General features: G+C 37.6%; 2 protein-coding genes and 1 non-coding gene across 6 annotated transcripts; 2 read left to right on the top strand and 1 right to left on the bottom strand.

The window, feature by feature from the left end:
* Positions 1 to 28771: 28771 nt before the first annotated feature.
* Positions 28772 to 113797, bottom strand: APLF (aprataxin and PNKP like factor). 2 transcript variants are annotated; one of them, XM_045446293.1, is made up of 10 exons: positions 113314 to 113797; positions 98483 to 98554; positions 87566 to 87738; positions 78233 to 78380; positions 77776 to 77908; positions 69931 to 70076; positions 58219 to 58574; positions 57440 to 57565; positions 38702 to 38748; positions 28772 to 29286 (listed from the first exon to the last, which is right to left on the bottom strand). In XM_045446293.1, the coding sequence occupies exons 1-10, from the start codon at positions 113407 to 113409 to the stop codon at positions 29081 to 29083; spliced, it is 1503 nt and encodes a 500-aa protein (XP_045302249.1). In that variant the 5' UTR covers positions 113410 to 113797; the 3' UTR covers positions 28772 to 29080. The 2 variants fall into 2 exon arrangements, with proteins under 2 accessions (XP_045302249.1, XP_045302250.1); XM_045446294.1 differs by having other exon boundaries at positions 28772 to 29211; positions 113314 to 113651.
* LOC123581774 lies at positions 80032 to 80155 on the top strand. Its single transcript, XR_006704004.1, has one exon. It is a non-coding gene; the product is annotated as a small nucleolar RNA SNORA28 (small nucleolar RNA).
* Positions 113798 to 113822: 25 nt separating the features above from the next.
* FBXO48 (F-box protein 48) lies at positions 113823 to 118987 on the top strand. 3 transcript variants are annotated; one of them, XM_045446297.1, is made up of 4 exons: positions 113862 to 113941; positions 114592 to 114737; positions 116023 to 116364; positions 116847 to 118987. In XM_045446297.1, exons 3-4 carry the CDS (start codon positions 116059 to 116061, stop codon positions 117006 to 117008), a joined length of 468 nt encoding a protein of 155 aa, XP_045302253.1. In that variant the 5' UTR covers positions 113862 to 113941; positions 114592 to 114737; positions 116023 to 116058; the 3' UTR covers positions 117009 to 118987. The 3 variants fall into 3 exon arrangements, with proteins under 3 accessions (XP_045302251.1, XP_045302253.1, XP_045302252.1); XM_045446295.1 differs by lacking the exon at positions 114592 to 114737 and having other exon boundaries at positions 113823 to 113941; XM_045446296.1 differs by lacking the exon at positions 113862 to 113941 and having other exon boundaries at positions 114480 to 114737.
* The last annotated feature ends 1699 nt before the right edge of the window (positions 118988 to 120686 follow it).

Genomic DNA, 120686 nt, shown 5'->3' with positions numbered 1-120686 from the left:
GTACACTTCAAAATGGTTAAGATAGTAAGTATTACGTGTATTTTACCACAATAAAAATGAGGAAAAAGGAATAAAGTATGAATTCATGCTACAGTATGGGGGAATCTTGAAAACGTGTTACATGAAATAAGCCAGACGCACAAAAAAACACAAATATTATATGATTCCACGTATATGAGGTAGCTCAAACAGGCAAATCCATAGAGTCAGAAAGTAGAATGTTATGTACCAGGGGAGGAGGAATGGGCAGTTATTGTTTAGTGGATACAGAGTTTTTGTTTGAGATGATGAAAAACTTTTGAGTATGGATGTGCTTAATGTCATTGAACTATCCACTTAAAATGGTTAAAATGATCTACAGAATAGCTCAGACCTCCTTAGCAAGGCATCTAAGGTCAATCCCAGTTTGGCCTCCAATTATCCACAATGGAAAGGGGGAGTTCAGGTTCTGGATCTCTACTCCTCTTTGCTACTTTCAAACCTCAGGCAAGTCACAAAACCTTTCTGAGGGTACCTTTCTCCATTTACAAAATGAGTTGAGCTTACACCGGGAAGTCACTAGCAGGTTCCAGCACTTCATGCGGTATCTTCCCCTGGCCTATATCCCTCTCTGAACACCTTCTCCTATCATTTGCACAAAACTCCTATCATTCACAAAGATGTCACAGCCCTTTCACAACTCCAAGTCTCCTGTCCCCTGGGACACGGAACGTGATAGCTGTTAAGAGCATCGCATATGGAATCAGCTGCCTTTTTTCCACCTAGCTCTGTACAGAGGAGCTGTGTGACCCTGGGCAGTGTGGTAACCAAAGCTTAGTTCTCCCATTTGTAAATTACAGATGACAATAGCTCCTATTGCATAAGGTTGTTGTGAAGAGTAAATAAGATAAAACAGGTAAACTATTTGGCACAATGCCTGATGCTTAGCAGGCTCCTGATAAATGTCAGCTGTTACTATCACTCTGTGATTCTTTCTGTACCTTGCTCCATGAGGTCTTAACCAACCAATTTGCTTTCCACCTTACACTGTTACCTGAAGAAGGGCTATGTCTTGTTCATTTTTGAATCCTTTCCTGCAATACTTCTCAGACTTGCCTGATGTAGAATTATGTGGGGTGCTAAACATACTGATTCTTTGGTCACACCCCAAACCCAGATAATTCTACAAATTAGGTGATTCTTACTATCAAATAAATTTGGGGATCTAGGGACCTAGAACAGAGCCTGGTACAAGATAGACAAATATTGATTTGTCATTCCACACAGCATACGCGGTCATTCCATATAAGCAAATGTCTTCTTGATGTTATTTATTTCTACTCAAAAATAAAAAGCAAAGCCCACAGTTATCTATTGCTGCAAAGCAAATTACCCGGAAACTCAGCACCACAAAATAACAAACATGTATTATCTCACAGAGTTTCTGAGGGTCAGGAGTCTCCAAATGGCTTCAGCTAGGTGGATCCAGGCTCAGGGTCTCTCATGAGATCAGAGTCAAGCTGTCAGCCACGCTGCAGTCTCATCCGAAGCCTCAGCTGCAGGGAGGATTCACTCCCAAGCTCACTCATGAGGTTGTTGTCAGGCCTCAGTTTTTCCCTGGCTATTGCTGCAGACTTTGGTTCCTCATCATGTGAACCTAGCGTAGGCTGCCTGAGTGACCTCACAACGTGGTCGCTGACTCTCCCCGATGCTTCTGTTATATATAATTCACCACCAACAACAATAACCCTGGTACAATATGGGAAGGGACCACTCAAGTGTGTGAATATCAAGAGGGATCACCGGGGACTGATTTGGAGGCCGTTTAGGGACCGGCTGCCATATAGAACTTAGAATTTTTCCTTTCAAAGACCTGACAAAAGATGGTACCTGAGGCAACCAAGGAGGCTAGCCACAATGAAGAAATTTTTGAACTTCAGAGTAGGGAGGTCCTGCAAGACCTGTGAAGTTGGAGGGCATAAGTAGGATGATTTATTGGCCCAAGACCCCCACGAAAGAAATGGAATAACAGAAGTAGATACAGTCTGGCACGTCATGTTTCGCACTCTCTTGGAGAACCGGATCCTTACGTGCCAGTTTCTGCCAAAGACTTCAACAGATCTCCCTTCCATCTGAGAAGCAGACATCCACCAGATGCCCTATGTTAACAGTTTATCTCTGTGACAGAGTTAAGCCAGGGTTACTTTAGCCCCAAGAATGCCAATAGCCTGGAAAATTTTTCCTGTGATGTCTACTGCCAGGAGGGGCAAAAGTACCTGGCCTCATCCTACCTGCAAAGGAAGCCATAATATCTGAGAGAATTTGCCTTCCCAGGGACCCTCACCAAACAAGATCAAAGAATTCATTTATAAAGCACTTTCTTTGGAGATAACCCTCAGCCCTAAATAATGTCCTTAGGCTACTTTAGATTTCTTTTCTTTCCTATTCCACTGGCAGGAATCATCCCAAGCACACTCCGAATTCTCAATTTTTCATCATTTTCATCTATACTTAAGTCCTTCGGTTTAGACATGGACGTTTGTAACATCTTGGGGCATTTTTCAGTCATGCAACTCCTGTGATGCTCTAGTAAATACCACATAGAAACTCAGCTCAAGAAGGCCTCAGTGAGCTCAGTGAGCAGTCTTAGGTCGAGCAATGCTCAGGAGGGAGCCCACTCACTGAAGAGAACAGAGAGGGCTGATTTCAGAGTCCAGACTGGAAATAAGTCTGACTTTTAGTCCCGCCCTCCATCTCTGGCAGCCACACTCACAACACCTATTGCTACCTGTCTTCATTTGCCCCTCTCTCCATGATCCTTGGCACCATGGGTCCTTGGCTCCAGTCACAATTCCCCCTGGCTGGCAAATTTACCAAATCAGCTTATTTTCTGCTTTCATCAGATTTGTTCTCTCTGCACACACTCTCATCCATCGCCACACAAAAAAATCAAGGATTCCTGGAAGATAGCCAGAGCTGGCTCAGAACCCATCTGCTTCCTTTTCCAATTACCTCTGTAGCACTCAGGCCAAGCAGTGTTTGATGGGCTTACCAAAGCCCACTCAGCAGGTCATTTGGACTGCTCTTTGCCATTCCTCTCCACCTCCCCAAATCCCTCTGGAGGAGATGTGAAGGAAGATTCAGATAGATACAGAGACATGACCTCATGCTTGATGGAAACCCAAACACTTCAAAGATGTCAATTCTTTCATTAATTTCATTGGTTTAACACCTTTGCTAACAATTTCTTAATGATTGACAAAACTATCCCTATATTTATCTGAAAGAATAAACAGGTAATAGCATACATGGATTTAAAAAAAAAAAAGAAGAGTAATAAGGGGAAATTTGACTTATTAATATTAAAATACTATGGAAAAAATAAAATAATAATAAAATAAAATAGAATAGAATAAAATACTATGGAGTTTCAAGAAGACAGCACACAATGGGTTTGAGCATAAGTCATCCCCACTCGAGATCTGGATATGTCTTGACATGAAGTCTGATAACTCAGTGGACTCACCAATCTGGCATATTTCACATGGGGATGGAGAGGGGAGAGCTGAGGGCAGGGATGGAGCTGATGCATGGTATCTGACTCAGATTCTGGTCTTCCTGACTAAGCCCCAGGGTGACAGGGCTAAAGGCAATGGGACTCTGGAAAACAGGGGACTTTGGTAGTGCTGGCTTGGGACCCCTGATATGGAGTGGGGAGAAGAGCCTTCTCTCCTTGTTGGAGAAATGTGGCCTGGTTCTAAAGCAATGAGTGCCACATAGAATGTCATAATGGCCTGGCGCCATGCAGGTTCTGAGACCCTGAAATGGGTCTTTTCCATTAACATGGTGCCCTCTCAAGAGAAGTAGCACAGCCAGGTCCCCAAAGTCTTTATGGGTGGGTGTGTTGAGGGGTTGGGCAAGAGGGGAAGCATGGGAGAGGATTATTCAAGAACCTCCCCACCCCAGAGACTTCTAGAAATAAGAGTCTGGGATTTTCTGCTTTACGCAGATGGAGTCAGTTATATTGTTATGTGAGCCAGTTGTACCCACAAGTTAGGGAATCCTGGTGAAATTGGAGTTACATGAGAACACGTTACAAAGGAAGCAGTCCGTATCAACCATATCACCAAGTACAACACTTAAAGAGAGTGCTTTGATGGTTCATAGCCACTGTCTTACTAATATTCCCTATTAGGGGTGCCTGTGTGACTCGGTCAGTTGAGCATCTGACTCTTGATTTTGGCTCAGGTCATGATTCCAGGATCATGGGATCGAGCCCCAAGTCAGGCTCTATGCTGAGCATGGAGCCTGTTTGAGATTCATTCTCTCTCTCTCTCTCTCTCTCTCTCTCTCTCTCCCCTCTGCCCCTCTCCCCTGCTTGTGCATGCACTCACTCTCTCTGTCTCTAAAAAAATATTTTTTTAAATCCCTATTAATATTCTTTGATACAGAGTTCACTTTTGTAGTTTCTTCTAAGAAAAAAATTAAAGGAATATTCATAATAGTATAAAAATAATAAAATGTTAAAAGACTCCAACTCCATCAAAATTAAGTTAAGTGTCTATGAGTTTCCTAGGGCTACCAAAAATCTAGGTGTCTTAAAACAACAGAAATTTATTCTCTCACTGTGCCAGAAGCTAAAGTCTGATATCAAGGTGTCAACAGGGCCAGCTTCTTCTGAGACTATGGGTGGGATCATTCCTACCCTGTCCCCAGCTTCTGCTGGCGGCCCACAACCCTTGGTGTCTTTGGCTTAAGCCATGTCGCTCCTGTCTCTACCTCTGTCCTCACATGCTGTTCTCCCTGTGTGTCTCTGTCTTCATACAGCATGTCCGTCTCATAAGGACACTAGTCATACTGGTTTAGGACCCATCTACTGACTTCATCTTTGCTTGATTACATCAGCAAAGGCCCTACTTCCAAATTACATCACATACTGGGAGTTAGCATTTCAACCTATCTTTTGGGGGGTCACAATTTAACTCAAAACAAGCATGTTATGATACATTTATGCATGACAGAATACTAGGTAGCTATCAAAAATGGGGCTGTGAAATGAATCTATGCTGTTAGAAGTCAGGATAGAAGGATAATGGTTACTCTCAGGGAAGGGATATCACTGGAAGGAGCCATTTGGAGGGCTTTTGGGGGGCCAGTGATATTCTTTTTCTTGTTCTGGTAGATGGATACATGGCTGTGTTCAGTTGGTAAAAATTCATCCAGCTGTACACTTATGAAATATGCACTTTTCTGAATGTATAGCACATTTCAATGAAAAGTTAATTAGGACATAGTGCTGTAAAAGTATATTGATTGACACGGAGAGATAGTCATGATATATTACTGAATGGAAAAACATCAAGTTACAAAACCATATTGCAATATGGTTCCATTTGGAGGGGAAATATATAGAAAATATCTGGAGGATCAAAGTAAATTGCTAACATTCAAGTCAGAGTAAAAAGAAAATATAAGTTTTTTTCCCTTTATTTCAATTATTTTTATTTTCTGATTTTTTAGAATGAAACTATATTATTTACATGACACTTTAAATTTTATAAGTGAGAAAAGAATGAATTAATCAGTAATAATGAATAGATTCAACTCTTAGGGGAAATGATTAATTTAGATCTTTATCTCATACTACATTCTAAAATGCAACATGGAAGAATTAAAGAGTTGAATTCAAAAAATTTTAAACTAAAAAAATTTGATAAAAATTTATCTGATTTCAGAGTAGTAAAGGCTTTATTAAGCAAAAACAAAACAAAACAAAACAAAAAACACAATAGATGATATCCCAAAGGAAAAGATGAGTAGATATTTATTTCTACATTAAAACTCAAAACATTTGAAAGTGAGAAAAATCATAAACAAAGCTAAAATATAAATGTCAAACCAGGGAAAATATTTATGGTAAATATTGCAAACAAAAGGTCAACATTCTTAATATATGAAGTACTATTATGGTGTAATAAGAAAAACACTAGTACTTCAGAGGAATAATGGACAGATACACAAATAGGTAATTCACAAAAAGAAATGTTATCTTAAAACAATGAGGTACCATTTTGCCTATCAAATAAGCCAGGATCACAAACTGTAAAAATTGAAATGGAATCAGTAGCTGAATTTCAAAATTGAAATAAACTCTCTAACTTTGGAAGAATCTTGAGCTTTCTGAGATTCCTCAGCCACTACTGCATTGTGTCAAGTTGCTTTGTAATAAATATGGGTTATTCAGTTGATCTCACATAACCATTTTCTCCTCTTCTGATTTTAGTTCTGCCTGACATTTACTTGAGCTGCAGCCAGGAACAGACCCAGGCACAGGGCCAAGAAGATGATGTCATTCGAAGTAAGGTCAAGTGTCAGAGTTCTGTGTCCCCTATACCTATAGAGAAACCCACAGGAGAAGGTTGAACTCAAATTACACCTAAAAATGTGTGATCAATCTTTTGCATGGTTTATTGAAAGAGTTACAACACTGTCTTATATTCAGACCATATCCAAGTTGTGTGTGTGTTTGTGTGTGTGTGTGTGTGTGTGTGTATGTGTGTGTGTTAGACAGTGGGAGACAAGTGATATGCATGGCAAAGCCCCAGAAGCACTTTATCCCCAGCCAAAGGCCAGACTGTGGTGACCCAACGGACCTAATGAAACCACTTTTAATGTTGATTAACCTAAAGCACATTGGGGGAGGGGGCAATGAGAGGAGGACAAATATGGAGACAAGGGACTAGGACTTTCTGTAGAGCAGCTGAAGTAAAATGGAAGCTACCACTTAGTAAAGCAGGGTTTTAGAAGAGTTGAAGGTGCTCAGACAGAAATGCCACCTTGTATGGCAGCACCTTCTCTTTGATTCCCTGGCCTCCACATCAGCCTTTCCCCATTGATGACATCACCTCACCTATGCTCAGGCATGTGTCTTGGGCTTGTGCTCACTTGTACCTGCTCTCTGTCTCAATTTCTCTCTCCCTCCCTCAAATCAAATACTATTCTCAATAACAAGAGGAGATATATATATACATAGATAGATAGATAGATAGATAGATAGATATAGATATAGATTTATATAAATTCAGCTACTGATTTTATATATATATATATATATATATATATATATATATATATATATATATAATGTTTAATTAGGAATAGTACATGAAGTATATATTTTTAACGTCTTTAAGTTCTGTCTGATCACAAATGTAACATGTGTTGCCATTAAAAGTTTTTTAAACTGGGGCGCCTGGGTGGCTCAGTCAGTTAAGCGTTCGACTTCAGCTCAGGTCATGATCTCGTGGTTTGTGGGTTCAAACCCCACGCCGGGCTCTGTGCTGACAGCTCAGAGCCTGGAGCCTGCTTCAGATTCTGTGTTTCCCTCTCTCTCTGCCCCTCCTCCGCTCACTCTCTGTCTCTATCTCAAAAATAAATAAACATTAAAGAAAATTTTTTTAAGTTTTTAAACCATATTAAGTATAGATAGCAAAACCTCTCACATTTACCTTTATCCCTAATCCCATTATTAGCAATTTGATATAGATATTTTCCTAAATATAGAGTGTTTTAAAATAACCATATACAAAATCATTAATGTGATATTACTGTATGTTAATGTGTATTTTAACAAATAGGATAGACTATAAAGTCACAAATGTTCAAAGTTACCTGCCTCAGTGTCAGAACATTATTTTTTTAAAGGGTTTATTTATTTTGACAGAGAGAGAGAGAGCGCACACACAAGCAGGGGAGGAGCAGAGAGAGGGAGAGAGAGAATCCCAAGGCGGCTCCACACTGCCAACGTAGAGCTGACCCAGGGCTCAAACCCACAAACCATGAGATCATGACCTGAGCCGAAATCAAGAGTCAGACGCTCAACGAACTGAGCCACCCAGGCACCCCGCCAGGACATTAATTTAACATTCTAATGGTATATGTGGTTTGTTAGAATACTCTCTATGTATACATATCAAAGAAACTAGATGGAAAACTGAACAATCCGTGCTTTGGTAGAATTTCCAACTCAGATTATTTCCCTCCAGGGAGACTGTCTCTCGGAACCCAAGAGGACAAGACAATAATTCAGTTACTCTGCAACTCAGTCATACCCAGGCAGGAAATGGATGGGCATTCGGCTTGTGGGAGGGAAGGACTTCTTGGAATGGGTGGTGGGGAGGCACAGAAAGGCTGTATGGAAGATTCAGTAGTAGTAGTGAACTGCCCTGGTTTTATTTATTTAAAAATTTTTTGAGGCTTGTAAGAGCAAACTTTTTTTTCCTCCATTTAGTTGTTGTTGTTGTTGTTGTTGTTGTTGTTTAATACAATTTATTGTCAAATTGGCTAACATAAGGTGTGTGAAGTGTGCTCTTGGTTTTGGGAGTAGATTCCCGTGGTTCATCGCTTATATACAACACCCAGTGCTCATCCCAACAAGTGTCCGCCTCAATCAATGTCCATCACCTATTTTCCCCTCTTCCCCACCCCACCCCCATCCACCCTCAGTTTGTTCTCTGTGTTTAAGAGTCTTTTATGGTTTGCCTCCCTCCCTCTCTGTTTGTAACTATTTTTTTCACCCTTCCCTTCCCCCATGGTCTTCTGTTAAGTTTCTCAAGATCCACATATGAGTGAAAACATATGATATCTGTCTTTCTCTGACCGACTCATTTCACTCAGCATAATACCTTCCAGTTCCATCCATGTTGCTGCAAATGGCATGGATTTCATTCTTTCTCATTGCCAAGTAGTATTCCATTATATATATAAGCCACATCTTCTTTATCCATTCTGCCCTGGTTTTAAAGAGGCAAGATGATTGTGTGGCTAGACTCTTCCTCCACTGTCCTAACGGATGATGGGAATGCCCATGAGAAAAGCCCTGACAGTGTGCTGGAAACCCCTTCAGTCTTGGTCCCAAAATGAGAAGACAGAGCAGACCTGGATCTTTCCCACATGCTGGAGCCAAGTCCAACACAGCTCAGCAGCATTTAACAAAGCCACAGCCACAGACCCATGAGTGAAGCATAAATGTTTGTGGTTTAAGCTGCTGAGTTTTGGAGTTATTGCACCATTATTGCAGCAAAGGCTGATTAATATAGCCTGTAACGGTTCACAAAGACCAGACTCATGGAATGCTGAAGTATCCAGAGATACTCCTAGAGATACCATTGAGCTCAGTGCTTGTGTCAGTTTGCTAGGGCTGCTGTAACAAACACCACCTGAGTACTTTAAAAAACAGAAATTTTTGTCTTACGTATATTGTCTTCTATATCTTAGAGGCTAGAAATCCAAGATCAAGGTGTAGTTAGAGCTGGTTCCTGCTGAGAGCCGTGAGGAAGAACCGGTTCCATGTCTCTCCCCACTTCTGGTGGTTTGCTGGAAATCTTTGACATTCTTTGGCTTGTAGAAGCATCACCCCAAACTCTGCATTCATCTTCACATGGTGGTCTCCTTGTGTGCTTGTCTGTGCCCCAATTTTTTAATAAGCAAGAAATCTTTTATTTTTTTTTTTTTTTAATTTTTTTTCAACATTTATTTATTTTTGGGACAGAGAGAGACAGAGCATGAACGGGGGAGGGGCAGAGAGAGAGGGAGACACAGAATGGGAAACAGGCTCCAGGCTCTGAGCCATCAGCCCAGAGCCCGACGCGGGGCTCGAACTCACGGACCGCGAGATCGTGACCTGGCTGAAGTCGGACGCTTAACCGACTGCGCCACCCAGGCGCCCCGCAAGAAATCTTTTAATAAGGATATTAGTCTTATTGGATAGGGGCCCACTCTACTCCAGCATTACTTCATCTTAACTAATTACATTTGCAATGGCCCTGTTTCCAAACAAGGGCACATTCTGAGGGACTGGGAATTAGGATTTCAACGTATGAATTTGGGGGGACACAGCTCAATCCTTAACAGTGCTTTTTATACTTGTGCTCCTTGAATCAGGGGAAGAAAAGAGACCAGATAACATTATGGCTTACCTTCCCCACCTGGTGCCACACTGGCCCCTATTTGTAATGATTCTCATTTTGAGAGCAGTGAACTATTCATGGCACAATATGTGTTTGAGGCTTAGAAGTTCTGGAACCAGGATGATCTTGGTATCTTGATATTAGAACATTTCCCCCATTCCAACCCACCATTTTAGTGGCCAGTGATTCAGGGTGGTAGCCAAAGCAAACAGAATAAAGCAAATAGGGGCACCTGGGTGGTTCAGTCGGTTAAGCATCCCACTTCAGCTCAGGTCACGATCTCACAGTTCGTGAGTTCGAGCCCTGCATACGGCTCTGCACTGTCAGCACGGAGCCTGCTTCAGATCCTCTGTTTCCTTCTGTCTCTGCCCCTCCCTATGGCCCCCCCTCTCTCTCAAAGATAAACAAACATTAAAAAGAAGAAGAAGAAGAAAGTAAATAGCCAGGTACTGGTAGGAAAACAAAAACAACAATCATACTCGGATCACCACAAACTCCATCCACTATTACTACAGCAAAGTTTCAAAGGCATGAAACCTCTGAAGGAAATAAACAGATCAGTTGTAAAGAGTAGCTTTAGCAATCAAAAAAAGGATGTCAATATGGTTGTATAGGAGATTTTTATGATATGAAAGTAAATTTTTCTATATTTGAAATGTCTGATTTTATGGAAATTATAAAAATTGACTCAAGAAGAGGTGTAAATCACAGTAATTATAGATAAATGAGAAAGTAGTTAAAGGTCTCCTCTTGTAAAGGTGCCAAACCCAGATTTACGCAAAAAGCCCATTGAACTGTTGAGGAACAGATGAGGGAATTCTCCCCAAATATTTGCCCATCACCCTTATGAACAAAGATCAAAAACTTTTCATAAATATTACCAAAATAGAATGCAGCAGGAGAATCATCAGCAGGGATTTATTCCAGGAATACAAGCATAGTGCAGTATTAGAAATATATTATGCAGTTCATTACATTAATACATGAATGGCAAAGAAATATATGTTGTAGATACTAAAAAATTTGATATATTCAAAACCATTCTTTTTTTAAAAAAATTCTTTATAAGGTATGAATAAAAGTACACTTATTTAACTAGAAACCTATTTGCAGAAGAAAGTAGACCCAGTAATCAATAAAATATCATGTCACATATTCTAAATGTTAACATCTCAAAGGATTACTTGATATTTTACTCCTATGGACCAACTCTGGGATCTCTTTATAGATCTTCCATGTTTGACTCCCTTAGAAGAGATGTTGTGGTGCCTCTCAAATACTTCCCTGTATAAATATCATGTATGTTATCAATGACCTTTTTTTTTTTAATGTTTATTTATTTTTGAGAGAGAGACAGAGAGTGAGCTGGGGATGGGCACAGGGAGAGGGAGACACAGAATCCCAAGCAGGCTCCAGGCTCTGAGCTGTCAGCACAGAGCCCCATGAGGGGGTCAAACTCACAAACCATGAGATTACGACCTGAGCCGAAGTCCCACGCTTAACCAACTGAGCCACCCAAGCACCCCCCCTTTGAGTGTCATGTGTCTTCTCTTTCCCACTTGATGTCATAAGACCCCTCTCCTCCTTGCTTACCTTGAGGCAATTCTTTTTTTTAATTAAAAATGTTTAAACAAAAATTTATTGCACTCTAGAGAGCTTCTATTTATGTCATTTTATCTTTCTTTTTTTTAATGAAATTTATTGTTAAATTGGTTTCCATACAACACCCTGTGCTCATCCCAAAAAATGCCCTCTTCAATACCCATTACCCACCCTCCCCTCCCTCCCACCCCCCATCAACCCTCAGTTTGTTCTCAGTTTTTATTTATTTATTTTTCCAATATGTGAAATTTATTGTCAAATTGGTTTCCATACAACACCCAGTGCTCATCCCAAAAGGTGCCCTCCTCAATACCCATCACCCACCCTCCCCTCTCTCCCACCCCCCATCAACCCTCAGTTTGTTCTCAGTTTTTAAGAGTCTCTTATGCTTTGGCTCTCTCCCACTCTAACCTCTTTTTTTTTTTTTCCTTCCCCTTCCATGGGTTTCTGTTAAGTTTCTCAGGATCCACATAAGAGTGAAAACATATGGTATCTGTCTTTCTCTGTATGGCTTATTTCACTTAGCATCACACTCTCCAGTTCCATCCACATTACTACAAAGGGCCATATTTCATTCTTTCTCATTGCCACGTAGTATTCCACTGTGTATATAAACCACAATTTCTTTATCCATTCATCAGTTGATGGACATTTAGGCTCTTTCCATAATTTGGTTATTGTTGAGAGTGCTGCTATAAACATTGGGGTACAAGTGCCCCTATACATCAGTACTCCTGTATCCCTTGGGTAAATTCCTAGCAGTGCTACTGCTGGGTCATAGGGTAGGTCTATTTTTAATTTTTTGAGGAACCTCCACACTGTTTTCCAGAGCAGCTGCACCAGTGTGCATTCCCACCAACAGTGCAAGAGGGTTCCTGTTTCTCCACATCCTCTCCAGCATCTATAGTCTCCTGATTTGTTCATTTTGGCCACTCTGACTGGCGTGAGGTGATATCTGAGTGTGGTTTTGATTTGTATTTCCCTGATGAGGAGCGACGTTGAGCATCTTTTCATGTGCCTGTTGGCCATCCGGATGTCTTCTTTGGAGAAGTGTCTATTCATTCTGCCCATTTCTTCACTGGATTATTTGTTTTTCATGTGTGGAGTTTGGTGAGCTCTTTATAGATTTTGGATACTAGCCCTTTGTTCGATATGTCATTTGCAAACATCTTTTCCCATTCCGTTGGTTGCCTTTTAGTTTTGTTGATTGCTTCCTTTGCTGTGCAGAAGCTTTTTATCTTCATGAGGTCCCAATAGTTCATTTTTGCTTTTAATTCCCTTGCCTTTGGGGATGTGTCAAGTAAGAAATTGCTATGGCTGAGGTCAGAGAGGTCTTTTCCTGCTTTCTCCTCTAGGGTTTTGATGGTTTCCTGTCCCTTGAGGCAATTCTTGATGAGCTCTTAGATTATGCTTACATTATAAAAAAAGACCCTGTGGTTTTAATGCATAAAGGACCAAGCTATTGTTTTTATTTGCTTCATTTCTTCCTCTGTACAATTCTTTAGATAAGAGACAAAAGCTCCATTTGTAAAATTCTAATGTTGTGATTTTTTTTTCTATAATGGCAGCAGGTGGTGAAACATTAGAAGCAGTCCCATTAAAATCAGGAACAAGAGGGGCGCCTGGGTGGCTCAGTCAGTTGAGCATCCAACTTTGGCTCAAGTCATGACCTCACAGCTCATGAGTTCGAGCCCCACGTCAGGCTCTGTGCTGACAGCTCAGAGCCTGGAGCCTGTTTCGGATTCTGTGTCTCCCTCTCTCTCTGCCCCTAACCCACTCCCATTCTGTCTCTGTCTCTCTCAAAAATAAATAAACATAAAAAAAATCAGGAACAAGATAAGGATTCTGGCTGTCACTCCTACTACCAGTTCTATCCTGGAAGTTCTAGCTAATTCAATACAGCAAGAAAAATTAATGAAGTACAAATATATATAGCTGGCAGATTACATCATTGTTTGACTAGAAAATCTCTAGAATATGTTGAAAGAAATATTAAAACTAATAAGACAGTCCATTAGATCGGTCTGATAAAGGAGCAGCACAGGAAATGGAGTTGTTTTCATATTTATGGCGATAGCAATAACCAATGAAGAAAAGGCAAAGAAAAAAAATATTCCACTCACAGAGGCAACAATAATTATGAAGTACTTAGAAATAGGGGCACCTGAGTGGCTCAGTCGGTTCAGTGTCCCACTTTGGCTCAGGTCATGAGTTTGAGCCCTGCGTTGGGCTCTGTGCTGACAGCTCAAAGCCTGGAGCCTGTTTCAGATTCTGTGTCTCTCTCCCTCTCTCTCTGCCCCTCCCATGCTCATGCTCTGTCTCTCTCAAAAATAAATAAACATAGAAAGAAAGAAAGAAAGAAAGAAAGAAAGAAAGAAAGAAAGAAAGAAAGAAAGAAGTGACAGGAAATATGCAAGGCCTATTAAGAAAAACTCTAAGGGGCGCCTGGGTGGCGCAGTCGGTTAAGCGTCCGACTTCAGCCAGGTCACAATCTCACGGTCCGTGAGTTTGAGCCCCGCGTCGGGCTCTGGGCTGATGGCTCAGAGCCTGGAGCCTGTTTCCGATTCTGTGTCTCCCTCTCTCTCTGCCCCTCCCCCGTTCATGCTCTGTCTCTCTCTGTCCCAAAAATAAATAAACGTTGAAAAAAAAAATTTAAAAAAAAAAAAGAAAAACTCTAATACTAAAGGTCATAAAAAAAGAACAAAATACGGGGCGCCTGGGTGGCGCAGTCGGTTAAGCGTCCGACTTCAGCCAGGTCACGATCTCGCGGTCCGTGAGTTCGAGCCCTGCGTTGGGCTCTGGGCTGATGGCTCAGAGCCTGGAGCCTGTTTCCGATTCTGTGTCTCCCTCTCTCTCTGCCCCTCCCCCGTTCATGCTCTGTCTCTCTCTGTCCCAAAAATAAATAAACGTTGAAAAAAAAAAAAAAAAGAACAAAATAGGTAGAGGGGCTGGTATGTTTCTGGATGAGACTGAATTTTGTAAATATGTTAGCAGTCCCCAAGTTGAATTATAATGTGGTGTACTCCAATTAACAGTCTTTCAGATTTTTACAGAATCTTTTAGATTCTGTATTGAATTTGGAAATTTGATTCTAAAGTTTATCTGGGAGAATAGCTGTGGCAATTTCAAAAAAGAACACGGAGGGCTGTGGTAAGCAGCTTCTATGATGACCCCCAACCACTCCTGGAACTGATGTCTCTGGCCAATCGCCGGTGGGGACCTAAGGCCTGCAACCAGTCACACGAATGAGTTTGGAAATGGATCCTCCCCATCTTAGCATCGAGACAAACCCAGCCCTATATGACAGCTTTTCTTGTGAGAGATCCTAACCCAGAGGCTCCCAGCTAAGCCACGCCCAGATTTCTGAGCCACAGAAATGTAGAGAAATAAGTGTTTGTTGTTTTGTGTAACATTTGGGCAGTAATCAATAATAATATACCTATAAATATTTGATCCCTTTCTTTAACCACCACCACTTCTATCTCATTCAGCTTCTACTGAAACTTAAAACAGAGAACAGAGGAGTCATGGGCTCTGTGGATTCAAAGTTCCCCCCAACCCCATGAAAGTTAGGCTCCTCAAGACTCCTACTTACTTCCAGGTAGCCACATTGAAGAGTTTTATGTCAAAAAGCAGGCGAATTCACTGAAGGAATGTTCTGAAGGCTGTCCCACCCTCCCAGGGCAATCATTAACTTCCCATGTTCACAACCACTCAGGGTATGGCCAGCAGCCTCATGGGCTCACCAGCCTGATTTCGCAGCCAAAACGAGGGCAGGTCCGTCTCTTAAAAGTGGACTCCTATCATTTCCAGCAGGTGAGACTGAAGAATAAAGTCAACACTTTCAGTGACAAACATTAAAAAAAAAAAAAAAAAGAAAAGCAAAGCAAAGCAAAGCAAAGCAAAGCAAAGCAAAGAAAAGAAAAGAAAAGAAAAGAAAAGAAAAGAAAAGAAAAGAATTCTAACTCCCAAGGGATCTCGGACAAGCAGATCCCCAGGAATCATCTCTCTTTGGGCTAGTTTCTTGGATGGCAGTGGAAGCTAAATTAAGTTTGGTTAGTTGGTTAAAGGAATCGAATTAAACATTAATTACATTAATTATCGATCGCTACATAAAAATTACCCTGATTTAGCAGCTTAAAGCAACAACACTGAGACACTGAAGTGCTCCAGAACCTAAAATGCTTACCACAGACCCTGGCGGCTCTCAACAGCGACAATCGCACTCATCCATCATCTGTGTTCCCACCAGTGCGCAGGTGCAAGAGGGGCGGTGAGGAGTCTTGGACAGAGCACAAGCCTTGGAATCAGTTCCTATGCTGCCATTTATTAGCTGTACTTTCAACTTGCACTGCAGGCATGGGAGGGGCACTTGGCTTCTGTCAGAGGTATTTGAGAAAGTAAGAGGATGCAGAACAGAGGTATTTGAAATCCTCTACATGCAATGAGTACCGAACAAGCCCTAGAAATACAATGCACCATCCAGTAAACATAGACAACAATACCATGTTATAATCATCGAACTTGCTAAGAGACCGGAACTTAATTATTCCAACTGCTGAAAAGAAAGGATAATTACGTGATGTGATAGAGGTGCTAATTATTGCTACAATGACAATCATATTACAATATATAAATATATCAAATTAACATGCTGTACACCTTAAATTTACACCATGTTATATGTCAAATATATTTTAAATATATGTCAAATATATTTTAAATATATGTCAAATAAAAAAAAGTAGGTAAAATTTAAAAGCTAGACAAATCTAGTTATGTAATCATCTAGAGAACCCCAAGGATTATAGACAAAAATACACCTTAACAAGGCTGGAGGGAAAAACCATTTTAGAACCAGGGAATGCAAAGTCAAATGTCTGCCTGGAATGCAGTGTAAATAAGTGAAGCCTCAAAGGGCAGATAAAACCAGACCTGAAAGTCATCTAACTTCTTCAGCTTTTCTGGTGGGAGTGGAAGTCTTCAGTGCTTCTGTTCATGCTGGCTACTTGGTGAAGCAGCCAGCCAGTGGTGCCATGGCCCCAATGCCGTGGCCTGTGAGATGCTCCAAGCTTCCCAGACAGCAGCTAACAGGGTTCCTGGGAAACATGGGAAATGATAGGATAGGAGCTGGGAGCAGAGGCTGAGCTGCCCTGCCAGAGCATATAGAGGAGACTGAATGCTTGTGCTACAGTGCTTTGATCATTTCGTGTGTAAATCTGGATTTGTGCACTTAGTTTTAATGTTTGTGCATTATACGGAATAATTATGTTATTTAAAATGGTGTTTTGGGATAATCAGTCTGTTATGGATATGGAATGACAGAAGGACATACGAAAGTCAGAGAGATTTATTATACTCACAGGTCCTAAAAGAGAAAGGCACAGTGCTCCATGAAGGGGGCCACAGACAGGAGTGTCTAGGGAATGGGCTCAACCAAGCAAGTGGGGAGCCAAGAGAGAGTGAGGACATGTGGACAAGTGACTTTATTGGGGTCAAGGTGAAGTACACAAGCAAAAGGCATGAGGGGATTTCATCAATGCAACTGAATGCCATAGGTCACAGGGAGGGCAAGAAGGGGAACCTGTGGCAGAGACCAGTGCTATCATGCTGGTGCAACTGGTCACCTGGGCAGGCTGCCCTCAGCCAGTTTGTGTAATGTTAAGGCATCAGAAAAATATGAAGTTTTAAAAATTTACAATAAAGGTTAAAAAAAAAACAGTGTGCAATCATCCTCTTGGTAGAAATGAACTTACAGAAAGGAAAGTACTAATTCTCATTTTTTTAAAGGGAAGTTGATGATACATGTCCACTCTGGGGTTCACGGTGATATCACTGACCACACAAAAACAAGAAGATACACATCTGCCAGAAAGCGTCAGCATCTGCTATGAGAATTAGAAATTATTTTAAGAAGACTGTGGAATTTTCTGTCTGAATGCAGAAGGTGCATTTAGTTACATTCTGTGAAGTAGGACTTTCCATTTAGATCAAATGACCATTCTTTTAAGTTAATTAACTCTGCTTTAGTTCAGTTCTTTTGGTCTGTACAAACAAATGAAGCAATAGCCATTAGTGTTCTGGCTCCATTTATAAAAGAAAAATTCTATATAAACATTTTATATTGGTGTCTTCAAATGATTCTAATTAAAAGTCAGTTGAGCTGATTCCAATAATGGTTTGATCAGTTTTTTTCAATACTTACAAACTCATAGTAAAACTTGAGGAAGTTCATTCTGGTAGACATTTGACATTATAGTAAATGCTATTATAAATCCAAGTAGTAAGTTCAACATTGATGATAAAATTATTTGGGGTGTGTGTGTATGTGTGTGTGTATTGATAATCAGAACTTCAATGCAGCACAGTATTGTGATAAAAACGATGTTCTTATTAAATAAAGAAACTTATGGAGCAGAATTCTATCTCTAGAATTAGTTTTGTTGCATGTATAATTCATAGTTCTCAAACTTCAATATTTTATAAAACCACATAGACACTATAGTTGTCAACATTTATAAACATTATAAATATACACAGAATAACAAAATTTTAAAATTAATTTACTGTTAAATACAAAAATAATCCCTTTAGTTTGGTAGAATTTCTCTGTTTACTTCCTGTTATCAATCAGATTTTAGAAATGTCTGTGCCTTTGAAAAACAATTTTGTCAATTGAAGTGTCTTACAATTACATAAAACCTTTTTAATAGGCCCTCTAAACTTTGGCTGCATTTTGAGCATAAACATTTCAGAGCTTCAGTTAAAGTATTCAATACTGTAACACCAAAACAACTTAACTTTTAAAGCTTTTAGAAAATTGGATTTATCGAAAACAAAGCCTATAGGCAGAAATGTTGAAATTTATCCCTATAAAAGCTAGAGGATCTAAAAAACTTATATAGGAGCTTTAATTGATATTCTCTAATTGTGCTTTGGAACATCTCCACTTGTGAGAAGAATTTCTTTTCTTAAATTGTGATAAATTACATATAATATTTACCATCTTAGCCATTTTCAAGTGTACATTTCAGTAATGTCAAATACCTTCACGTTGTTTTGCAAACAATCTTCAGAACTTTTTCATCTCGCAAAACTGAAACTCTACACCCATAAAACAACAATTGTTTATTTCCCACCTCTTCCCAGCTCCTGGCAAGCACCATTCTGCTGTCTGTCTCTATGAATTTGACTAGTCTACTCCCTCATAGAAGTGGAATCTTACAGTATTTGTCTTTTTGTGACTAGCTTATTTCACTCAGCACAATGTCTTCAAGGCTCATCCATGTGGTAGCAGGTGTCAGAATTTCCTTCTGTTTTAAGTTGAATAATATTCCGTTGTCCATAATACATTTTGTTTATCCATTTATCTGTCAGTGGACCTTTGGGTTGCTTCCACCTTTTGCCTATTGTGCATAATAATGCTGCCATGAAAATGTCTTTGAGACCCTGCTTTCAATCTTTGGGGCAGATACCCAGAAGTGAAACTGATGGATCATATGGTAATTCTATTTTTAATTTTTGGGGAACCACCATGATGGTTTCAACAGCAGCTGTACCATTTTACATTCCCACCAAACAGTGCATTAGGTTCCAATTTCTCCGTGTCCTGACCAACACTTATTTTCTAGGTTTTGTTGTTGTTGGTTTTTGAAAGTAGCCACCCTAATTGGTGTGAGGCAATGTTTTCCTGTGGTTTTGATTTGCATTTTACTAGTGATCACAGATATCGAGCATCTTTTCATATCCTTGTTGGCCATTTGTAAATCTTCTTTGGAGAAACGTCTATCCACGTCCTTTGCACATATTTTAACCATGTTATTTGCTTTTTCTGTTAGAATTGTAGAGGTTCTTTATATATTCTGGGTATTCGCTTCTTATTAGATATAGGATTAACAATTATTTTCTCTCATTTTACAGGGTGACTTTTCACTGTGTTGGCTATGTCCTTTGACATGCAGAAGCTTTACATTTTTGGGTAGCCCAATTTCTCCAGTTTTTACTTTTGTTTTCTGTGCAGTTCCCCACCTGCTTGGTTGAGCGCACCCCTTTGGCACTCCTCCCCAGGCGGCCCCCTGCATGGAACGGAGCTGCTGCATCACCCAGTCTTCCCCAGTAGAGGGGGATAGAGAGCAACAAGGAAACAAGAAAAGGGCCAGTGAAGAAAGGCAAGAAAATCAAGGCTACAACTTGACAGACTTATTTGTTCATGTGAACCAGCATCAACAAAGACCTTAACATAATATGAAAAATCGAGGGGGTTCAAAAGAAATAGGTTTTGGAGGCTCTTGAGAGCAGCGATCAGCTACAGCCTTCATTCATTCCATCAGAAACAAACATGCCCCCTTTGGGGTGACACATGCACAGAGAGACAAAGCTGGGCACTAATTACAGTGGGGCTGTAACTACCAGGCATCCTGCAAAAGTCCGCTGTGAAGTGGAATGTAGAAATAACACAGGTAATCAGATCCACGGATTGCTAGGCTGATGCAAACACATTATTCTCTTCAAATTAAAGCACTTTATTCATGTCCAGAGCTTGAAAATCCATTTCTCAGTAAAGGTCAAGGAACACAAACACAGCTTGAATTTAATTAGTAAGCCAGCTGTCAGTCACTGGCAGTGACAGAGGCAGGAAGACATTTTGAAGCAGGAAATGAGCTAACATTAACATGACAAGGTCCTTGCATCTTTAATCATGAACTCCTCTTTTGGAAATACTTTATCACGAAAGAATGACACCATTTGGCATGTATTTTCTCTCCTGATTTATTTCCTGAGTTCTCATTCTTCTAAATAGCAAATCTAGCAAATAAGAATTTAGTTCACTGAAAGGGGGGATTCAATACAGCTGGTCCTTGTATTAATATGCTGTCATTGATTATCCATTCTAAAGTAGTGCCCTGAAGCAAGATCAAAGCAGGAGATAAAAATCAGACCACTTGGCACTTTGTTTTGTTTATAAATTTAGGTGTGAGAGAGTTGGTCCAGGCATCAGGTGAACTGGTTCTATCCTTGAACCCACCACTACTAACTCGGGGCAGCTTCAGAAGGTAGAAGGGACTCGGTAGGTTGGAAGGGAGTTCTTGAACTATTGATGTAGAGTAAATGTGGAGAAGGCCTCAGTCACCTGCCATCCCCCTTAGAACCACCGCTGCTACTAATTTTTACTCTGCAACTTTGGAGAATTCACTTAAACTCTCTAATCTTTAATTTACCAATTGCAAAGCAGGAGTAGGATACTCAAAAAGGGAATTACTAGTGATGGTCTGAAGGTGGTGACTGCTATGGGTGACTTCTCTGTTGTTCTTTCCGCTTGTCTATTTTCTGTGATTTTTTTTTAAGTTTTATTTATTTATTTTGAAAGAGAGTGAGCAGGGGGGATGGTGGGCAGAGAGAAAGAGAGGAAGAGAGAGAATCCCAAGCAGGCTAAACTCTGTCAGCATGGTTTGTCAACTCACAAACCATGAGATCATAACCTGAGCTGAAATCAAGATTCAGATGCTTAACTGGCTAGCCACCCAGGCACCCCTGATTTTTTGGAGAAAAAAACACTAAGGGCTGTAATTCATTATGAAACATTAAATAAATACAAATCTGAGTACCTAGAGATACTACTGCTACTACTACTAAATAGGTATTTTTAAAAAGCAAAAGAAAGAAAGGAAAAGCTCATTTCCACTAACTTCTTACTTTGGAAATTTAAAGAAACACTTATTCTGCCTTTGGAGAAGAACTATATTTCATCTCCAGTACATGAGAAAAATTTCTTCTTTATAGTAGGATACCAGCTACTACATGGGAAAGGAATGAGAGAATTAGGAAATAACCATTATCTAACCCTCCAGTGTAATAATTGATTCAGGTAAGGATCATCAATAGATCCTGAAAAGCCTCCTCCCACAGATAATTTACACATGAGAAAACATAACTTTATAAAGGAGATGTCAGGTGCCACCCACCAATAGTGGGATGGCCTGACATGTGCTTCAATGTTCTTGCCAAAAATGTTTTACTGAATTTAATCAAGCTTTGAATTTAACTCCCAGGATACAAAAAATAGTGGATAGAGGAACATGGTAAATGACACCACAATAAGATAACCAGATAAATTCAAAATGAGGGGCATTCTACCTTGTCTCTTCTAAAAAGACAGTATTCTAAAAAGATAGGTGGGGACCACTCTGGAACTAGCATAAAGAATCTTAACTACCACATGTAATGCATGAATCTTGATTCGATCCTTGTGAGAAAAAAAAAAGAAAAGAAAAGAAAAACAGCTATAAAAGATATATTTAGACTATTGGAGAAATTTGAATATGAACTAAATTTGAATATTAGGTGATATTAGGAAATCATTGTTAATTTTCTCAGCTATGATAACAGTATTTGGACTGTGAGGGAGAATGTTCTCAGTTGTAGGAGATATACACTGAGGTATTTATAGTGGAAGTGGCATAATAAATTTAGCTTATTTTCTAATGGCTTTGTTTATACACATATACACACACACAGAATAATGCAAATATGGTAAAAATGTTAATTTTGAATTTAGTTGGTGAGTATCCAAATACTCATCATACTATTATTTCAACTTTCTGCATTTTTGAGATTTTCCTTTAAAAATATTAGAACAATTTAAAGGAAAAGGAACATGGGGATGATTTCTTAAAAGATTTCTTTAAAAAAAAGATTTCTTAAAAGGAAGTGTTGAATAGCTCTATCTTAGTTAATCTGAAAAGAATCCTATGTTAGCAAATATTATTTCGAGTTGACCTCATCCTTTTAAATTTTTTATTTTGTGTTTTATAGTGTATATATTAATATAGTGGCACATATAAATTTGTTATATAAGGATTTACATAAATACTTCACATTTACGTAAATCCTTGATATAAAGAAATATGCATGCTCAAAATTTCTTGCTCATGTACTGTGCATCAGTAATATTTGGAGACTACTGCCATGCCTATAATTTCTCATGTTTCCAGGTCAACTTTTAAACTGCTACCAAGGTAGGTAAAATAATCCCATTGCAGATTTACCGAGCAGAGAGGATGTAAGCAAAGTGATTAGGATTTGCTACAGAGGCTTCCATCAGGATTGAGTGCATTTTGGCGGTGGGGGGGGGGGCACTTAAACATCAGAAGTTATCATTGTGGCTGTGCCAAGATTAAGTAAAGATGGAGAGAGCTCTCTAGACTGCATTTCTCTGCCTTCCAAGACTTTCACTTTGTCTAGGAAAAATTTGGAATCTATGAAATGTAATCAAGATATCTCCCACAACACAGTTCCCCTGGCCTCAGCCTCTGGCTGCAGTGTTCCCTGGAATGAAGACTGCACAATGATCTTCGGGGGGGAGGGGGGGAAGTAACAAGTTGCAGTGGCAAGCAGATACATCCTCACTCCTAACAGTGTCCTCCAACCCTCACATCCTACAATGAGGAGGACAGCTTGGTGTTGGGAGGAAGCTGGAATGGGGCAAGATTGGATGATGCTGTCCTGGAGGTTTCTGTGATCTATGTGAGACAAATTTGGGTGTCACATTGCTGGTTACCATGTGGCTCTTGGGGTAAAAAACTCCCAACTGAGGATCACCTGGGTGTCTCAGTCGGTTAAGCATCTGACTCTTGGTTTCAGCTCAAGTCATGATCTCACAGTTTGTGGGTTCAAGCTCCACATCAGGCTCCAAGCTGACAGTACAGAGCCTGCTTGGGAGTCGCTCTCTCTTCCTCTCTCTCCCCCTCCCCCTGCTCTCTCTGTCTCAAAATAGATAAACACACACACACACACACACACACACAGACACACACAGACACACAGACACACACACACACACACACACACACTCCTGAGTGGCCACCAGCAGACTTTTTTCTTTCATGGGAGTCCAGGTTGCAGATGCTCAGACTGTGGAGAGTGTTTTAGCAAATTGGAGGCGGGAGGAGAAAGAAAGGGAGCAGGGGATTGCCTGGAGGTCAGAAGATGTCATTCTCCTCCTAAAATATCCTCAAGAGATTTCCATAGCCAACAGCAGCCTTTCCCAAATGGAATTCTGATTTTATAGGATGTTTATTAGGTGAGGCTCAAAAAGGAGTAGAGTGGTGATAGAAGTTTGTGAAATGCTGGATTAAATGTGCTTCTCACTGGGAGACATGGCATAGCCTTGTATAAGCAAATTTGCACCGTGAATCTTCAAAATTGGGTTTATAGTATTTATGGCTTCTGAAGCTTATATAAACATGATTTTTTTTTTCCCTAGAGCATCCTGGAAATTCTAGAAAATTCATTCACTCTTTCATTCAACAAATATGTGTTGAGTAGCTGTACCCATGGCAGACATTGTTCTTGGCACTGAAGATGCAGAGATAAACAAGACAATGTTCTCTTCCAAATGGAACTTATATTCTAGTGGGATGACAGCAAATAAACAAACAACTGGGACAATGAAGGCAGTATAATAGGTGCTATGAAAATAAAACAGGAAAAAGAGACAGTGGGGTTGGGGCTTGAGGTAGTGGCTATTTTAGATCGGTAGTCAGAGAAGGCTCCCTGTGGAGTGATATTTGAGTAGAGGCCAAGAGTGAATGGCAGTGGCCATGTGAAGATGTAGAGGAAGAGTATTCCCAACAGAGGTACCTGGTACAAAGGCCACAGGGCAGGAGGGGGAGCTTGGGGAATTCCAGAAACATGAGTCTTAAGGTAGAATGAGCAAGATGGGGAGGAAGGACAGGAGACCAGGAAGGGTAAGAGACCTCTCCCTTTAGTAGAGGTAGGCAGGAGCCCATCATGAAGGAGCATGTCATGAGAATGTTCAGGGAAGAGGTGATCATTTAGGAGACTTTACGTATCACAGACTGTGAGTTACAGAGGGCAAGTTCCTGACATTTCTCTTCTCTAATTCCTTCAATGAATCTTATCTTTCTACTCCTTAAATAGTGAACTCAAGCTCTTGTTCCCAAATCTCTTTTCCCTAATATCACCCACTCCTTTAGTGACTGTGGTGGCCAGGACTAGTCTTCACTCTATCTGGTTCTCATCTTTTCTGGGCACCCCTTTCAGTGGGCAGGGCCATGTGACTACTTCTGACCAATGGTCTAAGAGCAGGAGTAATGAGTTCACTTTCAGCCTGCAGCATTTGATTAGCAGGGCACAAGCCTCAACTTCCTCTATTCCCCTTGCAGTCGTGGTTAAGACAGTTTCAGGTTCCAGATGGTACAACTACAAGATGATGGAGGCTCTGAAAGCCTGGGCTACCAAGTTGCCACATGGAAGTCCATGCTCTGGAGAGTCACCCAACATAGGAAATCTGGGCATAAGAAAATGCACCTTTTGTTAAAGCACAGAGATTTTAGGATTATCCCACCATAACTGAATGGTACACTGATATAATTGAGTGGCTCTCAAAATTTTGAGCCTTAGGACTTCTTTTACTCATAAAGATTAGTAAGGACCCCAAAGAGCTTTTGTTTATGAGGGTCATACCTATAGTTATATATCATTTTGGAAATTATAATTGAGAACTTTAAAACATTTACTAATTCATTTGAAAATAACAAACCTATTTATTTTGTATTTTATGAAATGTATTTTATGAAAATGTGTTTTATGAAATGTATTGTATGTATTTTATGAAAAACAATTAGGTTTTTTAATTTATTAAGATGAGTGGCAATGTTTTACACTTTTGTAAATCTCTCTAATGCCTTAAGAGCATTATATGATATTACATGACTAACAATACCATGATAACAGTTTTTAAAGCTTTGGGAAGCTATCAAGCTCATAGTGACAAATATAGATTTTCCAAATTTCTAATTTTTGCTTGAAAGCTTATATTTTACAATTAAAACCAATACTGTTGGTTGTTTTCCTTGAAAAACAGGCCCACTTAGTACATTTTTGAGGAAATGTCTGTCAAATACTCAAGTTTGAATAACTGTAGCATATCTGCCTATAATTCTTTCAAGTAAAAATTGTTTTCCATGAAAAAATCTACCAACTCAGCTTGCAACTCCATCATACAAAGGCTTTTCCTCAAGATTGAGACTATATTTCAATATGCAGCAAGACAAGATGCTTAAATTATAATCCAGCATGCCCTTCTCTGACTAGTCGCATTCTGTTGTTTTTTGGGTAATTGTCTCACTGCCTCTGTAAGCTCTGTGACTGTAGACCCCATGGTCTTTTTCTCCCTTGTAACCTCCATATTATTCAGTAGTCATTACTGAGTGAGTATATTCTATCTTTCCGAGTAGACCAATGGTAAGCACATTGAAATAGGGATTCTATGCTATTCTTCTTTGAATCACCAACACCTAAGACAGGGTGTTGGGCCCAACAGAACACAACTGCGGTTCTTTATGATACTAAAGTTTATTATGTACATTATATTAGGATAGCCAGTAATAATGCCAGCAGTAATGAATCTTTATTTTTTTTCAATATCTATTGTAGAGGAGCTGAGTATGGTTGCAGATTGGCAGAAGCACGCACACACACACACACACCCATTAGAGATTCCTACTCAAGAAAGAGAACTTTATAGGAACAACGTGGTCCCACAGAGCAGGGTTGGATGCAGGATGTCAGTATGCATTTCCTCCCACCATGGGGTATGTTGGTGACACTGAACTCTGCACACATCAACTGGAAGAAAGTCATCGCCCATTTATTCTCAGCTTTATGTCATCATTCTGGAAAATTATGCTCACAATCTATTTGCTCTCACTACATGTAATGAATGCTTACAACCACTAGGATCTTCTAGTTCTAGAAACCAATAGTATCAACAAGGCCATCCTCTACCTGGGGCAAAAACAGAATCAGTGTCCAGGGGTCACTGAAAATCTTCATGTCTCAGCTTCCCAAGGTCCCAGAAATACCCCACCCCCACCAAGAAATCAACAAAAAACATTTGCTTTTAGAATTAAGCACGTTGGTGAGAAATGTATAATGTGAGACACAGATATAGTTTAAATTCTGTGAACCCACATGACAGAGAGGGTTGGCTCCTATACACTGTTTGGGACAGCAATTATTTATTTATTTACTTATTTATTTAAAAATTTTTAATGTTTATTTATTTTTGCAAAAGATAGAGACAGAGCACAAACAGGAGAGGGATGGTAAGAAAGGGAGACACAGAATCCAAAGCAGGCTCTAGGCTCCAAGCTGTCAGCACAGAGCCTAACATGGGGCTCGAACTCACGAACCGCGAGATCATGACCTGAGCCAAAGTCTGACGCTTAACCGACTGAGCCACCCAGAAGCCCTGGGACAGCAATTACTTTTAAAGAACCAAGTTTTTGTTAACATTGCTCTTGCTCCTGAGCCCACTGACAAGCTAATGTCATCAGTTTTCCCTCTATTTTGTAAATCACAAATTTAAATATAATCCAATTGTGAGTGTCAAATTTACACCACACTCTAGTCAACTGAGTTATAGATAGAGAGAGAGACAGAGAGAGAGATATGTTATACTCAATAGTGTCTTCAGGATGAGTAGGTAAGCCACATCAAATTATCCTTAAAAAACAGCTACCATGAGCTACTACACTATTGCCAAGAACACATTCTGACATTAATGCTTTCTTCTTTCTGAAAGACTAGTGTCACCTCTTACATTCTCTTTTTATAGCAGCTTTATTGAAATATATAAACCCCATACCATAAAATCCACTTTTGAAAGTGTACAATTTGGTGGGTTTTAGTATATTTATAGAATTGTGCAACCATCGACACTAACTTTAGAGCATTTTTAACAACCATAAAGAGACCCTGTACCCATTAGCAGTCACCCTCTGTCCCCACCTCCTCCAGCCCCTGGCAACCACTCATCTACTTTCCATGGATTTGCCTGTTTGGGGTATTTCATACAAACGAGTTCATATAATATGTGGCCTTTTTTGTCTGGCTTCTTCCAATTAGCACAACATTTTCAGGTATGTTATAGCATGTATCAATCCTTCAGTTCTTTTTCATAGCCAAACAATATTCCACTATAGGGATATGCCACATTTTGTTCATCCATTCATTAGCTGATGAGCATTTAAGTGTTTCCATTTTTTGACCATTATAAATAATGCCTCTGTGGACATTGCGTACAAGTTTTTATGTGAACACGTTCTCAATTCCTTTGGGATTTATCTATGAGTGGATTAAAAAACACTTTAAGGATTGAGTCAATGCAGGGATGAGAATAAGTCAAAAGGTTTTTTTTCACAGATCTGTCAAGCTCCCGAGACTAAAGGGACATTAGAAGGGAAAAATGAGTTATTAAATAACAAAGGCAAAGTCAGAATAATAGGTAATAATAGCCTAAAGAAACATTTATCTTGTCCTGGTCAGTTTAAATTAATTTTAATATTAAACACTAAGAGCAATTATAAATCTGTCTTGCTTTTTTAAGATATAAATTTCTAGGTTCTTTTAGAATAGAAAATATTAGTATTTAACAAGGATACTTTTGGTTTAGTAATTTATGATTTCAATACTATGCCTACTGCCATGTTCGGATACCCAACTGCTATTAAAGATTCTAAACTGTATTTCAAAAATTCTAAGTCACCTAAAATGAAGAGTACTACAGGGCTTAAAGTTGTTTGAGAACAGAGATATACTTCATAAAACTGGAGAATAAAGGGGTTCTTCTTGAAATAAAAGGCCAGAATCTTGAACACTAGCAGACAACTTGCTGCTTTCATCTGAGGAAAAAGAACTAACGTTATTTGAGAAAATTATGGTTAAAAATCATTTCTATATCTTTTAATGTAATGAAAGAACATTGAGAGTTAAAATAATCAGGCAGGACTTCAGGTTTGAAAAAAAACCCAAAACTGTCAAATCCTTTGGGTTTTTCTACTTTCAAGTTCAGACATACAGTAAATTACAGATATGGGGGACAAAATAACATTCTCTGCATGGTGAACATTTCGATAGTCTAGTTGAATCTATTTTCAGTATCCATTTGGTACTAATTTCCCCAAGTTTCAAAGCATAAAAGTAGTAAATGAAATTGTAAAGCTCATATCCAGGGTACTAGAAAAAATAACAGCCATTATATGATGGCTGTCACTTTTTAAAGCCTGGTTCTGCTTGAAGAATTACTGCAATAGCAATGAAAGAGGCATGCTTTCCCACCCATGATGTAATTTGCCTAGTTATGCTTGCCTAGTATTCTATAAAGATAGAATCTTTGGAAAAAAGAAACAAGGCCAAACTTTGTGCAACCTATGGCTTTTACTTTTTATTACCAACACACAAAGTAAATGAAAAAAATATCAATTGTTTCTCTTTAACTCTCTGCTTCCTATTTCCAGATGCTTTAAATAGGATAGAAAAAGCAAGGCAACAAAACAAATTCCATCCACTGCATGAAGGTTGACCTATCAATGTTTCATTTGCAAAGAGTCAATAATAAAGTCATAACTATAAAAAGACGGAAAACAATTATCGCTTAAGTGCCTCCTTAGTTCCTGAATGTTTTCCAGAAAGAACAATATGAGCCATATATTAGCACAGAAAAAAGGTTACTTTTTCCTTTTAATAAATTTTTTTGCTTCTTTCAAAAGCTCTTCCATATCTTCCTTCTCTTGGTCTTCCTGCCCTGGTTCCCAGTCAGAATCTTCATCTGTTGGCTCATATTCTTCTTCCTCATCATCTAGAAAACGGTCATTGAGGTCATACTCATTGGATTGCCCAACATTATCACTATCTTCATCTGATATGCTCCTCACTGGAAAAAAAAAAAAAAATTTTTTTTCGGTACACAACAGATCAATCACCACTCAAACCTGAGAGTAGAGATATCTAACTATAAAATGTCTTTCTCTGACAAGAAGTATTGTTACTTAAGACATTGCTAACCACCACAAATTTCTAGAAAGAGGGCTAAAATTATTCTTCGTTAGAATTCTAGCTTCTTAAAAAACATTTGTTTAATTCTAACTCTTCCTACCAAGAGGACCCTGAAACTAAAATGTCCTGTGAGGGCACCTGGGTGGCTCAGTCAGTTGAGCGTCCGACTTTGGCTCAGGTCATGATCTCACAGTTCGTGGGTTCAAGCTCCACCTTGGGCTCTGTGATGACAGCTCAGAGCCTGGAGGCTGCTTCAGATTCTATGTCTCCCTCTTTCTCTGCCCCTTCCCCACTTGCACTCTGTCTCTCTCAATAAACATTAAAAAATTAAAAAATAAATTAAAAAAACTTTAAATGTCCTGTGAGATTCCTAATAATGGTTCCTTAATAATATAATCAAGCGTGCCTGGGTGACTCAGTCAGTTACGTGCCTGACTCTTGATTTCGGCTCAGGCCATGATCTTATGGTTCGTGAGTTCGAACCTTGCACTGGGCTCCATGCTACCTGGATTCTCTCTCCTTCTCTCTGCCTTTCCCCTACTCTCTCTCTCTCTCAAAATAAATAAGTAAATAAAATAATAATATCATAATCATATTTATGCTCTCCTACCCTCTGGGGCAGTAGAATGTATTTTTGTCCCAGTTATTTACTATCCATCCCTGTCATATGATTATATTTAACCACCCCACTGACATCAGACTTGGCCAAAGAAAAGTAGGTGGAAATGGAGAAGCTTTAAGAGCCTTTCTGTAGTTTCTGCTGCAGCCATCTTCCCTCTGCTACAGTCTCCCTCATCCTAGATACAGGCTGATCCTTTAGCTCCGCTTCCAGGATGAGAACACACATGCGACACACGAAGGAGAAATACACCTATTTATTGTTGTGAGGCGCTGAAATTTGGGGACTGTTATCACAGTAAAGCTGGCACAATCTGTGATCAAATGAGAAAATATGAGTCTACACATTTTGTAAAGTTTAGTTTTATACATCTTCCAGTTCATGTGTCAGTGACTGGGATTGCTGAAAATATCAGGATGACTATGGTAACACCATTAGAATTTATAGGTTTCTAAATAATACCAGAATTATAATAGAATTTTTCCATCTCAAAATCCATTTCTTCCCTCATCCCACTTTTTTATTTTCATTGCAAGCAACAGGTTTATTTTAAGATAAGCTCCCTAGGATGATGTGGAGCATTTAAGAAACAAGTAGGAAGATTCTCTCTGGAAATCTATGAATGGCAGAGGACAATCCCTGCGTGAACACCAAATGGAGGAGCTAAAAATATTATTGTTTGTACTTCTGTATATGCTTTACTTCACCTCTTCCTAAAATGTTCACATGCAACAGACAGTTAAAAAACACAAAAAAACACAAAAAAGTAAGGTAATTTATCTGTCCTCTTAACTGCCATAGTCCGGACATTTACATTTTTCTTAATATCGCTATTCATTTCCAGAGAGGATTTGAGCCAGCTTATATTAATGAGGTCATAAAAATACAAATGAAAGTAGAAACTAAGAACACAAAAACCAGAATGTAAACATGTCAACCTTCATTTTTAACATAATTATTATAAATTGAGCATCAGGTTTCTCCCCAAGTTTCTTGGTAGCCAAGGCTAAAAAGGCTACATAATGATTTGCACAGTGCTCATTAGCATAAGAAGCACACCAGTCCCTTAAGGGAAATGTAGCACTGTATTTATTTGTATACATTTCTCATCTCCTGTAAGCATCCTGAGGGCATGTTTTACATCTAGCTAATCTCAACTCCCCATATAACTTTTATGATAGAAAACATTTAAAAAACATTTAGAGGGCAGTTTGCAGATGGCAAAAGGAGGGAGGGAGGAGGGAAGAACATCAATACTCTTCTTGGCCATTCTGCTTTGGAAGTATTTCATATACATAACTAGTGACATCTCAGCAAAGCATTTCCTTTCAGATTCAGAAATTACCCTGAAGATTTATAAGAGAAACATACATAAAGCTGAAACAACTTCAAGTTCTCCTCCTGCTTTATTGGCTGTTCCTCTTCTCTAACATACTCCAGTCTTATATCCTAAATTCCCAAATGTATATCCTAAGCCCTGACCAACACCTGAATTCCAGGCTCCTTTATCTCACTGCCTATATACTCTCTCTACTTGCATAACTAACAGGCATCCAAAACATATTCCCAGAATACAACTCTTGAGGTGCTTCACCCAAATCCTTTCTCTTATCAGTCTTAGTATATGACTTCTCCAACCTTGACCTTCTCCAAGAAATCTTGGAGTCATCCTTGAATATCCCCCACTGAAAACCCAATATCCAATATGTCAAGAGATCCTATTGACTCTGCCATCAAAATCTATCTGCCACTTCTCACTACATCTACTCCACACTCTGGTCCCCATACCATCATCTTCTTTTTTCAACCAGTTCCAATGTTCACCCAACTGGTTTCTGGCATCCACTCTTGTCTATTCTCCACAGAGGAGCCAGAAAACCTTCCAATAGCTTTCTATCTCACTCTGAATTAAAACCAAAGTTCTTACTTATAGGTCCTGGCCTCTATTGCTTCTTGGCCTTTTGGCTAAGATCAAGTGTATAGGTCCTGGCCTTGAGAACCTACACAACTGGCCCACAGCTAGCTTTTCTGATCTCATCTGCCACTCTTCACTTACTCGCTTTGTTTGAGTTCTACCCTTTCTCTACTGCTCCTTGAACAGTACAAGCAGGATCATCTCCAGGGCTTTTGGAGTCACTCTTCCCCTTGACTAGCATGCTCTTCCCTGAGATAATCACCTCTCTTACTCTCTCCTCCAAGTCTCTGCTCTAATATCAAATTTTCAGAGTCTGTTTACCATCCTACCCAAAATGGCACCTGCCTCCCACCACACACACCCTTGTCATTCTGTCTGTCCTCTTACATAACTTTTCTTCTTAGCAGTTATCACTACATGACATCATATAGTTGTTTACATGTACAGTGCCCACCTTTGTAAAATTCTACAAGAGCAAGACTTTGCCTCTATTGTATCCTCAGCTCTTGTAACAGTGCCTAACATATAGAAGACACTTAATATGTATATTTGTTGAATATGTGAATGAACAAATCAACTGCTGAACACCTTTAGTTTTACAGAAATCCTTCATATTATAGCCTACACTTTTATAACTAATCTGTCTATACAATGAATTACAATAAAGACTTTTATTTAAATCCTGCTAATTGAAGGGGCTTTAAGCTTCAATGAACCCTGGAAATCTTTAGCAACTTATTGGGCAGGCTCATTTCTTGAGCAATAGGCCATATTATTTGTTTCCTCAAAAAATTGTTTACATCTATCAAATTGTCATTTACATAAACATTACACTCATATTCTTTTAATAGGAGGTTCAGAATCTAAAAAAAAAAAAAAAAAAAAAAAAAAAAAAAATCTATAACAGAACTCCAAGTAGCTGGTAGTCAAATTTCATCCATTTTACTTCACATGAACAGGTATTTTGTGCTTTAAGTAAAAGCACCTGAAGAGTCAAACTCAGCTCTAGAATCCAGCTCTATGTCCTTTGTTAGTAGTGTCATGTCCATACTTCTTAACAGGGTTTTAAATGCTGACATGTGATTATCTTTCTGGAATCAATTATAATGGACCCTCCTTAGCCAATTAATGCATGACTTTAAATATTCCATAGTGTAGGGGCACCTGGGTGGCTCAGTTGGTTAAGTGTCTGACTCTTGATTTCAGCTCAGGTCATGATCTCATGGTTTGTGAGACAGCCCTGCATCAGGCTCCATACTGACAGCTCAGAGCCCGCTTAGGGTTCTCTATCTCTCCCCTCTCTGCCTCACCACCCCCTCCACTTGCACACATGCTCTCTCTCCCTTTCTCTCAAAATATATAGACATCTAAAAAATAAATAAAAATAAATATTCTACAGTGTAAATGCCATCTAGATGGGCACCTACTTTTTTTTTTTTAATTGCTGAAGGTGTTTTTAGAAAACGTACAGTTTCTGCCTTTCGATGTAACCATGCAGATAGTGAAACTTTACTTATTTGGAAAATGCTCTGAATCAGCACACCTATTGATGTGAATTATTATATGATTTCCTGAATCATGGACATAATCTCAAGAAGCCCGGTTCTTAACTAAACATGGCTACCACCTAACCTAGGAATAAAATGTCTATCTTTACCACACAGTTAGTAAGTTTTTATACAAAAGGGATATGAAGAACACTGAAATCAAGACGGGAAAAAAATTCCATGCATGTGTTCTCTAACTGGGCAAGCTGAAACACAGTATAGTATCTGGATATCTGGATTTAAAGTGATGAAAGTAGTCATGTTCACATAAACCTTGCTAGTAGCACTGTTTGCTATACAGAAATTTCAAAGAAAGCTTCTCATACAAGGAAGCTTGTTGACTAGACAACCAGGCAACATTCGATGAGGAATCCCATCACAGAAGATCCCAAGCCAAGACTCCAGTATTGTCCAGAGAATGCTGTGGTTGGTGAAAAGCTTATTAACATGCTAAACTAAACTAAACTAACAGGACATACAGCAGTAGCTGTTTAACTGTTTACTCTACAACAAAACATAATTTTTTGTAGTGTTATTTTTTGTAGTTAAATTTCCACAGAATTAAATAGCATAATGCCATTTTTGAAAAAATAAGTGCCTATATGTAGCATTTTCTTGTATTACAACTACCTGATTCGAAATATAATTCTTGAGTGTGTCTGAGAAATCAGAAGTGAGCTTGTTTAGGGGCTCCTGGGTGGCTCAGTCAGTTAAGCGTCCGACTTCAGCTCAGGTCATGATCTCATCTCATGGCTTGTGGGTTCGAGCTCCGCGTCGGGCTCTGTGCTGACAGCTCAGAGCCTGGAGCCTGCTTCGGATTCTGTGTCTCTGGCTCTTTCTGTCCCTCCCTACTCACGCTCTGTCTCTCTCTCTCTCTCCAAAACAAATAAATATTAAAAAAAAAAAAAAAAAAAAAAAAAAAAGAAGTGAGGTTGTTTCTTCCAAATCAAGGCGAACTCAGAAGTCATTTTTTCCTCTACCTTCACTTAGAAGCTTCTTGCTGCTAGTTTTCTGTTTTTATGTGATAGGCCATCCCCTTCATTCAACAAAAAGTCTCTTTAAAAAGCAGCATGGTAAGAGAAAGAGGCTAGACAGATGGGAGGGTAGAAGTCCAAAGATCTGGGTCATCAACAAGCCCATAAAAAATGAACAAGTCATTTAACTTAATGGCTTAATGGAATTTATGTTTTTATCTGTGAGTCAATGGATGTTGATTAAATTACTTCAAAAATCATTTCTGAATTCTGATTTTAAAACTGAAGTTCTAATTTTAAGGCCAAAGTAGAAATCTTCATTTTCTCTACAGATCAGTGAGTAATATGAAATGTAGGAATGGACTGACAGCTTGACTGCACAAAGCAGTACAAGAGAAATAGGCTGCCACTTATTTTTAAAAATTGATGGGTAACATCAGACTTCCATGATGGAAAATAACCACCGTTAGGGAAGAAACAAACTCTTAACACGTTTAAAACAACATGGTATTAACTGGTTGGAATTAGGCTACAGCAATTTCTGACTTTTCTATTTATGCAGAGGAATGTGTGATATCAAAATGACAATTCCTAAATTTGTATCTAATCTTTCTTTTACAGTTTAAAATTTCATTGTCAACTCTTACCCCAAGAACATAAGTCTGAAGAGCTAGTGAAGAGTACAGTGCCAAATACATGTTGGAAGCAATGCTGGTTTTACAGAAAGAAAAGATTGTTCCAAACTGCTGATTTTTGCACACAGATTTCGGGTGTTAGGATCTAAGATGCCAGATGCCTCATAGCAGATTTACAGCTTAACATCAATAATTCTTCAGATTTTATTTTCCTTTACCATTCTGATCTACTTTATTATATATGAATTTCTTTTTTTAAATACCATTGCACTAGCCTTTTTCATATCCCCAAATCTCTCAGCTTTCCCCACACTAAGCAGCAGTTTATATAATCTCATTTAAGTTCCATTAATTTTCACAATAGCTTTTAGAGCTTTTGGGTTCTACCTCTCGGGGAAAAAGCATATATAAGCAAATGTGCGCATACAGTGGCAGAACTAGAGAAATATTAAAATAGCTATCAGTAGAAAATTCTAAATTTCCAGGCACGAATGGTACTGACAGCACGGAATAATGCATATCACATAATGATAAAAGCAATCAGATGACAAAATGCTAATGATAATTTCTTTTAAATATCTCAACAGGTAAGTTAGCTAAGAAAGTATAAAATAAAATTTTCCTGGCACTGATTACTCTTGCATTCAGTATCTTGTGCCAAAACCCCAGCACTTTAAAAAAGTGTGGAAAGTTAGTGAAATTTTAAGCCAATTAGATATGTAAGAAGTTTAACACATGGTAGCATCAAACCTACAGAAAACAAAATGCACTACATAAATTGTTACGTGTGTGGAAGAACTCTGCAGACAGAAATGTTCTAGGAGTGCTACATATCAGAAGTTAAATAGTAAGAGTTCAATGCAGTTATTTTAATAGTGGTACTATATTAAATTTTATTGTCTTATTGTGTAGTTATGATACCCCCACCTCAAATTCAACATGCTTAAACTTTAAAAAAAGGAGAGGGGGTGCCTAGGTGGCTCAGTGGGTTAAGTGTCCGACTCTTGATTTCGGCTCAGGTCATGACCTCACGATTGTTTGATGTTCTCTTTCTCTCTCCCTCTGCCCTTCTTTCTTTCTCTCTCAAAAAAGCAAAACAAAAACAAAAAACAAAACAAAACTACCTGGTTCTTCCTCCTGATCTCTACGATATGTAAATGTCATCCCCAGTCACCTGATAAACTGTATCATAATTCTGAGTCATCATTATTTCCTTTATGTCATTCCAGCCCCCACACCATAACCAATTAGTTGGCAAATCTGATTTTTCCTTCAAACTCTCACTTGTATCCAATTCTATTTTTCCATTCTCATGGTGGCCACTCTAGTTCTGGCCCTTTATTCAATTGCCTAATTAACACCCAGGAGACTTCTCCCACTCTAATTCAGACTGTTCATTCTCAGAAGCTTGATTTGGATAAAATACTGCTTCACCATTATTTGCCAATGCACCCACACCTTTGGTCTAACTTTCAAGAGCTTCTATAATCTGGCTTTGATATATCTTTTCATTATCATCCACAGTAACTACAGAGACTCTCCACATTAGTTAAACTGATCCACTTACTAACTCCACACACAACTTACCATTTCTACCTAGATGTCCTTGATTGATCTATTATTTACTTTGACTGGGATGTCCTATACCTACCAACCACAAAGTTAAGAGACAAAGATGATTTTAAATACAACCAAGACCAATTTCAAGAACAACTTAGCATAAATTCCCACATCATGGTCTGCCCTGATAAGTCCCACTAGGAAGTGCTCCTGCCTTTTCCTTGGAGATTTTAGACCATCATCACAAGCATATAGAGCCAGAACTAGTTCTCATGGATCTCTGTAACTCTGCTCACTTGGAAGACATAATAAATGAATAAGTAAGTGTACAAAAAATTAGGTATACAAACATGATTAAGAACTTGGGCAATGTTAAACTTTAAGGATTTGGGAGATGAGAAAAACAAGGATGTTAGAATTCAGTGTTAAATATCTCTAAGTTAAGAAATACAATGAGACCCCCCAACATTCAATTTAATATTTGAAATACTCCAGACAACCTAATTTGTAAGTTTTAGAACAGGAAGAATGTTCTGACTACATTGCCATGTAACAACCCTTGAAAGTAGATTAAAAATAAAACTATCTATACTTTTTAAGAAAACTGTCTTTCCAATGAAAAGTTTTTCTTATAGCTGTTGCAAAAATATGTCTTCCTTCAGAAGATTCTCTAATAATAATTCAAAGAGACTTTTCAAAGAAAATTCAGATATTTTTAACTATGCCATCTGATGCATATTGGTAACTTTTAGGAAAATGGTTCCTATTTCTATAAAAATACAGATGTGTCAAATGCCTTTTCATGGGACAGTGTTAAACTTTGTCAATGAAATATAGTTCTAATTGCTATACATTACATGACTCCTGGAAGGAAAGTTCATTTAACCACCATACATGCTATATCACTAGATATAGCCCCAGTAAAAAAAAAAAAGTGTAACATATAACCTCTATACCCTATTAGCTCAGATAAAATGAGTTATTTGTGTCTGGAGTACTAAAGCATGAAAGTGTGTTTCAATGAGAAATTTCAAGTGGAATTCTCTTGTGGTGAAATTCATTATTTTCATCACTTGGTTACAAGGTGGTTATGTTTACGCACACACAAGTGCATGGGGTCATAGCCTGTATAGTATGCATTTTATTCTCTCACTCTGTGGGCAGAAATACTGTATGCTGAATTGGCCTCTGCACTATATAAATGATATGAAGAAACCAGAATCTGTTAAAGGTAAAAAATATTAGAGTTTGGAAGCAGGGGAAAGAGAAGGTAAAATAGAACTGCTGTACCTAGGACTGAAGGACACTTGATCATTGCTTCTCTGGTATCTGTCCTCCCTCCCTCTCCTTCTTCCAAAACTTTAGTTTCTGTTGAGGATCCCTGCAGTGACCCTATGTTGGTTCCAGGGATGGTACAAACTAATCAGTGGTCATAGTGATTGGTCCAAGAGTAAGAATGTGATCTAAACCAGTAAAAAAAGCGAATTTGCTGATTCTTCGTAGGAACAGTGAGAGCTAAAGTTATTCATCCTCTCTCTCTCCTTACATATAAACATGGGTGCTGAATAAGGATGCACATAGTTCCTTCGTTGGGACAGGAGCCAGTCTTAGGATAATAATGACGCCTCTCAAGACAGAATGATGAAAGGATATTGGGTCACTGGTGACAATATTGACATTACTAATGAGTCAAAGCAGTAAATCTTATCTAAATCCATCTCTACTTCTGGATTTTTCACTTAAAGAAGTCAGTAAGTTCTCATTACCATTTAGGCTAGTTTGAGATCATGTTTTCAGGTACTGGCAAACAAAAGAATCAAAACAGATACAAGGATACATATACATTGTTATGCAGTGATTGTAGAAAACCTCTGCTACATAAAAAATTTATCACTATTTTTCATCTAAGAAAAATCATTAAAATCAGCAAATTCATGGAGGCAGAGATAAAAAAAAATTCACATAAGTGGAAACTACATCTAGGTTCAACAAGAGAATCATTTGACAGTTTCATTTTGAGTTTACTCAAGTAAAATTACTTACCTGGATGTGTACTATGTCTATATTCTATCTTGTGCTGGGGATTCTTCCTAAAAAAAAAAAAAAAAAAGGCAAATATAAGATTTTTCCAATCACTAAATATTAGTAAAGACTATTTAAATTAAACTAGAACACTAACCTACAAATAAAAATTAGGTCCCAATAAGTGTCTTATTGAAAAGCATTTGCTTTTTTGTTATTGTTGTTAACTATAGCCACTATGTTGTATGAAGCATCTGCTTTTTAATTACAACATTTATTAAGTGCCTACTACATGCTGGGCATATTTCTGGGGAAATATCTGCTGGGCAGATGCAAAGATATCCTGGTGAACCAAAATTTTTACCTCAAGACTTACTAGAGAAAAACAGTATAAGACAAATAAAATACAACATATCATATTCCCAAAATACAATACTGTATTTCTAAAATGTCAATGCCATATACCATATATAAAAATATAATGTAAAGTAGTGTATAAAACATAGAACACAAAGTATCAAATATGTGTGTCTATGTGTGTATGCATGTAATGTCTAAGAGGATACTTCTAAGGCTCTTCTTGAATCCAAAGACCAAAGCACTTAAGTCATATCTCTAAAGACTGCCAGTTGTTATGAGGATACAGAAAAGTTAATTTGCATTGAGAAATTCATATGACATATTCCAAAGTCAAACGGAAACTACTGTTTGGATATCTATTTTTTATTATACGTACTCATGATCTCTTCTATTATTTTATTAGCTAAACGTGAATAAAATAGCATTTAGCTAATAAACTGCCCAAGCAGCACAAAATCCAAAGCAGTAACTGGTCCATCATTATCAGCTTGATGAGTACCTCTCTATGGTGGGCTAATATGGGAGAGCTGGGGGACACTGACAATAGGTATGTGCTGAGGTGCACCGCTCATACGAAGCTGTTGTGAGAATTCATGAAGAAAACGGAGCAAGTCCTTAGTCTAAGGACGCAATAAGTTGTAAGTAATTAATGTTAGCCATTGACACATCCATCACTGGTTCCAGAAATAGTCATGGGGCACTAATTGCATGTCAGTCTCTGTGTCAAGTGTCAGTGACATTGCTTATTGCTAATATCTCTTCTTTTTAGGATAGCATTTAATACAGTATAAGATTGCAACCACACAGTTAATTAGGGCCATAACTCAACAGTTTTGAAAAGTGGAAAAAAGATTCTACAAAAGATTGTGTATTTGGGATAATTAACCCAAATGTGACCTTTTAATGGAAAAGAAACTTCAAAGTTGAGAGAAATAAACTGGACAACTTAAATGCGGCGAAGAGAAGTGCAAATGAACAAAGCTGCTGTGATGATTTGTGGGAAGACCTTTCCTTACTGATGTGTTTAATTCAGCCTGAATTAAAATTCAATTAATGCTGGGCAAGTCAGGGGAGGAAGAACAGACACATGAGGGACATTAATACCAAAATTATTCTTCATCAATAATCTAGAAAAAGACCGTTGGTCATCTGAGATTATTTTGGGTAACCTTTTAAAAACTCTGTGTGTGTGTGTGTGTGTGTGTGTGTGTGTGTGTGTGTGTGTGTTAAAATTAAACACACTGGTAGCTTTTTGTTTTGGAAAAAAATATCAAACATACTAAAAAGTAGCAAGATTAGTACCCTGAAATTCCATATACCTTCATCGAGATTCTTCAAATGTTAACCCTCTACACAGATGCTCCATTGTTGTTGTTGTTGTTGTTGTTGTTGTTGTTGTTACTATTTATGGTCTTTTGAGATTTAAAACTTTTTCTTTTTTTAAAAAATTTTTTAAAAGTTTATTTATTTATTTTGAGAGAGACGGTGTGAGTAGGGGAGGGGCAGAGACAGAGGAGACAGTGAATCCCAAGCAGGCTCCATGCCATCAGTGCAGAGATTGACACAGGGCTTGAACCCACAAAACTGCAAGATCATAACCCAAGCCGAAACCAAGAGTCGGACACAACCAACTGAGCCACCCAAGAACTCCTCTCCTTCTTTTTAAAATGTATTTTTTTTTCAGGTCTTAAGCAGTCCTGTCTTTTCCCACTTTGCCTTTAATAATTAAGAAAAGAAATATTAAGAAGTTAAATACAGTCTTAATTGTTTGCCACCAGAGCCTCTTCCAAAACGGTATGGAGGTTCCTCAAAAATTAAAAGTAGAAATACCCTATGATCCAATAATTCCACTACTGGGTATTTACCCAAAGAAAGAAAAACACTAATTCCAAAGGATATATGCACCATATGTTTACTGCAGCATTCTTTACAATAGCCAAGATATGGAAGCAACCTAAGAGTCCATCGATAGACAAATGGATAAGGAAGATGTAGTGTGTGTGTGTATATATACATATATATGTGTGTGTGTGTGTGTATATATATATATGTGTGTGTGTGTGTATACATATATATATATATATACACACACACACACACACACACACACACCAGAATATTACACAGCCATAAAAACGGATGAAATTGTGCCATTTGCAATAAATAACATGTATGGCCCTAGAGGGTATTATGCTAAGTGAAATAAGACAGAGAAAGACAAATACTGTATGATTTCACTCTCACGTGGAATAAAAAAAAAACCAAATGAATAAACAAACAAAATCAGAATCAGACCTATAAACACCAGGAACAAACTGACAGTTACCAGAGGGGAGGGAACTGGGGGATGGACAAAAACGGGTGAAGGAGAGCTTCCAGTTATAGAATGAACAAGTCATGTGAATAAATGGCACAAAATAAGGAATATAGTCAATGATACTGTAAGAGTGATGGTGACAGATGGCGACTACACTGTGGTCAGCATATATAAACTTGTTGAATCACTAGGTTGTATACCTGAAACTAATGTAACGTTGTGTGTCAATTACACTCAAATAAAAAAAGTACAGAAATGAAACTAAGGACTTAACAGAGACTCAAGTACAGTTTATGCACCAAATACCAGTTAAAAGACTGCTGATAACAGTTGTCAATGCCAGATAGACTGAAAGTGAAAACATTTTTAAAAGGCAGATGCAGGTGGGGAGCAGGTAGTGATTCAACCTCAAGTTTGCAGAAGGTGGTTCCCCTTCTCTATTATCTTTTTTATTTAAGTTTATTTTATTTATTTTGAGAGAGAGAGTGAGCGCATAAACAGGGGAGGGGCAGAGAGAGGGAGAGAGAGAGAACCCCAAGCAGGCTCTGCGCCATCAGCACGGAGCCCAATGCAGGGCTCGATCCCATAAACCATGAGATCACGACCTGAGCCAAAATCAAGAGTTGGACACTCAATCCCCTGAACCACTCAGGCGCCCCCTGTCTTCTCTATTATCCTGAAACACATCCATAATTGCACTCATATACCCCATCTACATAATCTAACCTTACATACTACCTAGGCAAACCATTTCAGAATGAAAGATTTCTAAAAAAAAAAAAAAAAAAAAGCTTAATACTTATATATTCCAAAAAGAGCAGAAAAATGTATTATGAAACTTTGTACTCAGAAAACAAAAAAAAGATTTTCAGCTCCATGGACAGATTTTCATCTGCCTTAGAGAGAGAAATGTTTCTTTGAGGCTCTGATAATAGTTTCCACCCTCTCACAGAACTTGCTATTTTAAGACAAGTGTAAGACTGCAATGGAGGCCAGAAGCAACTAGTTGATTTGGTACTCTTCCACATGTAGAGGCCAAACTCTATCTTGAAAACAAAGAAAAACTATCCTCTGTGATAAGTTCAAAAGTTTCCTGTTTAGGAACTTTAGGATATATTTCCAAATATATTTTCTTCGTTGATGATAAATATAACTCTCAGAATAGACACACTTCAGGAGGAAAATGAGCCGAGAAAGAAAAGATAGTATATCACATAGCAAAGTACATACTCAAAATAAAAACAAATTTTAGACATGTTTTGTTTATGTAGCAATTTAAATGTTAAAAAAGTAAGTATTCTGAATGTTAAACTCTTAAATTATCTTCTTCTTCAAGGTGCCCCATAATCCCAGTCCCAACCTTTATCTGCAGCTCAACCCTTCCTTCATTTCTACTCGGGGAAAGTAGTTTTTGATTCTTTGCCATCGATAGATACTTGCTCCCAGCCTTTTTGCCAAGAATATTCTAAGTATATATTGCCTAAGTTAAAATCACCTCCCTCAGAAAGGCAATGTCGATAATCACTGGGACACAGCCCTAGAATATGTCGTCTATATCTACTGTTTGGTACTCACTACATAATTTCTTATGTTGTCATCTAAATTTTCAACACAAATGTGTGTGTGCATGTGTGTATTTTATCTCTATCATCCATCAAATCAGTCACTGGAAGCCACAGAGTTTTTCTTATACCTTTTAATACCTTTTATAGCACCTTTTACAAGGTGGCATTCAACGGTAATCTTAACAAATTTATCTACTAGAATATAATCAACTCTTTTCTTTGAAAAAAGTTTTTTAATTAAGTTTTACATGAGTTCCCAAAATGATGGAATATTTTATATTTTTCTATTTTATAAGAAAAAAAGAAACTTGTTTTTGCTAGCTTTATTATTATTTCTTAAGAAAATAATTGCTGAGGGGTACCAGGGTGGCTCAGTCAGTTGAGTGTCTGACTGTTGATTTTGGCTGTGATTATGATCTCATGGTTCATGGCTTGAGCCCCGTTCAGGCTCTTCACTCACTTAAGGTGCAGAGCCTATATGGGATTCTCTCTCTCTTCCTCTCTCTCTCTGCCCCTCCCCCACTGATGCACATGCACACGCATGCTCTCTCTCTCAAAATAAATCACACAACCAGTAAAATAAATTAATTAAATAAATTAACTTAAAAATTATTTTAAGACAATAATTGTTGAAAAGAATATGAAAGAATCATTTGCAACACAAATCAAAGTTTAAAATTCTAATTGGTTGGAATACAAAAAGCAGTTTCTAGCAATTTCTAAACTGATAAGTTTTTTCAGTTCATATTCATACTTAATTTTTTTTTAAATAAATCCTAATTGATGGATCCTGATGTTTTCAGACCTCAGTTTTGAAAGGCAGTTTTTCTACTGGAAAGATCCCAGAGAATGCCTATTCTATTAGGTTGGAAACAGTGTCAATGTGCTGAAACTGCTTTACATTCACACAAAGTTAACAATCCAAGTACTCACTGAACCTTTTTGTACAAACCTAAGCCTACAATGTGTTAGAATTTCCTGCCATTAACAATTCATATTACTTCCCCAGGAAACAATGAAAATCTAACAATCATATTAAGCAGACTCCACTGTAATCAGTTTCCTGAGATACCGACTGCTCAGCATAAGACACTTAGCTCTGGTCAATCAACTGTGCAAGGAACACAGGAACACAGAGTCACAAATGCTTAAGAAATGGATGCCATGTGTCTTGGACCTGTTCTGACCTGGCTTGTTAAACGCTGGATCACTGGCATTGCTATGAAAGGGGTTCAGGTTTCAGGATCAAAGGAGCTGATTTTGAATTTGAACTATACCTTTTACTGGTTGTGTGATTCAGGACAAGTCCTATAAACCAAGCCATCATTTACTCATCTGTAAAGCAGGGATAATACTGCTTACCTCACACGGGTTTGTTCCAAGGGTTAAATATGTATATATATGTATAAACACTTGTAGGCTATTAAGCATATTCCAGATGTCAGCTATTTTTATAAAAATAGAAATTAATGGGGCTCCTGGGTGACTATTCGACCTGACTTTCTGGCTCAGGTCATGATCTCAGTTTGTGAGTTCAAGCCCCACACTGAGCCCACTGCTGTCAGTGCAAAGACTGCTTTGGATCCTCTGTCTCCCTCCCTTTGCCCCTCCCCCACTCATTCTCTCTCTCTCTCTCTCTCTCTCTCTCAAAAATAAACATTTTTTAAAAATTAAAAACAAGAAATAGAAATTACTTTTGCTTTTAGATAGCCAACAATGTTTGGAAACTCTATTGTTAGTAAAAGTAATTGCCAATTAATACTAAATACCTGATTTGGCTTTCAATAATACATATTATGATGATTGAATATTTTCCCCATACTTCTCACATTTATATAATATTTTCTAACACTTACCTATGCATATCTCATTTTCAAAAATCAGTCATTTCATAATAAAGCAGAATGTCTTTTTCATACAACCCTGGGTTGAGGCTAAGTGGCAATTCTGTGCAGCTCCATGGGGACATATTGAGCATCTGAAATAACTTTCAAGAATAATGCCAAGTTCCACTAGGACTTTTTCCTAATAATGAATGGAAATACTTAGAGTTCATTCATAAAAGATTTACATCCATCTTTTTCACAAATGGTATTTTCTGTAACTTAGCAGGCCTCAAAATCCTGAGGCTCTGAGTTGGTTTTTTTTCATTATTATTAATTATTAATGGTAATCTTTAATTTCTACACCTAAAACTATAGACCCATAACCACACTGGGTTTCAGGAGCTGTTATATTTTAAAATACACATTTTCAAAAAAAATTTTTGCTTTTTATGATATTGGTATTTGATACATATCGGAAGGAAGAACACTCTAGGAAGAGGAAATAGAAAATACCTGTAAATTTGCTAAGGCCCTGAGGTAGGAAACAAGCTAGGATATCTGGAAAAACACACAGATTTGTGTAGCTCAAAAAGAATGGGTGAGAAAGAAAACAGCAGGAAATGAAGGCTTGTAAGCTATGATAAAGAGTTTTGTGGGAAAGTATTGGGAGATTTTGAGTAAGAAAACATGACAGGACTTAATTTTAGAGAATTACTCTGGTTGCTTGGAAAATGAACTATTGGAGGTCAGGAGGAGAAACAGGGGTATCTGTTAAGAAGCTACTGCAGTAGTTCAGGTAAGAGATGATGGTGGTTATGACTCAAATAGTAGAGGTAGGGGAAGTAAGAAATGGTCATGGTCTTAATATGTTTTCAAGGCTGAAATGGCAAAAACCACTGATGGACTGAATGAGTCATGTGAAGAAAAGAGAAGCATCAAGGCTGCTTTTAGGTTTGAGGCCGAAATACTGTGTGAATGGTGAAGTCATTTACACAGGTGAACACTTGGGGAAGAGTTGTTTACTAATGATAAAAATCAACAGTTCTGTTTCAGATGTAATAAGTTTGAACTACCAAAGTGTGAGTCTGGTGTCATTAAATTGAATTAGATCTTCTCAGGAGTAAGAACAGAATACAGAAGGGCTGCAATCAGAGAACCGAGCCCTGTGGCCCTGTGATAATTACAGGTAGGGAAAAGAAGAGACAGCAAAGAAGGTTAAGGAAGAGCAGCCAGGAATATAACTGGTCTGGCTTTATGAATATGAATAAATTGCTCTGTGTTCTGGATAACCCCACTACTGAGTGCAGGACCCCAGAATACAAATGATCCAACCTCTGTGTTTTCCATGTTTTCATGAGGAGTTGAAGCCCAGGAAAATCAAATGACATGCAAAGTTATGCCACAGAATTAGCATAACCATCTACAACCTAAGTCTGCCGACTTAAAAACCCATTATCTCTCCACTGTATGCAATACCTAAAGATTAACTAGGCAACAGTAACAAGAACAGAATAATACTGTTTATTTTTGTTTACTTCCAAAGATTTGGTAACTTAATACCAAAAGTTTTAAATGAACCTGAGGTACTATTTTACATCAGCTTCTACAATAGTGACTAGTACATTGGATGCTCAATATTTGCTCAATAAATAAGTGATCATACTATTATTTTTGTTTTCATTACAAAATAATTTATCTTGCATTTTTGAAAGCCACCATCTATTTTAAAATCTAAAGCAAAAACATGAATCCTATGTTATCAAATATCTAAGTCTCAAACTTTAGGGAAAAAAAAAAGAGTTACCAAATACAGTCTTCATTAAATAAAAAAAGAGAGTAACCAGCATGAGATAATAGAAAGTAGCCAATTTGTGGGGCGCCTGGGGGCGCAGTCGGTCGAGCGTCCGACTTCAGCCAGGTCACGATCTCGCGGTCCGGGAGTTCGAGCCCCGCGTCGGGCTCTGGGCTGATGGCTCAGAGCCTGGAGCCTGTTTCCGATTCTGTGTCTCCCTCTCTCTCTGCCCCTCCCCCGTTCATGCTCTGTCTCTCTCTGTCCCAAAAATAAATAAACATTGAAGAAAGTAGCCAATTTGTTAATTGAATATCATTACAATTTACTATCCATGCCAAAAGAACTCTGAAATTCTTATATATGTGCAATTAACACTAAACATAACAAAGGTAATCAAATTTCTTATTATGAAAATAGATGCATATTCAAATAAAGGACCAAGAAAAACAAAGTCACAGAAGACATTCCAGTACATTTTTTCAAGGCTATATAAATATAATTGATGTGGTTACTGCTACTTCTAAATGAAGTTTAAAAAAAAGTATAGCCATGTCTTATGTAACACTGCACAGCTAAGCAGTGTATTTAGTCTAAGATACTTTCTTCTAAGATTATATTCTTACACATGACTAACGAACTGCAAGCATCACAAACAATAACAGGTTACTCCCTCTGTGTGCAGATCCTATAAAAGTGGATAAGACACTATCAACTTTGATTATTAACTAAAAATGATTGACAGGTCTCCCATGATTGATTCTGGAAATCTCAACTACCAGACAACTGAGTTTTTCCCTATTAAAACCTATTCATTTTGCTTCAAATAAAATAATAACGGATTTACACTAAACACACATTCTTAATTTTTATGAAGCAACTCCCCAAAATCAGTATCTCCTGGTTTGAAGCATACGTTTGCATACATGATCAATTAAGATAATATTGCAATAACTTGGGACACTTTTCAAAAACAGGAGATAGAATGAAATTTTAGAGCATACCTATAAATTTGGATTAGCAAATAACAAAAGATAATGAATTTACTATCAAATATACTTTTTTTATTTTTTTTTTATTTTTTAATGTTTATTTGTTTTTGAGGGACAGAGACAGACTGTGAGTGGGGGACGGGCAGAGAGAGAGGGAGACACAGAATCCAAAGCAGGCACCAGGCTCCAAGCTGTCAGCACAGGCCCCGACGTGGGGCTTGAACTCACGAACTGTGAGATCATGACATGAGCCGAAGTCGGATGCTCAACCGACTGAACCACCCAGGCACCCCTCAAATATACTTTCTTAACAATGATTTATGCTTGTTGCAAAACACTGTGTTCTTTCAATTATAGAGATCATGTTGTAGATTCATTACAATGAGAACACTTACAGTTGATAACTAATACACTTCCTTACATCATCCCTCTTAGAAGGTATTATAATTTAAAAAATTAGAAGTAGGTCACTGGCTTCCAAAGAACAAGGCACCGACTTTTTCATTTGCATAATACATACCTGCCGTAAGTTTTGTAAATCTAAGTTAAAGTATGTGAGTTTGACTTTACATTTTTGTACTAAACTGACTGAAGATGGACTCTATTCATTTGTGTGTGTGTGTGTGTGTGTACACACACACTAAGGTTAGTGCTTAATTTAACAAACGAGAACAGGAATAATGCACTGCATTAAATCCTACTACACACCAGAGGAAATGAATGTGTCAGAGGCAGACGCAGCAATCACGAGGTTATATTAGATATTAAGTATCTAATGTTCTAATTCAGACAAGTACCTTTACCTAATCAAAAACATTAAACTGAGCAAGTCTTCTGACAGACTGTAGTAAACAGCTCAAAAGGAATAAATCAGATTAAATGGGCAAGATACTTAAAACATCAACTAGTTCTTTTTGTGAGGTTTAAAAAAGTAGAATGTCAAACAAAATTTTAGTAATGCCTGTTGTCTAGAAAAGAGTAAAATTTAATAATTAAGTATCTTTTTAAATTATCTATTTATTAAAGTGTGTTTATTTTGAGAGAGAGAGCAAGAGAGAGCACAGGAGTAGGGAAGGAGCAGAGAGAGAGGAAGAGAGAGAGAATCCCAAGCAGGCCCTGTACTATCTAAAGCCTGATGCAGGGCCTCAACTCACGAACCATGAGTTCATGACCTGAGCCCAAATCAAAAGGCGAACACTTAACTGAGCCACCCAGGGGCCCCTATATCTTTTTTTAAACATCAACCTCTTATATAGGCTTTAGGAATCTTTATTTTTACTGTAGTATGCATTTAATATGTAATTCATACTGGTTTTTCTGTTTTACTCATGGGATAGAAATGGTTGAAAATGACATATACCCATATATGTACATTTTGGTGTTTTCATATTTGCTCTATCATGATAAAAACTTTGGCTGCAGACAACAATACTTAGAAATACAATACAATACCATATAACCATATTATAAGACTAATATTATTTAGTCTTATACACTAAGATTATTTAGTGTATTGTATGCAGTTGAATATATCAAAAAGAGAAACTGACTTGCACACATTCAAGGAATTAGAAGGAAAAACTAGAAAGCAAAAAGAAAAAAAAAATCAACCTAGTATTTCACTTGAGAGACTGATTGTTTTTACTTGAGGATAATTCTTATCCTGTTTTGTGAAGGCAAATTTTCAAAGATTAAAAAGCAAACAAAGATGTTTCAGCTTGTAAATTTCATCTCCCAAATGTAGGCTTATCACAGCTCTACTTTCAGAAAACATACATATATAATTTTCTAAATGTAATAATTTCTGGCTGATTTTTGTGGGTTATTTTATGATCTGTGAGACTTCAATATTTTTCTTCTGTGGCTCTAGGAAAAAATCTAGCACGTATTTACATAAAAACTTGCTTTCAAGCAAACTAAATTAGAACATTTTATCATTCTGATACAGTAGGCTTCTATTCCAGCATTGTAAAAGTAAGGAGCCCTGAGACAGTGCCGCTCCTGCCTGAGGTATCACGTCAGCAAAACAACATTTAGATAATGCTCATGTCTCTATAAATGCTCTGCTTGACCAGAAACACAATATATCCAGTCTGCCAATCCCCAAATGCCATACCAACTCTGTCTGGGCTCTATACTTATTTCCTTGTTTCTTCTTACCTCAAATAAGGTTGACTAAGTGGTCCCAGCCAATCAGATATTTTCAATTTTTCTCTTCCTTGTTCTTTATTCTTTATCCTCTAAAAGCTTCCCACCTTCCAACCCATTTTGTAGTTCTCTGAATGGAGACCATCTGCTTCATGAAGTGTTAAATAAAATTTGTTTGTATTACCTAATTGTCTTCTTTAATCATTTTTAATAGCACTAAATGGTATACAGCTTAACAATGATACACTCTTGAAAATCAAGACTGTTAAAGAGTAAATTGCAAAACTAAAGTGATGTTATATTATGATAAATGACATATTTACTACATCGTGTTTTTTGCCTAATAGTAATAATGTGACCAGAAAAAGTATATAAATATATATCATGCTTCAATAACTAGGCGTGATCCAAAAATTTTTCGTTGATCCAAAAAACTTACAATTTCTTCAAAGTACCTTATCTGGAGTTTTTTTTTCCAAGTCCAAAATAATACTTTGCCATCTGAATAAAACATAACCACTACTGGGGCTCCTGGGTGGCTCAACTGGTTAAGCGTTCGACTCTTGGTCTCAGCTCAGGTCTTGATCTCAGGGTTGTGAGTTCAAGTCATGTGCTGGGTGTGGAGTCTACTTAATACTTTAGAAAGCTATGCATTACAATGGTGGAGTCAGGTCATGCCAAGAGAAATGCTGGAGCAGAGGAGAGAAGAAAGAAACTTGGTTTTGATCTCAATGGCTTTGGAGTCTTAGGTAACTCACTTAACATTTCTTAGTTCCCATTCCCTGATTTGTAAAATAGTAGTCAGAGTAAGCAATCAGATCTAACATTCTCCAAGAGTCTCTCTGTACTGTAATTAAAATTAACAAGGGAAAAAAAAATCTTCAGATTTTATCTCTAAGTTAAATCAAGACACCAAGCAGCTCAACAGATGAAAAAAATACACTCTGTGAATATATAAATATATTTAGACATAGATCTGAAAGTTTCTATTAGCATATGTGGATCACTGGCATTGGAGTATTTTCTCTTGACTACTCTCTCCTCTGACCTCTCTTAAAGAGACCAATGACATAAAGGCAGCAATTTTTGACACTATTTTTGACAGTATTTGACATTGATTATTTTTAAGAAGGTTCTGTATTTTATGTTCATTCTTCTCAAGAATAGGCACATTTGGATTTTGAGAAGGATATAGAACATCATCACAGGCCAATACTCTTAAGAAGTAGGAAAAAACTGATAAACTATAAAAATTATTTTTATGAGGGAACTGTGGGAACAATGAGAATTTTGGACTATTTAAATTCCACAGAGAAAAAACCCTTCCAAGGTTATCTGACAATCACTGGCTGTTTTCTTCCCTAGAGGTCTTTACCAATTCTTAGTGTGGGCTGAATAATAAGATTTGAGTCACCTGGAGGAACTCTAGTTGAGAGAAGATAAACGAGTAGAGCTTTTCATGGTCTCACAGGGTTGTCATGACACCTTGAAAACTAAAAGAACCCCAAACACAAGGCTTATTCTTTCTTTAAAAAAAAAAAAGAATCATTTATTCTTTAAATCATAAATAAACATTTATTATTTTTTTGAGAGACACAGAGAGACAGAGCACAAGCTGGGGAGGGGCAGAGAGAGAAGGAGACACAGAATCCGAAGCAGGCTCTGGGCTGTCAGCACAGAGCCTGACGCGGGGCTCGAACTCACAGAGTGTGAGATCATGATCTGAGCCAAAGTCGGACGCTTAACCGAATGAGCCACCCAGGCGCCCCAAGGCTGATTCTTCCTAAGAAACATTTCCTAAGTTCCTGGGAAGTATGAGAGGTTTAAGGTCTGTGTCTGAAACTTCAAAAAGGCAGAATGAAATCTCTAATTCATGTTGTGCTTCACAGATAAAGTCCCACTAGGGAGAAGGGATTGGCAACAAACACATAACTAGTCTCCCCTCAAGAAACATGTCAGAATTTAGGATGCATGGGGTGGTGGTAGCCTAACTGGCTAAGCTCAAAATCTCCAAAGGGAAGTTTCAGGGCTGAGAAGACAGAAACCTGCTTTTTCCATCAAAAGTCTAGGAAAGTTGGGGCGCCTGGGTGGTGCAGTCGGTTAAGCGTCCGACTTCAGCCAGGTCACGATCTCGCGGTCTGTGAGTTCGAGCCCCGCGTCGGGCTCTGGGCTGATGGCTCGGAGCCTGGAGCTTGTTTCCGATTCTGTGTCTCCCTCTCTCTCTGCCCCTCCCCCGTTCATGCTCTGTCTCTCTCTGTCCCAAAAATAAATAAACGTTGAAAAAAAAAAAAAAAAAAAAAAGAACCTTAAGGCACTTAACACATTTACTTTAAAAAAAAAAAAAAAAAAAAAAAAAGTCTAGGAAAGTTATGCCAAAGGAACAGGGACAAACCAAAGGCAGACTGAGTTTTACTAAAATATCAACCTAAGTATTACTTATCTAAATCTCTAACTGGACAGAGATGACTAGCTCCTACCCAAACAGAGGGGGGCCCTCACTGATGAAAGATAACATGCACAAAATGCAGTATCTGCAATTATGAACTTTTTGGATAGGTTTATTAGCAGACTAGACACAAGAGAAGAGAGAATTACTAAACTCTAAGACAATCAATAGCAAATATCCAATCTGAAGCACAGAAGTGTAAAAAAAAAGAATGGAAATAATAAAACAGTGTATAAGAGACATATGGGGCATGCTTAATTAGAGTAGAAGAATGAGACAGGACAGAGAATGGGGCAGAGTAATATCTGAGAAACTAGGTAACAGCTAAGCAATCTCCTCAAACTAACAAAGACATCAACCTTCAAAAAAGTTCAGTGAACCCCAAATAGGATAAATGTAAAAAAAAAAAATCATATCTAGAAACACATTAAACTGTTGAAAGTAAAAGCAATGAAGGGAACCTGGGTGGCTCAGTCAGTAGAACATGTGACTCTTGATCAACTTTTAACAGAAGCTATGGATGCAAGAGTCAATGGAACAACATCTTCAAAGTGCTGAAAGAAAACAAAACTGTCAAGCTCAAATTCTACACCCAGTGAAGAGTCATCAATCAAACAATCAATCAATCAGGACATTTTCAGACCCATCAAAGCTGAAAGAATCTTCTTCCATAAGATTTTCACTAAAGAAATATGAAAAGAAGTTCCTACGACTAAGAAAATTGGCCCAGATAAAAGGATAAAACTTCAGAAATAAATGAAGGCTACCCAAAATGATAAATACGTCAATAAATGGAAGTGAATGCTAATGCTTAAAACTCAAGAAAATAATAGCAATGCCTTACAAGTTGACACATGTAGAGGTGGAAATATATGACAGCAATATTTTTTCAAAAAGGGCAAAAGAGAAAGTAAATGAACTTAAATTGGCTTGTAGGATTACTGCTCTCTTTGGGAAGTGGTAAAAGAACCAACTGTATAGTAGACTGTAATAAGTCAATGATGCTTATTAAAATCAAATGTAACTAATGAAGAAAGAAATAAAGAATATATAACTAAAAAGTCAATGGAGGAAAAAAAATGGAATGAAAAACACTTGATCAATCCAAAAGAGGTCAGGAAAAGAATAAAGGAACAAGGAACATGTGGGACAAGTAGAAAACAAATAGTGAAATGATAAAATTAAACTTAAAAATATCTATAATTAGGGGCACCTGGATGGCTCAGTCAGTTAAGCGTCTGAGTCTTGATTTGGGCTCAGGTCATGATCTCACTGTTGTGTAACTGAGCCATGTGTTGGGCTCTGCCCTGGGTGTGGAGCCTGCTTGAGTCTCTGTCTCACTCCCCTTTTGCCCCTCCCCTGTTTGCGTGTTCTTTCTCTCTCAAAACACACACACACACACACACACACAGCAACTGTATTCAATGTAATTGGACTAGCAATCCACTGAAAAAGCAGACTGTCAGACTGGATTAAAAATAAAACAGGTGAACCAATTATACGTCATTTGCAAGAGACAGGCTTTAAATATAAGGACAGAGGGGGGCACCTGGGTGGCTCAGTTGGTTAGGTGTCCGACTTTGGCTCAGGTCATGATCTCACAGTTCGTGAGTTCAAGCCCCGTGTTGGGCTCTGTGCTGACAGCTCAGAGCCTGGAGCCTGTTTCTGATTCTGTGTCTCCCTCTCTCTCTGCCCCTTCTCTGCACATACTCTGTCTCTCTCTGTCTCTCAAAAATAAATAAACATTAAAAAAATTTTTTTAAATAAAATAAAATAGGGGCGCCTGGGTGGCGCAGTCAGTTAAGCATCCGACTTCAGCCAGGTCACGATCTCGCAGTCCGTGAGTTCGAGCCCCGCGTCGGGCTCTGGGCTGATGGCTCAGAGCCTGGAGCCTGTTTCTGATTCTGTGTCTCCCTCTCTCTCTGCCCCTCCCCCGTTCATGCTCTGTCTCTCTCTGTCCCAAAAATAAATAAACGTTGAAAAAAAAAATAAAATAAAATAAAATAAAAAGTAAATAAACATAAGGACACAGGTTGAAAGTAGAAGGATGACAAATGACATCACACAAACCTAAGCAATGAAAGCTGGAGTGGCTATATTTTATTACACAAAATAGAAGTTCTACTTCTGGTAATGACAGAGGAGATCATATCAGACTAAACCTCCCGCAGGTAACAATTATACTCTGTTAAAAATATAAAAACAATAATCTTGGGGTGCCTGGGTGGTTTGGGTTAATTAAGTGTCTGACTCTTAATTCAGTTCAGGTCATGATCTCAGTGTTAATGGGTTCGAGCCCCATGTCGGGCTCTTCGCTGACAGCATGGAGCCTGCTTGGAATTCTTTTTCCCCCCTCTCTCTTCCTTTCCCTCACTTGCTTGTGCTCTCTCTCTCTTTCTGTCTCTCTCTCCAAAATTAAATAAATAACCTTAAAAAAAAAAAACAAAACCATAATCTTAAGGCAATGGAAAGCTACCAAAAGCAGAGGGGAGTCAATACATGGAAAAAGGGAGAAGCTTGAGTGAGTTTCCCATTTTTATGGCTTTTCCACTGAGGACAGACCACAGGTGGTACATTAATTAAAACTGACAGAATTAAGAGAAGAAATAGACAAACCCACAATTACAGTGGAGATTCTCACATCCTTTTCTCAGTAACTGATAGAACAACTACAGAAAAAAATCAGCAAAGATAATAAATACATGAACAACACTATAACTACCTGTCCAAATTGACACTTACAGAACCTTATTCCCCCAAATCACAGCATATATAAGTGCACATAATATGTTCAACAAAAACAGACCGTAGGCTGAGCCAAAACCAAATTTCAATACATTATAAATTCTAAAAAATGTATGACCACAACAAAACTAAATTATAAATTAATAATAATAGTATATCAAGAGCAACCCCTAAACATTTGTAAGTATTAGACAAAGGAGACTTTATAGCAAGAAGCAGTTTAGAGACTAAGAGGGACATGATATTCATAAGACCAGGCAACTTTTACAATTTTTAGAACTGATATCTGATCAAGTCTCTAGCTCTAAATACCAATTATTAGGAAATACAGGAAAACATAATAAATGGCAATTTGGTAATGCAGTCAGCAAAATCCAGACAATCAGACACTCCTACAAAAAAATGGTTAGCTTTCTTCAACAAATACATTCAAGGAAAAAAAAGGAAGAGGAACCTATTGATTAAATAACTTAAGAAACACGGCTGCCTTTTGCCATATATGGACCTTAACTAGCTCCTAAATCAAAGAAAAAAAAAAAAAAAGAGAGAGAGAGAGACAGACTATAAGAGAACTGGGATACCTGATAGGATCTAAATGATATTTATTTAATAATGGTGTTGTAGTATATTTTTAGAAAGTCTTTATCTTTTAGTGATATACCCTAGATACCTATGAATAAAATGGGATGAAAAGATAAAACATCAAGGATTTACTTCAAAATAATCTAGGGGTAGGGATAGCAGGTGGAGGAGAGGGAAGTATAGATGCAACAATATTGGCGAATACTTGAAAATAAATTATGGCTTCACTGGAACTTGTTCTACATTTCCCCCACTTATGGATATGAATAAAATTCTATATTACAAAAGTTCCCTAAAATATTCCCTAAAGTTCCCTAAAAAGGAAAAGGAATATCACCATGGCACCATGAGCTGTGAAAGGTATTTTATTCTAAAGATAGACAGATAGATAGACAGACAGACAGACACACATTTCTTCTACAAGTAATCTCACTCAACATTGTTTCATCAGTACTTGGCATTTAATGATTCTTTGGGAAATATCTGTTGAATGAATAAAAGGGAGCAAGGAATTAGTTACTTCAAGGGTGTGTGTGTGTGTGTCTGTGTGTGCATGTATGCACATGTGTGTACATGCTTGTGTGAAATTTCCCTAATTAATAAGGATACTGAGTACTTTTTCATAAGTTTATTCACTATTTGGATTTCCTTTTGGACAAAAAGCCTGTACATGTCACTAAGAGAAAAACAGTAGCAATTGGTTAAGTCCTCTTTCTGTACTCTGGATATACACCAACTATCAATTATGTGGTTGCAATTTTTTTTTCTCATTTTGTAGCTTATCTTCACTTAATAGTGTCTACTGATGTATAAAAAAAAAAATCTTAATTTTAATGTAGTCAAATAATTAAATGTCTTCCATTTTAGTCATTGCTTTTTTATCTTGTTCTAGAAAACAATTCCTAGTCTGGGACTATGAAATAATGTTCTTACACATATCTTTAAAGCTTTATTGTTTTTTTCTTTCACGTTTTAGTTCTATGATCCATCTGGAATCCAGTTTTTGACTATGGTGTGAATTAGGATTCCAATTTTCTCTCTCTAAATAGATACCCTTATCTCAATAAAATTAATTTTAAACTATCATACTTTTATCAATGCCTGCAATGCCCCTCTTCATAAATATGTCACCTGCATATGCAGAGGTCTGCAAGATGTTCTGCTGGAATGAAACAAAGCAATTTTCAAATAATAAGGCATAAGCTTTCTGATTTTTCTTTCTAGCCTCAGAGGATTATCCTGCATTCCAAATGAAAACCACAATCATAGAAACAGTAACAACTTCAAATAGAACAGTAGGTTCTGTAAACGGTTCCAAATTTATCTAAGAAAAATAGCTGTTTGGAATTAAAGCTCTCTAAGATTGGAATCACTACTACTTTCTTTGGTAGTTTGATTTATTTCTAGTTCATTCATTCATTAAACAAAGTTGCAGACACAAGGATAAAATAGTCCTTGCTGTTGAGAAACTTAATTGTCTGGAGGAGATGCCATTCCAGTAAAGAAATAAATGCAATCTCATAAGGTAAATTCTACTGTGCATGACACAGACAGGCAAAAGATGCTATGAAAGGAAAGAGGAGAAGGCACTCTTCTATGAGGATCGAGTTTCCTGTGTTGGCAAGAATGGTGGAGTGGCAGGAGTTGAGGAAGGCAGAGATAACATCCTGAATTGATTTATGTCACACTAAGGAGTCTGGATAGAGTGTACAATGGGGTAGCATCGACAGCTTTTCAATTACCTGATTTGCATTTTGGAAAGTTAGAAATGAGGAACAAATTCAGGCACTTACAAGGTTAATAACTTTAACAATTTTTTTTATCTAAAAGAAACATTATAATCCTACTTTTGAACAAAATGAAAAGCTGCTATCTATGGACGTTTAAAGAGTAAAAGGCTTGAAGTGAGAAGTTGCCTGCAATTGCTTCTGAACATACAACAGAGATGAAGGAGAAAAGGAATACAGCTAACATTTCAAGTGTACATACCTATAGCAAGATGCTCCATAGGGACATTCAGGCCGCTCATCAGCCTCATCTTGACACGTGACTTGTATGCCTCCATAATCACTATCTCCAGGGTGACTGAAGTGTTGAAAATGGACAGGATTCTTCCTAGGAGGGTGGCAAATATACAGAAAAAATAATTAATAGGGTATACTAGAGTTCTAGATATACTACAAAAAATAATTTGTAAGATATGGCAGGAAACCAAGCAATACACATCTAATTATTCCAGAAATTGAATCAATGAGCTACATTGTTAAAAACAAAACTCATGACATCTACTCGGTACAGAGCTCTCCTGGTCCCAAAACAAAGTATCATGGTGATTCACAAACACAAGTAGAAAAATATAAAGAAAAAAGCACCAGCAGAATGCCTTAAACACAACTTACAATTCTCTTGATAGTTACATTATATGCTACAACTGTTTATGAAGTCATCTTTCTAATATCTAAATAAGACATTGCATAAGCAAGTGTTTAGGTCTGGGTGATTAAATTCTCAAGTCTGGACTGCCTAGTTCATGTCCTTGCATTAATCAGCATGTCTACATATGAAACATTTAATTCCCTCACAGTATCTTGAAAGTCTCTAGCAGGATTTGCAGGAATGAATACTGAGACAGTGCAAACCAGCAGAAACATGATAAAGCTCCTAACCTTTAGGCCAATGTATTTTATTAGGCTTTTAACACACATGTACCACATAGCTACATGCTATGGAAACAACAGAATTTCGTGCTACCTGTAATTTCATTTTACCTGTAGCAGTTTGTCCCATACATACAGGATGTCCTCTTGATCTTGTTTTCTTCAGAACCTTGTGGAACTGAATCAGTTGCCTTTGCATGCAAAGTTTCAGGATTGGAGAGATCAGAACTGGACTCGGGAGGAGATCCTTGAGACTCCTCGTGGAAGGACTTGTCCTGGGCAGTCAAGTAACCCTCAGAACAGTCCATCATCTTGCCTTCTTTATCTCGTGTTCCTTTCATAATAATCTTATGTTCAGGAACCTTACCACGTTCCTCTATTGGGATTTCACTTCTCTGTGTATTAGCCTTCTTATTATTTACTTCTGCATTATTTAATATGATTGCAGAAGATGACTGCGGCATTTCCTACAAGGTAAATCAGAAAGAAGATACTAGAAATAAATGAAACGTACTTTAAAAGAAATATGTAAACTTAATAAAAGGCATGAAATTGCAAGATTCATTCAATATTATATTTTTTAAACTTCAAGATTCACATTTTAAAATTATTTAAAATGCTGTTTTCCATGTCTCTAATTTGGTAGCTTTAAAACAATCTACAGTTATTAGAAAAGGAATATACAGCTGTATCAAACCTTTACAATTATGTCAAACATTCACTGAAAAATAACCAGAAAAATACAAATGAAACATAAGAGAATACAACTTTGCTTCCAATTGAATATAATCTTTCCCCCCAAAACTACTAGTCTTTTAAATTCCCCATTCAATAATGTGTCATGCTCTTAACTTGAACTGTCTTTATAATTTCTAAGTTATTGCAATACTTTATTTCTGCCCTCTAAATATAATCATGACTTTTTTCCTTTAGCTAAAATAAAACTGCTCCTCCCTCACAGAAAAATTGGTATGAAGGTGTGTCATGAAAGACTCAGAAAATAAATATGACTCCCTTGAAGCGGTCTGAACAAAAGTTTCAGTTTAACCAAAGGGTGTTTTGAACCAAGTAAATATTCTCATTAGCACTGCAGAACCTTTTTAATCTGTACTTACCACCAGGAACATTAAACCTAGTCATAGCCTATTAAAAACAACTTTTTAATTACTTATGCATCCTGTGGAGTGGAAACATTGTCAGATAAACTTCGGTCTTGCTGGTAACCACTTCTACGATGTGATGACAACATAACAGGTATATATGAAGGTTCACACCAATTTATAACTAAGGACTCATGTATGCTGGCCTGCCATCTGGAGAAAGCTGGTTTTAATATTACTTAATAGCCAATGGCTCAAATCTCCTGCGAAGATACTAATTAGCATGACTTTTTTTGGGACTAATTACTTAAATGTTTTGATAGTCTTTTCTTTTTTAAGAAACATAGTATGTAACTTTAAAATGCAATCCAAACTGACTAAAGACCTTGCAAAAGGAACCTAGTTCTTATGTTTCTTGTATAATAATAAATAACCCATGGGAAAGGCAATTGTTTGGGAACCTCTTGGAGCTGACCCTCAGCTGGTGGCATTCATGCCACACCTGTCTATAACACACACTCTTTTCTCCCAAGCTGCTCAGTTACAACCCAATCTCCTCTCCCTCCAGTACAGGACCAACTGACAAATGCCAGGGACTAGAACTCTGGGGTGGGAATGGGGCAATCCTGCCCCACCTCCCCACTTGGCAGTTCCCCACTGGGTCAACTCACCAATTTTCTTTCTCCCCGTTTAAGTAGAAGCAGGGCAGGTTAGCAGATGTTCAATAAAATGCCAGTCTCTTATTCCCTGTTGGCATCTCTAAATTCCACAATGAATTCTCTTACACTTTGGGTTTTCAAAAGAGAGAACATAACGTCTCCCTACAAACACAGCACTCCCTAAATCTTAAAATTTTCTGGCCTCTCAGTTCTGTTTGTATAAAGCCTGGGGGTTGGGTAGTGAACACTTCTCAAATCTTTCAATAAGCTTCACAAGGAAAGGCCTGGTTACCACTGCTGGGGGCTCCTTTCAAACATGAGATACCTACATTTAGTACTTTTGTCCCCAGCTGTGGGCCTCAGCAGCAGTTCTCAGATGATAGAGGGGAAAAAATCCCACTCAACATCCTGTCAGTCATGATAGGGAAAAAAAAGGACACAACTGGGGAAGTAGTTAAATAAATTAGAATCCATTTTTACCATGAAACACCGTGCAGAGGTGGAAAATGAATAGATCTCTCTATATATGTATCTAAGGATTTTTAAATTAAAAATTAAATATATGTACACACACACACACACACATATATATATATATATATATATATATATATATATTATGATTCCATTTAGCTTTAAAAAAAAACCTTATATACCTATGTGTATACTTACGTGTACAAATCAAAATAAAAGGTTTAGAAGGATACAAACCAAAATATTAGTAAGGCCAATGGGACTGAAGGATAAGGCAAATCAAGATTTTCATTTTATACTCCACATGCTCTGACATTCTATTTTTTGACAATAGCATGTATTTTTTGCCATTTAAAAAATAAAAAACAAACCAAAGAAAATGAAATATAAGATATGAAATGTTTAACATTATGTCAACTGTCCCTACTGTTTCTTAAAATAAATCTTCACAAAGAATAAGTTTAACATGATTATTTATTCTAAAAGAAAAAGGAGTGATAAAGACACAGATATCAATACTATGGATCAGGTGTTCTCAAATATATTTGAAGAGGCACAAAAGCTGGAATTCATAATGTTCTTTATGGAACTTCATGAAATATTGATACTCAGTAGACTTTTGGCATTCAAGAATTTAACATTCATGATTTCAATTATTTATAAATGATCCCCCAAATCCATTACATGCAGTAATTTGTAAGTTTGCTGAGACACAAATTCAACCTGTGCCAGTTACAGAGCTCAGGAGCCAGAGTCACTGAACTGGCGGGGGAGGAGATAGGAAAGATGGAAGGTACTCTGTACTTGGAAGAAGCAGAAGAAAGGCAGAGAGGTCCATGTGTTATAAGAACCCACACTGCTTATTTCTTAGATTTGATAAAAATATGAAGAATGAAATGTGGGAGGCTGAAGATTCATGATAGAGAACCCAGGTTCCCTTTGCTATAAAAATATATGCTAGAGGCCTCAGGGATCAAGGAGCATGGAGTTAGTGTAAGGTGATCTTGGACTGGGAGGTGGCTGGAATGTACTATTAAGGCTATTAAAATAGTCTTGTTAATCCAGCATGCCCTCCCTTGCCCCTAAACCATCTGAAGTTCTAATGTACCAGAAGAGACAGGATAAAGAACTTCTTACCAATTCAAGTTCATTGAGGTAATTTGCTACCCTTGGAAAGAATGTCTGTATTAAGTTGCCTTAAAAGTCCTGCATTAGTCTTATTAGCACCCACATACTAAGGATTCAAAAATCCCAGCCTCCAGCGGCACCTGGATGGCTCAATCGGTTAAGCATCTAACTCTTTATTTCACCTCAGGTTATGATCTCACACTTCATGAGTTTGAGTGCTACATTGGGCTCTGTGCTGACAGTGCAGAGCCTGCTTGGGATTCTCTCTTTCTCTTTCTCTCTCCACCCTCCCCCCCCCCCCCCCCCGCTCATTCTCTCTCTGTCTCAAAAAAAAAAAAAAAAGTCCCAATCTCCAGTCCCACATTCATTCTTGAACTTCAAACTTATACTCAACCACTAGCTAGACATTGCTCCCTCAATATCCTACATACTTTGAACTCAAAATGTCAAAACTGAAATCCTTCCCTGAATTCTGTACCCAAGATTCTGCCAACAAGACTTCTCCATCTATTCTAGCCAGAAACTTGGAAGTATGTCTTTCACTCCTTTCCCTCACTCTGCCCAGATCCAAGCAACAAGTCCTGCAGTTTTGTTTCTTAAAGATTTCTCTAACCCAACGGCTTTGTGTCATCCTTAATGCTACTAACCTCGGTCACATTCTCTTAATTTCTTGACTGAGATGTCCTGATCTCCTCCCTCATCCCCCTGTCTTTTATTTTGTTCTCTTTCCATCTCTCCTCTAAAGAGCTGCCAGGATTATCTTCGTGGCCAAAAACATTTCAAGGTCCTCCCTCTGCAACTGGTCCCCACTGCCAGCTCCAACCTCATCTCACATTGTTGCCCAGCTTTACACTGAGAATTCTAAGAACAACAGTTCCCAGCATACTATTTGTACCCTCTTTCCTCCTGTACCTGCTACCCATGTACTTGGATGGAGTCCTACCTCTACCTCTTCTGCACCTGGTTCATGCCTACTCCTCTTCTGTTAAGATTCAACTCAGATCACTTATGCGAGGATCCCTTCCCTAGAAGTTGGCTTAGGCAGTCCACAAGGCCCCCAGAAAAATCAATGTGGTGTCACGTTATTTCATGATTTTGAAGTATGTCCCCCACAAGACTATGAACTACTTATCAGCTATCTTACTCACTTTTTACCCTACATTCCTTGCATATAACAGAAAGACTGCTGGTGTAATGATTATTAGAAAGGTCTTTGAAGTAAAAAATCATATTTTGATTATCAGTTTAGCCATTTCTTAACTTTTGAATATGAACAAGTTGATTTAAATTCTCAGAGTCTTGGAGCACGTGAGTGGCTCAGTCAGTTGAGTGTCCAACTTCAGCTCAGGTCATGATCTCGCAGTTCACGAGTTCGAGCCCCATGTTGGGCTCTGCGCTGACAGCTCAGAACCTGGAGCCTGCTTTGGACTCTGTGTCTCCGTCTCTCTCTGCCCCTCCCCTGCTCACACTCAGTCTCTCTCAAAAATAAATAAAAACATTAAAAAAACACAGTAAAATAAACTCTCAGAGTTTCAGGTCTCTTGATCTGTATACTGGGGATATTATCAATCAATTTTCCAGGATTTTCTAAAAATTAAATGAAATAGGTATATCTTAATGGTGGGTCTAGCCCATAATTAGGGCTCAATAAACGCTTGTGTGTATGTGTGTGTGTAAGTTGTTTTTATCAATGGCATTATCAATGCCATTATATTACCACTATTTGTTTAATGAATGCTTACTGATTAAATGAATGAATAAAAAGATGTTTCCGTGGGGCTCATCAGAGCCATGCCATAAATGGCATTATATAGCCAGTCAGAAGCAAAGGATATAGGATTCTTTGATGTACTAAACCAGTATCAAGGAGCTCTGGGGAATATAGCCTTACTTAAGAGATGGCTGCACAATAAGAGTTATATTCTTCATCTCCCCTGCTATTTTCATAAAGAAATAGGAGTAAGACTCCACAGCAGGCATCTGTATACAGAGAAATGAAATACCTAACAGCCAGCATACTCACGTCAGCACAGGGGAAGCTGCATATACATACAGAACAGGCAGTGAAACCAGAAATGGCTCTCACTGCCAAAGCCTCCACCTCCATATATTCCTATACTCTAAATGCACTGTTTCCAAGTCTGCTTCCAAATAACACAGATATAACAGAACTCTCTCCTTAGTGCTGATTTTTACCTCCTCCGTGAGACAGACTTTCATTTCAGTCTATTAGACAGCTTTCAGAGATATGCTACCACTGCCTCACTGCAAGCAGCTACTCCCTTCCCTCCCCCAACTGTCAAACCTACTCCTCTGTTGTGTTGAGAACATTTTCAATACCTTCTCCTCAATATGCTGTTAAGTTATCTGGTTCTGTTAGTTCTCTCTCCAAAATGTGTCTCCTGTCCCTCACTTCTTTCTGGTCCCAATGCCACCATTCTAGCTCAGGCCTTCATTCCCTATGGCCTCCCATGGCAGATTCTTAGGAGGTTCCCACCTCCATCTTACATACCGTTGCTATAGCCATCTTCCTGACCATCTTACTCTCCTTCTCAAAGTCTCTGAGGCCATACAATACAGTCCTGATTTCTATTCAGTCTGGTGTCAAGCGCCATCCTGATTTGTTCCCCAGTCTACTGCAGTGGCTTCCTCCCCTTATCCCGCCCACCCACATCCACACACACGTCCATGCAAGCATGCAGGTGACACTCCAGTGTAAATGTACACTAACGGGCCGCACACGCTTCCCTCCCTCCGTGCCTCTGCTCACACTGTGCCATTCACTGACACTTCTTGCTGTCATGCCCACTTGCTAGCATGCCAGCCATCTTTCAACACCTAATACAAAATCTCCTTCAAAGAGATTAAATAAGCATCTTTCTCCTCCCCCCAAACATACACTTCCCCCCAAACAAACTACAATATAAGCAGCCAAGCCAAGGTATCTAATGTGCTCAAGACAAATGAAGATAGTTTCAAAATACCACCCCACCCCCCCAACCAGCTTTCAAGAATAAACAACCTATTTTTGGTAATGCCTTAAAGACTTTATTGAATACTTGGACCTTTCGATATTCTGGATGACTTTTTAAAAAATTCTTTCTGAATAACCCTGACTGCAGTCTTCAAGTTGGCAGGAAAAATGATACATCCAAACTACCAATAAGCCTACATTACACTCTATGACCAGTTGTTCAGATTCACACTTTCTGAGATAAACACTTGCCAAATTGTTGGTTTTGCCAAATAAATCACTAAAGCATCCTGATAGGGCAGAATAGCCTTTATCTTCAGGATGCTCTAAATTGGGTATTTTTGTTCTCTTTATATCTCTTTAATATCTTACCACCTGAATGGACTTCTGGGATGCTCAGGGTTAACTGGCGAAGACTCCCACTGTGACTTAGGAAATTGTGACCCCTGTAGCTAGACCGAGAGGTCAATATCATTCCACCTGCTGTATCACCTATTACTATCAGTCCCAAGGCTCAAATAAGGGCATATTACTAGAAGTACTCAAAGATTTAAATGTGAAAGTTAGATTTGGGTCAGACAAATATGGTTGGGGAGGGTGGAAATGGAGGTAAGATTACATTATCGTAAATTGTTAGCTTAATATGCCACATTCTACGATGTCTAGTCAAGCCTATCAAACAGAAAGGAGATGGGATTCAATGTGGGAGCCCTAACTCAGATTAAAAGGAATAGACAGCAGTTGGGTGGAGTACACTCAGACCTCTTGGTCTTTCTGGAACTCATGTGAAACAGCAGTCAGTAGAGCAAGGTGCAGACTGAGGAGTCTGGCTCTAGGCCAAAACTCTATATGTGATCTTTCAAGTGCAAGTTTAGACAATCACAAGGCTTTGACTGGCAGGCCTCATGGGGGAAGCTGCCCTCCCCACATCAGACATGGTACACAGCCAGTATGCTACAGTTTCCTGGAAGGAGCTGTAAGCAAGGACTCAAGCCGTGCTGGACCAGCCACACTTATGGGACATTCCTTGCCCAGGTGCCTCCATCCAGAGGTCTCTTTGGAGAGGTGTGTGCGGGAAGGGGGTGATTGGCTAAGGCCCTTCTCTGGGATCTCCACTGAGATCTCCCTATGGGGGGCCTTGGCTGAGGCACAGGCACTTTTCTCTACTTTGACTCTGTACCTTTCCACTCCTAGCTCTTCCTCTTCTTCCTGCTGGTCTAGAAAGAGGCAGAAGCCTCTGATTCAGGGCTCCTCAGCAGTTAGAAGATTCTCCATACCTTCTTCTACCTGACCCTTGCCAAGTGCCATTCCTTGGGACAAAATGGAACACTGGGAAGCTGACAACTCATTTCCCCCTTTGCTTGCATAGTCGCACTAAGTGAAGAAAGGCTTGAGTCACTTTCAGTTCGGCTCTTTGTCCTAATTGACCACCTTGACACCTGACTGCTCAATAGAGGCCAAGTCAAAACAAGAGAATCCCCTCTAGATACACTGAAATTCTGAAAGCCCTTTCTTCCTCACATCTGCTCTTTCACCTTATGGTATAACCCAAGTGTTCCCAACTGTTCTAAATCTCATTTGTTAGGCTGATCTCCACCAACTTAAAAACTATCAGTTTTCCTCCTCTCTGAATTTATCCAGATCTAACTATAGTAACCACCCCCCCCCCCCGGCAAAAAAAATACAATGCCTAGTATTTATTTCTTTCTCAACCCCCTTTCCTCCATCTGTCTGATAATGAGTGCATATATGACTCAGAAAGGGGTAATTAAACTACTTCATCTCCCCAACCACTATGAAGGGCCCAAGTGGAGATTTCATGATCCAAGTCCCTAGAACTTAACACAGAAGAAACCACAGAGAAACTCTCATTTTTCCTCTTCAGCTGAACAACTAGACGACACGAGCCTGGAGCTACCAGTGACCATGTCGTACTCCAGGTGAAACAAGCCTGCTGACAACAGTGAAGAACGATTCAAGAGGTAAAGATGGGAAAACCACAGACCAACATGATTGTGATCAAGCCCCTTGTCCCAGCTGGTCTTTATGATCCATAGTTCTTGGTATTTTCCTTTCCATTCTGGAAACTGAGTTATTCCTCATCTTTGTGTGACAGTCATCAAAGATGACTGCCAACAATTCCTTCCATCCTTTTATCCATTAAGCAGAGGAGTCCTTATCCCCTCCCCTTGAATCTAGGCTGGTGGTAACTTGCTCTGACCAAAATAATGCAGCAGAAATGACACTGCACCAGTTCCAAATGTAGGCCTTAAGAGAAGGATGCTTCTACTTTCACTCCCTTGGAAACCAGCCGTCAGGTAAAGATGCTCAGCCTAGATTACTTAATCATTAAGTGGAGAAAGGGAGGCCCAGCCAGCAGCCAGTCATTCAGTCAACCATTGTGGAAGCACTATTCATGCAAGTAGAGCCATTTTGGATGTTCCAGCCGCTGCTAAGTTCCCAGCTGAAAGCAGCCCAGCTCAACACCAAAAAGGTGTCACAAAAGAATTGCCTAGTTGAGCCCAGCCAACCCACAGGATTATCAGAAATAATAAAACACTGTTAAGTCACTAAATATTAGGGTAGCTTGCTTACCAGGAACAGACAATTAACTCGCTTTATAATACTATTTGCTTAAGTTGTTTCAGTTAGGCTTCCTTCTGTTTTTTGTAACACAGCCCTAATTAGGTTATGTAAATCATGTAGATTATTTCTTTAACGTTAGTAGATTCAAGCACCCTCATGTTCACTCCCAAATTGGACAATTACATAACCCGTAAGGAGCTGCAGAAAGATGTAAGAGAATTAATGAGAAATATGGACAATTTCAGAGCAATTATCTTCATGACCAGACATTGAGTCACAAAGCCTGTAGACAGTCTAATTTGTGTGGTAGAGATATCCATTATACCCCAAATGGAAAGACTTACATTTGAGTCCCGAGATCTCTAGCAATATGACCTTGGTCCACAGTTTCCTCTAAGGTGTTGAATGATGGTACATCAGTAGCTCTCACCTTTCAGTGCCATTAAAATTGTGGGAGTTTATTTACAATAATACTGTTGCACAGGCCCTGCAGATCAACTGAATCAGAATCTCAGGAATAGGGCCCAAGAGGGTGAAGGTGATTTCTACCCCTTCTTTCCACTTCCTTTCTCACCAATTCTCCCCAAGAGAATGTGATTCTTTCTAAGTAAATTGACCTACGTCTACTCTATAGTCCTGGCCAAACCGTTCTTAGTCTCTTGTAACTGGTAATCTCCTGCCATTAGACTAACTAAGTGGGCCCAGCCTCTTGTTTTCTCTCACTTTTAACTTTTTCCCTCCCCTGCTCCATGCTATAGAAACCCCTCAGGATCAGCTGCCAACCAGTGTTAAAACTGAAACTGGACAGGGACAGAGCATGGAGTTTGGAAAGGCTCTGCTTGGCTTTTTAGTCTAAGTCACTTTTTCTGGCCCCACTTTACCAGAGAGCCCTGCGTAAAGTGTTATGAAAAGGTTATGGAAAATTGAGGCTTATTCCTCCTGTACTAGGGGAGATGAATCTCCCTCAGAAACCCTAAGGAAGGAGAAGTAACGCTCCGGCATTCCTGGGACCTGGCTCCCCAGCAACAGTTAACACGCCTTATAATACCACCTGCTTAAGTTGTTTCAGGTAGGCTTCCTTCTGTTTATAACAGAGCCCTAATTAGATTATGTGAATTAGGTAGATTATTTCTTTAAAGTTAGATTCAAGCACCCTCATGTTCACTCCCAAAATGGACAATTATATAACCCGTAAGGAGCTGCAGGAAGATGTAAGAACTAATGAGAAATATGGACAATTTCAGAGCAATTATCTTCAGGACCAGACATTATTAGAGTCACAAAACTCGCAGACAGTCTAATTTGTGTGTCTTCAAAATCTCACAAAAACCTCAAATATCTCGGATCTGTTTACTGCTCGCTACTCTCTGCAATCTATCAATTAAGAAAGTGTTCTTAAGTTTTACTTGTAATTACCAAGTTTGGGTAATGGGTTGGGATAAACATAGCAAAATATGTATACTACAAATTTTCTTCTGAAAAAAGTAATTTTTCTTCTTGGAAACAAAAGGCAGTCACATTAATATGTTCAGAGAATAGAGCATATTAGGGCTCAAAGTAAACAAGTTTTATCTTAATAGCTTTTTATGGTCAATACATGTGAGTTAGAAAACATTTTGTTTTCATTTATTAAACCTCACTCCATAAGTAAGCAAAGGAGTTGAGCCCATGGGGATTAGACCTCACTTCCCTAGCTGGAAGAAAGGATCCAGTGAGAAGCCAGATCTTTTCTAATGGGAGAGGAGGCAGGAGTGAGGTGAGTACTATAAAAGGCCTGACCCTCTGGAAGACCTGATTGCATTTCAATCATCCCAGCATACACTATTCTAAAACCAATCCTACTCCTTTGGCTCCTGCTAAGACTAAAAAGATGGACACCCACAGGGCTTAGCCACAGAACTACAGATCACGAGAACTGTTACCTAAAGCCACCCTTTTCTGAAGAGGAAAAATACCTGAACTTTCTGCCTTGCTCGCTCACTCATGCTTTCTCTCTCTAATTCTCTCATTTTAAATGCATCCAATAATAGGTCCCATTTTCATTAAGTACCCAGTGTTAAAGAATGCTTAAGTCAGCCAAACCATTATAATGAGTTAGCAAAAACTGAAAGAGGAAAGAGAAGGTTTCTAAATATTGTAAATTAGCCCAGAAATAATCCTGCAACAGACTATTAAGAACTAGCCTATCAGTTGTTCTTCACAGGTATCAAGAAAAAAGTGGCTACATATGCAGTCTGAGGATGACCAATGAAATAGAAGAAACTGGGTTTTCAGAATGGAGGTGCCAATTACAACCAGAGTCTAGTGGTCTCCACTTTCTTTCCAGTCAGAAAATTTCTAAATTAAATAGATATGTTTTCTACAAAACAAGTACAAATTTAGTTTTTGTAAGCCAAAAAAAATCTGGGCTAGTTTTTATCTTCATAAACTGAGTAATAAATAGCAGTTTGGGTTTTTCCTTGCTGCGTACAACATATAATTAATTCTTACCTAGAACACTTGATAAAGAAAACAAATGATCAAATAATAAATTCTTTTAAAGATTTTATTTTTAAGTAATTTCTACACCCATATTGGGGCTCAAACCTACAACGCCATGATCAAGAGTCACACACTCTAGGGGCACCTGGGTGGCTCAGTCAGTTAAGCATCCGACTTCGGCTCAGGTCATGATCTCGGTTCATGACTTCGAGCCCTAGGTCACGATCTGTGCTGACAGCTCAGAGCCTGGAGCCTGCTTTGGACTATGACTCCCCATCTCTCTGCCCCTCCCCCGTTCACCCTCTGTCTCTGTCTCTCAAAAAATAAACAAATGTTTTAAAAAATTTTTTTAAAAGAGTCACACATTCTACCAAATGAGACAGCAAGGCGCCCCCAAATAATAAATTTTTTAAAAAATCACCTTGGATGAAATGATAGACTCTTCCTGATCAGCATTTTTGCACTTTTTCCCTGTGTCTTGCTCTGCTGATGTACTTTTTGAACTTCCTGATGAATTTAATCGCTTTCTGCAGATTCCTTCTTTTCCACTTCCCTGGATTATATTACCTTAAATATATACAGAAGGAAAAAGAAAAAATTATCTTTTATCTTCAAATGTCAATCAGAAAGAAAGAAAGAAAGAAAGAAAGAAAGAAAGAAAGAAAGAGGATAAAAGGGCAATTAAAAGTGAAAGTCCATTTATATTAATGCCAACTTGAAAACACTTATTTGCAAACCTCAAAAAAGTATTAAGCAGCACTTTGGCCAGGAGCTCCAGCCCTGGAGACAGTCAGGCCAAGATGCTAATATGAACAGGTGCTATCCTTGAACTGCTTCACCTTGCCTCTCTGAACGCTGGTTTTATCACCCCAAAAAAGGGAATTATAATAATAACTCATAGAGTTACTACGAGTAAATGAGGTTTGATATATAAACTATGTATCACAGTACTTGAGATGTGTTAAATATTTATTTTTTATTTTAGCATTGAATTTCCTAACAGAAAATTTAACATATAGTCAGCCAATGAATTTTACATATAATTATTGAGCCCCTAACATCCACAGTGAGAAATTAAACTTAATAACAGATTAAGAACCCAAAATTACCCAAAAGGGAGAGTGACCTCTACAAACTTCACCAATATAGAAAATAAGTCTCAATAACAATGGACACTGTATCCCATATAATACTTACCCAAGGTGCAACATATTTGGCAAACCTAAGTCGGTATCATATTTTGTTAATAAATCCATGAGCCCTCTAATCGGAAAAAATAAAAAATCTGCCCTTTTTAAGAGGACAATCTTCATGCTTAATTATCTGTCTCCCCTACACTCAAATGGCAACTTCATGAGGGCAGGAACTTTATGTGCTTTGTTCACTGTTCCCTCCTTGTGTCTCCAGCACCTAGAAATGTGCCTAGCATAAAACTGGTGCTTGGTAAATGTTTGACTAAATGAATTGTGAACATAAACAGAATTGGCAACAATCACCAAACTAAAAGGCAACCGACAAAATGGGAGAAGGTATTTGCAAACGACATATCAGATAAAGGGTTAGTATCTAAAATCTATAAAGAACTTATCAAACTCAGCACCCAAAAAACAATCCAGTGAAGAAATGGGCAAAAGACATGAATAGACACTTCTCCAAAGAAGACATCCAGATGGCCAACCGACACATGAAAACATGCTCAACATCACTCACGATCAGGAAAATACAAATCAAAACCACAATGAGATACCATCTTACACCTGTCAGAATGGCTAACATTAACAACTCAAGCAATAACAGATGTTGGCGAGGATGCGGAGAAAGAGGATCCCTTTTGCACTGCTGGTGGGAATGCAAGCTGGTGCAGCCACTCTGGAAAAACAGTATGGAGGTTCCTCAAAAAATTAAAAATAGAACTACCATACAACCCAGAAATTGCACTACTAGGTATTTATCCAAGAGATACAGGGATGCTGCTTTGAAAGGGCACATGCACCCCAATGTTTACAGCAGCACTATCAACAATAGCCAAAGTATGGAAAGACCCCAAATGCCCATTGATGGATGAATGGATAAAGAAGATGTGGTATATATATACAACGGAGTATTACTTGGCAATCAAAAAGAATGAAATCTTGCCATTTGCAACTATGTGGATGGAACTAGAGGGTATTATGCTAAGGGAAATTAGTCAGAGAAAGACCAGTATCATATGACTTCACTCATATGAGGACTTTAAGAGACAAAACAGATGAACATAAGGAAAGGGAAGCAAAAATAATATAAAAACAGGGAGGGGGACAAAACATAAGAGACTCTTAAATATGGAGAACACACAGAGGGTTACTGGAGGGTTGTGGAAGGGGGGATGGGCTAAATGGGTAAGGGGCATTAAGGAATCTATTCCTGAAATCATTGCTGCACTATAAGCTAACTAAGTTGGATGTAAATTAAAAAAATTAAAAAAAAAAAAAAGAATAATGATATGGGAACATAACTGCAAATGTAGTGAACATAGACTATGAGGTAATGATTTTTCAGTCAGTGTGGCATAACAATTTTATGTTCATGATGACATTAGTTAGGAAGTTAGGAATCCATTGTTCCCACTGGAAGACATATGAAGCAAAAATGTCACCTTTCTTCAGCAGTCCCCCTCTAAGTGTATTAGTCAATGTTCCATTCATGCAGTTATTCTCAGCTTCAAATCACTCTTTCTAGAAATAGGCAGGTTTAGGCACACTCTTCAAGGTGATAACACGTTTTTTTTTTGTTTTTTTTTTTAATGCACACATATCTTTAAGCATTTCAGTCTCTGGGATTTAAAAAATAAAGTATTTTGCTCTCCATTTCCACAACTAAAGTGTCTTCACTTCAACACCTGTTCAGTTTTCTTTGTAACAAATCTGTGAATGTGTGTATATGCTACTACAAAATTGTACTCACCATGTGATTGATACATTTTAATAAATTATTTTCTGACAATTAAAAGAAAAAACAAAAAAAGACAGAATTGACCCAAAGGTTCCCTTGAGAGCCCGAAGAGAGGTTTTGTGACGCAACCCACAGTGACTATTCTAACGTTCTAAAGCACGGTTTAGCAAATTTTTCTACAAAAAGCCAGACATAAATATTATAAGTTCCATTGGCCATATAGTGTCTGTCACAACTACCAGCCTCTGCCTTTAGAATGCAAATCAGCCACAGACAAAACACACATGGATGAGCATGGCTGTATTCCAGTAAAACTTTATTGACAAAAACAGGCAGCATGCCAGATTTGGCTCGTGGGTTGTAGTTTGCTCAGATCTGAACTAAAGGATATTCAAGTGGTCTGAAATAACACTCCTTCATTAAGTAAGGAAAGAAATACTGTCCATATTATTTAACAGGAAAATCAATTGAACCAATATAAATATAATGTATTTATATAAGAAATTTATGAATAAACTTTTCAATAACTGAACTGCCTAAATTACTTAAATATTTGCTTTGAATCTAAATTAGGAAGATTTCATATCATTTTAGAAACTGTGAGGAATAAGACTAAATAAGACTACACAGCTTCATGCAGCAAATGTCTAAATGCTACAAGAGATAAGAATTAGTCAAATCAAAAGAAATAATCAACTAATGGTACTGCTTACTACGCTAAGAACCAAAAACGTAAATTAAGCAAGACACAACATCTGCCCAAATGGCAGTTTACCACATTCCAAGTGTCACACATGTACATAAAATCCTAAACTTAAAAAATATATATTTAAAATATTCTTCAAAATTCCAAATTTTCTACTACAAATATTCTTCTAAGGACCAGAGCTAATTTCTTTTTGCATAGGAAGAAGCCATTTTGATACTGCTGTAAAAATGCTCTTTACAAAGAGTATATAAAATAAACAGCTTAATTAGCTCATAATAATCATAATATCTGGCATAGCAAATACTTTTCTACATCCCAAATGGGTACAGTTAAATGATCACAATCTAAAAGAAAATAACTTAAAACAAATTATTTTTAATACTACTAGTTTCATTTACTTGTATGAGCTGTTATACTAACAGCTATATGCAGATGTCATTAAAATTACAACCATCCAACTTTATCCTCCAAAAGAACCACCGTAACAGTTACATTAACAATTTGAAGTGTATCCTTCCCAACTTCCTAAGGTTAACCAAATATACAAATACATATGCGCAAACACACACATGACTAAAATAATAAATGCTATCATTTTTGTGGGATAAAGACACAGAATTGGAATTTCCGGATCCAAGAGTGTTGTATACTTAAATATGTAAGAGATGCTGCCAAAGTAGTCATATATTTGTTGCCTAACGATTCTTCTGTAGTATGCCCCAAATTTCTGAGTTTTACCTTCTTTTTTGTTACTAAATAATTATTTAAAACCTTCTACCTTTTATAAGTGTGACAGATAATATCTGCCAGTAGGTTTGCCACTTTGCTATTTCCCTTTAACTTTGTTTATAAGTGTCTTATGCACACGAATTTTTTTTTTTCATTTTTAATCTAAATGTACCTGTCAATTTTTCCCTGATGGTTCTGGGCTCCCTACCATCTTAAGAAAGCTCCCCAGGGGCGCCTGGGTGGCGCAGTCGGTTAAGCGTCCGACTTCAGCCAGGTCACGATCTCGCGGTCCGGGAGTTCAAGCCCCGCGTCAGGCTCTGGGCTGATGGCTCAGAGCCTGGAGCCTGTTTCCGATTCTGTGTCTCCCTCTCTCTCTGCCCCTCCCCCGTTCATGCTCTGTCTCTCTCTGTCCCAAAAATAAATAAACGTTGAAAAAAAAAAAATTAAAAAAAAAAAAAAAAAGAAAGCTCCCCAGAAGTAATAAAAATATTGTCCCCATATATTCTTCAAATGCCTTAATAGTTAATTTTTACATTAAGGTTATTAACTCAATAAAAATTTATTTAAGAACATGGTATGAGGTAGTGCTCTAATATTGTTGTCTTCCAAATAGAAAGCTAATTTTCCCAACATTATTTATAATAACAATGCATCATTTCCCGAGGAATTTGATCTAATAATTTTGAATATAGTAACTGTATGTTATTTTGGTCTGTTTCTCAGTGTTCTGTTCATTTTTTACTGGTCTAACTTATCTATCTATTCCTACTCTGGGATTATCAACTACTTAAAATAGAAACCAGACCCAGATTGTGATGTAAAAAGGTTCTCTAAAGGAAGAGGTATTTCTGTTATTCAAACTGTCCTTGAGCATACATGGAAAAATCTCCTAATTCATTTTGTACAACACTGACATAGCTCAACATAGTGACATAGATGGCACACAAGGAGAAAAATACTAATCACACTTAGGAATATAGATACAAATGTCCTAAACTAAGCAACTCTAACCTAACACAACTTAAAAATAATAAGCCATCATGATAAATTAAACTTATTCTAGGAAACCAAGCATGGCACATTAGGAAATCTACCAACATCACTAACTACACTGACACAAGAAAATGCAGGACTATTTCTTTTTGTTTTTTCTTTTTTGTTTATAGCCCTGCCCTGACCCCACTGCTCACCTATGCCCTCCCCTTTCTCTGTCCCCACCCACGCCTTGACAGGACTATTTCCATACCAAAAAATTTGTCAAAGAATTCAACAGTTATTCCTGAAAGAAAAATAAAGAAATAAAACATCCTAAAAATGACAGAGTATCAGAACTGAATTCCAATCATTTTAAAGCTGATACACTAATAGAATTCCTATTAAAATCGGGAATAAGATAGAGATGCCAATTTTATCCACTTTATTCAAAATTTATAGGGTCTAGTTCATTAACTAAAAATTTTTTAAAGGCAGTAGAGCAGAAGAGCCAGAACTGTCATAATTTTGCAGATATGACTATACAGCTAGATAATCTGAGAGACTTACAAAACTACTAGAGTTAATTAGATAATTTAGCAGGGCTGTTGGAAATAAAGTAAACAGAATAACTAGCACTTTAAGTAAATTTTAAACTATAGTCGAATTAATAGAATGTCAGTTCAGCATTTACAGTCTGCATTGAGCAGTCATGTGGAAAATATTCAGAGTACAAAATTAAATGCAAACCAGATGATTTGGGGACTACTTCAATCTTTTTCAGCATGTGCCACCTTTCGTGACTCCATGTTGGAGGGTTAGAAGACGGGAGAAGAAGGGTACTGCAGAGTAGCAGACACCAGTGAAACTATAAAAGCTCCTTTTTCAATCTAGCAAGAATACCCTAGCCCAGGAATTGTGACTACTCCTAGAGCCTAGAAGGCTGAGGGAACAGAGATGACTGGCAGTCAGGAGAGGGCAGGCTCTGACAGCCATGCCCAAATCTATTCACTTGCCAATCACCAAGGGACACAGAGAAAATTTTAGCCCAGGCCTGAGAAACTCATGATAATTTCCAAGGGCTAATATCTGGGGACCCAGAAAATAATCTAGAACTATTCTGGCCAAAAAACAAAAGGACAGCCTGAACACAGCAAACATTCAGGTACATTTAAGGATTAAACCAAGAGTTAAACTGAGAAAAGATCTAGGAGAGGATGCAAGAGCATATTAAAAAAGAAAAGAATAAAAACACCAGAACATAGGGAGGGTAAATTTGTGGGGCAGTATAGTGACACTGCTCAGAGCATGGGCTTTAAAGCTCTCAGCCAGAGCTAGGTCTCAATTACGGCTCTGGGATTCATTACGTGATCTTGGAGAAGTCATTTAACATCAGTTTACATCATCTGTTCTGTACCTAATGACACAAAAGGCTCTAAAACATCATGTTAATCAGACCATCTAAAGAGATATGAATGAACAAAGTATAGTACTAAACCTGCAAAAGACTTAAGTAACCGACATCTAAATGAGTCCAAAATGCATCCTAGAAATTGATTTTTTTAAATCTCTAGCATTGATACATTGACCTGGACGATTTATTACTTAAACAAATAAAACAACAACAATAATGATAATTATAAACTACACAGCAGAGAAAGTCAAATTATTTTGATTTTTAATTAGCTGGATTCAAGTACTAAACTGTCCTACAGGTACTTCTAAATCTTCGTGTCTCTGAAGGAAAACAAGTAACCTAACTTTGTTCTTACAACTACCCCCAAAGTCTGTTTACAAGAAAGAATTCATGTCAGAATCCAAACACTTTTCTATCTTATTTTGAAGCTTTAGCATTTTAAGAACACTGTGTATTATATAATATTCCTATCCAAATCAATGTCAAATTGTTTTCCTTTGCACGTTTAAGGTGAAGTACTCAGAAAGGTGCTTCAGATTTTACATGGTACATCTAGCTAGTGAAAGTTAATAGCTATTTTTAATTTGCAGCCAAATATATTTTGGACTATTAAAGGCAATATAATAGTGGCAGCACAAAAGCAGGTACCATGCAAAACAACTCTGAAAGAAAAGGACTTGCTTGCAGGGAGGCAGTTCACATCGGTCCAAATTTTGGTCAAGTAAAGTCATTCTTTCTATATTAGAGAAATTGTTCTACTGAGAGAAAGTACCTTCCCCCTCTCCAGTACCATTCCCCACTCCCCATTTCCTTCCTGCCAACTGAGGAATTACCACGCTTAATGAGAAATGTTACTGATAAAAACATATTACGTATGTAATGATGGGTCTTGGAGATTGAAAACCACTATAAAACTCTTACCAGGAAATCTTAGGTTTAGATATGAAAATTCTCCAGATCACATCTCCCACAATACATAATATATAACCTACTTTTCCCATGAAGTCACTCTAATCCTACTAGATCTAGTTTTAATCATCTTGATTCAATGGAAATGCCCAGCAGGTGACATAAATCATTGTGGTATCTGCCATGACAGTGAGCTGTGCCAGGGCAGAGGTGCCCTCTTCTTTGAATTTTCCTGCTCATAATATTGTGTGCTCGGCAGTTTTTTATTTAATTAAATTAATTTAGAAAGCTCTTACTGTACTGGCCTTTTATGTCCTGTCATGGTTGACACAACAACAACAGGTATGTTTGAAAATCTATATTAACATAAGTCTAGCACATAAGATAAATAGCACTTGTTAAATCAAATGGTAATGAGCAGGATGGTATATGATAGATATGATAAATGGCATAAAATAATAATTTATGTTTTAAATTAGACTTCACGTACGCGTCTAAAAACGTTAGGCTAAGTTATACGCTAACATAACCACTAGCCTATCTCCATGAGTTCAGAAAAAGTTCCAAATGCTGCTTACTGTTTTCTAAACAAAACCTACCCCCACTGCTGGCTGGTGCTGAAAGGTCTTGGTCACTTCGATTGTCTGTTAACATCCATGCTGGCAGGATTCTTCTCCTCTGGGCAGGGTTAGACTGTTGCTTACTGATGTCTCTACCTTCACCTAGGAAACACTAAAAAGGCATCTATATATTAGTTACTAAAAATAATCATTCAGCCTTAGTGAAACTGTAAGATTATTTACTTTGCAGAAAACTACCATTAAAAAAAACCTATCTGCAACCGTGGACTGAATTAGTCAAATTTCACAAAGAAAGAAATTCATTATCTCTATTAGTTGATGTGTTAGACTAAACTCTATTCTGAGCTATTCTATTTAGCTTAACCTAAAAATGGCAATGCCAGTAATATTGTCATGATATGGCTAATTTCAGGTGTCTTTTCTCTTCTTGAAGTAAGGAATATGTTACAAATGGACGGGGTCTTAAATTTCTCACCTCACTATTTGCAGTGGCAGTTTGGGTCTTAGCTATTTCTGTGCTTCTTTCCAGCTGTGGGTTACCAGTTGTCTCATCAGGCGAATTAACCGAGGATGATTTTGGTGTTTCATTTAGAATATTATCTTCATCAAGCATCTGACTATTTCTATAAAAATAAAATAAAAATCATTTAAAACACTTCTATTATACCACGTCATTATAAATGTGATTCTCCCAAGGACATCTGACTAATGAATTGTGTTCCTTTTCTTGGCCTTAGCAAGACAAAAAAGCAGACCATAGTATACTAGAATAAAATATATAGATGAAAATATGTTCTTCATCTTCTGCCCACTGTATCAGCATAAAATGCATTTATCTTTCTGAATCATGGGCCTAGTAGCACAGCTATTTATGAAGATGGGTAGTGGCCATCTCTCTTAAAGCTTAAGAGCTATTTACTTAGTATTTGTCAGATAGCCCATAAAAGTTAAGATCAGCACCCAGCATCCAAAGAGAAAATGCAAACTGCAAAAATTTCAGCTAAGCTAGTTTGGCTTTGGAGAAAAAAATAAATAAAATCCTAATGTCATGTTCACACATGGCTACTACTGGAGTTCTGGACAGGACAGCCACTTATAAAATCTCCCCAAACCTGCAGTCCAACTGGAAGCTAAATGTTCTGACACAGGAGCATCTACAGTCATATGTGGAACATACTTAGCAGAACCAACTACCTCACGCTTGCTGCAAAGTGCACGAAGATCATCCAAAGCTGATGGGTCATTTATTCATTAAATATGCTTAGAGACAATCCAACAAACGTACTTTTTTGAAAATTTGAAAGTATAGATGGAAATACTACTCAGAAATAAAAAGGAAAACTGATATACAACAACATGGATGAATCTCAAAGGCATTTTGCTAAGTCAAAGAAGCTGACACAAAAGGCTACGTATCATATAACTCCATTCATATGACATTCTGAAGAGGTAAAGCTACAGGGACAGAAGTCAGATCTGGATGCCCAGGCCCAGCATGGGGTGAGGGGAATGACTACAGAGTGGCATGAGGGCGCTTTCTGGGGAAATGGAAATGTTCTCTATCTCACTCACTGTGGTAGAACTTCCATAACCACATACATTTATCAGAGTACACTGAATTATGCATTTAAAAGGGATGGATTTCACTGTGTATAAAAACAGAAGATAGAAGATTTCAGAAATGTGTCTAGCTGAGAAGATAACAGTTCATGGTTTGTTTTGTTCGAGTATTTCTTATACGGGAATAATCTCTTTCAACGGCAGACTTGAATTTCAATGGCAGAAATCAGCCAAAAGAGAAAAACTTAGACTAAATCACTGTGCAACATGACAGTGTTTGTTCATTCAATAAATATTGTTTAAATTCTTTTGACTATAGTTGACACACAATGTTACATTAGTTTCAGATGTACAACATAGCGATTCAACTTTTCCAAATTGCTATGCTCATCCCAAGTGTAGCTACCATCTGTCTGTCACCATACAATGCTATTATAATATCATTGACTGTATTCCCTACGCTGTGCCTTTTCAATCAATATTTTTAAAACACCTATGGTGTGTCAGGTACTGTGCCAGATGCTGGAGATAAAGACTGAAAATGTATGATTATCCCATCTATGATACCTCACTCCCCTTCTAATATCCAGATCCACTTTACTCAGAGGACACAGGTGTGCTTCCAACAATGATTTTTCCCCAAATTTTCTTCATATTTAATCTGAAAAATATTAAGAAAAATTCACTAGCGCAATAGCTTTTCACAATTTATAGTTGTGACACTCTGTGTCAGATGATTGAAGTTGTCTGATGCAATTTGAGCTTGCTATAGCAAGAAAGTCTAACCTATTCCAGTGTTCTACTCCATGAGACCAACTGCTATACAGACTTAAACAGTGAGGGGGGAAAAAAAAGAAAGAAAGAAATTAAGCAACAATATCCATTCCATTTCATTTATTTTCTATTGTGGCATAAATTCAAGACTAACATAAACACACCCTATGGATCACAGATAATTTTTTCTTAATATTTACCAAGAATAAATGTGACAACAAAAAAATCCAATCCCAGAACAAAATTGTAATTAACATTTAGTTCCAAATAGGTCAAAGTACAAATTATTTTATTACACTTTTATTTAAATATCAAACACTGTCACTGTGATATAACTGTATTTTTATTTTATCTTCAAAGACTTCTACAAGCAATCAACTATCACAGGATTTATAATGCAGTGTTACCAGAGTTTGCTACATGCAAAAATTAAAACTTGGAAACTTATCTAAATACAGTATAATAAAGGTAACTGAGTTATCTTTTTAAATAGCTTTATTGAGACATAATTCACATAACAATAAAATTCATCCTGTTAAAGCATACATAAAATTTAGTGGTTTTTAGGATATTTACAAAGTTAATCTGTAATGCAGCCATCATTAGTATCTAATTTTGGAACATATTCATCACCTCATAAAGAAATCCTGTGTGTATGAGTAGTCACCTCCCATTCCCTTTCCCTCCAGCCCCTGGCAACCACTAGACTACCTTCTGTCTCCATGAATCTACATTTTCTGCACATTTCATGTAAGTGGAACTATACAAGTTTTTGTGTAGACAGATGTTTTCTGTCCCACGCATGGACAGAGTGGAATTGCTGGACCACATGTAATTATATATTTAAAATTTTGAGGAACTGTCAGAATATGTTCCAAAGAGGCTGTATCCATTTTACAAACCCACAAGCAGTGCATTGGCGTTTCAATTTCTCTACATCCTTGCCCACACTTGTTATTATCTTTTTAAGTATAGTCATCCTAGTGGACGTGAAGTAATACCTCATTATGATTTTGATTTGCATTACCCTAATGACCAATCATGTTGAATATCTTTCCATGAGTTTGGATATTGGCCATTTGGATATTTTCTTTGGAGAAATGTCTACTAATCCTTTATGTATTTTTTAATTTGTTTATTTGCCTTTTTATTGTTGAATTGCAAGAGTTCTTTATATATTCTGGATATAAATTCCTTATCCGACATATGATTAGCAAATATTTTCTCTCATTCTGTGAGTTGCCTTTCTACAATCTTAATGGTGTCTTAGAAGATAGGAAGCTTTTAATTGTGATGAAGTGCAGTTGATCTACATTTGCTTTGCTTGTGCTTTTGGTGTTGTATCTAAGAAATCACTGCCTAATCCAAAGTCACAAAGATTTACACCTGTGTTTTTTCCTAAGGATTTCATAATTTTAGCTCTAATATTTAGGTCTCTGATCCATTTTAAGTCCATTTTTATTTGGTGTGAGGTAGGAGTCTAACCTCATTCTTTTGCATGTGGATATCCAGTTGTCCCAACACCATTTGTTGAGAAGACTATTCTTTTCCCCATTTAATTGTCTTAACAATCTTGTCAAAAATCAGTTGGCCATAATATAAGGACTTATTTCTGGACCCTCAATTCTATTTCACTGATCTACATGTGTTTTTTCAAGCTACTATCATACTGTCTTCATTACTGTAACTTTGTAGTAGGTTTTGAAATTGGGAAGTGTGAATCCTCCAACTTTTTTTCTTCCAACTTTTAGGAACTGTTTATTTTCCATTAACCTTATTTCCATTTTGTTTGCCTTTGTGGAAGAGTAGCTTAAGACCACTTGGTGGTTGTTCCTACCCATTGAGTCACCTGAGCAGTGGGAGCGGCAGACTAGTCTTCAGTGGAGGGCTGAATGGCCCAGTCTTCAGTACGGAACTGCTGAATAGGCACTTGCATACCTTTAGACCAGTCTGCAACTTCAGATTGAGTGGCAGTGAACTTAGGAGCTGAAGCAGTCCATTCACCCCGAAATTCCTCCTTGGTCATAGCCTTTTCAGCAGTGGCCTGCTCTTCCTTTTCAATCTCTTCAGGATCTCTGTAGAAGTACAGATCAGGCATAACCTCCCAATGCTGTTCATGGGAAATGGTTCCAGGCATGCACAGAACTTCCCGTCCCCCACATCTGACCCACTGAGTGAGCTCCCTTGTTGTTTCAAGAGATGGCAATGTCAACATAGTGCAGAGGAGAGTCTGTCTTGCACACAGCAACAGTAAGCGGGTTAACTTAAGACCCCTCTGTGAAAGGCTGGTGGTCAGCCTTGGGATCAGTAAACACCAGAAGTCTCAGCTCCCAGAAGGCTGCCTGGGTCTGGTTAGGAAGACAGGAGTGAAACAGCCACAACAGGAGTGGCTCCAGCAACAGCAGCAAACTTCAGCACAGCTCACTGGGCAGTATTCCTGGATGATATGACATATCAGCCAGGTTTTCAATGGCAACAATGGCACAAGCCGCCAGCAGAAGCTTCTCCTAGGTTCTCTTCAGATTTATGATGCAGATACCATCACTTTCCCTTTTGTAAATACACTGTTCCATCTGGAAGTCAAGATTGGTGCCACCAAAGTGGATCCTGCTACAGGGAATTTGAGAATATCCTTCTTCTTCATTTGTAGGGCATCAAGGGCTCCAGATATTGTGAAAGCTTCCCTTTAAATAATGACAGGAATCCCCCACTCCAGCAGGAAGCTTGTTCCGGTGGCTTTGGGGGATGCTGGGGACCCCAAAGGGCATTCTTGCAGAACAACGCTGTATGAACCCCTCCTTGGGTAGCACAAAAAGCTCTATTCTTCTTTTTTTTTCTTTATTATTATTTTTTTAATGCTTATTTTTGAGAGCATGAATGGGGGAGGGGCAGAGAGAGAGGGAGTCACGGAATCTGAAGCAAGCTCCAGGCTCTGAGCTGTCAGCACAGAGCCTGATGCGGGGCTTGAACTCACAAGCTGTGAGATCATGACCTGAGCTGAAGTTGGATGCTCAATCAACTGAGTCACCCAGGTGCCCCTATTCTTCTTTTTAAAGCCTGTTTTAGCAATTAAGTTATTCTTAAATCTTAAAAATAAACTCCAAATTAGAGTTAAATATAAACCATGTATTTTTCATCTTTAATATAAAATATGCTACTAACATAAATGAGCTGGATTTAGAAATAAGTTTTAAAAACCATAGGGGCACCTGGGTGGCTCAGTTGGTTGAGCATCCAATTCTTGATTCATGATCCCAGCATTGTGGGATGGAGCCCTGTGTCACGCTCTGCACGGAGTGTGGAGCCTGCTTAAGATTCTCTCTCCCCCTCTGTCCCTCCCCGCCCTCTCCCACCCTCTCTCCCTAAAATAAAAAAAGAAATCATATACGAATTGTAAACATAAAAAGCACTAAAAATGACGATTACACATCAGAAATCCAATGTATTATGGAAGTACCTGAAAACTCTAAATCATAAACTGGAAAAAGCTACAAGTGAAATCAACACCCTGAAAGAAATTTTGCACCAGTAAGCTAAAAGCAGAACATTTAATTTTCAAATATAAAATAACACAATTAATTTGGTTACCCTAACCTAGGCACACGATTACCAAAGCATACACAAAGTACTTATTACCTCTTTCAACACATGGCTTGATACCAACAGTACACCAGATACTACTACTCATAATAAATAGCCTACAAAAAGTACAGTGCTGCTAAAGTGGGTTGTATTCTTAACTTTTATCAATACTACAAACATTCAAAGTTTTTTTTTATTTGTTTTTAATGCTTGTTTATTTTTGAGAGAAAGAGAGAGCGCGAGTGAGCACGAGTGCAGGAAGGGCAGAGAGACAGGGAGACACAGAATCTGAAGCAGGCTTCGGGCTCCGAGCTGTCAGCACAGAGCCCAGATGTGGGGTTCAAATCTACGAACTGTGAGATCATGACCCAAGCCGAAGTCGAACGCTTAACCAACTGAGCCACCCAGGCGCCCCACAACAAACATTCAAAATTTACTCTTCCCACAATCTGATTTATCTGAGTTACAGCACTGGTCTTTCACGTTAAGGGGACAAACCTGTTTGAATGGATATATATATATAAAATTAAAGTTGACATATAATACTTTAAGTATGAGGCAATGGCTGTATTTTGTTTTACACACATGTGCAATATTTTCCAGATTTTTAAAAAAAGTATATAGGGGCATTTGAGTGGCTCAGTTGGCTGAGTGTCTGACTCTTGATTTTGGCTCAGGTCATCATCCCAGGGTAGTGAAATGGAACCCCACATCAAGCTCTGTGCTGAGCATGGAGTCTGCTTAAGATTCTCTCTCTCTCTTTCTCTCTCTCTCTTTCTCTGCCCCTCTCCCTCCTTGCACTCTCTCTAAAATAAAAATAAATAAAAATAAATTATTTTAAAAAGAATATAATTCTACTGTGGAAATTTATTGTAACAAAAAAATTAGTTCTTTATATTTCTCTGGTCAACAGCTGGTTAAAAATAATGTTCTTTCTACATGTGTGATAAGAGAAAAAGAATAGGAAGATATGTAAAGTGGCAAGCAAAGGTTACTGAATTTAACAAATCAAAAAACATTTCCTCACATAATTTCTTTTCATTCACTAGTTTAAGAATTGTAGATGTAATTTATATTTACTGAAATGCACAGATCTGAAGTGCACAATTTGGTCATTTTTGACAAATGCATACATCCATGTAACCTAAACTCTTATTGAGACACAGAATATGTTCATCACCAAAAAGTTTGCCTGTGCCTCTGGAAATAACCACTACCATCATAGTTTAGTTTATTATAGAACATAATATAAATGTAATCATACAGCAGGTACTGTTTCGCTTCTTAGAGTAGATACCTCAGCATTTTCTAAATCCACAATCATGTCATCTGTAAATAAAGACAATTTTTTTTATACAAAGAAGTTTCCTTCTTTTTCTGTTTTTTTTTTTTTTAATCATGAACAGGTGTTGAATTTTGTCAAAGCTATTTTTAAGCATCAATTGAAATGACAATTCTTCAATCTGCCGCAGTGAAATGCATTGATTTTTATATGATAAATCCACCTTGTGGTCTTCAAATTCCGCTTGGTTATGATATGTTACCCTTTCTACAAATTGCTGGATTTGACTTCTCTATATTCTTATGAGGAATATTGGTCTAGTTTTCTTGTAATGTTATTGTCTGATTTTGGTATCAGGATTATGAAAGCTTCCCAAAATGAGTGAGAATGTATACCCTCTTCTATTTGGGGGAGAAGAGTATAGTATTGGTATTACTTTCTTGAAAGTTCATAGAACTCACTAGTGAAGGTCCTTGTGGCAAATTCTTAAATTGTAAATTCAATTTCTTTAATACATATAAAATTTATTAGATATTCTATATCTTTCTGTATTAATTTTGGTAAATTATGTTTTCCCAGGAATGCATTCATTCATTTAGGCTGTCAAATTCACTGGCATAGAGTTTTAAATAATATTTCTTCATTATTTTTTTAAGGTCTGTAAAATCACTAGTGATACATTTATTCTATTTCTGATATTGATAATTTGTATTTTTTCATTTTGTTCATTTTTTTCTTGGGAAGCCTAAGTTTACCAATTTTATTAATCTTTTCAAAGAACCAACTTTTGGTTTTGTTGATTTTCTTTGTTATTTGTCTATTTTTATTTCACTGACTCCTAGTCTTACTCTTATTTCCTTTTTTCTATTTGCTTTGGCATTAATTTGCTCCTGTCTGCCTACCTTCTTAAAGGAGAAGCACACATCATTGGTTTTATAACTTTCTTCGCTTCTAATACAGGCATTTAATATAAATTTCCCTCTACTTCACCTCACAAATTTTTATGCTGTTTTCAGTATTTGTTCAAAATCTTTTCTTTTTTTATTTTTTAAGTTTATTTATTTTTGAGAAAGATTGTGTGTGTGCATATGCAGGGGAGGGGCAGGAAGAGAGAGAGAGAATCCCAAACAGAGTCCATCTGCACTGTCAGGTAGGAGCCCAGCACGGGGCTCAAACTCACGAACCATGAGATCATGAGCTGAGCCAAAACCAAGAGTCGGATGCTTAACTGACTGAGCCACCCAGGTGCCCCAAAATGTTTTCTAATTTTCCTTTTGATTTCTCTTAGACATAGAAGTTATTCAGAAGTATGCTCTTTAATTTTAAGTTTGGGGAGATTTTTTCTATTTTATTGTTATTGATTTTTTTTAATTTTTAAGTTTATTTACTTATTTTAAGAGAGAGACAGTGGGGGAGGGACAGAGAGAGACAGAGAGAGAGAATCCCAAGCAGGCTCCACACTGTTAGCATGAAGCCTGACTCAGGGCTTGAACTCACAAACAGTGAGATCATGCCTGACCTGAGCTGAAATCAAGAGATTAACCAACTGAGCCATGCAGATGCCCCTGTATTGTTATTGATTTTTAATTTAATACTACTATGATCACAAAACACACTCTATACTTCTGTCCACTTACTTCTATAAGTCCAGTTTATGTACTCTATAAAAGCTGAAACAGCAGTAAATAATCTGCTAATGACTGCCTGAACAAAAGGAGTGCATTAATTTTAACTTTACATCAGATGTTTATTGTAATACCTCATTTCCTCAGTTTCTCCATTCTATATTTTCTGGGTTTTTTTTTTTCTTTTTTTAGAGAGAGAGTGAGAGAAAGAGCTGGGAGAGGGGCAGAGGGACAGAGAGAGAGAATCTTTTTTCTTTTAAAATTTATTTGCTTGAGAGAGAGAGAGAGAGAGAGCACAAGCGGGGGAGAAGCAGAAAAAAAGGGAGAGAAACAATCCCAAGCAGACCCTGCACTCTCAGCTGTCAGCATGGTGCCCTACTTCGGGCTTGAACTCACAAACTTTGAGATCATGATCTGAACCAAAATCAAGAATCAGACGCTTAACCGACTGAGCCACCCAGACCCCCTGAGAGGGAGAGAGAATCTTAAGCAGGCTCCATGTACAGCGTGGAGCCCAATGGGGGGCTCGATTCCACAACCCTGGGATCATGACCTGAGACCAAATCAAGAGTCAGATGCTCAAACAACTGAGCACCCAGGCACCCCATTTTTCTGTTATTTTTATAAGAAAGAGGAGTTATATGAGTGTAGTCTAAGCCAGAGGTTAATTCGTTAATAAAATTTCAAAAGCTAAAAGAAAAGATTAAGAAAATGTAGTTGGTTTCAAATTAACTATCCTAGTTACTATTAAATGGAAAATACATTCTGAACACATTGCCAAAAGACACACTGCATGTGAGCAATCACTATTGAGACCTAAGTTTCCAGTGTCAAATGTTTTCTAGAGAAATACACACACACACACCATGTAACTCCTATATTGCCAATATAGTTTAACCCTAATATGGTTTCTACTGAAGCATTTGTGGATGGCTGAGGAATTAGATTACAAATACCATTACTTAATTTCATCAGGCATTCTTACCTTAAAGTACATTCCATTTCTGTTTCAGAGTGTGTAGAGAAAACACAAAAAATGTATTTGTCGACCAGCAAAGAAAAACTGTCTCCAGGATTCAACGAGCGCCATAGATTTCTCTTCAATGGTAAGAGCTGGCTCTTCTCAGAAGACTGATAAAAACATGGATTTGTGTGTATCTAATAAATAAAAAAGAATATAGTGAAATAACTCTAAATTATGAGAAAAATACAACTAAATACAAACTGGTCCAAAATTTCAGTATCAAAACAATTTCGGTACAAACTTAGACTTAAAAGTCTAATAAATTTGGCACTTGTAAGTACCATAATCATTATCTATACATAAAAAAGGGAAGGGAACTAAAATATACCTCCCATTTCCCTAGGAATCAAAGAAAGAAGCAAAGTTATCAATTACCTGGTGAAAAACTACTTCTGCTTTGCTTAAGAGGCACACTCAGATATTGGAAAGAGAAACATGAAAAATAATTCTCAGTATGGAAACTGAGTCCCCTAACTTTCGTATCTGTAATTCACTAATCTCTTGGAAATGGATAGCTTCTTTTATACTTATTTTCTCCTAGTAATTTCTTTTTTTTTTTTTTTTTTTAATTTTTTTTTTTCAACGTTTATTTACTTTTGGGACAGAGAGAGACAGAGCATGAACGGGGGAGGGGCAGAGAGAGAGGGAGACACAGAATCGGAAACAGGCTCCAGGCTCTGAGCCATCAGCCCAGAGCCCGACGCGGGGCTCGAACTCACGGACTGCGAGATCGTGACCTGGCTGAAGTCGGATGCTTAACCGACTGCGCCACCCAGGCGCCCCTCTCCTAGTAATTTCTTACTATGATTAAAAAGTGAGCTACTATGAAAAGAGAGAATTCGATCAAGACTCTCAAGCAAACAACATAGCTTGTTTTGATTGGTTTTGCTCCTCACTGAGGAGTTTTCTAACATAGATTAATACAGAAAAAGAAGCCTTAAGACAAAAGGTCCAAAAACAAACAAACAAACAAATAAATAAATAAGCATTGTTGCCTACATGCCCAAATTAAAACAAACACACAACAACAAAAAAAACTTTGAAAGCTAGAATGAGTATAATTTATCTAGTTCTGGCAATTTAATTTCATGAGGATCTGGCCATAAGTCCTTCCTATATGTATCTGCAATTGAAAAGATTTCTATTTCTTTTAAATCTGTTAAAAGAATGCCGTGAAATAAAATGTGGAGATAAAGATTAGAGGTAGAAATTAAACACAGAGACTATACAAATTTGGTAGGCAATTATTTTATAGGTCAGAGTTATTTTACAAACTATATACAAGACTTCGTAAGAATGGTCATGCAATGTAACACCTATTTATGCAACACCATATCGCTAAAAAGAGTTGTGAATGCTTCATTTTTAAAAATCAAGTTATAATTTAAACTATGTTTAGAAATCTTTCATTACAGTACCAACCGCCCCTAACTTATCTCTCAAAGTGGCTCTGGCTCATGGCTAGGGTTTTTGAGCGAGGACAAGCCACCAGATTCTGAGCTTGTACACACTGCTGGGCTTGGAAATTCTTCCCTGTTACTCCTCAGACTTTTAAATGAACCTTCCCCTTCCTTGAGTATACCATGATCACCAGAGTCAGGGATGTTAAGTAGCAAGGACAAGAATCAGGATAGAAATATCAATAGCTTCTGCCTGAACCCCAAATATTCTATAAACGAGGTTTGCTTCTAATAGGCTAAGATAAGACCATGCTCTTATTCATTAGTATCTTAAACATTCAAGTGAATCTCTAAACATTAAATAACATAGTTCTAAATAAATAACATAGTTTAAATAACATAGTTCTAAGTTTTCAAAGGCTAAGATGTTAACTACAAAGGCATAATATTCTAAAAGTAGAAAAGGTAAAATACTTTAGGAAAAAGAAACTAATTACATTCCTTTAATAAGACATCACAAGCCCAAAGTCAAAACAAACATTCATTTTTCAGTATTTTTTACTCAGTTGAATGCAGTTAACATTTTTAAAAATTTTATTTAAAGTTTGTTTGTTTTTAATTTAAATATGAGATAGTTAACATATAGTGTAATAATGGTTTCAGGAGTAGAATTTAGTTACATCACTTACATATAACACCCAGTGCTCATCCCAGCAAGTGCCCTCCTTATTCCCCCAACCAACACCCCACCAACAACCCTCAGTTTGTGCTCTGTATTTAAGAGTTACTTATGGTTTGCCTCCCTCTCTGTTTTTATCTTATTATTCCTTCCTTTCCCCTATATTAATCTGTTTTGTTTCTTAAATTCTACATGAGTGAAATCCTATATTTATCTTTCTCTGACTTCACTTAGCATAACACATTCTAGTTCTATCCACATTGTTGTAAATAGCAAGACTCCATTCTTTTTGATCTTCAAGTAATATTCCAATGCATATATGTATCACATCTTCTTTATCCATTCATCAGTCGATGGACATTTGAGCTCTTTCCATAATTTGGCTATTGTTGATATGCACTTAACATTTAAATTTCAAGTGGTCAAATATCAGGTATTTAGCAAAGCCAGTCATAGAGAAAGTGGATCAATGTATGTGGTCTATGATCATCTGTTTCTTTTCCTAAAATTGTTCATACAGGGGATTCCAGAACCAAGAGCAAAAACGACATTCCAAGAAATCTAATATTTGGTCCTACAAATTAAACCTAAATAAATATTACTTATTGAATAAATTTTTAAACAGCTTTGAGAGAGAGAGAGAGGGAGCGTGCCCATGAGCCAGGCAGAGGGAGAAAGAGAGAATCTTAAGCAGGCTCTATGCTCAGCACGGAGCCCAATGCAGGGCTCGATCCCACAACCCTGGGATCATGACCTGAGTCAAAATCAAGAGTCAGACCCTCAGCTGCCTCGGTGGCTCAGTTGGTTAAGCAGTTGACTTCGGCTCAGGTCATGATCTCACAGTTCGAAGGCTCATGAGTTCAAGCCCTGCACAGGGCTCTGTGCTGACAGCTCAGAGCCTGGAGCCTGCTTTGGATTCTGTGTCTCCCCCTCTTTCTGCTCCTCTCCTGCTCACACTTGCTCTCTCTCTCTCTCAAAAATAAGTAAACATTTAAAAAAATTTTTTAAAAAGAATCAGACACTCAACTGACTAAACCACCCAGGTGCCCCAGGTTTTTAAAATCTATGTCAAATTACATATGCTTCAACTAAAAAGCTACACAGACATGAAGTCCAAAACAAACAGTAGTTTTTTAAAAGTTATAAAGTAGACAAAAATCTAGCAGTATTAAGAAACAAAAAGGGAGAAGACACACATATACACACACACCACACACACATACATTTTGGAATGAAAAGAATGAATGACATTAAATACACACAAAACTTAGTAGAATACTGCAAATACTTCATGCCAATATATTCATAAAGAAGGCCAAAACTGACAATCATCTTAGAGTATACACCAATTGACTTAAAAAAAAAACAAAAACAAAAACAAAAAACAAGCACCCACGTGTGTGCGTGTGTGTGTTTCTTTTGGATTAGACCTATAATGTTTTAACAATATAATCAGTAATTAAAAATCTTTCTAATCTCCCCCTAAACAAGATCCAAATGGATTTAAAAATTTTCTGAATATTCAAAGTCTTCCTGAGACCGGAAAAAGATGGAAAGCTCTCCAATTCCTTTAATAAGGTTAAGTTTATTTTGATTCTAAAAGTGGATAAGGGCAGGCAAAATACCGGCAAACCCAAACTCACAGTAAATAAAAGATATGAGCTACCTATATGAGAAGCATATTTTTGGTAAGTGCCTTTTAACATATCCATGGGAGTATAAGTGCAAACTTAAATATATTATGCTATAATTTTAGAAGTGGTGCAAAGGATGCATTATCCTTGAAGAAATGGAACTAAATAAAATACAAAGCAGTTTTCTACAGTTTTCTCTTGAAATTATCATAAACATTAAAGAAAGATTAATGTGTACACCCAAAAAAAAAGTTCCTCTCATTTTCAATTTTTTTTTTTTAATTTGGGAAGCCTTGTTTTTCTTTTCTTTCCTTCTTTTTTTTTTTTTTTTTTTTTTTTTTTTACAAAATGAGCTGTGGAAAAGCTATTGTAGTATTTTATAGCTTTTTTCCAACTACACTCATAATTTCATAGGAGGAAAAACAATCACAGCTCAGGAATTTTATTGCACAAAAGAAAAAACACAGTCACCTAAAGATGGATATTTTACGGATTAATACCAAATGGAAAAAAAATATATTCTTCTGCAATTTATATGTACTTTTAGAACTATTCCCTCAGTCATCCAAGAACCAAAAAGAGTACAATTTTATTAAAATGAAATAAAAGCATTGACAGCTATGAATTTACCCAGAGGACATATCTAACTACTGGTGATATAGTCATTTACAGAGAACACTGTCGTTTTGCCTTTATAATACATTTTCTCCCTGCTGATACCAGACTGGAGATTAAATTTAAATGACTCACAAATAAGCTAACATCATCTCCTATGAGCTAACATTATCTCCTCATGCACTATTTCCAAGAACTGCTGAGAGCTAGAGTCTTTTTTAAAAGGAAATATTAGAGGGGGGAAAAGAAAGACAAATTCATCCAATTTAAAAGTACAAATTAGTAATTGCACTAATTGCATTTGTCCATCATTGTCAAAGTTATGTTTCTATTTGATTGGATTTCTAATTTGAAGGAAAGTAGAAAAAATTTAACCACTTAAACATAATTTGGAGTATATAGCATACAGAAAGGATCATAATAAAACATTTGTTATAATTCATTTACACAATTTTACAAAACACTTTTAAACCATGGCTTCTCTTTCAAAATTTTATTTCAGTTGTACATATAACCTGCTTTAATAGATCAATTTGTGATTGACTACAGAACAGAAGGTAAATGATATTTAGCACATGTTAAGATTAAATGAATGAATTAGATAGAAATTACTTGTCTATCTCTTTATTTTCAAGACCTTAACATTTCTATTAACAACTATGGTCAGTTTAGAATTTCTCTAAATTTCCATAAATCACACCTTGATGGTGCAGCTACATTAAGCAGGTGAATAAACAAATACACCTGTTTCGAGGAGATAGGCATTTTGTTGCAACTACATTAACATAAACAAGAAATCAAGCATTATATAAAGCAAAGGACCTACATGTATATCACCAAGTCTAAGAAGCAACTTTCCTTCGAATGGTATGGTGTAAATAATTCTCAGAATAAAATTCAAAACCCAATTAAATACTATTCTAAAAAATCAAATTCGGGTACTAGAGTTGTACATTTCCTTAAAAATAAATACATTTTTTTCATGTCCTTTCATGTTTAGTAGTTTGGCATTACAAAAGTAGCTGCATTGTACTATGTACTATTGTACTATTGTACATAGTACTATGTACTATTGTACTATTGTACTATTATTCACTACACCTTTTTCATGTCATAAGTGTTCCATAATAATTTTTAAAGACATAATACATGTTAGATATTATGTGTGGATCCACCACCCAGTTTCAGAAAAAGAATATTAACTTTTTAAAAAAAATTTTTTTAATGTTTATTTATTTTTGAGAGAGACAGAGACAGAATGCGAGTGGGTAAGGGGCAGAGAGAGAGGGAAACACAGAAGCAGAAGCAGACTCCAGGCTCTGAGCTGTCAGCACAGAGCCCAACGCAGGGCTCGAACTCATGAGCTGTGAGGTCATGACCTGAGCTGAAGTTGGATGCTCAACCGACTGAGCCACCCAGGCACTCCAAGAATATTAACTTTTGATGTCCCTTTGAGTCATCCCCTATCCCATTCTCTTCTTAGTTCACTCAAAGGTAATTATTATACTGACTGTTGTATCTATCACTTCCCTAATGTTCGTTATTATTTTGGCACTCAAGTTGATGATCATAAATATACTGTTTATTTTTGTAGAACTTTTAATCTTATATAAATGAAACTATACTGTATATATTCTTTCAATGTTGCTTTTATCAGTGTCATGCTCCTGATTCTAATCTATATTTTTCATGCTTTCACTGTAATTTATCTTCACTGTTGTAGCGTATTTCATAAATGAATATATCACAATATATTTATCAATTCCATTGTTGATAGAAATTTATGTTGTGTCTAGTTTCTTGCTATTATATAAATAATTTTGCTTTTCAGGTTCTTGTACACATCTATGCATGTATGAGATCTGGCTTGTAGGAAATGCACGCCTTCATCTTTAGGAAATTAACGTCAAGCTATTTGTCAAAGTGGCTACAACATTTAAGCTCCCACCAAAAGTTTATAACTGTTCTACTTGTTTACATCCTCATCAATACTTGAAATTGTTAGACTTTTCATTTTTGTCAATCTGTTGGGTGTGCAATGGTATCTCACTGCAGTTTCCTTACATTTCTCTGCTTAATAACAATGCTGAGTACTTTTCTCATGTTTACTAAACAGTCAGGTTTCCAATTCTATAATGTGCCACTCAAGTAAGTCTTTAGCCCATACTTTGATTGGATTGTTTATCTTTTCTCATTGATTGAAGGCATTTGCTATATATTTTGGATATCATTCCTTTGTCAACTACTTATGTTTTAAATAACTTTTCCCTGCTATGTTTTTCATTTTCATTATAGTGTTTTGATAAGCAAAGTTTCTTAATTTTAATGTAATTGGATTTTTTTAATCTTTCTTTTTATAGCTATTTTAAAACTTCCCTACTCTAATGTCACAAAGGTTTTTTCCTATATAATCTAACAGTTTTACCGTTTGACTTTCACACTTAAGCCACCTAAAACTGATTTGTGTGTATGGTTTGAGGCAGAGGGGTCTAATTTTTTTCCCTTAAACAAATAACAAACTATTCCAGTACCATTTATTGATGAAAACTCCCCCTCTCCACTGATGGCAGTGCCAGCTCTGGCCCAAATCAAATTCCCACATACATAAGACTGGATCTAAGGGGGCTTTCAGTTGTAAACTTCTACTCAACTGAAGGAACCAAATCATCTTGTGAAGAAAACTCACCAGTTAGTCTTACCTTCAAGAAATTTTTTAAAGAAGAGAATATCAAATGGCAAAGGAATCCTGACTTGGGAAATATAATGAAAAAATAATAATAATAATGCATAGGGTTCAAAGAACCTGAGTTCTAATTCCCACTTACCAACTTGCCGACTTTGTACAATTAGGTATTCTCCAGAGGGCCCTAATATTCTAAATTGTCAAAAACAATGCTGCCAAGGAAAAGGTAAAAAAATATTTATATTTCTCCCATGTATATAAGGTCATATTTACTAGAAAGTTCATAAATTATACTAATAATATTTAAAAGATAAATATGAACAAAAGTATAATTTTAAAAAACCTTATTATACCAAATTTTAGTTTTATACCTATAATCTAATGAGGAATTTTTTTCTCTAGTTTCTAATTTTGTATCTATCACAGTTTGGTACTCAAAAGATACTTGCTGACTTCAAACAATTGTTTTACAGGAGTATAATCTAATTAAAGACCAAGTAAAGATGAAGAATGCTTTCTAAAAGATATCTTCTTTTAATGGAAAATTGCTCAACTCCCATGCAGAAATCTGACCCAATTCACAAAAGATAAAGTTTAACTTGGGGCACCTGGGTGGCTCAATCAGTTAAGCATCTGACTTCAGCTCAGATCTTATCTCTCAGTTCTTGAGTTCAAGCCCTGCATCAGGCTGTCTGCTTTCAACACAGAGCCTGCTTCAGATCCTTTATCCCCCACTCTCTGTCTGCCCCTCCCTTGCTCACACTCTCTCTCTCTCTCTCAAACACAAAACAAATATTAAAAAAAGGGGCGGGAGGCACCTCAATGGCTCACTCAGTCAGTTAAGCATCTGACTTTGGCTCAGGTCATGATCACATGGTTTGTGAGAACAGCTGACAGCTTGTAGCCTGCTCAGGATTCTCTCTCTCCCTCTCTCCCAGCTCCTCCCTCACTCATACTCTCTCTTTCTCAAAATAAATAAACATTAAAAAAAAGAAATTCATGGGCATTTGTCAATCTCAATAGCTCAACATAGGATAATAAAAGTACTTTATGTGTAAAAGAAAGCACTAATGATACAAAAGGCAGTTGTACATATAAGATGAAAATACATATAAATTTTAAATGTTATAAATTTATTTTATATTGTTATATATTTTATTATATTTATATTATATATTTTATAATATAATATATATTTTATTATATATTTATTATATAATATATATTTATTTTCATATGTAATATATGAATATATAAAATATATTATAAAATATATTATATATTTATTATTATACATAATATTACTATATATAATATATATTATATATAATATTATATATAATAATTATATAATATATAATATATATAATATTATATTATATTATTATTATATATTTATTATTTATATATTATATATATATTATATATATATTATAAAATATATAAAATATATTATAAAATTTTAGCCCTCAATAAGAACTTTCAAATTAAAATACAACCCTAAAGAACAAGGTCTAAATTTTAGAAATATTCCACTGTACACACAGATATATAAAAATCTATTAAAATACAATCTGTAACATTTATTTAAAGGTTATTTACTTATATTGAGAGAAAGAGAGAGAGAGAACAAGCAGGGGAGGGATAAAGAGAGAGGGAGAGGGCTTCAAGCTGCATTACAAAGCTGTAATCATCAACACAGTGTGGTACTAGCACAAGAACAGACACTCAGATCAATGGAACAGAATACAGAACCCAGAAATGGACCCACAAACGTCTGGCCAACTAATCTTTGACAAAGCAGAAAAGAATATCCAATGGAATAAAGACAGTCTCTTCAGCAAGTGGTGCTGGGAAAAGTGGACAGCGACATGCAGAAAAATGAACCTAGACCCCTTTCCTGCACCATACACAAAAATAAACTCAAAATGGATGAAAGACCTCAATGTAAGACAGGAAGCCATCAAAGCCCTTGAAGAGAAAGCAGGCAAAAACCTCTTTGACCTTGGCCACAGCAACTTCTTACTCAACATGTCTCTGGAGGCAAGGGAAACAAAAGCAAAAATGAACTACTTGGACCTCATCAAAATAAAAAGTCTTCTGTACAGTGAAGGAAACAATCAGCAAAATTAAAAGACAACTGACAAAATGGGAGAAGATATTTGCAAATGACATATCAGATAAAGGGTTAGTATCCAAAATCTATAAAGAACTTATCAAACTCAACACCCAAAAAACAAATAATCCAGTGAAGAAATGGGCAAAAGACATGAAGAGACAGTTCTCCAAAGAAGACATCCAGATGACCAACCGACACATGAAAAAATGCTCAACATCCGTCACCATCAGGGAAATACAAATCAAAACCGCAATGAAATACCACCTGACACCTGTCAGAATGGCTAACATTACAACTCAGGCAACAACAGATGTTGGTGAGGATGCGGAGAAAGAGGATCCCTTTTGCATTGTTTGTGGGAATGCAAGCTGGTGCAGCCACTCTGGAAAACAGAATGGATGGAGGTTCCTCAAAAAATTAAAAATAGAACTACCCTACAACCCAGAAATTGCACTACTAGGTATTTATCCAAGGGATACAGGGATGCTCTTTCAAAGGGACACATGCACCCCAATGTTTATAGCAGCACTATCAACAATAGCCAAAATCGATGGATGAATGGATAAAGAAAATGTGGCATATACATATATATATGCCACATATGGCATATGTATATGTATATATACATACATACACATACAATGGAATATTACTTGGCAATCAAAAAGAATGAAATCTTGCCATTTGCAACTACACAGATGGAACTAGAGAGTATTATACTAAGTGAAATTAGTCAGAGAAAGACCAATATCATATGACTTCACTCATATGAGGACTTTAAGATACAAAACAGATGAACATAAGGGAAGGGAAGCAAAAATAATAAAAAACAGGGAGGGGGGACAAAAACATAAGAGACTCAAATATGGAGAACAGAGGGTTACTGAGGGGTTGTGGGAGGGGGATGGGCTAAACAGGAAAGGGCATTAAGGAATCTACTCCTGAAACCACTGTTGCACTACAGGCTAACTTGGATGTAAATTTAAAAAAATAAATAAAAATTAAAAAAAAAAAGACAGAGAGAGAGAGAGAGAGAGAGGAGAGAATCCCAAGCAGTACAAACTGTCAGCCAGTCTCACAAACCGTGTGATCATGACCTGAGTCAAAATCAAGAGTCAGATGCTTAACCAACTGAGTCATCCTGGCACCCCCAATCCTGTAACATTTAAGTAATTCTGGTCACTACCCCACTCCCCAAAAATAAACCATTACATAGTTACAGGCTTCCTTATAGGATCTTATTTGTAATATCCAGTTATGAACAAAATCCTAATTTATACATGAACTGGTGGTCATCTTTCACTAAAATTCTAACTATGTAAATGTAGCACTGTCTTATGGGAAAAAAAATACTTTAAATAGTTTAGATTTTATCTCCCAATTATCCTCTGGAAATAAGGATATATTCTGAAATTGATTCTCTATTTGCATAACCTTAGAAAATAAGCCCTCTAACCAGGAGCTGGAAAAAGGTGAGAGACAAAGAGTTAAAATGAGTCATGAATAGGGGCGCCTGGGTGGCTCAGTAGGTTGAGCGTCTAGCTTCGGCTCAGGTCATGATCTCCTGAGGTCCATGGGTTCAAGCCCTGCATTGGGCTCTGTGTTGACAGCTCAGAGCCTGGAGCCTGCTTCAGATTCTGTGTCTCCCTCTCTCTCTGCCCCCACCCTCACTCACACTCTGTCTCTCAAAAATGAATAAATGGTTAAAAAAAATTTTTTTTTTAATGAGTCATAAATAACATATTTACCGGTTTGATTCGAAGCTGGCCACCGACCACCTCAAGAATTGCATGTCTTCTGGACACTCTCTTGTCTGTTATCTACAGGGGGAGAAAAATAAACATTTCTAATGCAGCTACCTCCATAAAAAAAAAACAGTAACAACAACAACAAAAACCCACAGTAATGTTTCTGATATTAGTAGGCTACATATCAAATACTCATTCAGCAACTGTATATTAAAATGATTGTCCTCATTGAACAGATAACAAACAACTCAAGAGATTAAGGGACCTGCCCAAGATAACAGGAAGAATAAATAGCAGAGCAGAGACTCAAGCTTGAGATCTAACACATCCCAAAATTTTCATGATGGCTTCCATTCAAGATAGACATTTAGTGGAGATTCTCATCAACAAAACTCATAAAATGAGAAAAAAATGTATACAATGTGTACTTATTAGGAAACTTCTCAAGTACAAGAAATATGTAGCATGTTACAATGACAAAGGTTTTAAAGAGCAGCAGTCTGGTAAATATAAAGGTGTGACGACCAGGTTTGGGGTCAGGCCCACCTGCACTGGAGCTCTGGGGCCATCAGCAGTAGTTAAGAGAACAGGAAGGTGGGAGGGGGAGTGGTGTAAACCAAATATTTATAGTGAGTAAGAGATTATCATTTATGTGTGTGTGTGTATAATACAATACATACACATGTTAATTTTAAAAGGTAAAATACATATATTTGCTTCCCCTTTTGAGTCAACATGCTTTAGTTACACACAAGCACTTCTGCATACCAAAGTTTAGAAATGGCTTGCACTTTAAATCTGGAAATTGGCAACTGAGTCTTCCCTGCAGAACTATAAACATGATGGTTAAGACTGCCTTTGTTATTTGTGGTTGATACATAATGAAAACGTTTCAAGCACCAACTTTACTTAACATCATAATTATGTGGCCCATCTTTTGATTACCTTAGTATCTGTATCACTTCAACTCTGATATTATCCATATCAGTACCAAAATTATCAGTAAAAACAGACTACAGCAATGCCCAGTTCAATTAAACTCTTTAGTTACGCAAAAACTTGCAAAAATGTCAAAGTGCCAGGAATCAGTAGTCATCTTTTTTAACCAGACAGCAGTTTCACATATAAGACTGTAACTATATAAAAGTAGTAACATCAAGCATCACAGTGGAATGAATTCCACATATGTGGATTTTTGATCGCTACAGTTGATTTTTAGAACATTTTCTAAAATGAAGTATCTTAAAGGTAGCCCATTTAAAATATATACACTATTAAACTAATAATCTACCAGGGAGGGGAGAAGAAACTCGGAGGTTCCTGTATTCTTTCCCATAATGTGCCTTGTGGACATTATCAGGTGATAACGCACTTTACCATTTATAAAAATGATTTATCATTTGCATAGAACTTTCCCTTAAATCTTAAGATTCACCACAATACTGTCATAGCTATTGTTCACATGTTATGAACTTGGGAATTGAGAGTCTAGAGAATTTAAGTAACTTGTGTAGGCCACTCCTCGAGTAGGTGGCCTACAAATCCATATTCATTAATAAAAATAAATATGTGATGGGGCGCCTGGGTGGCGCAGTCGGTTAAGCGTCCGACTTCAGCCAGGTCACGATCTCGCGGTCCGTGAGTTCGAGCCCCGCGTTGGGCTCTGGGCTGATGGCTCGGAGCCTGGAGCCTGTTTCCCATTCTGTGTCTCCCTCTCTCTCTGCCCCTCCCCCGTTCATGCTGTGTCTCTCTCTGTCCCAAAAATAAATAAACGTTGAAAAAAAAAATTTAAAAATAAATATGTGGGAAAAAGAGTCATATATGACTCTACATCTGCATATGATCAGTCAGAAATAGTTTCAAGAAATGAAAATTACTCTGCATCAGGGAGTAAGAAATTTCTAATTCTAACTTGGGTAGTAAGATCTCATTGTGAACTGCAATAATACAAATCGATTTTCTAACCGACTGAGTAACAGACTGCCAAATATAAAATCATGGCAAGCAAAGATGGTTCCTGTAATAGTCTAGCTTGGGTTTCTTTATTTTTCAAACCATATTTTTGCAGGAAGCAATAATGGACTTTTCCTATCCCAGTCTTTCTTTGAAGGAGGCTTTCCAGACCCCAGCATGAAAAAAATGTATAAAAGCATAACATGACCTCTAGTGGACACATGATTCCACAACAGTGTAATTACATGGCAAGCTTTGCATTTCTATAGTATACCAAAAAAAGTGGGGTTTTTTTTTGTTTGTTTTTAAATGTTTATTTATTTATTTTGAGAGATGGGGGGTGGGAGAAGAAAGGGAGGAAGACAGAATCCCAGGCAGGCTCCGCGGTGTCAGTGCATAGCATGACACGTGGCTTGAACCTATCTATGAACCATGAGATCATGACCTGAGCCAAAATCAAGAGTCGGACCCTTAACCAGCTAAGCCACCCAGGCACTCCATGTATTATCTTAAGTCTTCACAAAACCTGAGGAGAAGACATTATTACCTTCATTTTGTAAGTGAGAAATATAAGTGCAGAGAGGCTAAGCAACTACTTATAGTTACGCAGCCAATAAGCAGCAGGACCAGGACTTGAACCCAAGGAATCTGATTCTAGGGACAGGACACTCTTGCTTTTAACACTGTATTGCCTCCCTCATTATCATTACACAAAATATAATTTTTTAGATTATTTACCATCAGCTTAACTATCTAAACTAGAACATACCAAAGAACTGGAAATAAGGTAGAATGACTATTTAACAAGCAAGTAGACATTCTGAGAAAATCAAGCCCTAAATGAAATTCCAGAAGGTCTTGGGACACCTGGGTGGCTCAGTCGATTAAGCGTCTGACTTCGGCTCAGGTCACGATCTCACAGCTTGTGAGTTCAAGCCCCACATCAGGCTCTGTGCTGACAGATCACAGTCTGGAGCCTGCTTTGGATTCTGTGTCTCCCTCTCTCTGCCTCTCCCATGGTGACGTTCTGTCTCTCTTTCTCTCAAAAATAAAAAAAACAGTAAAAAATTAATAAAAAAAAAAAAAAGAAATTCCAGAAGGTCTTCAGGTTTCCATTTATTCATTTATTCTAATGTCATACCCAAATCTAACAAGCTGTGTTATATGAATTTGCAATTCTCTATTCACAGCAAACAACAAAGTGGATAGGGTTTAACAGGCAGTGCATTAACACTGGGGGAAAATGATTGCTATTGGTCTGTAAGTAGAAAAAGAAAGGCTATGGAAAAGCAAAGAAACCCAAAGACTCAGAAAGAATGTACTGGCTAGAAGCTACAGAGAATAGAGACAAATGGCATAACATACTTCAAAAAGTACTACTTACCAGGGTCTACTTATTGATTACCCTATTTAAATGAAATTTTCATTTGACAGTCAGACATTTCACATCTTAAGAAAGCCATAAAAATAGTTAAAATAGAGGAATTCCCATTTCCTAGCAAATAACTGCAGTCACCTAAATACTAATCATACCATACAAAAAAATCAGAGATCAACAAATAGAACACATAAAACCACCTACATTCCACATGTAAAGCACAACTAGGACACAGAGATTACCACAAACTTTACATATAGGAGGGGAAAGAAACACCAAATGCAGATCAAGCTTCAAGGCAAGTGATAACTGGGAGGAAGAGAAGAGAGGGAATGAGAACTTAGGGGTGGTGGGGCACAGATAATATCACTCTCAGAAATAGTCACGCCTTGAGTGGGAAATAAAACACATCTCACATCCAGCAGTTCAGTGGTCCAGCAAAACTGGAAACAATTTGGGCATCAATAGGAATAATGGTAACAATGGAACACAAACACTGAATACAAAAATAATCCATGAGTTCACAATGAACTCAAAAAAAGGGCCTGGGGCTAGGGCTGGGAGGAAAAGCCCTTCTTCATAAAAGAATCCCAGCTAATGAAGAAGAAATGATCGAACCAGAAAAATCACTACTTTGCAACTACAAATCTAATAACTGACTCAGTAACGGACCAGTGGATGTTAACTTTCAGGTGAAAGCTTGATGAGAAAAAGAATATTCCTGAAGTCCCAAAGCATCATTGCACAGATTACTCACAAAGGGAACTGTGTCTTTTTTGGGGAAGTCTGATAGACACCACCTTTCCCAAGTGACCACCCAACATCGCCAACAACAGCACAAACTCCTAGCTGGGCCTTGTGATAAGCTGCTTCAATTTCACATCGAATATGTAATATTCTTGCCCAAAATGTTTAACCTGAATCCTATTATATAGAAACAATAAGACAATCAAAATTGTGGGCCTTCTTTAAAACAACTGGCCTGGACTCCTAAAAACATGAATGCCATGAAAGACAGAATAGTTCTAGATTAAAGAAGATAACGTTTGATTGGATCCTAATTTTTTTAAATGCTAAAAATGGACATTATTGGAAAAGTTGTGTAAAATTAAATATAGGACCATTAAAATGTACTGTACAATTATAAATTTCTCAAGTGTGGTAAGTTTATATGTATGTACATAACAGTTTATATATATTTATGTATGTATATATACATTTTATATAAAAATATTCTTGCTCTTAGGTGATACATGTTGACGTATTTAAGGATGACGAGCCAAAATCCATACAATGTACCTTCAGAAGGGTTCAGAAAACAATACATATATGAGAAAAAACCAAATATATATATATATATATATATATATATATATATGAGTGTGTGTATATGAGAGATAAAGAAAATGTGGCAAAATGTTACCATTAATTAATCTGCTAAAGACATATTAAGTGTTCATTGTACTATTCTTTCAACTTTTTCTGCAGGTCTGATATCTTTCAAAATGAAAAGTTGAGGGAAAAATAGTTAAAATTTCAAATATGTTGGTGCCTAAAAGGTTTATTATCAAATTACCTAGAAAATGTAGTATATGATTGCTAAATGACATAAATACACCGTCTCAGTAAAATTTATTTACAGTCATCTCAGTAAAATTAATAAGACTCTTTCTATAGTTAAATTTTTCTAACTTCCTCGCTTGAGACTGGGTACCACAAACTGGTAGCCGATTGGCTACAAATCATTCAGGCTGTTTTTTTTCTCTCAAGTTTTGAAAAGTGTATGCACCCTCCATCTCACCACAGCGCTCAGCACCCGTACAATCTCCCACTGAACACCTTTCACTCTTTAGTGTATGCCTGGCCTCTGCAGGCATTTGGATTTGCAACTTATGATTTGAGGCACACCTTTTTTAAGATTTTAATTTTTTTTTTAGATATTATTTTAAGTAATTTCTATACCCAACATGGGGCTCGAAATCATAACCCTGAGATCCAAGAGACACACGTTCCCCCAGCTAACCAGCTTGGCAGCCCCAAACTACACCTATGCTTTCAGATGCCAGTTCTTCACATGTGACATTGTATACCAGATGCTACTAGTCGCTTGATCAGTAGCTATTCATTTCTTCTTCCATACTAATATCTACTCTCCTTTTGTTTAGGCCAACAAGGTACCCATTTAAAAATATCCAAATGCCCAGAACTCCTCGTAGCTATGGATAGCCAAACGACAAGTTCTAGGAAAGGATATGAGAGGGAGTGTGTATTAACGTTTTCTAGTTTCCGTATCTGATGTTTTAATATCTGGCACCTTGAACTAAGGAAGGACTACCCCAAGGGTTATCAGGTTCTTAGAGACAGTAAATGACTCACCTGCAAGTATACCTTTCATATGCAAAATAACCAATCTAAAGTCTGTACCCCCAATTATGGCTTTACCTGGCTCTTATGCTGTGCTAATCACCCCAGGACTAGGCATCAGACAACTAGGGACAGCCCATACAGCTCAGAGCTCATAAAATTATTCAAAACTAGACCACCCGACACCTGTTTATCTTGCCTTGCCCATTCATTCCTAAGAAAGTTGTGAGAAAGGCTTTCCTGCAGTTCCCCTAGCTCTCTCTGCCTTCTGCCTCCCACCAATCTCACGTGGCCCTGCATGGCATGGTGTGCCTTTCTTTCTCTTGGGAACTGTGAGTAATAAATTATCTTTTCAGTGGCAATCATCTCATGATCTGTTGGCTTCACCATTCCTGAACAAAACAACAAAATCTCCATTTTAAAACAGTGGAGCTTCTGGAAAGATTATTGTCTTCAAGATAACAAGGAACAGGCTCGAAAGGAGTGGACCTTTTTTTGCCCTGTGCCTTTCTCTTTTCTTCCTGCTTAAATGGGACGCTTCAAAGTACAGCAGCCATCTCGACTGCAGGCATGAATCACGTGCAAAGGATGACCAAGGAGGAACACAGAAGGGCCGGTTCCTTGAGTATCTGCAACAGCCCCGGGCTGACTGCCCCTGAGATTCTCTTACAAAAGAAAAATCAATTTGGTTTGTCACATCTCGGTTACCTGCAGCCAAAAGCAATTATGATTAATATCCTTTACTTCAACAATACTGGACATCTAATAACAAATTTATTTATGTTCAGCCAGTCAGAGAAGGAATAGTAGAAAACAGAGAAGCTAACCAAATCTGTGCATTCAAGCACAAGAATTTTTTTTAGTATTAAAAAAACTGCACAGCATATAGCAGGAGCTGAAGCATACGCAGGCTACAGGGTAATGCTGAAATCACTCCTATCCTTTGTTAACAACAGCTGAAATGACAGAAATTCTTCTTCAGACACTACAGAACAAATGTTTTTTACTTGAATTTTTCATACTGTTTCTTCAATGGGGACAGGACTCTGTCTTTTGTATTGATACAATGTGGATCCCTTCTCTTTGATTTTCTGGTTCTGAATTGAATGTTTCCTGATAAGGACAAGTCCTTTCGCCTTGTCTTCATGTCTCATTTTTAAGACATGAAGTTTGTGCTAGAAGAAAAGATAAAGACATGAAAACATAAAAGAATTGTTTGTGAGTTGTCTGACAAATATTTATTTTTGACATCTACTGAAGTCAAACAGAATGAAGATTTTCTTACGCTACTAGCAGAAATGCTTGGATGTTTTGACTCAAGGTCTCTGACCTATTTGTTTATTATTTCCAAAATTCTAAAAATAAAAAACAAACCTGAATAAAATAAAAGCAGAAAAGTTACTGGACCCTGAAATAGAATAGACTGGTACCTTTCATTTCATTTTTGCCTATATATATTTACTAAAAAACCAACAACAGTCCATTTTTCTTAAAATTTTTCCTACAGAAATTTCTGAATATCACAGGCAAGTATAATGTATCTCGTAAATACAATATCCCCATGTAGCCTGGCTCCTATAAACACAAGAACAGAGAAGAGGCAAGATTTGCTTTTTCCAATATGAATTACAGAAGACACCAAACGGTAAGGTAATAAAATTTTTCTTGTATAATACTTAATAACTTACAGTGCTTTCACACAAGATTGTCTAGTTTGCTCTATTAACAACAGACAAATAAAAAATAGGCAAATTCAAACTTCCACGGTAGAGAAAAATTAAAAAAAAAAAACATCTGGTAGGAGATTTGAATCTATGAGAAAATGCATAAACCTAAAGAAGCATAGGCTCTACTTTAGGCATAGTTTGCATAAAATATCTTCCTCAAACTTTTGTGTGTATATGTGGCAAGTACATAAAACCTAAAATTAAGACCCAAATTAAACAGACTCATTGTTGACAAACCTGTTGATGAAGCATAAAAGTTTCGTATCCAGAGTGCTTCCCAGTTACCAGATCCAAGATGCACTCCCCAGAGCTCAATCTACCTTGAGACTCTGTCAAAACATTAGATAAGTCAATCTTATTCCTCAAAAGAGCAAAAGTTAGTTGACACAAGGTGTTTAATGTTACCATACTTGGAATGTACCAAAGTTCATTTTTCTGATATTAACAAAGGGCAAGTTTGAGGAAACAAACATAGGCTCTCTAGAGAGATTCCAGTAAGCTCTCTTTAAAAGGTTATTAAAACACTGGATGTGAAATGGTCTTTGAACTTGCGAAATACTTTCCCATAAGACCAATGGTATAATAGTAGTTAGGCTATCAGGTTACCTCACAACTATCTATTTAATCCACAATACTGATGAAATATGGATCACTTAGACTTTAAAAAGTAAAATGCAATACCTGCTGAGCTTCTAATTCAAGGTTGCTGAATAGCCAGCCAATATGATAAAACTGGGCTGACTTAATGCCACTGAGGTTTCTTTTTTTTTTTTTTTCCCAACGTTTATTTATTTTTGGGACAGAGAGAGACAGAGCATGAACGGGGGAGGGGCAGAGAGAGAGGGAGACACAGAATCAGAAACAGGCTCCAGGCTCTGAGCCATCAGCCCAGAGCCTGACGCGGGGCTCGAACTCATGGACCGTGAGATCGTGACCTGGCTGAAGTCGGACGCTTAACCGACTGCACCACCCAGGCGCCCCAATGCCACTGAGGTTTCAACTCACCCAACCTGCTTGGCTTGCAATGCTACTTGTGAAGTGAATGCTATACAAACGTAAGAACATTATCCTCACCATTGATATGATAGATGGCATCATAATAGAGACAATATAATGAGTAAAAACATAAGCAGAGCTTAGGAAGACAAAACTGGGTTGAAATCTCCACTTGGGACTTCGATAAATTAAAGTTTCTCAATAAAATTCAGTTCAGCAAAAATGTCTTAAAAGACTTATTCTGTGCCAAGCATTCTTAGTGTGTCCAGAAGTGGTTTTCAACTCTGATTTCACAACAAAATCATCTTCAGAGCTTTTAAAAATACAGATACCCAGGGACGCCTGGGTGGCTCAGTCGGTTAAGCATCTGACTTCCGCTCAGGTCATGATCTCATGGTTCGTGAGTTCGAGCCCCGCCGTGGGAGCCTGCTTCAGATTCTGCCTCCCTCTCTCTGCCCCTTCCTAGTTCACACTCTGTCTCTCTCTCTCAAAAATAAAAAACATTAAAAAAATAATAATAATAAAAATACAGATACCCAAATGCTACCTACAAGAATCAAAATACCAGTGGAAGGAACATAGAGAGAGGTACAAAAGCATGTGAGATGGTATATTCAGGCTGAGTAGTACGTGGGAGATAATTTGGAGAGATTGATTTAGAAATAAATATATGTAAAATATACAGGAATATACATACATGTGAAAAGTAATTCACTATGCACCTATTATAATGTCCAAAACCCAAAACACTGAGAACACCAAATGCTGGTGAAGTTGCGGAACAACAGGAAATCATTCATGGATGGTGGGGATGCAAAATGGTACAGCCACACTGAAAGACAGTTGGCAGCTTTTTACAAAACTAAACACACTCTTAACATATGGTCCAGCAATTGATCTCCTTGGTATTTACCCAAATGAACTGAAAACTTATGTCTACACAAAAACTTGCACATGGATGGTTGTAACAGCTTTATTCATAACCGCCACAACTTGGAAGTAAACAAGATATCCTTCAGCAGGTAAATGGATAAACTGTGGAACATTCAGATATTGCAATATTATCCATCATTAAAAAGTCATGAGAAGACATGGAGGAACCTTAAATACCATTACTAAGTGAAAGAAGTCAGCCTAAAAAAGTCTATATTTACATACTGTATAATTCCAACTATATGATATGCTGGAAAAGGTAAATTATGGAGACAGTAAAGAGTTCAGTAGGTTGGGAAAGGAAGAAAGAACACAAAGAGCATAGAGGATTTTTAAGGCAGTGAAACTATTCTGTGTAATACTACAATACCTGATATGTGTCATTACACATTTGTCAAAACCCACACAATGTGCACCAGGAGTGAAGCTTAGTGCTAAACCATGGACTTTGAATGATAATGACAAGTCAATATAGGTTCATTGGATATACCAGTGTGGTGCAAGATATCGACAGCGAAGAAAGGTGAGGTGAGGAACAGAGATGAAAACTCTCTGTATTTTGTACTCAATTCTGCCATGAACCTAAGACTGCTGAAAAAAATAAAGCCTATTTTAAAGAAGAAAAATAAATACTGTAAAAGCAAAGTCCATAAAAGTTAAAAGGGGATCAGTGATGTAATGTGATTATCCCACAAGCCTGGTCAGCACTTACCCAATCACCCAATCGGTCATACACTTTCTGTCTCAGACCCGGGAAATCATACATCCACTGAGCCTGAAGGGCCTTTCCCTCTCTACCACCCACTCTCCACCTACCAAACAGCTAACTGTTCTGACACTCCAAAGTCAACTCAATGTCACTGAGTCAGGAAGCCTTCCCTAACCCCTCATCTTAACTGTGGGTTCCTTCCTATACCTTTCTGTATCATGTAACATCCTTTTCTGTTTGGCTCATAGTACTGAAACAAAATTTGTAATTAAATGTGACCTTTCAGAAGTTGGAGGTTATATCTAAAAATCCAGATTTCTTACTACTCTTTTTTTTTTTTCATGTTTCTTACTAATCATGAAAATAACCATAGGACTTTGTTACCAGGTGGGCATGGGGTTGAGTGGCAGGGACCACATTACAGGTCATTTTCCTTGTGGCCTTCCCAACACTAAGGCAGCTGTCATCTATGACACTGCTGTGATTTATTTACCATCATCCCTGCGCTGTTTTTCCTACACAGTCCCATTTCATTCACTCAGGTGCCTGCCTGGTTCCAGTTCCCATTTGAGGTTGCAAATGCTATTTAGTTACTTGTTTCTCTGACTCTCATACCTAGGAAACTAAGTTTCTTGAGAGTAATGACTTGTTTCTCTTTCATCCTTCCATTCTGACTACAGTATATATTGAACTATTTTCTGAATTCACTAAATGAAAATGAAATAGGAAATGGAATAGAAAAAAATGGTAACATTCAATCCATCATGAATGTTGCTCTGAAAGCTTTAGCAGTTGCTTCTTTGTTATGCTTAAATTCACTTCAAGGGGCGCCTGGGTGGCGCAGTCGGTTAAGCATCCGACTTCAGCCAGGTCACGATCCCATGGTCCGTGAGTTTGAGCCCGGCATCAGGCTCTGGGCTGATGGCTCAGAGCCTGGAGCCTGTTTCCGATTCTGTGTCTCCCTCTCTCTCTGCCCCTCCCCCGTTCGTGCTCTCTCTCTCTCTCTCTGTCCCAAAAAAAATAAATAAACGTTGAAAAAAAAATTAAAAAAAAAAAAGATAAATTCACTTCAAAATTCTATATCCTTTTCAAACCTAAGTTACAAGTAGGCTCTTTTTGAGGGTTGGAAGAATGAGAAGCAGAGACACAGAAAAGGAAGAGATCATGTCCTTTGAAGGCCTACTATGTGCCAGACACCATACTAGACTAAAAAGGTGCAGGAGATGGAGGGGATACCCAGCAGCTAGGAGTGCTTGGCACATCCCTAGGGACCAGACAGGACTAGGTTCCAGAAAGGCCAGTGAGATTCTGCAAAAGGCACAAACAATACAGAGTTGCCAGGCCAGGGAGTGGTTACTGGCTACTTTTGTATAAACTTTGTAGGACACTTATAGCATTCTTAGAAATGGTGAACTGATACCAGGGAAGGTCTATATTAGAGCCCATGACTATCCCCACCCACAACCAAGGGCCTCTTCTCTTTTCAATTAAAGCAGTAGATTCTACTACACCCGCCGTTAGGAAGACTCACTAGATAGCTGGCATTGTCCTTTTTTCTTGGAGGAAACAGATTAGAAACGAATGTGTCATACAATCCCCATCAAAACAGAAAAAGGGAAATTTGAAATTAGAAACAGTGGTTTTCATTTAAGAGTATAATCAGCTTTTTAAAAAGCGTATATAATCAGCTTTAATTAGAGAAAAACTATAAAGCAAATAATTTGGCCTAAAGGTACTCTTGAGATGCTATACTGTAAAACCTTAACTAAAGTTAAATTTTTTACTTAAGATAAATTATAGTTTCACATATAGTTGGAAGATATAATACACAAAGATCTCTTGTACCATATTCCCAGTTTGCCCAGCAGTAACATCTTGTAACACTATAGTCCAGTATCACAACAGGATACTAATATTGATACAGTCAAGATACAGAATATTTCCACCACCACACAAATCCTCATGTTGCTGTGTTATAGCCATACCAGTCTCCTTTTGCTCCCCTCTCCACTTCTTTTAACTCCTGGCAACCACTAATCTGTTCTCCATGTTTACAATTTTGTAATTGCAATAATGTTATGTAAATGAATTCATACAATATGTAACTTTTGGGATTGGCTGTCTTCAGCCAGTATAATTCCATGGAGATTCATCTTGGTGTAAAACCTTTAACTGGTATGGATCATAAAACACAATTACAACCTGGTAAAGTAACCAAGACCTCAGGTTCCCTGATGACTCCCACTAAAGTAAATGGCACAAGAACATTAAATTTCACTGTACTCTGTTATCTATAAGTGGTCTCTATATGTGCTCTCCTGCCACTGTAAAGACAAAGACATTCTCATCAATTTGTTTCACCACCAAGCCCATTTTACACATTGGAATTAAAAACCTTTATGTTTGTGTGGCCATGAACGCTTGTGAAACTTGTCTCCAAAAAAACATAACCTGTTAAATGAGTTCAAAAATCATTATTAATCATTAAGTATTAATGATTAATAATCACATTATGAGTAATTTACAATGAACATCCTGAGTTTTCCCACTTCAAGTAAGTCTTTGCTCTCTCACACTACAAAAAAAAGCATCACTGGAATAATTGCTGTTTGAAATAGCACCTTCATGTTGAGTTTTAACCACTGCAAAGAAACTATCTTTTTTATAAAACCACAAGCTGATTTGTTCTTCAAATTTTTCCTTTAACACACTTAGGACACTGTTCATAACCACTTCTAGTATCTGCCAAACTTGGCAAGAGAATGTCATCACAGAATGATTAATCGAAAAGGAGAAGCAAAATTCTGACCAAACTTTCTACTCCTTACTATTTGAAGACAGGAACCAAGTAGGCTCATCTCACATCAGCAAGCCTATAATACAAAGATCAAGCTACAAGTAATGAAAGAGTCTGCAACCTGTTGCCATGTTTATAAAACACAGGCCTAAAATTCATCGACCCTTAACCAGAAACACAGTACTCTGTATTGGTGATACAATTTGTTAAGCAAATCAAAATTCACTTGTGAGGGGCGCCTGGGTGGCGCAGTCGGTTAAGTGTCCGACTTCAGCCAGGTCACGATCTCGCGGTCCGGGAGTTCGAGCCCCGCGTCGGGCTCTGGGCTGATGGCTCAGAGCCTGGAGCCTGTTTCTGATTCTGTGTCTCCCTCTCTCTCTGCCCCTCCCCCATTCATGCTCTGTCTCTCTCTGTCCCAAAAATAAATAAACGTTGAAAAAAAAAAAATTAAAAAAAAAAAAAAAATTCACTTGTGAACAGACATAAGGTTTCTAGATGAAGCACATACTCTGTTAAATTTCATATATATATATATATATATATATATATATACACACACACACATATGTATATATATGTATACACACACATATATTTAAATATATATGGAGAAAGGAGGAAGGGAGGGAAGAAGGAAACAAATCTCTCAGGTAGTTCTCTCAAATTCAAATGTTTGTGTAAACTAACAAACTATGGGGAAAAGTAACAATGTTACTTAAACATTTAAGTAATTACTTGTCCAGTAAAAAAAATAAATACCAGGTGAACTTCAACTGTCTCAATAACCTTACTATCCATATATGTACACACACACATACACATCGATTAGGACTGACCTCTGCATCAGAACCCCCAAGTACCACTCCTTTTCCTGCGCCAAGAAGGAGCCTAAGGCTAATAATATCAATGGTTCCATGTAGACACTGGAGGCTAGCCAGGATAACAGTCCACACTCCTCACTGGCTGGCATTAGCTCACTGACACAGGTTGGTCTCCAGAGGCCAAGAGAAAACTCCTAGAGGGCAGAGACCTATATCTCATTCATCTTTGTAACCCCACAGTGCTACCGTCTGCAAAGGTGCTGCACAAAGTGGGCACTAAACAAAATATGTTGAATGTTGCAAAAAATAATATATCTGTTTTAGGTAGAGATCTATAAAATTTAAGAATGCAGCAGGAAAATTTCCTAACTCCTAAACATCCCAAAGAGGGTGGGGAATATATAGCTTAGTGGCACTACATGTCCAAAAGCTTATTTGCACCCTTTAAATAACCGCTCTATGGCTCAATTTTCGATTCTGAACAACGAAGATAATAAGAGCACCTAATTCCTAGGATTTTGAAGTGATTAAAAAGTTGGGACATGTAAAGTCCTTAGATCAATGTCCGGAACACTACACTCTACTTCAAGGGTTAGCTGCTGATATTACTGAAAAAGACTATTCCATAAAAGTAAGGCCCATACAGTCCCACAAGAGGCCAAAAGCTTAAAAGAAATCATTCTAGGAAAGAGAAAATCAGGGGTTGGCAAACTTTTCCTGTAAAGGGCCAAATTCTACTGTAAATACTGTGGCTTGTCAGGCCAAAAGGCAATATCCTCAACTCTTGGGCCAATTGTTCTTCCTAAAAGGCTAATAGGTTTTTTGTTTGTTTGTTTACATTTCACATTTTAAAACTTAAGAACCATCCTTAGAACATGGCTCCATACGAAAACAGCCTGGATTTGGACCCAGGGCCATAGTTTGCTGACCCCTGGATAAGATTATAATGATCATACAAATCAGTGCTTATTAAGGGCACCACTATAAAACGTTTGTGAGCTGTTTAAAGTTGACTGAAAACCGTGCTGCTCCCTAGCTTCTAAAATCCAGACAGGCAGGGCCGGGTGGTAGGGAAGCCAGAAACGGGGCTTCAGGAGACAGCCAGGACCTCGCACGGCTCTCCGGGCCCGGCCGAGCCCCCTGCCACACTTACTCGCAGCAGCGGCCCGCGGCCGATCACCGTCTCCCCGGGCGCCAGGGCCACCCGGGGGCCGCCGTCCTGCGGTTGCAGCTCGAAGCCCCCGGACATGGCGGCGAAGACTACACCCCTTGGCAAGGAGACGGTCCCCGCAGCCGTTTCCGCCTTCCATGGACACGCACAGGGCCTAGGCAGGCCCTCGGAAAAATGCAGGGGGAGGGGGAGCACAAGCTCCGCTCGGGGGTGTCCAGGCCTGGCACGGCAGGAGCTCTGGCGCCGCAGCAGGAGCCCCGCCTCTCCTCTCCGGCCAGTGACGCGCTCCGGGATTCCTCCAACACTCCGCCTCAAAATTATTTTTTAAAAGCCCCGGCTAACCACCCCACCACCCCGCTTTCTCACCGCCCACCCGTCACAGGGGACGTCGGGCCCTGTAGTCCGTGGCGCCCTCCTTCTCCTCTCTTGCTAAGTTGAGACGCCCAGATAAAACTACCACTCCCAAAAGGCAACGCGCGCTCCTCTCTACGCCTGTGCGAAATCCGAGTCAGCAAGGCGGGACTACAGTGGGCGGAACTGGAGGGACTATGGCGAAGGATTCGAATTCCGGAGGATTTAATTTGCCGGAGAAGCTACCGCGGCCCTGGAGGTAGGAGTTCCCGCTGACGTCTGGACGACGCAGCCTCAGCTCAGTCCCCTGGAGCTGCGGTGACAGTCAGTGCTGACGGTTGTTATTGTCGCTTTTTTGTCATTGCTCCGTGTTCTTTGGACTCGGGCAGCTGCAGACTGCGCGAGATCCTCAAGGAGGGCACTCAGATGGGATGTGGAGTTACCTGCGGGGTGTGTCTGCGCCGCCTCTGGATCCCTCCCTTCCTGTGACACCTGAAAGGGGGGGCGAGCTCTTCCCTAACTCGAGAGATAATTCAGCAAAGTTTGGTTCATAAAGAAGGGGCAGAAGAGGGATAGTTTTCCAGGTATCCAGGCAAAACTGGCCTTAGAAGAAGATGCCTAGCGGGAATTTAGGAACCTCACCGAGGCACCCCCCAGCTGTTAAACTCAAAAATTCGTTTGCCTCCTGGGAAAGAACTGTAACGAGAGGACGCGTTTTATTCCCCAATGAGATTCTGGGAGAAGTAACAAATGTTTAAATGCAACAGTAACGTTCTCCACATTAATGTGAGATTCTTTCCCCCCCCCCTCCCCATAAATACAGTAGTTCGGCTTTGGTTTGTATTGATATTGAAAGAGACGAGCTCCTGATAAAAATTTGCTCTTGACTCATGAACTTGTTTCTATCAGTTTGCTTTCTTACTTCCCCAAAACTTCGAGAGGAAGTCCTAATGTCTGTTGAACACAGACATTAAAATTCTTACTATAGCTAATTTGGATCATAAACAATCAAACGAATGGGAGCAATTGTGGCCTTGAGAAGTGCAGAAACATAGGTAAGTAGCATGTTTAGAAAGGGGAATCATTAGCTGAGTTAAAAAGAAGTATTTAGCAAACCCTTCTTCCTGCACTGTAACCCACCCCCCATTATAAAAGGAAGTGCAACATGGAGTAAACTGATTTTGAGTAATCTGAGCTGTCTTTGTATGCAAAAATAGCTCATGCTTTCAACTGATTTTGGAGCCTAGACCATGCACTTTAGGTAAATTAGCCGAAACTGGACTTTCAGTCTGTAATTATATGCTATACCTAACTGAATTATAAACATTGTTTATAATTGCTGGTTACTGTTGCTTTATGGCCTCAATACCTAGTGTTCTTCATTCATAATTATGCATGTAGGATACCTTCAAGAGGCCATTTCTAAAACACTGATCTAATAACTGAATTGAAAATTTGAGGCTTTGTGTTGTTATAACCTGGACTTCAACCTCTTTTCCATTGTGTCAACTGTGAGCACCTACCCATTAGGTACAAGTAGATAACAATTATCATATAAACTACAAAAGTCCATCAGGGTTGTGGTTAAGTCACAAACTGTAGATGAAGAACTTAATGACAAGGTATCACTTCCCACAGACAAGTATTTAGGAGTTCAAGAGATTGAACCATACACATTTTCAAAAGTATTTTCAGCAAATGCGTGGAATCAAACGTGTTCCCACAATAGTTATTTCTACTACTAAACTCAAATTATAGTTTGTGAGGTATCATTTCACTTTTTTAGATAATGTTCTTTGGGAGCAGAAACATAAATGTGTAGAAACAAACCCATTTACCAAAAACATTTAAAAAGAAGAGAAGTAGGGAGCGCCTGCATGGCTCAGTCAGTTAAGCGTACAACTTCGGCTCAGGTCACGATCTCCTGGTTTGTGGGTTCGAGCCCCGCATCGGGCTATATGCTGGCAGCTCAGAGCCTGGAGCCTGCTTCTGATTCTGTGTCTCACTCTCTCTCTCTGCCCCTCCCCTGCTCACACTCTGTTTTCTCTCTCTCTCTCTCTCTCAAAAATTAAAAAAAAAAAAAATTTTTTAAAGGGAAGTAATATGTGTTGAGTGTCTCCTATGTGCAATTTAGATGAAGCTAGATGGTTTACACATTATCCCTGTTAATCCTTGTAAGAACACACAGGAAAGGAGCATCATTGGCCCCATTTTACAGATTGAAAACCTCAAGTCATGAAAGTTAAGGTTCTTGTAATCATACCCAGAAAATATCTGGCTCAGAGTAGGTTCTATAGTCTGATCTGAAGAGACTGAGCGTGTTTAAACTTTGCCTTTTAGGTTACATATGTGGATAATTTGCTAAAACATCAAGCTATGCAGAAAAGCCTCAAGAGGAACAATAATTCAAGAGTTTCTGGCATAAAATTGAATTCTGTGGATGCTGAGAAGGAAAAGAAAGAGAGTCAAAATACCTTTGTTGAACTGTTGCCTCCAGAAGTCACTTTTAAAATTTTCAGTCAGCTGGACATTCGGAGTTTGTGCAGGGCTTCCATAACTTGCAGGAGCTGGAATTACACAGTAAGAAACAGTGACTCCTTATGGAAACCTCATTGCTTGACCTTAAGAGCTGTGTGCCAAAGAGAAGTAGACGATGATCTAGAAAGTGGATATTCCTGGAGAGTAAGTTTAGTCTTTGAAGTCTGTGGTGTTCTTGACAATATGGTGATAGGTTTGAGCCAACTCTGCCTTCTGCACAGAGGAGGTAGGATTTCATATACAGAGTGACATACAGAGTGTGTTGGCTTTTGGCCTTGAAGTTGAATTAGTATTTTCCTGCAAACCACATCATCCCATCCATCCTTTTACGTTTTTTAAATACTAAATTCAGGCATATTCCTCTGTTAGCTACTTCATTCCACCTTTTCCACAACTCACAGCAAACTCTGTGGCTCACTCTGTGTGTATACACATATACGTACACCCACACCCACACCCACCCACCCACGCACATATGCTTACCACAAATGTAATAGTAGATGTGTATATCAAAGTAAATATTTAATCTTCTTTTCAGCCCTGTCATTCAGCTTCTCTAATTTTAAACAAACTCACTGACCAACCACCTACTCCATTTTTTAACAATGATGATTTACCTCTTTCAGGTAATACTACTGAGGAATTATCAGAAGAGTAAAGTGAAACACGAATGGCTAAGTGGCAGATACAGCAACATATGTTCTCCTCTTAGCCTACCAGAAAAAATCATGTACCCAATGGATGTAGATACATGGGGGGAAATTCTAGAAGCAGAACTGGAAAGATAAGCTGAAACATTACAAACACATCTTGTAACTTTGAGAGTTTAAAACTAAAATGACTCTTAGGTTTGTTTTTTTGTTCGCCTTTTTAATGTTTAACATTCAAAAAAAAATATTGTAAAAGTCCAGCTTTGTTTTTATTCTGCACTTTCATAAAAATTCTGGCTTTACTATAATGCAGAAAAATCATGATATGTTATTTATGTAAGAAATACTATACTGATAGAGTGTTTTAAATGTATTGCTTCATGTATTTATATTAGTATATTGCAGTACTCTAATGATAAAGGAGTTTGATTGATATTTCCTGCTTAATGGTAATTCAAAAATTCAGGAAACCATGTGAAGAAACTGATTAGTGATTCATTAAGTAGTAGACATAACTAGGCTTATAACTAGAAGTAGACATAATTAGCAAGACTACCTAAAATGAAATTAATAGTAACATGTTGAAATGTAGAATATAATAAATTTATATTTTGATAACTTTTAAATGTCCATTTCAGTGGCATCAGATTGAATTGTCAAACACTGAGCCCATTTTAAAATGTGCTAAACTTGTGGTTTAGTTTAAAATTAATCTGACTGGAAGGCTGAAACTTGTGAGATCATGATACCCATTACTTGCCTACAGACCTGGAACTGCTCTCAGGGACAGCCATCAGCACCGCCACACTGTTTTTCTTGGCAAACGCTTTCCAACAGCCTTACAGCACCATCTAGTGTACTACTTGTAGATAACCAAGGCAAGGGACTTAGATCCTTTTTGTTTTCCCTACATTTAAAAGAAAAGAAAACATGAAAAAAAGAAAAAAGGAGGAGGAGAAGAACTGTATTATTTTAGAGTACGCTATATACCTGACTTGTTTAAATTTATAGCTTTCCAGGAATCTTTAACTTTTGTTTTTCTTTTTCTTAAAAGTAGATGGTATAGTACTCACTATACCAGATTGTTCATTCTGAATCTGTGGTCATCACCATAGTAAAAAGTGTCTGTGAAACATTTTAGTCAGGATGGCATTTTCTTCTTAAATTGTGCTCTGTGACACAAAAAATAAGAATCCGGGAAACCAGTATTTAACAAATAGGCACAATATTGGAAAGATGCCTTACTCTATGCAGATTCCTTGTGTTGGATCAAGCAGGTGAGGATCTGTTAGAAGGAACCTTAAAGACCAGGCATCATTCTCTAGGACTAGTTGACAATCCCTTTTAGAGGAATACCTTTCAGCCACCATTAACTCTCTTCTTGGCAAACTCTTTTGTAAAACTTATTCTCTGGACCTGGAAACCATCCCTAGATTACACCATTCTGGATTAAGTGGCCCTCGTTAAGTAAGGTTCCCATAGTTCTTTGTACATACCATTCTCAAAGCTGTCTACTACATTAAATTGTCAGTCTTATTTGTCTGTCCCCCTTGCCCCCACTGCCGCTTTGGACTATGAGATTCTTTTTTTTTTTTTTTTTTTTTTCCTAGTTTATTTATTTTGAGAGAGAGAGGTAGAGACACAATCCCAAGCAGGCTCCATGCCGTCAGCTCAAAGCCAAATGCGGGGCCCTATCTCATGAACCGTGAGATCATGACCTGAGCCAAAATCAAGAGTCAGATCCTCAACTGACTGAGCCACCCAGTCACCCCAGGACTGTGAGCTTCTTAAAGGCAGGGACCATTTATTTATTTATGTGTTCTCAAAACCTGGAATATAGTAGCTTTTCCCTAATGATTTGTTAAATTATTCCTATGTTATTTATTTTAACCCTACCCAGAATGTATAATAAAAATAATTTACATTATCGTTAGTGGACAAAACTGTATTGAAATGCAATGTAAACCTGTAAAATAGATGGGATACTTACTATTAATGCTAATATATGAATGATTGTTTTAGTCTTCTCAAAAGCTATAAGGGAAAAATAAGGAAATAGAAATGTTTTCTTTTATGTTTTTGAATAAACACTTGAAAATAAACTTAACCCAAAAATATCACTTACTGTAATTATTGGGTCACTCCAGTGAGTTTTCAGTAATACTTTGCAAGCTATATGAACAATCTAGTTGTTTTTAGTACTGTAACATTAAAATAATTTTTTATATAATAAGCTATAAGCTATGATCACAGTCTACACAGAAAGTTTGGAAACTTAATGATAACTTTTATGTTATGGTCTTAGAATGAACTGTACATTTATCAGACCAAGCCATTAGCATCTGAGAACATGAGTAGGTGGAGTAGAATGGAGAGAAGACGTACTCTTACTCATAGATAAAATAACATGTTACATATACACAGTTTGTAAAAAAGGCAAGATTACTGGAATAGAATATTGAGTTTCTAGTGTTGTTTATTATTTAATCAGTTCAAGATCTAATATATATTTTTTTAATTTAGAAATTTTTCTTTAGTTGCTTCTAGTTTATAACACAATCTTACTTAAGCCAGGACATAATCATCAGTAAAAATCTATATGAATATAAACTTCAGATCTTAGAATACTCAAGTATATAAAAGCCTAATTTGAAAAATATACCCTAACCACTTTAATTTCATCTTTGCTTTGACTTCATATAATATCTTCTTTCCAAAACTTCAAATACCCTAATAATATTAACAATGAGCAGTAACATCAGGAAGTGGATTGGGAAGAATAGATGGAAAAGCAGAATTAAAAGACCAAAATCATCAAATAGATTAAATTAGATCAACAATGGACAACGTTGGTGAATTATAATAGCTAACATTTGTTGAGTGCCTACTCTGAACCAAGCACAGTGCTAATGCGGGGGATACTATTACTCTATATCCATATTATGGATGAGGAAACTGAAAATTGGAGAATGATCTTACCTATCGGTTCATCACCACTCCCCAGCACCTCTATGAGTATGTAACATGTAGTAAGTGCTCAATACATTTTTAATGAATGAATTAAAAGCTTATCTGAGAATGAGTAACTTGAATAAAAAAGCCAAGAATGTTCCTCCAACTTTTTATTTTTCACTTAAAAAATTTTTTTTAAGTTTATTTATTTTGAGAGAGACAGAGGCAAGCGGGGTAAGGAGACACAGAATCTGAAGCAGGCTCTCAGCTCTGAGCTATCAGCACAGAGCCCAAAGTGGGGCTCAAACTCAATGAGCCATGAGATCATGACCTGAGCCGAAGTCAGACGCTTAACCAACTGAGCCTCCAACTTTTTATTTTGAAAAGTTTTAAACACACAGAAAAGTAAAAATACATAACAAAAAACTCTTATGTATATACTTCACTTAGACCAGTTGTTAACATTTCCACATTTGTTTTATTTATTATTTATTTTTAACTGAAGCATTTGAAACTAAGTTGCAGACATGATAATACTTTACCCCTCAATATTTCAACATGCATCTCTTAAGTACATTCACCTATGTGCAATACCATTATCACATATAAAATTTTTATATTGATTCAATAATATAATTTGTAATCCCTATTTAAATTTCCTTAATGGCCTCAAAAATATGTGGATTTTTTTTTTTCCAATTCAGGATCCAAACAGGGTTTCGAATGCATGTCATTTTTTTATGTCCCCTTAATCTCTCTGAACCAGAAGTATCCTTCTGCCCTTGGTTTTCTTTTTCGGGATATTGACTTGTTGGTTTTTTTTTTTTAAGTTTATTTATTTATTTGAGAGAGACAGAGACAGCG

The sequence above is a fragment of the Leopardus geoffroyi genome, chromosome A3 (assembly GCF_018350155.1).
Source record: "Leopardus geoffroyi isolate Oge1 chromosome A3, O.geoffroyi_Oge1_pat1.0, whole genome shotgun sequence".
NCBI lineage: Eukaryota > Metazoa > Chordata > Mammalia > Carnivora > Felidae > Leopardus > Leopardus geoffroyi.
The sequence above is the reverse complement of the archived record's forward strand: the minus strand, read 5'-3'. Positions and strand labels throughout refer to the sequence as shown.

What these genes read in the sequence shown, in the direction of transcription:
- APLF (XM_045446293.1), bottom strand. Translation starts at nt 113,409, where the DNA reads ATGTCCGGGGGCTTCGAGCTGCAACCGCAGGACGGCGGCCCCCGGGTG. An exon ending in AGCACCAGCCAGCAGTGGGG is followed by an intron (nt 70,077 to 77,775) that starts GTAGGTTTTGTT and finishes TATATATTTAAG; the next exon opens with GTAATATAATCCAGGGAAGT. An exon ending in AGTCTATCATTTCATCCAAG is followed by an intron (nt 58,575 to 69,930) that starts GTGATTTTTTAA and finishes TTTACCTTGTAG; the next exon opens with GAAATGCCGCAGTCATCTTC.
- FBXO48 (XM_045446295.1), top strand. Translation starts at nt 116,059, where the DNA reads ATGCAGAAAAGCCTCAAGAGGAACAATAATTCAAGAGTTTCTGGCATA. An exon ending in AAAGTGGATATTCCTGGAGA is followed by an intron (nt 116,365 to 116,846) that starts GTAAGTTTAGTC and finishes TACCTCTTTCAG; the next exon opens with GTAATACTACTGAGGAATTA.